General features: G+C 32.8%; 10 protein-coding genes and 1 pseudogene across 15 annotated transcripts; 6 read left to right on the top strand and 5 right to left on the bottom strand.

The window, feature by feature from the left end:
- Positions 1-6,121: 6,121 nt before the first annotated feature.
- On the bottom strand, positions 6,122-10,683 carry LOC129898817 (pentatricopeptide repeat-containing protein At4g01570). The gene is made up of 2 exons (XM_055973506.1): positions 8,116-10,683; positions 6,122-6,975 (listed from the first exon to the last, which is right to left on the bottom strand). Exon 1 carries the CDS (start codon positions 10,595-10,597, stop codon positions 8,150-8,152), a length of 2,448 nt encoding a protein of 815 aa, XP_055829481.1. The 5' UTR covers positions 10,598-10,683; the 3' UTR covers positions 6,122-6,975; positions 8,116-8,149.
- A 1,652-nt stretch (positions 10,684-12,335) lies between these two features.
- LOC129898807 (uncharacterized) lies at positions 12,336-29,253 on the bottom strand. Its single transcript, XM_055973497.1, has 15 exons — positions 29,051-29,253; positions 26,412-27,075; positions 26,016-26,328; positions 24,428-24,574; positions 24,170-24,258; positions 23,963-24,055; positions 22,544-22,670; positions 20,692-20,756; positions 20,438-20,612; positions 16,470-16,655; positions 16,343-16,390; positions 15,033-15,182; positions 14,812-14,894; positions 13,894-14,009; positions 12,336-12,813 (listed from the first exon to the last, which is right to left on the bottom strand). Exons 2-15 carry the CDS (start codon positions 27,002-27,004, stop codon positions 12,719-12,721), a joined length of 2,280 nt encoding a protein of 759 aa, XP_055829472.1. The 5' UTR covers positions 27,005-27,075; positions 29,051-29,253; the 3' UTR covers positions 12,336-12,718.
- An 11,530-nt stretch (positions 29,254-40,783) lies between these two features.
- Positions 40,784-50,050, top strand: LOC129898799 (acetolactate synthase small subunit 2, chloroplastic). Its single transcript, XM_055973487.1, has 12 exons — positions 40,784-41,116; positions 42,153-42,366; positions 43,091-43,174; positions 43,729-43,797; positions 44,076-44,159; positions 44,591-44,737; positions 45,858-45,944; positions 46,338-46,442; positions 46,537-46,659; positions 47,297-47,449; positions 48,108-48,173; positions 49,666-50,050. Exons 1-12 carry the CDS (start codon positions 40,857-40,859, stop codon positions 49,744-49,746), a joined length of 1,473 nt encoding a protein of 490 aa, XP_055829462.1. The 5' UTR covers positions 40,784-40,856; the 3' UTR covers positions 49,747-50,050.
- A 3,620-nt stretch (positions 50,051-53,670) lies between these two features.
- On the top strand, positions 53,671-59,846 carry LOC129898780 (protein ARV 2). 3 transcript variants are annotated; one of them, XM_055973476.1, is made up of 11 exons: positions 53,671-53,791; positions 53,974-54,088; positions 54,998-55,045; positions 55,156-55,245; positions 55,358-55,403; positions 56,194-56,276; positions 56,381-56,475; positions 57,087-57,153; positions 57,253-57,328; positions 59,165-59,368; positions 59,463-59,846. In XM_055973476.1, exons 2-10 carry the CDS (start codon positions 54,047-54,049, stop codon positions 59,275-59,277), a joined length of 660 nt encoding a protein of 219 aa, XP_055829451.1. In that variant the 5' UTR covers positions 53,671-53,791; positions 53,974-54,046; the 3' UTR covers positions 59,278-59,368; positions 59,463-59,846. The 3 variants fall into 3 exon arrangements, with proteins under 3 accessions (XP_055829451.1, XP_055829442.1, XP_055829435.1); XM_055973467.1 differs by having other exon boundaries at positions 53,974-54,122; positions 59,174-59,368; XM_055973460.1 differs by having other exon boundaries at positions 53,974-54,122.
- Positions 59,847-60,667: 821 nt separating this feature from the next.
- On the bottom strand, positions 60,668-71,740 carry LOC129898768 (type II inositol polyphosphate 5-phosphatase 15). Of its 2 annotated transcripts, XM_055973448.1 has the most exons (11): positions 70,788-71,740; positions 69,276-69,531; positions 66,223-67,024; positions 65,008-65,138; positions 64,357-64,441; positions 63,632-63,797; positions 63,489-63,529; positions 63,102-63,366; positions 62,810-62,933; positions 62,172-62,532; positions 60,668-61,474 (listed from the first exon to the last, which is right to left on the bottom strand). In XM_055973448.1, the coding sequence occupies exons 1-11, from the start codon at positions 71,665-71,667 to the stop codon at positions 61,118-61,120; spliced, it is 3,468 nt and encodes a 1,155-aa protein (XP_055829423.1). In that variant the 5' UTR covers positions 71,668-71,740; the 3' UTR covers positions 60,668-61,117. The 2 variants fall into 2 exon arrangements, with proteins under 2 accessions (XP_055829423.1, XP_055829415.1); XM_055973440.1 differs by having other exon boundaries at positions 63,489-63,797.
- An 8,707-nt stretch (positions 71,741-80,447) lies between these two features.
- On the top strand, positions 80,448-91,101 carry LOC129898761 (beta-hexosaminidase 3). Its single transcript, XM_055973428.1, has 15 exons — positions 80,448-80,669; positions 81,150-81,488; positions 82,888-82,962; positions 83,906-83,941; positions 84,042-84,153; positions 85,122-85,192; positions 85,762-85,892; positions 85,990-86,055; positions 86,237-86,337; positions 86,424-86,483; positions 87,899-87,932; positions 88,172-88,270; positions 88,342-88,401; positions 89,243-89,493; positions 90,707-91,101. The coding sequence occupies exons 2-15, from the start codon at positions 81,159-81,161 to the stop codon at positions 90,871-90,873; spliced, it is 1,593 nt and encodes a 530-aa protein (XP_055829403.1). The 5' UTR covers positions 80,448-80,669; positions 81,150-81,158; the 3' UTR covers positions 90,874-91,101.
- A 279-nt stretch (positions 91,102-91,380) lies between these two features.
- LOC129886203 (endoglucanase 12) lies at positions 91,381-105,532 on the bottom strand. 2 transcript variants are annotated; one of them, XM_055960786.1, is made up of 6 exons: positions 105,452-105,532; positions 100,718-101,138; positions 95,075-95,382; positions 93,226-93,823; positions 92,301-92,473; positions 91,381-91,918 (listed from the first exon to the last, which is right to left on the bottom strand). In XM_055960786.1, the coding sequence occupies exons 1-6, from the start codon at positions 105,521-105,523 to the stop codon at positions 91,517-91,519; spliced, it is 1,974 nt and encodes a 657-aa protein (XP_055816761.1). In that variant the 5' UTR covers positions 105,524-105,532; the 3' UTR covers positions 91,381-91,516. The 2 variants fall into 2 exon arrangements, with proteins under 2 accessions (XP_055816761.1, XP_055816769.1); XM_055960794.1 differs by lacking the exon at positions 105,452-105,532 and adding an exon at positions 101,229-101,323.
- A 7,585-nt stretch (positions 105,533-113,117) lies between these two features.
- On the top strand, positions 113,118-114,988 carry LOC129886188 (protein ASYMMETRIC LEAVES 2). 2 transcript variants are annotated; one of them, XM_055960769.1, is made up of 3 exons: positions 113,118-113,214; positions 113,690-114,057; positions 114,453-114,988. In XM_055960769.1, the coding sequence occupies exons 2-3, from the start codon at positions 113,700-113,702 to the stop codon at positions 114,773-114,775; spliced, it is 681 nt and encodes a 226-aa protein (XP_055816744.1). In that variant the 5' UTR covers positions 113,118-113,214; positions 113,690-113,699; the 3' UTR covers positions 114,776-114,988. The 2 variants fall into 2 exon arrangements, with proteins under 2 accessions (XP_055816744.1, XP_055816751.1); XM_055960776.1 differs by having other exon boundaries at positions 113,128-113,214; positions 113,687-114,057.
- A 9,359-nt stretch (positions 114,989-124,347) lies between these two features.
- LOC129885205 (uncharacterized) lies at positions 124,348-126,558 on the bottom strand. The gene is made up of 2 exons (XM_055959406.1): positions 125,896-126,558; positions 124,348-124,443 (listed from the first exon to the last, which is right to left on the bottom strand). Exons 1-2 carry the CDS (start codon positions 126,556-126,558, stop codon positions 124,348-124,350), a joined length of 759 nt encoding a protein of 252 aa, XP_055815381.1.
- Positions 126,559-128,678: 2,120 nt separating this feature from the next.
- On the top strand, positions 128,679-140,215 carry LOC129898754 (protease Do-like 10, mitochondrial). Its single transcript, XM_055973416.1, has 8 exons — positions 128,679-129,324; positions 130,332-130,577; positions 132,532-132,727; positions 136,092-136,351; positions 136,932-137,059; positions 138,740-138,943; positions 139,645-139,695; positions 139,810-140,215. Exons 1-8 carry the CDS (start codon positions 128,859-128,861, stop codon positions 140,050-140,052), a joined length of 1,794 nt encoding a protein of 597 aa, XP_055829391.1. The 5' UTR covers positions 128,679-128,858; the 3' UTR covers positions 140,053-140,215.
- Positions 140,216-140,837: 622 nt separating this feature from the next.
- On the top strand, positions 140,838-143,178 carry LOC129886179 (L-ascorbate oxidase homolog; annotated as a pseudogene).
- Positions 143,179-144,179: the final 1,001 nt, after the last annotated feature.

The following is a 144,179-nucleotide window of genomic DNA, read 5'->3' as shown; positions in this document are numbered from 1 at the left end:
AATTTCAGCAAAAACAAGAATTGGCAACGAATAAGAGTATAGAAGAGATAAAAAAAAACATGAAGCTAAAATTCAAAAGTTAAGTTGTAAAAATAATTAATTAATAATTGCACTGTATATTTTTGTAACAACAACATTAACATAGTCATTGTTATTTTGATGAAAAATTAAATTTTCACTTAAGATTTTTTCTTAGATAAAAATAAAAATCATATTTTCTTCTATTAAAAAAATATTGAAGACACGAAAAGAATTAAAAGAACTCATTTAGAGAGATTATCAAATATTCTTTAAATTATTGTGTTCTTATTTTTTAATTATTTTATACTTTCAAATTGTTTGTATCTAATTATGATATTTGGAGTATATCGAAAAGTTATTTGATGATTTTATTTATAAATAGATGTTGTTTTCTTCAATTATTATTAGGTATATTGTATTGCAAAATAAGATAATAATTAGGTATTTTTTTTTATTTAATATGATCTAACATGTTCAAAAAAATAAAATCATAATCATAAGTTTACAACATCCGCGCAACGCGCGGGCCGTACTATACTAGTATATAATTAAAAGGAAGAAAGTTTAGCCGGATTATGCCAAGTGGCAGTATATAATAAAGACATGTGACAGTTTTAGGAAAAATTAGTTAAATTATGTGATAATTAACTAACTTTTAAATTTTTACAATTTATTTTTAATTTTTAGTAAATTCAGATTTTAATCGTCGGACGACTTTTAAAATATTTTAATTTAACTTTTACTGATTTTTTATTTTTTTCTTACAATTCAAATTTGACAGTAACTTTAATGAGAGCTCATTTATTTGTGGAATGTGGGTTTACCAGGAATATATGGGAGCAAAATTTAACTATGGATAGCATATTTTATCAAAAAGCCAATTTAAAAAATGAAAGGACCAAAAACGATATTGATTAACATTATTTAGACGCATCAACTTTCAATTTAGCAATCCTAAAGAAGAATTCCAAAACAGAACATGTACAATTAAATTAAATGATGCCTATGATATATTTCTCTCCATTTCTAATAAGTACGACATTTATAATTAATACAAATTGTAGAATGAATTTAATAAATGTCTATTTGCTTACTAAACATGGATTGTTAATAAAAAAAAAGTAAGTAATTAATAAATTCATTATCTTCTATGTCTTCTAAAACTATTGTTCATATAATTAGCGTTTATATATATATATATATATATATATATATATATATATATATATATATATATATATATATATATATATATATATATATATATAAAGTATTCACCTAGATATTACGGTAAAATCACATGAATGATGTTGTGAAATACGTTTCGAGATTTGTACTTTGTGTAAATAATTTATTATTAAAGCTTATTTTAATTTACTTTTTTAGAAGTTCAATTTTTTTTATGAGGTAGTGATGAGTTAAACTACTCGTGTTGGCATGGAAGTCAACCCGGTAATCTGATTCGATTCTGCTATTAGGGTTCCAAACCTTCCTCTAAAGAATCGAATATTCATTAATCAAATCATTCACTCCGTGGTCTGATAGATCTTTTGAAGAACTGATTAATCAGACAAGAATAAATATAGAGTCCCGTTCTACATGTCAATACCGGCAACAATGAAATTTATAGTAAAAGAAAAATTCCTCATCCTTCACTTACTTTTCTGAGGCATCATTTGCTAGTACCAGAGTTGGATGCTGACTTCGCTTTCCTTCCTGACTTAAGAAGATTAATTAACGTGAATTAGAATCATTTTGCAAATTGGTGTACTTTTAATTTACTTTCTTACAAGATCATACAATTATTATGGTATGATATTGAACACATAAGAATATATATCTTCCTTTAGATAAATATTTTATCGTTGATATATTATATTTGAGTTGAGGATCTATAAAAAATAACGTCTCTATCTTCTCAAAATAGGGGTAAAACTGTGTACACATTATTATTTTCGGCCTTCACATATAAAATTGCACTAGATATGTTGTTATAGAGATATATTGTGTTGTAATTGAAAGAAATGAGTACTAAAATCTTTCAATTATGTTGTGTTTACTATGTTCAATGCTACATATTCTTCTATTCATAGAGCATTAGGCGGAGTATGAAAGAATTTTAAGTTTTTTAGGTTAACTATTTTGATTATAAAAATAGCTCATTGAATTTTGAATAAATTATTTATATGCATTTTAGTATATATATGATTTTTTACTTGGGGGTCTAATTTTTCTTTTATTGAATCAATCATGTGATTTTTTCTTTTTTATGATTATGAATATAATAGCAATGAAATTTTATTTCTGAACCTCTAATAACTCTAATATATAAAACTTATGACTATTTTCAACACTTCTAGATGTTAGAATTAAATTAACATCATATAACTATAATTTCCGTTATGGTCATTTTCTTCTAGTAATCCTATCTTAGTTTCTAATTTCCATCTTTCAAGGATCATGTGATGACGAAAGGTATTGGAAAAAAAAAGAAGAAAAGAAGATGTTTGGCTGCGGTGGTAAATCTACATATTTAATCACGGTTCGATAGAATTTGATAATTTTATTAAAATTTTATATTGTATTAACTAGGTGTTTGGTCATAGAGATCAAATATTTTTTTCATTTTATTTAATTTTTATTGAAGATTGAGTCGTATTTGATTATTATTTTTGCTAATAATATTTTAATTGTTTGAATGATACTGTACCTAAAAATGTTATAGTTTTATTTGCACTTAAAGTGGGAACCGTCGGTTACCTTTTGAATCAAAGTAGCGACAAGCCGAGTATTACGATTCACGCAGAGAGGGGAAAGGCAAAGCTAGTGTGCAATCCGACATGAAACTTCATCCTAATAGAAAATGACGACTCCTTCAGAAAAACAAACTTATTCAAGTTCTTTTTCCCAAAGAAGTCCCGCTCCGAAAGCTTTTGCTTCTTCCTTTCCTTCTGCGATTAACTTATGACTTATAAACCATAAATTAGAAATTCAAACTTATGAATTTTAGCTTATTTTTATTTAAAACACAAGTGACAAAAATAACCATAAATATGAATTTCTAACTTATTATATTACTTCTGACTTATAAATAATAAGTCAAAAGCCAATACAAACACGCTCTTATTATGTTACAATAATTTTTGCACTTAATTTGTGTTTGGAATCCAAAAAACATAGCTTACCAAGCTCTTTTGAATATATAATATAACTCTCATGTGCAGGGGACTTAATACATATTCAACTATTTAAATTAGTTAGAATATTTCATTTATATATTCGAATTAAGCCTTATTCTAATTGAACATCTCAATTCTTAATAAAATATTTTAATTAGACGCTTTCAATTCAATTTTTTTTTATATTACTATAATACATCTATTAGATAATTAATTTAAATTTATAAATTCAAAATTTTAAATCCACGTGATTTGATTGCATAACAATCATGTGAACTCCTTAATTTCTTTTCTTCTAGACTTGTGCTATTTCTTTCTATCTAGAAGCCGTTCCACCTAAGTTACATAGAAAATGGAGTGATATAAACATAAAATAAAAAATAAGAAAAATGAACAGACACCAATTTTCAAAATTGTATATATATTTTTGTATTATCATTCACTTCTCCAACCAGTCCACAGCATATTACTACTATTTTATTTTATTTTCAATTGAAATCTTAGGGAGAGAAAAAATATGAAGTTTTTCAAACACAAAAAGGAAACTCAAAAAGAAGAAGAAATAGAAAATTTTGAAACAATTTCTTTATCTGATCTTCAAATGAATTATGAGGGAAATGAAAGCCCCAAAGTTTCCTCTTCTTCACAAGAATTTTTCGAGTTTTTTAATGAATCTTCTGATTCAGAAAATTATACATTTTCAGATATTATTTTCTGCGGAAAAATAATCCGTCATGAAAATGATGTACTCGAACATCAAGAGCAGAATTTATCTTCTTTGTTTAGATCCAATTCGTTTCACCGGCCCGTTATAAGGCCGGTGAATCAAAATCGGGCCAATTCAGCCCGATTTTATGGTTCGCAAAATTTGGAGAGGGTGAATATTAGTGGACTTACGTCTATGTCAGCAAAGTCTCGGAGAAGAATGTTCATGTTCGGGCCTGTGAAATTCAATCCCGAAATGGAGCTAAGTGAAATCAAGCAAAGACAAGGGCGCCGGCGTACAGTAGTGATTCCGACGAGTGAAGGCGGCGGAGATACGGCGGCGTTGGTGAAGAGTAGGAAGAAGAAGAAGGAGGAGGGTGGGCCCACTGGGAAATTAATGGAGTTGACGAATAGGCCTCACTTTGTTAACGTGTTGGTCAAGTCATTGAGGTGTCTTTCCTTGGGAAAACATTGCATGGTGTTGCCATAGCACGAGGTCGTTTGATTCACGGACAAAATTATCTCGAAATTATAGTATAAAAATTATAATCTGGGATTAATATATCCCACTTCGAAGGTTGGAATAACCTTCTCTCAAACATAATATAATTTTAATGTCAAACTTAATTTTAAGATATTTCACCTTCTCTTGTCCAAAAGAACCTTTTAGATAATTATGACAACTTTGTACAGGAAGTAAAGTATGGAGTATTTTCCTTTGGACAATATTTTGTTGTAAATCATGAAAAAATGAGTATTGAAATCTTTAATTTCTTATTTTACCTATCTATAAAGTTAGAATTTTGAGTTTACGAGTTTTAAAATTTTAAAAAGACAAGTTATTAAATTTTGAATGAATTATTTATTACATATTATGTACATTTTTACTACTTATACATAGCTAGATCAAATTCTACTGTATAATAATTTGGAGAAATTTCGCAAATAACCATTATAATAAACTTAATTAGGCTCTTTAACTATAGTTTGCATATTTATGGAGTGTAGCTATAGTTTAAGTTGTCTCATTTGTATAATTCTTGGCTTTGTATAATTCGCAGGTTTATATAATTCGTGGATAATTAAGCTATTTTGTATAAAATACAAATATCTGAACTTTATACAGTTATACAAATTATATTATACAATTTTTGAATTATACAAACGTACGAATTGTACAAACTCGAACAGTAATTAACACTAAATATTAGTGACGAATTGTAAATTAGCTAAACTATAGTTATGTTAATTAATTAACTAGTATATGTTTATTTATTCACGTAATTTTCCCCACTAACTTTAGTAGATAAGAGATTTTGGAGCTGAGTCGGTTATCCAATTGCTTCGACTTGAATACACCGGAACAATTGGAACAAGTATTGTACACCTAAGGCCACATATAAGAAAACACCTAGTATTTTGTCATTGTTAGGATTTGAACACAAGAAATTATGGTGTTCAATCCATTTTATATTGATCACTGGACCACACTTTATAAATAATTTTATGAGGAGTTTGCTTCTTTTGTTAAGACTTTTTGATTCTATACTGTTTTTAGATTGAACAATCTCTATTAAGAGGCTAGCAAATTAGGACAAAAACTCAAGTTAAGCTCATCAAATCCCCTTCTAGAATCAGTGAAATTGACGTGGTGGTTTCATTAAAATCTCTAAGAAAGATGACAAATCCCAAATATCAGATAATTTCCTCGTGATTTTTTTTAAAATGACAAATTTGAGAATAACTTTGTTCCATATTTGGTTTCACCTATTAGCTAATCCCAAAGTTATTTTATTCCACCATTTATACTAAAATAGTAAAATTATTATCCCATATAAAAAGTGAGATAAATAATGACATGTGATATCCTTATTTATCTCATCTTACATACCAAACGATCCCTAGCATTTCTATCACAACTTTACCTCTCCAGCAAACAAGCAGAAGCAAATCCAGGATTTGAAACTTATGAGTTTTTATGAATATTCAAATTGATATAAATAATAATTGAGTTCACAATTAGCCACAATTAATTTTTTATAAATATTTAATGAGCTTTTATAATATATACGTGGATATGTGCAAAAGCTACTGAGTTCCCATGAACTAGTGGTAAACCGTGGGGGGGGGGGGAGGATTTAAGCTAAAAACGGTAAGGGAAATAGCATACTAATGGAAAAGAATCAACAACAACATACTCAGTGTAGTATAGAGTGTACACAAACCTTACCCCAACCTCAGAGGCAGGGCTTAATGGGAAAGAATGAATAAATACAATTCAAATCTCTGGAAAACTAGCAAGTATGGTAGAAACAGGAAGCAATACAAATACATATGTGTTCTATGGTACAACAAATTAAGATACTCAACCAAGTTCATAACAGCACTGTTCAATCAACTGATACATCCATAATTTAGTACATCACTTCCTCGCATTTTGATGAGCGTCTGCTTCACATTGCTTCAACCTTCAATTTCACGTCTTCATTGAACGCCTTATCTCTATGAGAAGAGCCATGCCTACTTCAGCAAAAGAGTAACAATGTTCTCCCCATAGCTCTGTTAACCAATGCTCAGAAAGATGGGAAGAAGTTACTTAACGTTTTTTGACAATGCTGAGAATTGAACCCTAGTCTCCTATGATTTTCATCTCACTTCATCGACAGCTAGGATGTGTTGACCTTCTTATTCTTTGGTGAAAATAATAAATGAGGTCTCAATCCACATGTATTTTCTGCCAACCGATGCATGCTCCTGTGACAAGTTCAATTCTAACTTTGTCGCTTTCTCTAACGTTCAAGTTTATTCTTCCCCACGACATCTCAAATTTAGCCATCAGCAGCTCATTGTCCAGGAGGACCAAACATACACTTAACATTTCAAGGCAACCCACTAAGATGAGAAACAGCCATTGTGAGAGCTCAGTTCTGTGTTATCATCACCTTTCTGTCAGGTGATGTCCTGCTTCTTTGTTTCTCCAATTTAATGGGTTTGACAACCTTTTGGACTAACTTTTGTTACGAACTCTGAACACTCCAAGTTCTATGAATTTAACTTCTTCATGAGCCTCCTAAAACATGAGAATTTGTTCAAATGTAAATATCAAGACATAGAGCTTGGGAAACGCAAGAGGTATAAATAGGAAACAGAATAAGGACAATTATCAGGCAGAGCTCGTCCCTCAGATAGCAGTGATATTTTCAGTTTCTTCATCAATCTATCTAACCAACCAAGAAAAACGAGAATACTATCTCTGGAGAACTCTAGCGATATGTTTGGCATCCCTTCAAGGTTAATAAAAAAGAACAATGGTAGACCGTAGAAGATAGCTTTTTTTTTTTGATTTCCCACCCGGTGTCCGGAGCCCTTGGAGACCCGACTAAATCCGCACCGCGCGCTGTAGGGCCCATTCGGGGGTGGTGCTCTTGCTCGTGGAGACTTCTATGAATCAATCAATAGAGGTTATCTGCAGGGAGACTGATTTTGCATTTTTATTTTCCAAATCTTTCAGTTATAGTTCATATAGGAGTATATTTGTATGCTCTAAGCTTCGAGTCTCCATAAACAAATCCTGAGTTGATCTAAACTCTGGGTGACAGGTAATATAGACTATGTGGACCAGGAAAAACCTTGAATCAAGATTTTGAGCTCTAACCAATCCCATTGCCTTCTCGATAAGAAAACATTGGTTATAAAGAATTGAGTTAACCAAATGAGCTTGAATATCTATCCATTAAGTAGAAATTAACTTCAGCTCTAGATAACTAAATTTGAACACCAAACATAATTTGAATTCAACTTAGAAGTATATACACTCTAGTTTAAGAAGGTCAGGATGTGCTACCAATGAGCATTCCATACTCAACTTCTTCAAAAGTGGTCGTGATGTATCAAAAACATGTTCGCTTTGGCAAAGCCATAGATAAAACATAAAATAACAAGATCATTGGCAAACAGTGATTCAAACTTCACATCTCCAGACTACATATCAAAAGGAAATCAACGATGATCCTGGTTTGTTGTTTGTTGAAAATCTATCAGCTTTTACATTCATGAAAAAAAAGAACTGTACTCAGAATACCAGCCATATGAATTGCCCACTACTTTTTCTTAAAAGATTGTCCACTTTAAACCAGAAGAAAAACTCTTTAAGCAATGTTGAATAATATGCAAATGCTGAATTGAACTATTTTATGTAAGAACATCATACCTGAACTTCCTCCCCTGAAGTGTAAAGTTGTTGCTCATAAAGGGTTATCTACATTTGGGCGTTTCATGGATGCCTTTTGGTATCTCAGATTTTCGATCTCCTTCTCCAGAAAGTCCAAAGTTGTATCGGTCACGTGGTTCGGAGCACACCCTGCTTCCAACATCATCCTTAAAAACTTATAAGATTGCTTAAGCTGACCTGCCTTGGCATGAACTTCAATTAGTGTATTGTAAGTGACAACATCTGGATTTATTCCACTATCTTTCATCTGCTGGAAAAGCTTATTTGCTTCCTCAATCCTGCCAGCCTTCCCGAGGGCATTAATCAAGGTGTTATACATTACAATGTCAAGGTAACCTCCCTGCTTCATCAGTTTGTCTAGTACGGCATCAGCAAGATCAGCCCTTCCCATCTTTCCCAAGCCTTGGATTATGACATTGTACGTTGCTACATCAGAAGGGCAAACCTTCTCTCCCATTTCCTGTAAAACGCCCCATGCCTCATTAAAATATCCCTTCTTGACAAATGAACTCATCATAGAATTGTAAGTATAAATAACAGGGTCAGCACCCATGTCGGTGAAAATTTCAAATAATTTACAAGCCATGCTCAATTTTCCTTTGGCCAAAAATATCGACAAGAAGGTATTCACCATGTCAATATTAAAAGAATCTGCACCTTTAGTGTCTACTCGTTTTCCTCCAGAAAGAGAGAACATTCTTGAAGAATTACTTTGGGAGCTAACTTTATTAGCCAGCATGTCCATATATGGCGATGATGACCACGGATCACTTTCCTGATAGTGTATCTCAGCATCCTCTGCCCCAAGGGCAGTATCAGTATCAGCGTCTGTTAAGTTTTCTTGGCCTAGAATATCACCAAAGTTTCTGTTGGACGGAAAAATGGGTGTAAAATCCTTTTCTCTGCTCTGTGGAGCTTTCATTGTAGCCTCCATACTGTCTTTCCACCTGATAATAATTGGAACTAAATTGCTATCTCTGATGTGCTTCATAAGCCTCTCTGTATAATCCCAATGTCCTTCCCTGTAGATTGCAATCAAAAGAGAAGTTATAGTAACCAAATCAACAGTAAACCCTCTAGCTTCCATCTCTTCCACCAACTTCAGTGCTTCGTCAAGACTATCTTCCCGACAAAGATGCAAAATGACAATGCTATAAGTAACCCCATCCACAAAATTATTACTTTTCTTCTTCAAATCACAAAATAGGGTATAAGCAGCCAAAGCCCTCCCATTCTTGAACAAACCATCAACAAGAATATTATAGGTCCAACAATTGGCTCGGACACCATCATCTTCAATCATTTTCTGGAATAAATTGCATGCATCTGTCAACTTTCTCGCCTTGAGTAATCCATCTAAGAGGGAGTTATAAACAATAGTATCTGGACGTATGCCATTGTACTGCATCTCACTGAAAACTTTTATCGCATCATTTATCAGGTAAGCCTTAGAGCAACCTTGTATAACAATTCGGTAAGTATAAGCATCAGGTTCCAACCCCGATGACCCCTTTAATTCCTCCCACACAACAAAAGCATCCTTAACCTTCCCCAGCAAGCAAAGCACATGAATCAAGCTATTATAAGTACACAAGTCGGGACTAAACCAACTTCCCCTTTCCTTCATTTCTTTAAAAAGACTCAAAGAACTAGACAAATCCCCCCAACACCCGAACGTATGAATGCATATATTATACCCCCATCTATCAAACGGAAACACATTCCCTCCCCTAAGCTTATCAAAAACTTGTTTAAACTCAGTTCTCATATTAGCCCTCTTAAGGCCAACAAGCAACTCATTACACGCAACGGCACTACTAATCCCAATGCTATTCCCATCATTAGTTTCCAACAATTTAAGAAAAATCGACAAAGCTAAATTAACTTGATTCTTTTGTACAAGAGCAATAAGAACAGAATTATACACATCAGGACTTAAACAACTAGAATTATCCAAATCTCCCTCCACAAATTCCAAAATCCCAAGAGCAGAATCGAAATTACCGGCTCGAGTAAACGAGTCTAGCAGCAACTTAAATGTGGCCGAATTAAGCAACACTTCATCATCCTTCATGGAGTTCAGCAACAAAAAAATATCTTCCCGGTGATTATGACTATAGCAAATGGATTTGAACATTTGAGAGTAAGTTTCGGAGGAGTGTTTGAAATTAGGTCTGAGAGCACACCATTTGAAGAAGTCTAGTTTCCTTTTAGCATCCAAATTGTTGCGGTGGAGAACTTGAAGGACTAGGCTTTCTGATAGGGGAACTGAATCGCCGTACTTTTCTAGGTTACGTGTTCCTCCTGGCTTTATCAAAGCTTTTGCAATTGAAGCTACGACGAGCAAGTTTCCGACCTTAGATGCCGCCGTCAAGCTCGTACCGCCGTCTGCAGCTCCGGCGACGGAGAATTGTCTTCTACCGTATAAAACTGAGAGATTTCTTTGTACATTTGTGGCCATGGCAATGGTAATTGAGCTGAAGGTTTTGGATTAAACTGCATTTTGCGGGAGAAAGGAGGAAATCAATGGTTGTAATTACATTTTAAACCCTTTTAATTATTTAATTTGTGACAATTGCGCACAATCAATTCAAACAACATATACAATATAATTCTACAAGTAAAATTTGAATAAAAATCATGCGAATCTTGCTAATATATATTTATGGGATAGAAAAGTTATTTTTGATATATCTCAACTTTTACAATTTTTTTTTTAGAAGTATATATGTACAAGGAGGGAAGGGTATGAGCCTAATTTGAATTGATTTTTGACTGATGAATTATAAGCCAAAACTCATAAGTTAAAAATTTTAATTTAGTCCTAAGTGATAGTTAGAACTTTTGACTTATTTTTATTATTTTCACTTAAAATCAAATACTTAAAACTATTTTATTTTATCGAAATATTATAAAGTACTTAAAAACATTTAAAATAAGTTGATCTAAACAAACTCTATGAGTTAGGTTGAAAAATAAGTGAACTTGTATTGGGTACATTAACAAAAAAATATTATCCTAAAAATAATTATGAGAGGTAAAGGTGGAAGAGGGTTAAAAGGGATATGTGGGAGGAGGGGGGCTTATTTCTTTAGAAAATCATTTCACTCATTTTTGAAAAACTTGTTTTCCTTAAAAATATTTTTCAAATAATTTTAACGAATCGAAGATGAAAAAATATTTTTCCTCATTACCGAACACACCCTCTTATTTTTCCTCCTTACCGAACAAATTAGATAATGATGCATGTCAATTGGGCACGCCTTTCAACTTTTTACAATATATCTTTTAGCTATTATCAATAGAGATATACTTAATTAATGATCTGATTTCTATTATTATCTACTACTTTCTATTCTTTAATTGCTCTATTTTATCTGAGTTGCTTTCGTTATTTGATTTGTTTTGTCATATCACTTTGAACTTTTTATCCTTATCTGACTTTTTTTTATGATTTTACTGAGCAAAGGTCTTTCGAAAACAACCGTCCTACCTTGATAGGAGTCAGATCTGCGTACACTTTACCTTCCCCAGACCCCACGTTATGAGATTTCACTGGATTGTTGTTGTTGTTGTTGTATATACTTAATTAATGGACATATATTGATAACCTACCTCTAATTGAAGGATCAAAGTGGAAACCCATACGATACGAACAGTTGGCGGAATTACTAAATACAGTTTGGAACATCAAACTTTCGTTTTCCAAAATTTAATATCTTGAGTTGTGAATTGTATGGAGATATCAAGGGAAGACTGGTAAATATAAGAAACGTTAAGAGGGTAAGGGGTAAACATGATAGTAGATTGATTCTACACAACTTGTGCTGAGTATATTTTTATTATTTGCATGCATATTATAATTCTCTCGAGATGAGGTGAATCCACTTAACTGTAGCAAAATCACTAAAAAATGAGAGAGAAGTGAGTATCGATCATTCAATTAATATGCTCAAAGAGTGGAGAAGGAGAGAATGCACTTAGAGCTTCCTCTCCACGTGCCATTTCTTTTAAAGAGAGTCTATATAACTTTAAAAAAAACGTTCTTTATGAATTCAAGACTAACTTGGGATAAACACGTAGCAGTTGCTGTAAAAACAGTCAAAAAGCTATTTTCCGATAACAAATCTTCCAACACACGAACACTTGCCCCAAAACTAAATCAAAACATACAGTTTTCCTTCTAAAAGATAAGGAAATCATAACCAAACACTTTTCAAATCTTACCATTGTCACCTTAAGAGTTAACCCGAACCGGGGTTTTTCAAATTACTCCGGTAATAAACCATACCGCTATGTTCTCCACCGTAGAGATACAATATAAAGCTAAGAGTGAGGCAGGGTAAAGACAGATATTCAAGTGTTGGCACAGCCATATACATGCACATTTTAGCTATTGTGAAATTTGAATCTGAATGCATTTTATCAATCGCATAAATATACGATTACAAGCACCCACATAAGGACCTAAGTTGATACCTGGCCGGATGAGATACCAAGCACATCGCGTTTAGTACAAAATGGAAGGTTGGAGACTAACATGGCTAGCAGTAAATGGATCAAAACTATCGCCGTATGGGTTTTATTTTTGAGCTTTTTCCTCTTCTGTAGTTTCCTCTTCAGAATCTTCTATTTCACTGGCTAACTTCACCAGATCTTGGACAAGGATTTTTCCTTCTGTTAAATATACCAATTAAAACACAAAAAAGATACTAGTAACGAACACATACACCAACTGCGGAAAGTTAATAAATAAATAAAATAAAGTCCTCTGTCCCAATTATGTGCAACATCTTCTACGTAGGGACACCTGACATTTCTAAAATGACAGCAATATTTTCACACATTTCACAGTAAGATTCAAACCAAGCTTCTTCGTCATGCTTTCCAGATCTAATCAACATTTGATTAATATCGACAATAATAGGCAAGTCAAATCGACTTTTTAATCTCCAGATATAGTTGGAGCTTCTCATGTAGAATTGGAACTCTCATAGAACACACAAAAACGTGCTACTCTGTTGAAGCCGAGAAATTAAACTTAAAGTCTGAAAATAACTAAAGCATATCCTTCAATTGAGCTGCTATTTAAAGTCTCGTCTACAATCGGTTTGTCAAGATGTGTTATATATTGGGTCAAAACCCAAGTCACACAAGATGACCCAACTTTACCTCCTGATTTCGTCATTTCATGTATGTATAGTTAATTAGTTGAGTGATATATTGCTCCAATCTATTCCCAACTGATGTGCAGATTCTCCTTTTGATCTGTATTACATTAATGTTATCTTGTAGAAAATAAAATTTTCAAATGTACATTATTCAGTTTTTTTAAACATATATTCCTTCTATGAGCAGTAGCTAAAGTATGATAGAAACATATATATACAACAAATCGAATCATAGAAAAAGAAATAAGACTACACATTACTACTACGTAACTGCGTTATATCAATCTTTTTATTATAAAAGTACTACTATAATTTGATCTTTCATAGTAAAAGATTCTACCATCAGACTCATTCCATTCCAAAACGTCTATGCATCGGACTAAGAGAAAAGCTAAATGATTGACTGTCTGGTGTTTACTGGGAAACTATGTGGAATTAAGCGGTACGTATTATTATTACTATTATTGCTTTGATAAGTGATATCTCTTATGCTTCATCAAGCAATCACCAACTTCAATGTCAAGTCGGAAAAACACCCGTTTTAACAGGAAAAAAAACAAGAATTATCAAACTATTCATGTCTAACCTCTGTCCTTGGAAAGGTTGGTTATGAGCTCCTGAATACCCTCCTTCGCCAATGTATCCTTGAGGTATGAAGCAGCAGATGCCACCTCCTCTGGAGTGACTTTTCCATCATAATCCCTGCCGCAAGAAGCAAAACGATTTACTTCATTCTCCAATATTACTTCCAGTGGAAACTAAAAAACAGCAGAAAGTAATATAGAAGAAACAATAAACAAGATTTCTCCAAAGCACGCAACCTGGCACGACACCATCGTTATAGAAAGATAGATGAGAAGAAACAAGATTTCTCCATGGAGGAAAGTTTTTCTTTTTTGTACGATTGATAGTTCAGTAAGATAAAACAAGTAATACCTTCATGAAATAATTAGATGTTAGTTGTTCCCAAATCCCCGAAAAACTAAGGATTTTAATATTTGCATTAACCAAAGATACAGGATGCACAGATGCATTGACATCCACCAGATTTACTCATCTGAGAGTTGCACCCCATTCCACGATTTTCTGAAACATAAGATACTCCATATACTACATCATCTACGAGAGAATAAACAGCAACAGGCTTGTGTCCCAGAACAGCCATCAGTGGTTAATGGCCAGAACTCCCCCAACCCCGAAATTTCCTCATGATTTAGAATATGTAGGTGAGAACAGTTATTAATTGATACAGGTGATAGTGCTGAAATTACTTCAAATGAACAAGCTGAGCAGAACGTGTATATATTGGGATATAAAACCTCAATGTTCACTTGCAAACTTGTTATTATCCCTTTTATGTTGAGCAGTGAGGCAGTAACAGTCATTAAACTCAGGTGAAACATAGAGATTGTGTTCAGATTGCTCAGAACTGCCTCTTTGTAGATTTTTGGATAGTACCTTGAGCGCAATTTGTAGTTCATATTACTAGTTTCTCTATACATACCTATCTAGTAACCGCCAACGATCACCAATCTTAGCATCCACATCATCAATTTCCTTTTCAAGCTTTTGGAGCATTGCATCAACCTGTTGAGTGGTAATGCCAGGAGGTAATATGAGTGTTCATGCATATAATCTTGCAACTATAATGCAAAAAAGAAATCAAGAATTGGTGTGAAATTTTAAAGCCCATAGCTAAAAATTCCTAGGGATAATCAGCTTTACCCTATTAATAAGTGCTGCAGAAACTTTATCATCCACAGTCCTTTCTTTAGTGTGGTCACTGTCCTCCTCCCTAGCTGCTTTATATGCCTTTCGGGCTTCTTCTTCACCTTCAGCCCCCCCTTTATCCACCATGCTATTGTACAACTCTATCTGCAATTATCGATACAAAAACAGTTTCAACATTGAATGTGTAGCATTTTCATTGTATTAGCATACGTACGCACTATGCTGTGTAAACTATTTCTAACCATAGTAGAAAACAACTATAAAAATGACTGCAAGAGGACGAGGTGACTGAAAGCAGTCAAGGGATAAATAAAGTGTAACATATGAAAGTTCAAAGTTTCACAACCATCCTCCATCCTCTTTATCGCGGTACCAAATCTATCTCTGAATAATATAAATTTGATCAAATACTGCATTAGACCTAAAAGAACAGCAAGCAAGCAGGTTGGATACCTGAACACACACCCAATTAGATTCCATTGTCCAAAACCTGTCTAATGCCTGCTGCTCTTTTAACTTTTATAACCTATGACCTGCCTCATTTAGAATCCTAGAATAGATAGCTCCCCATAAACAAGGTACATTGGGTAATTGAAAGAAGGAAAATCAATATAGACACATAATCACATGGCTAATGCTGAAATATCAAAATAACAAGAGGCAGTAAACTTAGATTGCACCATCGCCGATATTGCTACATAATAACCTCACAAGGTACTAATTAAACCTCCGTGCTGATGACTAACAGGTATTATTAAAAGAGCGCTTAACAAAATGCTCAATGTAATCGTAAAGATCAATAATGGCAAATATATCAAAACTACGAAATATTGAAACAAGCATAAGATTGGTATCAGATATCGGAGGGACAATTGAAATCCCATTGATGAACATTCTCAAAACTTCATCAGAATGACTAAGCTATTGGAAATCAGGAGAAATTCATACAATTCCCATCAGAACCACAGCTACCATAAGCTAATTGTGATTTAAGTTCTAAAAAGGAAATTGATCCAAAGTCCAAATGTGAACAATATTGAACTAGTAGACATTGCAAGAACCCATTCAAACCGGAAAGATAAGTAATGGAAAGATATTCACATTGTTTAAATAATAATAAACACAATAATCTGACTTTGAAAAGCAAGCTTTCCAATTAAGTTTCTTCAAGAAAGACAACAAACAGAAACTAAAGTAGCAGATTTAGCATGAAATCTAGGAAGGCAGTTCCCTTTTGCTTAAATTCCTTATCAGGCATGTTAAAATATTTCACAACGGTAATAGTTCAAGCAATGATATGTTACCTCTTTTTTGACAAGTCTCAAAAACTCCTGACGCTCCAGGCTTACAGACTGCAAGAATAAGCAACAAAGCAGGCCATGATCAGCAAAGATCCAATGTACAAAAGAAAAGTTCCAGCAAAGTACTTACAGAAGCCGATGATAAAACAGCAATTGCACGACTAAGCTCACAAAGCTGCTCTTGTTGATCCAAAGTTTTCGTTTTCTTTAGTTCTTCTGCTTCTTTAGCTGTTGCAAGAGTCATCTCTTCCAAAGCTACATCCTTCTGTTTATCTTTCATCTTAGCCTGCTCTTCTTCTTCTTCCTCTTCCTCCTCCTAAAAGCAACGACTTTAGAATTAGTAGTCCAAAAACACACTTTTTGATAGGGTAAATAAATTTTATTAATAATGGGAAAATCACACACATACAAGCAGTATACCAGATATAGAGAACTACAGCATAATATGATTTCTCTATGACACCCAATCTTCTATACATATTGTAACTTCATGGGTGCACCATAAAGAGACTAGGAATGAGAGGCTACTCCTCAAATGTACGTAGTTCTTTCCTTCCACAAAGATGCTTCTCCTACAAATGCTACGAAATCAGAGGTATAGTTTCAAAATGGACAACACATATCTTCAACCATTCTCACATAATTTATTTGAAACCTGACACTGTAATATCCACATTTACAGTGGAAAGAGATATGGAAAGTAAAACCTCCTTTCAAAGTGGTATGCTTTACTTGGCTAGTAATAAGGAAAGCTTGTCTCACCCAATGGGAATCTTTTCTTACACTGTACAATTACCAGACAACTATGGCAACTTTATGTAGCTGTAGCTCAAATTGTTTGGGTGATGCCCCGAGTACTTTTGACCTTATATGTAGTTGGAACGGCATCAAAGGATAAACTTATCACAAAGAGTGGTGAAAGATTGTTCCAGTTTGCATATGGTGGACAATTTGGAAAGAGAAGAATGCTAGATGTTTTGAAGGCAAGAGCAGTTCAATCCAGAAGATCAAGATACCTTGCATTTCTCTTTTTTATTTTTGGTGTAAGGATCAGCCAGTAGATGATGCAGAATCATTACTAGACTTTTTGGCCTCATTGTAAGTTTTTGTTAGGGGCTGTAACTGTAGATATGATATACCAGCCCTTTATTTGTGGCGCTGATGAATATAACACGTAACCATTTTTAAAATAAAATAAAATCCACATTTAAGATTTTGCACCCAAAAGGCAAAAAAGAAGTTGGAAAAAAAACCCGGACAGGAATTGGGTTAGGAGGATTAGCAACTGTATCAAGCACATGAAAAAGAGGATTTTTATATTATCCCTCCAGGGTTGCAAGTATATCTTAAGTTTTCAATAACAGGATGGTAAATAACAGTGATGTTAAAATTGAGCCAACTACTAAACTTCTCTCTTAACAAAATGGAGATGAAAGGGTTGTACTGAAAAAGTTCCATGTAACTTACTTCTAGTGTGTAGGCTGTAGCACTTTTTAGAACTTGCTTATAAGAAAAATCTATATTATCTCTCACTTAACCAAAGCCATTAAGTTTGGCATAACGTATTAAAAGCTGAAAGTATGATTCGTCTTTCAAGTATTGCTAACAAATTCTGGAAACAATATTCTAAATTTGAACAATATGAATTCTTCCCAATAGTTTAATTAGGTTTCATGACCCATAAATGTAACAACTCGGAAGACGGAAAGTTGACTTGGAAAGAAAAATGCAGAAAATATTTGGCGCACTGGTTTCACGAGCCCTTTTGTACAGACCATAGAAGGTTGTACAGGTCGTAGGAACCAGTCATGGGAAATAAGGTTTGAGACTTGAAAAATTTTTAGTCACTACTGCCTTAGACGAGACTACGGACCGTGTAAGGTCCTATGGTCTGTAGAAGGTCCTCGTAGAAGGGCAACTGAGAGTTGGAAAAAAATCAGAGTTTCAAGAGTTTTGTAAGAGCCTACCTCGGATTGTGTAAGGTCCTACAGTCTGTAGGAGTGCCTGTAGATGGAGATTTAGAGAGGTTGAATTTCATAGTTGTACAGGACGAGAGGGTATATGGTCCGTATGAAGTTCTACGGACCGTAGAAGTGGGTTGTAGAAGGAACCTCTGAAACTTGGGATTTGGCACTTGGGTCTACAGACCTTTTTGTACGGGTCGTGTAAAGTTCTACGGGCCATAGAAGGGTCCCTAGACCATGGATTCAGAAACTCAAGGTATTTTCTACAGACAGCAGAGGCACCCATAGTCCAGTCGTCAGTAAACTTTTCAGGTGTATTTTAGACATTTCCTATACTTTTAATACTTAAGTTATGTCGTTTTGGACTAATTCCCAAGACCTATAATTACCCAAACCCTTCAAATTTTCCCCATTCCCTCTCATTCACCTAAAAATCTCTAAGGCTCTCAAGGAATTCTCTCTCTAAGGTCATTTTCTCCAATCAAGCTAGGGTTTCAAGAACTCAAGTCTACTTTTCAATTTCATAGCTAAGGATCATCAAGGTATGTGGGAATTTCATCCATGGATCCTTTCCATCCATGGAATCCCAGAGTGTTTTCAATTCCTCTTTATGATTTCTTCCTGAACCCTAGGTTTTTGATGATCTTGCATTGGGTTTAATCAACTATGGTTTATTTTACTTATATTGATCTTATTATGCATGGTTCGATCTTAATTACATATTTTTGATGAATCCCTCATGAACCCATGCATTATGCCTATTTCATGATTATGAACTATGTTTGAAGATTATGCATGCATCATGATTTATGAGCTATGATTTTTAGGATGCTTTTAGATTAAGTGTCAATGATGTTTTTATGAAAACAAGGTTTTGCTTCAAAGGGGAAGTATAAAGTATTTCTATCATGAAGGATTTCCATGATTTTTCTATGAACAAGCTTATCATGATTTAGATGCTTAGATAAGTGTCTTTATGAATATGTTATGAAATCATAATTTGTTAAAGGAACTATTATTATGATTTTCAAGTATGTATGATGAATTTGGTATTATGAGATTTTTACCGTTTTCAAAGACTATGCTATGATTATGGCTATTCTTGTTGAGAATTTACCTAGCACCGAGGGGATATTGGGATGGAGGCTCTCCCGTTAGTAGAGGTTAGGTCCCTAGTAGCAATCCCCTTGTCCCATAACTACGTGCCCCCGTAAGACTTAATTGACTCTAGCTAGTGGATCCACGGTAGCTCATGTTTATGGTCTTTACCTTGGCAAGTAGGACAATCTTTTTTCAGTGTGGGAGGTACGACATCGGACTCCATGTTATAGCTCACATGGTTTATCTCGGTTAACGATATCTCTCATTATGCTATATTTTGATTATGATGTTCTTACGAATATCGCATTGATCAGGTTTTACGTTTCTAACGATGTTATGGAAGATTTTATCATGCTTTAGCTTGGTCATTGCATTACCCTGTTTTATGTCATGCATTGCACATTCTCCATACTCAGTACATTCCATAGTATTGATCGCATACTTTTTTTGCCTATATTGTTTTATAATATAGGTCACAACGCTCCACATCCGACTCGTGGTTAGTATTGGCTCTCATTTGCGTCGAACTGCTTTGGTGAGTTCTCATGCTTCGAGGGCACAACCACGTTATGAGTTCTTTTATGTCCTTCCTTTCAGACTTACTTCAGTTTCAGATTAATTTTGGTGAGTCAGGACTTGTCCTATGCCCCATCTATGTTAGTAGAGGCTACGTCAGACTTAGTATGTTTTCCGCATTATTAGACTTGAACTCATATTTTCTTTCTATATGTTGAGATTGTTATTAAGACTTATCTTCCGCATTTAAGTTTTTTTGATGTATCTTGTTATCTTAAGTCATGCTTATGCTAAGAGGCTAGTTTAGGCCCTCAGGATCCTATTCACGTGTCACGTCTAGGGTGTAGCTTGGGTCGTGACAATAAAATTCAAAAAGAAGAGTAAACGGACAGAGGACTAGAAGCAGTGTTTTGTTCACTACATCATTCACTTGCAAGAGCGTATTCCCATTAATTCGTCTTGCCACTTATTCATTTTTAGATTAACAGCCAGCACAATAGAAGAAACAAGATTTTACCTTGATGAGCTCTTCCTCCATTTCTAAGAACTCTAGCTTTCTCTTCTTTTCAGCAAGAGAATCTTCAGATGGCATAGAGGTAACTTGAACAGTGTCCACCACCTCATCTGGCAGTGATGAAAGTGTAGCTTGAACAGCTTCCTCCGGTTTTACTTTGCCTGACACTGTGAAGGCTCTGTGGATAATAAAACAGCAGTCACATGCTCAGTTGATAGTCTATATCACAAGATCCTGGAAACGTGGAATGGAATTACCTAGAAAGGATTAACAAAGAAGATGGCACTGAATGGTTGAGTGATAAGTCCAGCCAATCTCGCAACTGCAAATGCAAGAATCCAAGATAAGTCTTTTGCACTTCCATAATGAAGCCAACATATTTAAGTTCACAAGCAGGATTTGAATATGTTAGCAATGGAGAATGAGAAGGAAATGCAGTGTGTTGTGTGCTTCCAAACTGCTGTGAAATAAATATATTACAATATATACTAGTTTGTATTTGCCAAGGTCTTAACTATTTCGTGTCTATTTGCATGCTGATGATATTTAGACTGTTTCAAATATTCTTTCTAGAAAATAAAAAGAGTGAAACAGAAGCAACAGTGAATTTGCTGTCCACTTCTCTTTCTCAGATTAATTGTTCCGGCATATACTCCATTCAAAGGCAATTGATCCTTGCATAGAATATGAACACCATCAGGTGTCCCATATTTTGATGTACTTAAAGCACTATGTTACATTGTCCGATAGGTTCAAGCTATTCCTGAGATGGTTTTGAATACTTTGGGTGATCAGAGGCAATGCAAAAAAGGTAATGTTCAGCTGGAATTGTGACAGAAGAAAGAAAAGACCATAAGCCGTGGAATGTTGCTCCACTAGCACTTATGTAAGCCACTTGGAGAGAGAAATAAGAGAGCTTTTGACGATGTAGAGATGAATTTTGTACAATTGAGAAGTTTCTCTTATTCATTGTTTCGTTTGGTGCACCCATGAAGTTCCTTTATCATAGAAGATTGGGTATCGTTATTAAAAAAACATATCTTTTTGCAGGTTTTCTACTTTTTAAATATTTCTTGTATAGTGCTGATTTTTTCCCAAACATCAATAAACTTATTACTTTATCAAAAACAAAAACTGTAGCACAAATACAAGCCACGTTGCCATTTTCTGAAAAATCATAGATCCCATAAAAATTTACTTGAACCTGCTGATGCAAATCTAGTGGCTATTTCAGGCAGCAAGAAAGGAAAGAGTAAGCCAGCTGCAACACCAAGCCAGCAAAAGATTTAGGGGAATACTAGGCATTAAATATCCAGCGAGCAAACAACAGTAATTGACTAGACACGCATAGAGCAGGGAGAGGGGATCCTATAGGACAGAAACAAGAGGATTTGGAAGGGCTTAAAGAAGAAGTCATAAGAGAGAAGAAAGATTTGCCCCCACCAAACAATAAAGTCAAAAGCACCAAGAGATGTGTCCCTTGCTTTCAAGAGCATCGAATAACCTTTTCAAGAAGAATTTAAAGAGAAAGGACCACAAGATTGTTTGAGAGACTTAAAATACTTTTGCATAATTGGTGAAACTTTTTTGTTTTTCCATGAAGTTCTGGAGCAGGAGTGATATAGTCACTACTGATGACAAGAGGCTCTTTGTAGAGAATTAGGTTTTGACGTAGGTTTCTTTACTTTTGTATGCATCTATGAGGCTTTACTTTTCTAACATTCCAATAAAAGATTTACCTATATCAAAAAGAAAACTAGGGATAGAGTAGTATCAGACTCAGAATAACACACAATTCTCTGGATAAATACTTATCAATTTAAATTTTCCAAAGCCAAAGAGTACTTCGAAAGTAATAGAGAACACATCAAGTTTCCCATTCAGTTGTTTCAAATTACTACACTGACTAAAAAATCCAACTAATATGACCAAATTCAGTAGTTTCTGCATGATACACCAGAGTTGCAAAAATAAAGACACCAAAAGATGCAGAAATAAGGTACAAACCACTACGCACAAGGTAAGAATAAAGGCACCAAATTTAGAGATGGAAGTAGTTAATTTGCCCGAGTAAAAAGTTTAACAAGACTAACAAAGATCAAAGCATACCTGCTGTCGCATTTCTTCTACTGAGAGTAATCCAAGTAAGCCTCGTTCTCGACAGGCTTGACGGAGCTCATCCTCCGAAAGGGACTCTATACCCTCTGCTTGAATCATCTTGTCATCGTTCTTGATCCTATCAAAAGCAGCAAAGTTCTGTTAAATGAGAGGAAAGCACATTCATCACAAAATATTAACTCATCTCCAAAATGAAGACGTAACCACAAAAATCAAGTGGAAATCTAGCACAAAGAAAGCAACAAAAACTAAAGCTTTTATGGTGAGAGGATGCAAATTGCGTGCATATCACAGGTCTTGCATGCTCTCAATATATTGCTCGACTGTTCTGACTACAACTGTATTTTTTTGACTTCTGTCACTCCCTATGCCTTTTTTACTGATTTCCTGTTACCAACCAACTTCCCCGAGACAGAAGAACACCTGATCTCCTAATCTGGCACGGGATTGTTGTTGGCTGGAAATATAGGGACTCTATTCTCTTAACAGAACTTTGTAACACATGAAAGCTACCTTATATGAAAGGCATATTACATAAATGTTTCCTTTAACAGAAGAACACCTGATCTCCTAATCTGGCACGGGATTGTTCTTAGCTGGAAATATAGGGACTCTATTCTCTTAACAGAGCTTTGTAACGCATGAAAGCTACCTTATATGAAAGGTATATTACATAAATGTTTCCTTTAACTTGGTCTCAGTTGGAATCTATGCCCTTCAACTATGGGTGTGCAAAAGTAGGCATATAAATTTTAATAAAGTTGAACAAGTAGACACACACGTTCTACATGACATAATACAAATCAATTCGATCTCACGCAAATTGCCATGTAGGATGGGTCTGTCTAATTGTTCATATTTAAGTGCCTATTTGTGCACATCCAAAGTTGGAGGCATAGATGTCAGCTGAAGTCAAGTTAAAGGGTGTGTTTATATATTATGTCTATATGAAATGACCATAAGAATGAAAATCGGTTCTTAGACAAACTGACCATAATAGTGAAGGTCAGTTTATTTCCAAGATAAAAAGGCAGACTGAAAGAAAAAAAAGATAAATGAACAATTTAGGCTTGAGTTATTAAATTTAAAAGGAAAATAGAGATCAGCTGACTAAATATTTGTTGAAGAAGGGAAAAAAACATAATTTGGAGAGAAAGGCTGGACACAAGTTAACTCTAAATGAAAACCCATAATAGAGAAGACCAGTTTATACTAAAGAAACAAAAGGCACAACTGAAGGAAGAAAAGATAGATGAATTATTCAGGCTTGAGTTATTCAGAAGTAAAAAGGAAAATAGAGATCAGCTGGTAAAATATTTGCTGAAGAAGAAAGATAAAGAACATAATTTGGAGAGAAAAGAATATATAAAATATTACGCACAAGTTAAAATGAAAAATAATGAGACTTACTTTTGGAGCCTCTTTCGAAGCATGAACCGCAAGTATGCATCAGTTCCAAAGGGGTTAATACCCATATATTTGCACATATTCACCAACCTCGGTCTGCATTTAATGAGTACTTAGCAATGCACTACAATATTTTAACCACCAGCAATATATGCAAGAACATTACCATTTAGTAAGAACAAAACCAAGAAAGTGTAATTAGGCAGAAACCTGCTGATATTATCCAGAGTGAGCTCATCATTGAAAAGCTTGGCAAATCCTAAAATTTCCTCATTAGTTACACTAGCACCTCTTCTGACCTGGTCAATTTTCATATAAACATTTACATTTACATTAGTCAAATAGGAAAGGGAGGGGGAAGAGCAGAAAATAAGCTCTTTGGTTTAATAATTCAAGATTTGCAAATTGCAGAAAAATACAGATAAAAGAAAAACCCAAAAGAGAAGTGATGACAAATAAATACTGTACCTTATTCATGAATTCATCAAGATCCTCAGCTGTATTCTTAAGTTCTCCGCTTCGTGAGTTTTTAACTTCCTTTGCCATCTCTTTGACTGTTTCTTGTAGAAACTTCGCATATTCAATCCTAGCAGTCAGCTTCCTTTTCAGAGCTTCCTAAATTTTGAGCAATCGAAACACAATAAGGATATGCATACACTGAGTTTAATGGAAATAAAAAGCCTGTAAAATCACATCCAACTGACCAGAGGCACCCATTGTTAGTTGAAGACACTAAACAACTTCCAAACATTCTTTTTAAACTTCGGCATGGTACATTTTTTAACTTCAATATGGCACATTTTTTTAAACTTCAACCAAATATTGTCCAAACACCTATAATTGGATTCTCCCTGTTACACACTTTCACAAGCAGACATACGTATATACAAGCCAATCAAACAGACGCTAACTAAATAGAAGATGCAATCACAGATTCCTCATTTTTCAAGATAATGCTCATATCCTTCAACTTGCAAGGCGAATAATACAACAGGGCAACAACTACCAGTACCATACTAGGGGGATAAACTTTGGATATTTGCACCAGGTTATAAAATCTTGAACACAACTTAAGATTTTGAGGGGTGGGATGGGGCTGGGGATTGGATCATTAAACTCAACTTAAATGAATGGTGAAGTCAAGACAACATCTACCAAAGTCGAATCATAATGCCATAACTGAAACATAATTTAGCCTTTATGTTTCCCTTCTAAGCATTTACCAGAAGATAAAGAGATCGGCAATGCCCAACAATTATACCAAAGGAAATATACAATACTCTAAGGTATAATACAACCAGCAGCAGATTTGACTATACCAAGCACAGAAAGCTCTAGATTAAAATGATACAATAACCAAATGGAAAGCTTTGCCCCCTACACCAATCCACTGATATGTTAAAGAGCTAAAGAGGATATAATGTTTTTCCCTAACTTTACCACAAAGCCTTTTCTTCGACTTCTATATCCAAGGACTCATATATCTTGAGAACTGACTTATATCCAAGAGATTTGGATTATAAAAAGCCTATACCTCTTAGAATTTAATTTGTTAAGGATAGCAATCTTGACAAACTGCACATGCTAACTCAGGAAGTAAAGTATTACTTGTGTTTCAATCCTTAAGCTTCCACAGAGACAAAGAACTCACACATCATGTAATATCTACACTACATAAAAGGGAGAGGAAAGAGCAGCTGGGTAAAGGTTCTTTTCGAAACGTATCATTGCCTCACAGGTATCCTTCAAATTAAGCGACTAAAGGAGTTTAACATTAAAAGGAAACACTAATCATGTGCGCAGATGACTAGTCAAGGGAAAATTCAAGCCATTCTTTGAAGGAAATAGGAAAGAAAGTAAATCAATATGTTTCTTACTTCAAAGAAAAAATATTTCATAGTTTTACTATCTTAGTTGAAATTATTGTACTTATAATTTTGCACGCACATGGAATCTGTCACAAATTCTGGCGTCAGAGATAGAGAGAGGAATGAAGCATCAATCAAGTTATAGCACAAAAGAAAATAGCTGCTGGAATAATTGGCACAATCCTTGCCTCTTCTTTCATCTTGTCTTGGAAGGTTGACGGCAGCATGTTGGGAAACACTGCCAGGAATACCGGCAACAAGAACTCCATAAATGGAACTATAATAAACACTGCAACAGGAACCAGCCTAAAAATATCAGCTGTTGTCCGTGTTAGTTGTTGCCTTTCCCTCCTGGAAAGACTCTTCCCCTTAGCTGTTTTCAACAAGAGCCTGGAACATATCCTAACATCAGCCCAAAGCAGTTTGGTACCCAACCAATAGTGTTGCATTGTTGATTTAAATTCATCCTTCCAGTGCCGGATCTTCTTTGCCCAGTCTTCCCTGGAATAAGTGAAAAAGTGACTTAAGAAAAAGGTATAGAGCACTGCCTATCTGTTGTACAGGGAAAAAAGTATAATTTCAACCTGCTCATTGAAGCAACAGCTCTCAAAGCAGGACCAATCCCTAACAGCACTGCCCAAATTTTCGTTAGTACAGGTTTAATACTGATCTGTGAAACTTGCAGCTGTTTGGCTTTTGCTTTGGCTTTGGCCATGGTTAAATCTTCAACTGCTTCATCACATTCTTCAGGTGAAGCTTCTTTCTTCTGTTTAACCCCTGGCTCTGCATCCTTATCATTTCCTTTACCAAAATCAGGTTGACCTGCTGTAGCTGTCGAATATCGCTGTTGGTGTGTTATCCACCTGGCCCCCAAAGTAGAAAGAGACCCGCATCTTCCTACTCTCAGACCCAAGGCTGGAATTTCAGATGAGTTGAGTAGGACATGCTTTCCCCAAACTTTTAGTAACTCATCTTTGGTTGACGGATTTGAACTTCTTTCATTTCTGTTATCCGCATTCTGAGGTTGATGAGTTACCGTAGAGCACCAATCCCAAGAATTAGACGCCTTAGATGATCCCCAGTTCTCATAGCTCGAAAAACCTCGAATGAAGGTATGAGGTTTCGGAGTAGAATCAAAGAGGTTCCTCTTCCTTCTCAATATTGCTCTTGAAGCCATTAGCAAAAAATTCTTCTACTTTGCATACAGCTCATATAACATATCCCAGAAATTCTTTGCCTAATGCCAGCCTGACCAATAGAACGGAATATACCGAATAAAATATTATAATTCACTAAATACATGGAATCACATAAGCATTTCACTTAACAGAATTTATTTTGGATCAACTAATTAAACAGCGAATGAATCTATTTCAGTTTTATTTTCTTCTTTCCTCATTATAACCACCTCCTCGCAAGGCAAAAAAAGGACTCGTAGTTGATGGCATTGAGTCTGAATGAGGAGTGATTATCAGCCTATACCAATTTGCTCCACAATAGTTATTAGTAACTATCATGTATCCATGTTGCAAATAGTGCTGCTATTCAATTCACCCTTAACTTCAGTTCCCCTTTCCAATATTTCAACTTTCACTTGTGAAAATTTTAAATTACTAAATGCAAAACAATAAAACTAGACCAGCTGCAATGTGAATGCTCTAACTTCAGATGATAAACAATTATATTTTAAAAATGTTTTGTGTGGCTAAAAGACAATAATTACATTCTGTTAGAATAAACACTCTCCATTTCCCCCTTTGCCTCTCTCACAAAAGAAAAGTTAAAATCCATGTCGCAAACCAAAATGCCAAATCAGCTGTTCGCTCAATCACATATCCACACTATTCCTTCTTCCACAGCTACAGAAACCTTCACAATGTTATATCCCTAATCCGAATCTACCAAAATTACTACAAGCAAAACATTTCCATTATCATACTCCTTCCTCATTATCCCAAAAAATTCAGTTTCTACAACCAGCTCGTCACCCTAAACTTCACGTCCCCTTTCCAATATTTCAACTTTCACTTGTAAAAATTTTTAAATTAGTAAATGCGTAACAATAAAACTGGACCAGCTGCAGCGTAAATGCACTAACTTCAGATGATAAACAACAATTACATTAATTTTTTTCTGTGGCTAAAAGACAATAATTACAGTCTGTTAGAATAAACACTCTCCATTTCCCCTTTTGCCTCTCCCGCAAAAAGAAAAGTCAAATCCATGTTGCAAACCAAAATACCAAATCAGCTGTTCGTTGAATCACATATCCACACTATAAAAGACAATAATTACATTATGTTAGAATAAACACTCTCCGTTCCCCCTTTGCCTCTCCCGCAAAAGGAAAGCCAAAATCCATGTCTCAAACCAAAAAGCCAAATAATTTGTTCGTTGAATCACATATCCACACAATAAAAGACAATAATTACATTCTGTTGGAATAAACACTCTCCGTTCCCCCCTTTGTCTCTCCTGCAAAAGGAAAGCCAAAATCCATGTCTCAAACCAAAACGCCAAATAAGTTGTTCGTTGAATCACATATCCACACTATAAAAGACAATAATTACATTCTGTTGGAATAAACACTCCGTTCTCCCCTTTGCCTCTTGCAAAAGGAAAGTCAAAATCCACGTCTCAAACCAAAACGCCAAATAAGCTGTTCGTTGAATCACATATCCACACTATAAAAGACAATAATTACATTCTGTTGGAATAACACTCTCCGTTCCCCCCTTTGCCTCTCCCGCAAAAGGAAAGTCAAAATCCATGTCTCAAACCAAAATGCCAAATCCGCTGTTCGTTGAATCACATAGCCACACTATTCCTTCTTCCACAGCAACAGAAACCTATAGAAAGCCATAACACCATCCCAATCTACAAAAATTACTACAACCGAAACATTTCCTAATTCAATAACTTCTTCCTCATTATCCCAAAAAATCAGTTTCTACAACAACCTCTTCACACATAACATATCCATTTGCTTATCATCCATAAATATAAGTTCATACAAGCAAACAAAAACTTCATCCAAATATCCAAATCATTTCGCACTGGCTCAAGTTAAGCAAAATACAGTAAACATGCTCAATGTATCCATTTCAAATTAGAACAATCATTGAAAAACGAATGTAAGCTAAAATTACGATAAATACAACCACAAAAATAGTACTAATTCAACAGAAAACGGAAAAAGAAGCCACTGAATTAGCTCTCTGACCTGAGATGATGATCGACAAATTCGTGAAAAATGAATACAAATCCGCAGTGATGAAGAATTAATTTTTCACTTCATAATAATATTGTAAAAATCAAAATCGTTTATTCGTGTGTAGAAATTTACAGAGAATTTTGGGAGAAGAGTCTTCGCGGTAATCAATTTATAGTAACAGCGAACACTGGAGTAGGGAGCAAGAATATTTTCCCGAGAAATGAGTAGAAAGCTATTAAAAGAAACTGGACTGGGTCCGGTTTTTATATACATGGGCTCAATAAATTGGGCCGTTTTGTGTTTCTGGATTAATTTGAAATGGATTGGACTTTTGGCCCAAAAGTTTTGTGCTCGATAAAGACACGGTGATTTACAAGAATGACCTTGTAAATGGGTGATTTTGTCCGATGAGCAAAACTTCAAGTTTAGAAAGTTTTGCTTCATAGACAATGCTTTTGATTTTTGACATAAAGGCTTGCTCATAAGAAAAGCGGGGGGGGGGGGGGGGGGGGGCATCAATTTTCAAGGTCATTAGGTGTAATTTCTTGCTCAAATGGTCTGTTTTTTATCGGTCATGTGCATAAATGGTCCGAGCAAAACTTCAAATTTAGCAAGTTTTGCTTCATAGACAACGTTTTTGACTTTTGACATCGAAGGTTTGCCTTTAGGAAAAGTGGATGTCAAAATTTAGACCACTCATTTTTAAGGTTATTACACGAATGGCTGATTTTGTGACTCTATTTAAGGCATAGCCGAAATGTATAAATTTTTGTAAGTTTAATTATTTCATAATCAATTTAGAGCCAGTTTGAATAAGCTTATGGCTTGTGATTTATAAGTTAAAAGTCATAATTTAGAAATTTTTGTTTATGCTTTTGGTTATTTTTAAAATTTTGACTTAAAAATAAGTTTTTATTTTCTAATCTTACTCAAATACTATAAAAGTACTTAAAAGCTATTTAAACTTGGTAGATGTTTGGACATGTAATTTCATCTCGTGATTTGAAATCATGACATGAATCAACATTTGAGCATGTGATTCTATCTCATGATTTCAAAACATGAGATTAAATCTCAGATTCTCCAAAAAAAACTTGATTTTGAAATTTCATATCATGGTAACACATTTTTCAAGTACAAAAATTGACCCACGAATTTATATTTTGTATTAAAAAAAATATCATTTTATATCTACCAATCATTTATTTCATGTGTAAAATAAATTTATAGTTGATATTATTACTCTTATCAACTTTTAAACCATTTATATCAGATATAGTCATTATTGTCACCAGCCAAATTTATTACTATTATTATTTCAAATCAATGCTTATTTTATTTAGTATTACTAACAAAATTTATTTATGAACACGATGATATAGTTACTAGTAATATTGACCAACAAATGGCTCAAAGTAACAATGCTAGTTCTTCTTCTTGGTCATTTGATCAAGAAATGCATGCTTAAAGTAAGAAGATCGTTCGTACTTTGTGAGAGGATTATATAAAGAGTAGTGTACTACAACTTATGTTGAATTTTACTTTTTTATTGAACTAAAATTCGATCAATAAATGTTATAACTCTTTTTTTAAGAATACCTTTGTTATAGTGTATTATATTGTTGTCATGAAAAAGCTTATTCATTGAGATTGTATAAAGATTTGGGGCTATCTTGATAGTTTTCACAAGTTATGAATTTTTATATTTATGAGCAAAAAATACAACTTAAAAATTCAAATTGTATGTGCAAACAAAACTTCAACTTTATCTCGTATAATTTCATATCATAATTTCATCTCACAAGCCAAACGAACAATAAAATCACCTCAAAAAATTCAAACCAAACAGGTTATTGGATAGTAATATAGATTATTTTTTTGTGATTTGTCTCACTTGTTATAGTGTCTTTGGAACTCAAATATTTATTGATAAACCGGGTTGGTTTATAAGTTGGAAAATTGTATGTAGCAAAATTAATTTATTTTTCTGATGTTATTTTGTGGTATTAGAGTTTTCAAAATTTCAATTAATTATTATATTTATTTATTAGTATCATAATAAACCAAACTTTTATTTCACGTTGTTCTTAAATATTGAAATAATTCTTGCAAGAAAGAAAATATTTGACCAATGTTTTATTTTTGTTTTGAAAAAAAAGATGGTTAAATTAATGACTATAAATTAATCCTCTATTTGGGTTCGAAGAGTTTATCATAATGTGTATTTCATTAACTAAACAAGTTCCAGTAAAAGTAAGAAAAAGCAAAATTATTATTATTTCATAACATGCATCAGCAAAATTATTATTATTTCATAACATGCATCTTTAAAAGAATTTAAAAATAAGAATTTTATGTTTGTTAAACTTTATCAATATCGTCTATGCCGTCCAAAGAAAGTCTACAGACATTTTGGTACTAGAGTTTGTATTTTAAATTATCGTTTCTTATTTATCTTTAGTTTATAACTTTTATTTTTTCTTATTTTCATCTGATATTTGGTATTCAGTATTTGTATTGACGTCCGGCTAAATTTAGATTCCCGCACTGCATGACCCATTTCTAGGATTACATGCTCCTAACAAAAATAATTTCTACTTTAGGATCTTGAAAGGATTTTTTCTATTCCTAGGATTTCAAACCCGCATTGAGGTCCGACTAAATTCTGATTTCCGCATTGTATGACTCATCTCCAGGAGTGATGCTCTCAACGAGAATTTTTCAACTACCAAGATCTTGAAAGGATTTTTTCTATTCCTAAGATCTCGAACCCACATTGAAGCGCGATTAAATTCGGATTCTCGACTTGCATGACTCATTTGTAGGAGTGATGTTCCTAACAAGATTTTTTCTACTCCCAAGATCTTGAAAGGATTTTTTTCTATTTTTAAATCTCGAACCCGCATTAAAGCGCGACTAAATTTAGATTCTCGCATTGCATGATTCATTTCTAGCAATGATGCTCCCAACAAATTTTTTTCCATTCTTGGAATCTCAAACTCAAAACTTCTACTTAAAGTGGAGGCAAAGCTCGAATCCAAAACTTTTAATTAAGAGTGAAGATAAAGGCGAAGCCAAAATTTAACCAAAACTTCTAGTTAAAGAATCTGAATGACCAACCACCCCACCACAATTCATATTGAATTTTAGTTAACTTTGTTACTTACTATTTAATGCAACAAAAACTATATATACTAGTTCATAATGTTTTTGACATTTCTTGAATATCGAATTATTTAGGCAAAGAAATGTTTTATGCATGTTTTATTTTATTTTTTAAAAAAAGGTATGTAAATCATTAAGTAGTATGGTGTTACGATTCAAGACTACCCCCAAATCGTAATGTGATGTTTAAAGTCACAAGTGATCCTAAACTAAATCTTGATATTGGCATAGTCAAGAGCAACTAAATTTGAACGTGTAGAATAACTAAAATGACAGAGCGGAAGCATAACTATAAATTACTAGTTCAATATATTTCTGAACAAAATTTTATATACAACAACTGAAATCTGAAAAGGATAGACTGAATACAACAACTCTAACTGACTGTCTATGACACCTCTATCAATACTAATTATAGTTAGCCTAGACATGACCCCTGTTCCCCTTAATCAATACATGCAAGTAGAAATAACATACTAGAAATAAAAATTAATTTAAGTGCTCAAAAAATGAGAACTCATCACCTGCTGGTTGGAAGCTGCGATTCGACTGACTAGGATTTTGATAGTAAGAACTTGAATCTACATATGAAAAATGTAGGCAAAAGATGTATGCGATAAGTATTTTGAATGTACCGAGTATGTGACACATGCATGATAATCTGTAAAGCTGGACATGATAAATTCGAGATGTTAAACTGAATAGGAAATTGAAATACATAAACTGATGCAACGATCAAATAGTAAAACATGCAACTGATAGATACTAAAACAGAAATAACTGAATGCAAGATCAAAGAAATAATCTAAAAGACTGAACTGTGGGAGATACCACTAACCGACATAAACTATGTGAGCTATAACGTGAAGTCCAATGTCTTCCCAACACCGAAAAGAGGTTGCCCTACTTGCCAAGTAAGGACCATGTCATGAGCTATATGTGGATCCACTAGCTTAAGCTTTGATTTTCCAACTTAGGACATCATACACGGACACGTAGTTATGGGACTTAGGTGATTGCTCCTAGTCTGTTCGGTGCTAGGTAAACTCTCAACGAGAATATCATAAATAAACAAATCATAATCTTTGAGAAGAAATATAAGAATCTAGTAATGTCATGTTCTCAATAAAATACATAAAACCATAAGAATAGCTCCTTAAAACATAACATGAAGTTCAACCCAATCAATATCATAAGAGAAACTTAGTTAAAAACATCTTGATCATGATAAGCTTTTTATGGAAAATCACACTTAAATCAAAATGGCTAAATCATGAAAAACCTTCCTGGTGAGATTACTGCTAACCAAATTTCTAAGGAGGGGAAAATTAGAAAGAAGTTGTCAATTTATATTGAATTCATGTACAACATGAGCTATAAACCACTTGCCTACCAATAAAGCGTTGATGGAGTGATACATACTCATTTATTTTTAATCAAAAATTTAAATTCAAACCCTATTAAGTATGAAATTACTTTTATAAAAAAGCGTTTTATTTATATAAATTCAAATTTAATTAAATTTGCATTGAATATCAAATACCATGTGATTAATAAAAATTACTACCCTCGTAAAGAAAATCAAAACAAGATTCCCAAGATCACATTTAAATTACTTGACAAATACTTTGTATGAACTATTACACGCATGTGGCAAGAATAATTATGAAGAAGACCAATATAACAAGAGAATTCAAAATAACCACATGTTCCTTGTCCAATGCTTTAATAATTTAATTAAAGAAACGCTAGGGGAAAGGGATTTGACACCTTTATTTTTTAGAACAAAAAAATGATCAGTTCTGGGAATTAGGGTTATCACATGAAAGAAATGTCATATTTTCTTGCATTTGATGGAAAATTGAATCTTAATTAGTAATAAATTTATAAGATATGTTTTATATATTTGAATCTTGAAAAATGTGTGTGTTTCTGTAAGAAAATAATAATTTATTCAGTGTTTTATTTAGAATTTTTTTGATTGAAATATATGTCTCTTATAATTTGTGATGAAAGTCAAATAATTTAATTTTGATGGTGAATTCAAACATAAAATATTAAGTTTTTTGAAATAAAATTTACATAATTAAAAACTAAAAGTACTATAAGTCACAATAATTAATTTCAAGATATTTTTTAAAAAAATGAAAAAGTTACGATCAAAAAAATACTTATTTGATTCTCGAAATCCAAAAAATGTTATGTAAATTAAAACGGAGGAAGTATTTTTCTTCCAAAAAACTTTGCCAAACACCTTGCTTTAAAATATAAATACTTATGACCTTCAAAAAAATTTGATCAAAAAGCTAAATTTATCATATATTCAATTATTTAATTAATTAAATATACTGCCATTCAAATATCTAAATAAAATTTACTAACATATTAACGACATCGATGTATTCGAATATGGGTCGTTGCTTTGTCAATCCTCAAATATAATACACTTTTATCGTTTTTCAGAAAATTTAAGAACCACAACATGTGGTTCAAATGTTTAGCAAGAAAATAATGATTAAAAAGACCAATATATAGCAATAGAACACTCAAAATGACCATTATGATCATGTCAATCGCTTTTCACAGCTACATTCTTTTCTTTCTTTTTTCCGATCAGTTCAGTATCCGTATTGAAGTTTTATTAAATTTGAATTTGAGTCGGAAAGTCTCAAATTAGGGGTAAAGCGCTCTTTAACAAATGCGACTTCGTACCCAGAAGGATTCGAACTCAAAACCTCTAGTTAAGGAATGAAAGATTACTTACCACTCCACAGTAGGGCTACGTATCGATCAGTTCGGTTCGATTTTGAAGTTTATTGATTTGACTTATCAGTTATCGGTTTATAGATATGTCAAACCGTTATAGAACCATTAATATATTGGCTTATCGATTATTGATCAATATCGGTTCGATTATCAGTTTAACCGTTAAGATTTGATACAAAAAAAACTCATTGAAAATCACTTAGAGACAAGGTAGCAAACCAAATGAACCATGCACATTAGTTGATAAATTGTGTCTTGCTCAAAAGCAAATGTGAAACATTGTATAATAACCAAGAGTTTGACAAAACAAGAAATAAAAATATGAAAACTAAACCCTAAGTGAAGGATTTTAGATACCGAATGACAATAAATATAAATTATTAAGTTACTATCGGGTTATCGGTTAGCCCGTTAAGAAAAAATCTTAAACCGTTAAGAACCAATAACCCGAAAATAAAAAAAATTAAAATCATTATCGAAGTCGCTAAATCAATAGCCCATCTTCAATTCAATTTATCGATTTCGATTCGGTTTTGAACAACCGTACTCCATCGCAATCCTGTTGTTGTTTTACAGCTACATTCACCAGCATATAATGTCAACCATCACATTCAATCGTTGCTATTAATAGCCATCATTTACACGGATTATAGTTAACATTAATCACAATTGATAATCATCACATGGATCATTAATTACGTATATCACCAATTATTTTTATGTTTATTCAATATTTTAAAATAAAAAATTTAATATTTAAAAATTATATAAAAAGTACTATAAATTGAATTTTTTTATATTAATATAATAAAAAATACATCTTAAAATATTAGTCAAAATTCATATCGTTTAACTCTCAAAAAGAAAATAACGTTAAAAAAAAACTGAACTATCATTATCAACGACCATCGTTCATCACTAGCTACATTATAAACACCACTAGAAATTATTATAGTCAGTCATCATAACCATTAACTATTACAAATAATTTTAATTATTTAATATTCATATCTTTATACAAATATTACTTATATGAAAATTCAAAATATCTTAATCTTAATTCATCTCAGATGTTTATATATGGATTAAAAAAATGAACCTAAGTTTCCTTTATAAAAAAATATATAAACTTTTACATGTGCACTATGTTTTTATTACTGGTTTTGTTTGATTAATCTGTTTCTAAACGTAATCAATAAATTAGTGAAAGCATTTTTTAGCCTTTAAAATGTCCTTAAATTAAATCTATTTTCTTTTTCCAAGATTTTGTTTTTTGATTTCTCCCAGGATCTCAAGTATTAGTAATTGGTTCGCAAGCTAATTTGTTTTAAATATTCAAACTTTAAGAATTAAGACAAATACACATGTTTTTTTATAATTTATTCTTCAAATTTACCGTCAATGGCTCAATGTTAAATTTCATATACTCCCTCCGTTTCATATTACATGGACACTTTCTATTTTATTCGGTGATTAATAAATCATTAATATATTAATTAACTTTACTATTTTGCCCTTTACTCATAAGTATTAATTATCCTCTTGAAAAAAGAAATTTTTGAAATTTTAAAATTTGTTTGGACTACCAAAGCATATTAATTGTAAGGGTAAAATGAGAAAAAATTACTCCCTCTGTCCCATTTTAATTGTCATGATAAGATTTTGCACAACATTTAAGAAAACATTAATTAGGAGTGTTATTTGACTAATATACCCCTTATTAATTCTTTAACCTTTATCAATTTATGTGACTCTTAATTCTAGAATAATTAATGCTAAAGGTAAAATTAAAAAAATATAATTAATTCTCTCTTGTTTGTTTAAATTGACAACTATTTTGGAATAATAACTTTAAATATACATAACAACTAATATGGGATGGAGGGGGTAATTAATTCTATCCTGATTTAGCAAGTGATCAACTACTAATATGAGATAAATATTTTTAATAAAATGTCCATATAATATGAAACAGAGGGAATAACACTTATTTCGAGATTCAACCTTTTAAATTTTGCTAGTAAATTTTAAAAATAAAGAATTAATGTCACGACCCAACCCCGTAGGTCGTGACTAGTGTCCGAATTGGACACTCGTGTACACACCTGTTGTCTATAATCAATCCATAACTAAACATGACATGGAACTTATACGGACGGAACGTTGTCTCAAAACTGTCATATATATCGAAGCCATCTGTCTCCTGAGGAGTTACAACCATCAAAAGATAACACAGTACGTAAGCCGACAAGGCTGTCATAACGTGTGGGAACGTCCCAAAATTTAAGTCATATAGACACACCTGAACACATATGCACACAACCCACACATATGTCTACAGACCTCTAAGAGTATCAACAGTATCATATGGCGGGACAGAGCCCCGTCGTACCCCTGAATAAACATATATATACATCAAAAAAGATCTGTACCAAAAGTCTAGGCTCCGGGACAATGGAGCACTCCAAGACAGCCGAATAGAAGTCCTAAGTTGGGGATCACCAAAGCAAGTATTTGCACCTGTGGGCATGAAACGCAGCTCTCCAAAAAAAGAGGGGGGGTCAGTACGAGATATGTACTAAGTATATAAAAATGAAATACAATAAGAAAAATCATACCTGAAGTAGAGAGTCCAAGAGACAAGTATGATAATCAAGAACTCACTATACTTGTGCCTTACGAAACAAATCATGCATATCATTATCATATACCGTATCTGGCCCATTATGGGTCTCGGTGCCATAATCATATCATCATATTATCATATCATCATATACATATACCATATCCGCCCCTCTAGTAAGGGACTCGGTGAAAGATGTAATAACAGTATTCACGAGTAGAGTAGTGTGTAACCATATGCATTTAGATCATCATTTGATACTCAATAGATAAGTAGTTTAGTTAATACTTGAGTATCAGGGCGATAGTCATGTTCAGTACTCTTTGAATGTCATTATGAACTATGTTAAATAAAGCCTCAGGGATCATAGACACATATCAAGATAATGCGAGACAGTTTATGAAAGTTAAGGACATTAATCATTATAGGGTCTTTAAGAATAGGAACTTTCACGTACCAACTATTGCCCAACGTATAGAAGACTCAAGGGCAGTAGCTCAACTACTTTAAGAGTTTTAACATCAAGAAGAAAATAAGAATCATGAATCATACTCGGAACCTATGAATGGAATTACCCCAAAGCTCATATCATATATCTCTTATATCTAAGATATGCCAAAAGAAATAAGGGATAACTTTACATACCTTTGGCATTTATTCGCAACACAACACATATATGCTGCCCAAAGTCTCAACCTATATTAAGACGTCAAGAACTATGGTTAAGCTACGGGGAGATTCAAAACGTATTCCAATGTTAGCAACTCCTTTCTAGATAATTTAGACGACGTTTCCCTTATATTTAAACCAACTATATAACAACCAAGCCAACATCAATAACCACACATTCAAGTAGTAATCCGAGACTATTCAAGACAAGACTCGAGAACACTCTGAACAGCCCGCACAATATTCTAAACATCCCCACATCCACAACATTCGATAACAATCCACGTATGACTACCACATATTCAAATTATCCTTAATGACCCATAGTCTCAATGTTTTAATCGAAACGATCTTCTAACAGCCTGACTAATACAATAACATCATGTATAACTTTAGTCACACTTAATCTTTCAAGCCTAACAAGATCAACAATGACATATCAAAACAACCCCTAACTAACAACATAAAAGATGCTCGAAAATCTTGCGAATACCTATGAATACACCAAGTAAACCACATACGATTCTTACACATTATTTCATACGAATTTTTCATCTAATTTTAGTGAAACATAGCAGCAGCCACACGATAACTATATCACCTATTCATATGCAAGTAAACTACATTATTATCACTATAATCCTTACAACAGCCCACAAACAAATTTAACTTAAACTTCCATCATTAAATACCTTCATTCTCACCATAAAATTCATAACAACAACAATCAAAATACTAAATAAAATCAGTTCACCATTTGCATATAAAATAGCCCCCTACGGCTTGAACAACTTCCCAACACCAACATACATAATTTCATACATCCAATTCACATTTATACACTCACTACACGTCCAAACTCACCCTAAAACCTATAGAAAATGATCAACTCTTACCTTAATAAATTTAGCTCCTTAACTTGTTGAGATTGATGGCTTCAATTAATGGACACTTTTGCTGCCCTCAAGGACCAATTCACGTTACCATAGACTCTTCGAATAGTTGAACTACCTTGAAAAAATTAGTTTTGGATCACAACTAAGAGCTTCAAGTTCATCCAGCCATGGCCGAACTCCCTTTCTCTCTCTATGATTCAATTTTGTGAAGGAGAGCCTCTCTCTCTATCCTTCAGCTTTGTGCCTGAATTGTGAATACGAGTCATCCACTTAGTTTATATATGCTGCCTATTTGGCTGACATGTGTCCAACCCTTGACATGTGTCCCATTAATATTCCATGAGCCAATCAAATTCAGTCACATTTTGTGGGGCCCACTTAGTGGTCTAATTAAGCTAATTAATCATAATTAATCACTAATCCTTACTTAATAATCCAATCATGATAAATTAATCCCAAATCTCCATTAATATTTCCACTAACCGTTATTAATTAGCAAACCGTGCAATTATTAAAATCGGGATTAAAAGTCCTTGTCTCATATCCTAAAGTAATCTTGTCCTCGAACTTATGTCAATTAATTCACGAATAATCCATCGTATAAAAATACGGAATTTAACATATAACAATTAAATCTTTTTAAGTAAAACTTATATATCTATAGAAATTTAAATTATAATAATTAATAACTTCAAAATTTTAATATCTATATATAAATGAATTAAAAAAATTAATTTAACTTTTGAAAATTTAATCGTGCCAATTTTTTTTTTGTTTCAATTAGTTGTTGAAAATGCTGCCGTATAAGACAATCAAATTACCTTTATTTAAGAGAGGAATTAAAATATGTTTCATGCGGAAATAAAGAATTAAACTTTGGTCCTTATACTATCACGCACCCTACAATAAAGGGCTGTTTTTTTGAAAAAAAATTTAAAACATAGAAATTAATAATATGTAAATTATTATTCGTTGAATGATGGCGTTCGATTCTTCGTTCAACTTTTGATTCTTCATTGATGCATATCGAATTAAAATTAGTTTTATTTGATATGATTTTTTTTTTAAAATTAAATTGATTCGATTTAATTTCTTTCGTGTTCTTCAATATGGATCTAATATAATAAATTATTTCTTTTGGATTATAAAATAAATTACTTTTTAAAAAAATTATAATGAGCTGTTTTGTATTTCTTTACTTAAAAAAATGGGTCATGCTTAATAGCAATATCATATAATATTAGTATTTTATTCTAATATCAGCAAACGTGGTAGCCTCAATTTTCCAAACTTACTACTCCTTCTTTGGATGGTTGTTATCCGTCATTGTATTGAAATAATTATTACTAATTTATTGTATCATATCATTTAAGTTAATCATTAGTTTTATTTTGTATAACGAATAATTTAGTGTGATCATATTGTTATTTTAGTTTTATTTTTTTATTTAATATTTAATAATTATATATATATATATATATATTTTTTTATAATAACTCTATTTCGCACCTTATTTTTTTTTATAAATTTATCATTTAAATCGTTGAGGGTTGAAATTATATAACAGCAAAAATGATTTACCGTTTCATTTGGCATGTTGTATAAATTGACCCGGGAATTATTAAATCCAATCACTCATCCTTCTTTTCATTTCACTCCCAAAGTGTATCTGCAGCTATATTTAACCAAAACAACCATGGCGGCGACGGCTGCAGCGGTGTCGCAAATTCCAATTACAGAGCTGAGGAGGAAGAGTTTGTTACCGGCATTGGTTAAACCAGCTTCGCCGGGAAGAACAGGTAGCCGGAATATCAATTTCGGTCGTAAAAAGCTTTCGCCAGTTGTTTTTACGGTAAATGCTGCGGCGAGCAGTAGTGGAAGTGGTAATACTGATAATGGAACTGTTTCTGTTACACGTACAGCTCCAGTACCTCCTCCTTTGCCTTCTAGTTCTCGGTGAGTAACAATTAGGCATATTTTGTTCATTATTAGGTGCATTTGAAATTGTAGTTTTTTGAAATTGTTGAGTTGTTTGGAGATTCGTAAGAGGGAATGAAGGTATTTTGGGTTAAGGTACAATCAGAATAGAGAAACGTATAACACTATTTGCTTCAAAAAGTTGTTCCTTGATCTCTATTGAACCATTTTCCATTAGGAAATATAGTTCTATTTTAAATCCTTTTAAGTTTCCTTGGAGTAATTTGTGTTCTAGCTATTGATTAATGAAATTGGTTATTTTGGAATCATTAACGTGTTTTTTGATTGGTTTGTCAATTTGAAGTTTGTCTCCATGTATCTATTATATTTTAGAAGTTGTCCATAAGAACATTTGAATTAAACTATTTTATAATTGCTTTGATGGTGACACACATTTTGTGGAGTATTAAGCTTTTTCCATTTTGATTGGTAAAGTACACAAGATTCCAATTATTTTGGCTTTTCTATCTCTCTTTCTATTTGCACGAGTTCATTTGATTTTCCATGTTTGAAACGACTGGTTTTCTTGGTTAATTAAACTTTTTGACCCAGTCTCGTGATTCTAATGGAATATTAAGCCATGAACAGTAAAATTGTTATATTGCTGGAGTAACAGATTTTCTTTGTCAAAATACCAGCTTTTTAAACAACTGATATAATAAATGGATGAAACTTTCTCTGTTTCGAATATATAATGAGTTTTTGTACATCAATCTTCTATAACCCTTTATATCAGGTATTCCCTCCCCCCGTATTTGTTCTTTTTGAACTTAATTAAAAGTGGAGGAAGGCTGCCAAATGGATAGCATGGCAGGTCCAGGATCATTTGCATTCTAGTTGTACAATTGACCAGATTTGGTTATTTCGCAAAATTAGTCTTCTGTATTATTTTGATTTTGATAGACTTATCAAAGAAATAACCTTCTTTACTTTTTGATGGTAACCATGAGTTATATAGAGATTGTTTAATACCTTGGCCTCATGGAGTTGTAATTCAATGTTTATATATTACCAGGGTGAAAAGTCACACCATTTCAGTCTTTGTTGGGGATGAAAGTGGCATAATCAATAGAATTGCTGGAGTTTTTGCTCGAAGGGGTTACAATATTGAGTCACTTGCTGTTGGTTTGAACAAGGATAAAGCTCTTTTTACCATAGTTGTTCCTGGAACTGAGAAAGTCTTGCAACAAGTTGTAGAGCAGCTTAACAAGCTTGTGAATGTCTGGAAGGTTAGTTTTTTCTTCTGAAATAGCAGGCTATATTTCGTTGTTAACCTTCTTAAAATTTTCTATCTTGGTATTCGAGCTATCTTTGCAATGACTGTTCACAAATGTCAACGGATGCGTGTCAGATTCTCCAAAAATAGTGTATTTTTGGAGAATCTAACATGGATGCAGAATCGAAAGTGAATAGTCCGCGCAACTTAGTTTCTAAGGATGTCTTTCTTATGGGAAGGTACCAATTTGATAAATTCTACAGGCTCCACGGTCTGCAGTTGTGTGTTTGTGACTATGGCATCACTGTTCGCACACATATCAATTACCCATTTATACATTGCTGTCACTTGATCCCCTGTTCTTTTAAAAGCACCTGTGAGTGTTATACTTGTAGGCAATCATCATCTACAGAAGTTCTTTGAAACGTTTGGTAGAGGAAGCTGTGATTTGTTAGATACCAGTAGGCTTGCATACTTAATTTTCCTTTGCCTTGACATGCAAAATGTGAGAATGATTGGTAATTGTCATTGGTTTCTAATTCTTCAATGTCCTTTCTCATTGACTCGATGGATTAGTTAAAGTAGTACCTTAAATATCTTTGCACTTCAAAAGAAGAAGAAGAAGAGGTACATCCTTAAATAAATTCTTCTGCAGTGAGACAAAATTATGCCTACCTTGTATTCAGTTGTCATAAAACAGATCACACTTACCAAATTGTTTTGGTATGATGTTTCAGGTGGAGGATCTGTCAAGAGAACCACAAGTGGAACGAGAATTGATGCTCATAAAACTGAATGCAGACGCAACCACAAAAGCTGAAGTATACAAAACACCTCTTGCTTTTCGTGCTTAACTTTGCTCTATATCAGAAATATTTCTAAATCAATGAGCTGGGACAACCTCCGTATTGATTAATCTTTAGACACGAGTTGTCGGGGGTACCTTTATTTGAATTTAATCTCTGACATACTGCAGTTAGCATATTAATCCTCTATATGCATGAGACAGTCCCTCTAGGTCTGTTTACTTGCTTAGTAATGAAATTGATCAAATGGGAAAATAAAGAGCTGGAATTCTTTCCTATAATTTTTTTCTTTAAGAAGTGCTGGAATTCTATTAAGTAAAGAAGGATCTAATTCCATGAAGATCCATTGTAAACGAGAAAACGAGGTCCTTTCCTTTTAGGCAGTAATTTGAACGCACACAATATAAAATTGTTAAGGTTCCTTGGTCTTTAGCCTTCCGATCTTTCAGTTACAACGTATATAGACTGAACAGTGTATAAATTGTTTAAGTCATTAATTATGACGTGCCATTATTTTCTTCTCGTCTTAGTCTATGTACTATCTCATTATGTTTTACTTTGATATTCAGATCATGTGGTTGGTGGACATCTTCAGAGGAAAAATTGTGGATATATCAGAACACTTTCTGACTATCGAGGTGACTTCAATCTTCTTTCCCAGCTTTTTCATGTCATTTGAAGTGTTTAGACATATCTCTTGCCTTGGGTCTGATGCGTGACTAGTACTTGATCAGTGATTGTTTTAGCAACTTAATCAGACAACACTACTGAAGATCTTAGATTCATCTCCTACACAAAACTTTGCATATACTAATATGATGTGTGTACAATGTGCATATTTCATTTTTGTAGTGCCAATCAAGTTCTTGTACTTTTTTAAATAGCAAACAGATTTACTGTCTTGTGGTTGACTTAGGTAACTGGTGATCCAGGGAAGATGGCTGCCGTTCTGAGAAATTTAAGCAAGTTTGGGATTAGCGAACTAGCCCGAACTGGGAAGGTACATTTTCCATGTTTGATACGACTGATATATTCTAATTTTGGCATATATGCCTATATGGTTTTGATAATTTTGGTTACCATGTTCTCTGATTGCATAGTTCTACCTTATATTAAGCCAGTAACTTTTGCAGACCAGCTGTAGTGATCAAGGTTGTATGTGCTCTTAAAGGTTTGGTTCTGATAAATGGATAATAAATTGGATAGCTGACTAAAGTTTGAGGAGTCACAGATTTCTTAGTTTATTTGTTATTAATCAGAGATTATCTCAAATATCGAATATTAAGGGTTTTCTTACAATAATACCTCGACTCTAGTATACTGGCTGACCCACTTTATGCAATCAAGTAGTTATCTTTATTTTTAAAGATAAAAGGAAGAACGCACTAGGGATGACGTGGTGCTGTTGTGTATTGATCTTTGTCACCACAGATTGCTTTGAGACGAGAAAAGATGGGTGAGGATGCTCCTTTTTGGAGGTTTTCTGCGGCTTCTTATCCAGATCTTGAAGAAAAAATTCCCAGTATCCTGAACAAAAAAAGTCAACCAATTGACAATGGAGCCAGCAATGATCCAGGGGTATATTATGTTCTCAAACTCGCCGTGGTTTAATTCATTTTCATGCATATTTGGTATCTGATTGTATAATATACACTGAGTCTCTGTGGAGTTGGACATGTTTGAGAGTTACCCGAATTTCTTATGGAAACTGGTAGTATCTTGCTACATGTTATGAGTCTAGTTTCATTTAACTTGCTTATTAAGAATTTCTTTTCTAGTTTCTATTCCCGACTTCTCATTATTTTTCCCTTTGCATGTGATTTTCATGGACTACCTGTTGATCTTAAGTCATTACCTACACTAAGCTTCTTGAAATCTTTCCAAACATAGTATTTCCAGTTTGTAAAATAAAAATTTGTGATGTAAATTAAACAATATATACAGTGTGAATGCTGTAGTCTTCCTAATCCTTCAAAAAAGGAAAATATGAAAAAAGTTATGCTATCTATATGCATTTCCGTTTCACAAATTTGAACTTTGTGATATAGAGGAATCGATTTGCATAGAGAGAATGCTGTTTCCTTCCTAGGATATAAATAAAAGGAAAAAGAGAAAATGGTTATATCAGTATCTAATCTTTTACTTCAAAATCTCTAGAAATTCCTAGAGGCAAAAGTGTGGGTATGAACTGGTCTTCTTATTGTCATCTTCCTCCTTGGTGATAGCGGACCCTTGGATTCTTGGATCATAAGAGTTAACTTGCTGGTCGCTAATAAATGAAGCGCAATCTTGATTCTACATTTCTCTTTCATGTCAAAGGCATGATATCTTGTCAAAACAAATGTCAAACTTGTTTCAGTTTACTTGTTAGGTTTCATGAGGTCATCCATAATTTCTTATAAGATTAAGTTATCAAGACAAAGAATCAATGATTGTCCATAGCTGTATGAGCTGATGTAGTGAAATATTACGCTCACATTTCTTCTGGTCTATGGTTCTATTTATGATGGTTTAAGGTGTTGAATCTCAATACTGTGAATTTGCATTCAGTTTTAGCCAAAAAACTTTAGGATATATTTTTCGCTCCAATGTATGCTCCAATTTAAACCTGTGCAGGTGTAAGAATTTCTCTTTGATTTTCTTGCGGTGTTCAATTTAATTCAAAGTTGCAAATCTTCTTCTTTTGGTTTGAATATAGGGTGATGTTTATCCTGTGGAATCCAGTGATGAAATCTCAGTTAATCAAGTTCTCGATGCCCACTGGGGATATCTGTATGATGGAGATGTAAGGACCCAGTCTGCTTCTCAAGATCCATCTTTTCATTTCTATATCTTCTGTGGAAAAACCTATATTACTCCATATCTGCGTTAAACATTTAGTAGTCTGTGAACTACTGAGCCTTCTAATAGATGGAAAGCTTAAGTTTTCTTTCCAAAATTGAGAAAGATTGCCGGAAAAACTTTGTACATTCTTTTCCCAAATTCCACATTCTAAATTCACTTTCTCAAGGCAGACCTTTTTGTTAAACCAAGTATTAATTAATCAAAGTGCATTGTTAGATAAGATACAAACTATAGTCTTAATTAATAGAAGTACCTTATGGAGGCCATTCTGCCAATGTGGTTCTCTTTATTCCCTCTACATGCTGCAAATCTGATGATCATTTTGATACTGCAGTTGACTGGGATTCGATCACACACAATAAGCATGCTTGTCAACAATGCTCCCGGGGTCCTAAATTTGATAAGTGGTGTTATATCTCGACGAGGGTATAATGTTCAGGTTGCTTTTTCCACATGATTCTTGTTGCTTCCCCTATAATTTCTCTTCCTCTTGATTTTGTCGTCTGAGCTTCATTTCAATGATTATGTTGCAGAGTCTTGCTGTAGGCCCTGCAGAGTCAGAGGGGCTTTCACGTATTACAACAGTGGTCCCTGGAACTGATGAAACTATAGGGAAATTGGTCAAGCAATTTTACAAGTTGATAGATGTTCATGAGGTAAATTTACAAGTTGATAGATGTACATGAAGCTGATTTTTGAGATGATTAGGTGCTTGGGGATGAGTTTACCTACCATGGAAACTCAATATACTTTGTATAAAAAGGGTCCAAACTAGTTTTACTATTTGTTAGGATTTCTTTACTTTTCCAAGCCGAGGGTCTAGCGGAAACAACCTCTCAACCTCCCAAGGTATGGGTAAAGTCTGTGTACACACTAACCTCCTCAAACCCCACTTGTGGGATTAAACTGGGTATGTTGTTGTTGTTCCCTTAAGTTGACCAATGATCTGATAAGCGTGTGCCTTAGTTTTTTAAAGTTCCCACTATATTCCTTAAATTTGGCGTCTTTTGTGCTCAACCATCCCAGCAGTGCACTTAGCCTTGTTAATCGTTCAGACTCGTTGCACTTTGCCAACTCTATTGTAGGTTTTCTAAAACTTAAAAGATAGTGAGTACTGCACTTTCACCTTTCCCTTACCATTAAGGTCATAGTTATTAAAACCACCCATCTCAATGAGAAAATAAAGCTTGTAGATCGATACAAAATTTCCATCTTGAATGAGAATTTCACCCATTAAAAAGTTTCACTTTTCTCATATATGTAATAACATCTTGTTCATTGCTCGTTTTTTAGGTTCAAGATATAACTCATTTACCATTTGCTGAGCGGGAGCTAATGCTCATTAAAGTAGCCGCCAATGCAGCAGCAAGGAGGGATGTCCTTGATATTGCCAGTATTTTCCGTGCTAAACCTGTTGATGTGTCTGATCATACAGTAACATTGGAGGTGATGTTTTTTTTTTTGTCAAGTAAAATTGGAGGTGAAAATTAGGATAAACTCTTTTTTTTTGTGTTCAGCTCTTTTCATGTTGTTACTTGTTGTATACTAGTATGCTTGCTTATTGTAGAAGATTACTTTTTTATTTTTGATTGCGTTAGACCCTTTATTTACATGTTCGCTCTAGCGATTTGTTCCTTCAGTCAATCATTAATTCACAGATATTATCGCCATACTATTAACATACTTGGCCAGTGGGTCGGGGAATAAGCAGGATTTTGAGCAAGCAATGTCGGTTATTGTCACAATACCACTTTTAAATGGGTTTAAATCTGGGAGTTTAGTTTTAAGGCTTTACTTCTGGCCTATGATAGTTGTTTTTGTATTTTTCCAAATGGTGTTAGTTGATTGTGTGTATATATGTATATGTATATATTCATATTACTTTAGTAAAAGTTATTATTTTACACACATTGAAAAGAAAGTTCTTTGCGAAACGATGTTGGATTACACCCCTTACTAACCTCTGTACCTGACTGAATATATCTGAATTTTCCTTCTCACGGAAAACCTTATCATAAATGAAAAGGACTGCTCATGTATACTTGTGCCATGTCTTCCCCAGATCCCCCATTGACTTCTCGTTGATTGCATGCACATTTTGTAGTTGACTGGAGACTTCAACAAGCTGTTGGCATTGCAAAGATTGCTGGAGCCTTATGGCATTTGTGAGGTTTGTTTCCCCAAACTGAATTTAATTTGACTTGTCAACACGTATAGGCTGTCATCTTGAAAGTGTTATATCCTGCATTTTTGGCCGTTCCTTCTTCCCAGTCTTCACCTTCTTGAAGAAGTACAGAGCAATTCAAAGTTTAGTGCATGAATATAGAACGGTTTTCTTGAAACCAGAAGAGGTGAACCAAACATTGACTTGCACAGTACTTGGCTAGCTTGACAAAGATACTAGTTTTTTCACTATAATGTTTTTTTTTGTGTGTTCCCAAAAGTTGACTCTATTAAAATCAAATTTCAAGTACAGTTTTAAGTGATATGGTGAAGTGTGTGCATTTAAAAGCTCCAATGATATTAGTTGTGCTTCTCTTATTTTAGTGACGTGTGATTCTATAATTGTACTAGATAACATCTATCTTTATTGCTTAACATGAACTAGATAGAGACTAGGAGTATCAATATCAAGTGCTAATCTGTGTTGTTTAATCTTCCACCTGTGAGATGAATAATGGTTTTAGCATGTTTAGCTTGTAAGTTGTAACTGAGCAGATGAAAAGAACAACTTTAGCAGACCTCTGGTAAGCAGGTATGCTTATTAAAAATGGTTTGAAGGTGCTTATGGGTAGCGCACTGCTTTGGCAGGTTTTCTTTACCCAAATGATAATGACCTATTGTCTAGACTAAGAGGAAACTGACACTTAATTCATCCAACAACATAAAAAAGGTGAAGTGGGAGATCTTAAAGCTAGCACAAGTCATTAAGCCAACATAAATTGACAGTAGCATAAGCAAGCTTCGAAATTCCACTGTTACCCTTGAGTCAGTATATACCTTTTGATGCTGAGAGTTCCGGCTCTTTGAGCAGCACTTCTCCTTATGTATCTTTGCCGTGTGATGTGATAGATTTATGATTCTTGCATATGAATCTAAAGATATTAATAAGGTATGTTAAGAACATGAAAATTTTCAATAAGATACCACTAATCTACAGTTGTCTGATCTGGAAACCGATCCCTGTAAAATAATTGACAAGTAGCATAATCATACATTATGTGTTGTGATGCCCCTATAGTAATGTACAATGATGATCTTGAATCATCTGCAGTATACAATGAAGACTTGCAGTCGTGAAATGCAAATAATTCTTAACACGAGTATGAAGAGTGAATGCATACTTTGGAAAATGCCTCAACTTTACTAGATGTTCTGGAATCATTAGATTTTTGGTTTCCACACCCATACAGTTGATCATACTTGCACTCTTTGAGTCTTGAGCCTTAGGTTATAAGGAGTCCACCAGCCACTTGTAGTTGTGTTCTGCTGCGCTGGGGGGAATTTGCAAATGCGGTTTGTAAGATCTTAATTCATGGGTAAGAAGTAAATAAGGGAGAGGATTTAATTCTGAATCTTGTAAAACAACAAACAAGAGTCTGTCTTCAAAACCTGCTTTTGAGTAGTGCTACCCCCTTATTCACATTGTTTCTTTTTTGTAGGTGGCTCGTACAGGGCGGGTAGCTTTGGTACGAGAATCTGGTGTGGACTCGACATACCTCCGGGGTTATGCTCTTCCTTAGTAGGGTTGGTGCATTTTAATACATCGGAAACAACCTCTCTACTTTCACAAGTAGGGGTAAGGCTGCGCACACACCATCCTCCCCAAACCCCACTTGTGGAATTACACTGCGTATGTTGTTGTCAAGTTTCTTTCTTGCTGACCTTTTCTGGTCTGAGAATTGGACTTGTACTATTTAGGCATTCATAGGATTTTAACTGAAAGAACTCCAAACTGTGGAGTAGAGCCAATGAAGTTGAGTAATGTTGTAAACTAATTATGTGGAGTGTATTAGCTTGAGGTTATTAATACATAAGTTTAAGTCACATGCATTGACAATGTATCTTCATTTTACTTTATCCAGTTAAGTTGTTTTTACCACAACAAGTAACGCCTTTTTTATCTTCATACGTCTTTTTCCCAAGTGAATGAATACAAGTGATACAAAAGCAAGAGAAGTGGAAATACAAAATACACCCATTTCTTGTGTCGCAGACTCTGCAAAGTAGCGTGCGTAAAGCGTGGTTCCTCGAGAAAACTCAATTAATTGACATATTGTCTAAACTTACATGCAACATAACATGCAACAAAGGATGTGGACTTCCTACTGCTCCCATTGTTTGTTATAGTTTAACTTGATACAAACGTTTTGTTATAACTACATGAAAGTTCTAAAGTTTTTGATCTTAAATATGTCTTGGCTACAAAAGTTTTGGCGTGTAATTTTTTTTTGGAGCGATAAATAAATAACTAGTGTCAAACAAAATGAAACGAAGGAAGGATGTATATTTTGCTTACAAAATTTAAAACTAACCAATAATACACCAAGAAGTTGGATACGAAGCAATAATAAGTAACAAGAGAGTGCCTTTTTTAACTCAAAACAACATCAACTTATCATAATAAGAGGTCGTTACATGATCGTCGAAATAAAATAAAAGAGTGTCTTTTCTCAATCATACATGAGCAAATATTAAATAAGTGATTTCGGAGAGATCAAACTCTCTGTATAAACCGTTCCTTGCCTAAGTGTACGACATTTAAGCACGTCGTTAAATGCATTTCTGGATGTCCAAATTACAGAAACATTACCATGATACTTAGTGAAGTGTAGCAGTACTTCACCATCCGCATACATATATATAGGCATGACTGTTTGATAATAGAAAGGACCAGCTACTACTGAAAGCAATATCGTCCAAGATTCTTTGACACCATAGTCTTTCATTACCCACAACTTGAATGTGCCCTTCACGAAAACAGTATATGAATGATAAAAGCAAAGCATTCCCTCCAATACTGTAACACATGGCTATCCATCTTTAAATTTGGTGTATTCCACATCTGCTCTAGCAACAGTATCTCTCCAAATGCCAAATTTGAAATGCTAAGTGAAACGACAATACAACAGTGTGACAAACCAACCCAATGATATGATCCATGTACAAATGCCAAAAAATCCACACAACAACCAAGAAGTTTAAACATAGTACGAATGCCAGCGGGATATTTCATAAGATATCTCCATGAACCACTTTTTAGCTTGAGAGTTTTAACGTTATATGCAAGCCTCGCCCTCAGGCTAAGATCATAGTAGTCAACTAAAGCCAAGTTAATGATCTACTAGATTTTGATTTCATCTAATGAAGTTTAAAATACATTTTGCACTGCATTATAAAACTTAAAGGAGTATAGTTGTTTAATGAGAATCCCTTTTATTTAGCTTCCTTTTCAATGTTCTTTTAGGAAATTTACATTTTAGCTTGATTGTGTCTGATTACAACATCAATCACTACCAATAAATTTGTAATTTCATTTTTGTCCATTCGAGATCAATAAATTCATAAATCCCTTACATGCATTTTTGTAATTTTGATCCGAACATGTAAAAAGTATTCCAAATAATATGTTGGGCTCGTGCAGAGCACGGACATTAGACATATAGTTTTGAAAATAAAAATACTAAGGTAAGAAAAATAGCAAAATTTGAAACAAAAATCTTTGAATCCACTATAGACCAAGAAAATCATTTTGTAGGATGGTTTAATGGGTTCAAGATTTTGTGCTTGAAGGTCAGGAGTTTGAATCTTATCCCTCCCGGATCAGAACTTCTTATTTCCGAGGGCGAATCTATCAAATTTGAAACTAGCTGCAACAAATGAGAATATTGGTTTTTTCACTTGGTTCTTTTTCCTTAGTTAATTCTTTCTTCTTCTTTTTGTTTAAGATAATCATCTACTTTATTTTTATTTTATTTTATTTTATATTTGATTTCTTTACTCAAATTTCACAGAATAATTTTACTATTCACTTCAAAATATCAAAAGTTTCTACAAAGAGAAATTATATATTATTTTTTAATCTTAAATATGCAAGTACAATCATTGAAAACCTCTATTTAATTTGCTAGTTCATTTTAAATTAATTTATGCTAAATTGTTTATTGAAATTGTTAGTTTATTCTATAAGCTAATTTCTCTTATAACTTATAATTATACTCCGTATTAATTCAGGTTAAATTATATCTCCTTATTTTTGTTCTTTTGTTTGTAATAAATACCTTATTCTTTTTCAATAAGAAAAATATATTTTAGATTTTGTCAAATTTCTTGGAGTTTGATAAATTTTTAATTTGATAAAAAAAAATTGGTTAAAAGTTTAACAAATTGTAAAATTTGTTGAAATATTGTTGCTAAATTACATGATTTCTTAATATTTAGTTAACGTAAGAGGTCTTTGTTATATTTTATTTTTTTCCCAAATTTTTTGAGGAAAAGAAAAAAAAGAAATGTATAATTTTGTTTATAATCCTCTCCCCTGACAAATAAAAAAAGTGTCTTGGACAAATTTCACTTGTTCGTACCATCTTTATTATCGATTAAAGTCATTTTTATTGAACCACTAACGTAAAATTTTAGATCCGTCACTAAATATATATTTTAATATTAGATACATATATTTTTTTATTAAATACATTAATTTTTATTCTCTCGCCCCTTCGCTATCTTTATGCACAGATACACTAATGAATATATTCATACATTTGTTTTATTAATAAATATGTGTATATGTTATTTTATCAGATACATACGGAGCAAATTACTAAATCGCCAAATATATGTATTTAGCAAAGAAAAAGTGATACATAAGGTAATTTTCAAAACTAATTACGATCTAAATTTAGGGATGTCAATGAGACGGTTTGGTTGGTTATTTTTAAAAAATTATACCGTTTTATTTTTTCGGGTATTTTATAATGTATAATTAAAATTAATTTTTTTAAAATTATTCCAATTATATAGGTTTCTATTTGGTATCGGTACAGTTCAATTAATTTTTATTTTTTTCTACTTTTAAAGTATCACCTCAAAATATACTATTATTAAAAATTTCTTTCACAAGTATATTAGAAGAATCTTTTGACCAAAAAAAGTATATTCGAAGCACTTCAATTCCTCACCAAGAAGTCAAGAATGTAAAACCTTATTGCCGTATTGTTTGATCTTAAATATTTAATTGGAGTGCTTGCACATATTTTGCTATATTGTTTAATGGGGTATCTATTATAGTATCTTTTAATTTTAATTCTAATAAATTTAAGAGTAAAGAATAAATTTAAGATTATTCGATTTGATTCAAAAAATTTCGATTTATTTTATAAATTAAAAAGACCATTCTAATTATTCGGAATGATTATAAACTTATATAATTAAATCCACAATTTTATTAAAAAAATGATATAAATCAGTTAGATATAGTTAGTTCAATCGATTCGATCGATTTTTCATATTCTATTAACATTCTTATCTAAATTAATGAAATTTGTCTTCTTCCTCTTATAATTAACGCAATCCATTTTGACTTTTCCTTTCCTTTTACAAATGAGAAACAAACGACGACGTTCTGACTCCTTTTTTTTTCTTTTTAAAAAAAAGTATTGAAATTATTAAAGAAAAATCCTGAAAGATTAAAAAAAAAGGGAAAAGGAAAATTCTGGGTCACTAGATCCCCACTGCCCCTCTTCGGTCGCCGTTGCCGGCCGTCGGAGCTAATCACGGCAGAAAAATGTAAATTCCGTTCTTCTCTCGATGTATTATTCTCTCTTTTTCTAGAGAGATAAACATCAGACATGCAAATTTGGAAAAAAAATCATCAGAAGTTTAGCTGTTAAAATCACCTATTCAAATGCTTTTGTGATTGAATTTCAATTTTTTTTGATTCTCTGTTATATATTCGTATTTTCTTACAGTGTTGAGCTGCTAAGATTTTGTGCAAATGGAGTTGAAATGTGGTGCTGAAAGTGAAAAGGAGATCAGCTTTAGATGTGTTCAGTGTGGATTCTCAGTCACAACTCTATACATACAGTACTCTCCTGGAAATATTCGTCTCATGAAATGTGTATATTTTCTTTCTTTACCTTTGAATTTCATGAACAACATATAATTCTTACTCGTTCTGTTTACAATTTGTTTGTCTGGTTTTGACTTGATATATGGAGTTTTAAGAAAGTTAAAGAATGATTTTGAATCATGTAGGGTGTTTGGGCATGAAAATTGTGAGTATTCGAAAAAAAGTAGTTTTTATTTTTAAAGTGAAAAATGATGTTTGAAAATTGGACCAAGTTGTGTTTGTCCATGAATACAAATCGGATTTTTTAAAAAATTTTGTGAGTAATTTTGAGTGAAAACAACTTTTTGGTGTTTTTCAAATTTCTGAAAATTTCGTAACCAAGTTGAATTCCAGAATTTTATGGCCAAATGTGTTTTCTGGAGTTCAACTCTGAATAAAAGTAAAAAAAATTATGGCTAAACGCTAAACTAAAGATACATAGAATGCACCAAAATGTCCATTAATCTTGTGTAAACATATCACGTGAAAAGTTAGAATTAAAGAGTTGTCATAAAAAGAAAGAGTTATTCTTTTTGAAACAGACTAAAAAGAAAAGTAAGACAAACAAATTGAAATGGATGGAGTATTATTTTTTCTGGGATCGAGCTGTTGGCAAAGGCAGAGTTGGATCTAGGATTGGGAATTTATGGGTTCTTACAATGATTTCCAAGTTAATATATGATAATAATGGTTCATAGTCAAAATATTTATAGATATTCAGTGTGAATATTTCAAGATATAGAGTTTGAGCAAACGCTAATGGGTTTGTGAACCCGCATGAACCATGCTGGATCTACCCCTGGCTGTTGGAGTGTATATCCAATATACAAGCCAATATACTAGTGCCATTTGTAACATTGATTTGGATGCTCAACTTTGTGCAGGGAAATTGCAAAGCAGTTGCTGATGAGTACATTGAATGTGAACTTATGGTAATTGATACAACAAATTAATTTAAAAAGAAAAAGAGAGAGATAGAACACGAGTTCTATGTGTATACTTCATTCTTGGTTTAGTTTCTAATTGTTTGTTTGGAATGCAGATATTGGTCATTGACTTGATTTTGCATAAAATTAAAGCCTACAGACACTTGTTCTACAATAGGTTCTCTCGAGAGACTTTGCATAATGAGGTACCTGATTGTGTATTTCAAGTTCATTATTTGCTTGTACATGTAGACATGGCATTACAAACCCATCGTGTTCTCTTTTTCTCGTTTGATTGTTTTTTGTTCCTTTATGCAGGTCTTGTTGTGGAAATTATCTTTGGGTTTCCTGATTTTAGATGCTTGTATCCTTCTAATCTCTAGCTATCAAGTGTTTATCTATGTTTTGCGTATTTCGACATTTTAACAAATTATTATAGATACTTTTTTCTTTTGAAAAGGCTAAGTATTATTGATATAGCACAAAGATAGTGTCCGAGTACACCAAAAGTTCAAAAAACAAGAAAAAACGGAATCCCTTTATTGCAAGCTATCTACGCACTGTAATAAGGTTTCCACATCATTTACAAAATCCATCCTGATCCAACTAGATAACAAAGATATAAACGGACAGATTTGATCTTCAGAGTATTGTTAGCTTGACCTTCTAAATCTCTTCTATTCCTTTCCTTTCATATATAGAAAGTTACTCTTTCTTCGTGGACTAGATATTGCAATATGAAATCCTTTAGTATTGCATTGAAAGCATACTTATTGATGGTTTAGTTTACACCTCTTGTTAGGTTGTGACCATATGATAATTTGAAGAATTAGCTATTTCTTGCAAGTTTCTCTAACCAACAATTTGCAATTACAAATCAGATGTAAATTTTAATTCTAAAGTCTTTCTCCTTGACATGGCATTTTTTTATTTTCAATTATAAGCATGCTTATCTTTTCTCTTCTTTATATAAAACAAATATTTTCTCTTGTGAGTGTGTGATTTTAATCTCTGGACAATGTATTAAACTACTGAGCTTTATGAACTAAGAATCAGAATTCTAGTTCAGTGGAATAGAATTCTATGATAGCCTTCTTTTCCTAAAGAGGGAAGCCTTTAAGGCATGCATTGTTTTATGGCCTTAACTAGTAAAGACCAAATGCTGGCGGTATGCACAACTCAAGATGAGAGGAGTTTGCCTGCAAGCTTTGCCTCATTTCTGGGGCTTTGTGGAAAGGTGCATACCTTGAAATCTGTATTATTTCTATTTCAGTGCTTATCTGCTCCCCTTGTCGATCTAGATCTTTGCTTTAATCATAATGTGATGGTTGCTGTTGTTAGGTGCTCATGGGAGTCTTCTTTGGTAATCTCATGTTCCTTGGCATAATTCTATTTGGTACCAGGAGGTTTCTGAATGCAAAAATAGGAGATTCAAGGTAAAGCTTTCCTTCATCTTGTAGTTAAGTACTTTATATTTGTTATGATGTTTAATACTCTTTTCGTGCAAAATAAATGTTCCTTTTTCTCCTCTTTGGACATTCAAAAATGTTTGACAACATTTCACTTGCATATTATTCTACATGATGTTTTTGACAGAACTTCCTGTTGGGTATGATTTAACCCCTTTATCAGCACCATGTTCAGACTCTATATATTTTACAATCTATAAAAGTACATGTGAGTTACTGATTAAAAGCCATTTCAAGTATAAAAATTTTGTTAGCTCTGCAGACAAGGATTGCCTAAGTTTACGGAGCTTTAGAGTTTCTAGTGTCGCTTGAGTTTTTCTAAACCTATCTAAGACCGGAATTCACTAATTCTTGCTGAGTAGAGAATTGATAATCATAGCTTTCTTTTATTTTGGGTTGGCTCACACAGGTGGAGTCACTAAGGATTAATGTTTACCTCTAATAATTTAATTGGAAAAAAACATTTCATGTGAGAAGTGGTTTTAGTCTAAATGATTTCCTCAGACGTCAAGTTAGCATAGTCATCTTTGGGGATGAAGTTGATTATGATTATTGTTTACTTGGATTTAAATCAACAGATGTAAGCATATATTGCTTTTGATCCTCATTTCGAGTTACTTCAAGATTTTTGTTATTGCCATGATGGTATGTTCCTTGCTGTCGTTTGGCCATATTGTATCTATTACTTAGAAACTTTCTTGTTTCACAGTAATACTTTTCTACTGATGTTTAATTTATTTACAGGTGTGGGAATTCCCCTCTTCCGTTGTTTTCATCATTAAAATGTTTGTATTGTCATCTAATGCACTGGCATTAATGGGTGAGAAGTTCTTTTGAAAATTAACTTGAAATTTGAAGTATGTGCACTAGACTATTTGTCAGTTTATGAATTTTGCCTGACTCTGGATTTAACCTAGTCCATGAGAGCTTTCTGTTTCAATTCCAATGTGGAAAATTAGGTCATTCAAGTTTAATCCATATTAAAAATGGTTGTGCTACTCATCCTCTACACTCTCTTGGTGCTATTCTTTAATATAATTTTCATTACTTCAAAAAGAAAAAAAATATTATGCTCCAATTGAATTATGAATCAGGATTGCGGATTAGTGAGTGAGCTTAGGCATTAACTTCTCGAGGCTAGAGCTAATTTGTCCACATTTTGATAGTTCATGTGCTAGGTCTGCCCGCTAGTTTAGACATTCAGTTGCCTGCTGGTGTAACTTCTAGTAACTTTTCTTTAATCTAGTTAAATGTCATTGGTTGTGTCCCTTTGGAAGGCTTAAAGATGAAAATACATATTTTGTGACTTTGGACGTGAAGGTATTGGTTGGTACTTGGTAGGATTCATCAGAGCCTACAGGTGTTGATGTTTTATCCTTCCTCTCAGGAGTTGATGCTTGGTGTTCTTCTTAACTTATCAGTTGGATTAATATAATAACTAACATTGGCATCTTAGAGAAAGAATTCAGTATTTTTCTAAGAATTTAGAGGTTTTGATCAGTAAAAGATTAGCAGAGTGAGTTACAGTGGGACCTGACAGGACATAACGTACAACCAGATTTATGTCAGTATTTTTCTATGAATTTAGAGGTTTTGATCAGTAAAAGATTAGCAGAGTGAGTTACAGTGGGACCTGACAGGACATAACGTACAACCATGCACATGGATACAGTACGGTGTGGATTGTTGAAGATGAAGGGGCAAAAAATAAGGAACCAGAATGTGGTGAATACGGGTTTGAATATTGACGAGGAGTTAAATTTCTGTCTCAGTGCCAAACATGTGGTCATCAAAAGATAATACTGTTAGCACTGCCTTAACTGTTGAGTTAGGTTGAAAGCTCAGATTAGGCATCATATTAGAATTATATTAATAGAGTTGTTCTGTAGGTTGATCCCAAGATATCACTAATATTCCTATAGTATTTAATGGGTCCTCATGGATCATTTCTTGGTTTTAATAGTTGCTTCTTGGTGTTTTCAACCTTATTTTTCCTGCCTTTGAACCCTCCTCATGTCCCAAAAGAGCCAATTGTTGTCACCCCCAAAAAAGAAAATATACTGCCCCCATAGCAGCTTTATATATACATCCTATGGTGGAAATTTTTTAAACTTCCAATTGGGGTTTCAAGGGCTTGAGAAAAGACTTTCTTCTGCAGAGGAACTCTCTTTTTGTACAAGTTTGATATTTGTTTTGATGTTCTGATTGGTATAGTTTTTCAGCTGTTGGGCCGGCAAGTAGAGAGAAAATCTAGTGCATCAAGCTTTCCATGGTAATGGAAGAATAGAATCAGATCAAATACTTGACATGCAAACAAGCAAAAACATGCTATCAGACTTCTCTATGCATCTCTGTCAAAAAAAGACTCCTCTATGCATCTAATAAATATCAACTAATTTGTTCTGGACTCTTATCAGAAGATTTTTTATCTTGTTCGATGACATATGTTACCATACTGCCTGATCCTTTTTTGCTTTATTTGCTATTTTGTTGTCATTATTTTTTTTCTTTCAATCCTGCTTTGAATAAACTTCTTTTGAGCTGAGGGTCTACTGGAAACCACCTCTATCTACCTTACCCTCCCCAGAACCCACTTGTGGGATTACACCGGGTATGTTGTTTTGTTGTTGACATACTTAACCCTATTGTGAACCAGTGATCACAGATGCCGTCATGATTAGATGCATATGGATCTGCTTTGCTGCACATGCCATGAAATTCCTTGTTACTCAAGGTCTAGGCACATATCAAAAACTAGTTCTTTGGTAGTCATTCGGCAGAGTTCATAAACCCATACTCTTTTAATGGTTGCATCTTGGCGTTGGCTTGAAAGTTAACTTCAAACCTCCAAACGGTTCAGGTAATGCAACAGATTTTTACTTAAATCACGTCCTTTACTTTGATCTTCAACAGCTTTTGAATCTAATATATCGTGATTGATATGTCGATTTTAGGCTGAAGATCCCATCCTGCGTGCTTCTGAATCGTCTGATTAGAATTGGGTACCCTGAAAGCTCCTCATTTCTTTTGTCTCTGACATTTCCTACCCGTCCCTTGTCCAACGTACTAGAATAAACAAGGTGGTGTGTTCTCAGATAGGAAAATTTAACTCTGGTGATCGCGGAAATGCCTACATCAAACATGGAGAGGGGCATTGGTACTCTTATTATTATGATAACACTAGCTGTTCTATTTTTTCATGTTCAATAGGGATATATTTATGTTCTCTGGATAACAGTCACATTTTATAATGTAGGTTTGATATTAAGTCAGGAGAACATCTATTAGCACTATTATTTTGTCATTACCACAATTTATGATCTTTTAGGATGTTTCAATGAACTGAAAAAATGAATCTTAATTCATGCAATATGTGCGGGAACAATTATTTTGTTCAATTAACCAAATATCTAGGAAGAAAAGTATATTCACAAAATAGTTTCATTGTTATTTAATCTTTGATATAATAAATTTATAATCCCAACATTATAGTTCAGGGATTATGACCCCTAAGGGGTCGTTTAGGTTAAAGAAAAGTTATGATGGAATTAATTGTGTTGTAATTATTTTTTAGTGAATGTTTGGTTTGTTGTATTAAAAATAATATGCATTGCATAGTTTCTAAAAATAAGTTATTTGTTTATAAAAAATACCCTCTATGAGTGTAAAGATGTAAAAAATAATGTATAAAAAAGGTTTGAGGGGATATTTTTATCATTTTAACTATTTTAATCCGAGAAAAGTTATCGTAGAATTGTTATTCTACTCCGAGGCAGGAATAACTTATCTCACTATTAACTATTAATCACAAATAAGCTATCCCAAACTTTATAACCAAACAAGGAATTAAAGGGTACTAAAAATTTATCTCAGGATTATCTCTCTTTATCCATCACACCAAACAAGCCCTAAGCGCAATAATTCACTTATACCAAGAAGAGCAATCCCCTCAAACCCTTCATCCTTAAACCCTTCATCCTTAACCAGAGAGCGCTTTACCCTCCAATGTGGGACTTTCCGACACGAATTCAGATTTAGTCAGACTCCAATGTGGATATCAGACACCAGATGGAAACCAAAAAAAAAAAAAGGTAATCCCCAATTTCTTTTTCATTTAGAACCGCACCCTAGTAATTGGAATACATGCATTGCTTTAAAATGCTAAAGGGAAAACATTAGACATATCACAGGTCTCCTTTTCCGGTTAAAAGTTTTTTAACATTACACATTTCTCCTCCCAAAACAGAAAAATGTAGAAACAAGGAGTGTATCAAAAAAGAGGTCAAACCCACTCCAAAACTTGTAGATAGGTTCAACTCAATACACCACTCACTCAAATACCTTACATAGTATACACAACTAGCTCTATGTTATTGCATATGTGCAGTTTTATACTATACACTTAATCAAAGTGACTGCCTGAATAATTTGAAAAGTGGCCAACTCAAAAGAATTTGACATATTCAACGAAAATTTCCTATCGAGAAGTTGCACAATAGTCCCTTCGGTGACTATTTAAAGAAGCTTTGGCTGTTTGTTGTATTGATACACGCAAATTGCGTGTCGGTGTGGTTCAACCTGGAGATATGCTTGCTTGTTTGGTTGCTCGTCAAGGACTGTTTAGATTTATTAAATCGTCAACAACATCAGGAGAAAAGCCACTGGGTTGAAAATCAGACCGGCGAAGGACATTTGGCTGGGGATGGTCAGAGCTGTTTGATCTGACCTTTGTTGGCAAAGGCTTGCCTGAAAAGCAGTGACGTACACGGACACGGTGACATTTTCTTTCCGTTGAGAAGCAACCGCGGACTTTGATTGCCAACATGACTTCCTTATCCTTGGCATCTTCACACCAAGAGGTTTGGGGAACTCCATCAACAAACTCCTCAAGTGTCTGGTGGTCTTCATGGTGAACTGAAATCTCAACAATTTGGTCGGGTGCAATGACGCCAACTGCAGGATTGACCTGTTGAAGTTCAACCCAAATGCATAAGATTCTTAAAAGCCAATATTTGTAGTGAGAAATTTAGCTTAAGAGAAGCTGTAAATAGGCTCTTCATTCAAGGACAACATGCTAGAATAACAGATTTTAAAGCTACACTGGGACCGTAACCCTTACTCAAATGGAACGTCATATTGGTCTAACCATATCCAAACCAGTACACCAGAGTTCTTAATAAGCCATTTCACTCATTTACTACCAATTTCATCTTCTTCTCATTTAGTTAAAAAAAGATGTTCCATTGCAAAAGTTTCTTCATTTCCATACTTCCCTCTCTTCTGCAACAACAACAAAAAATAAAAGGCTATGCATGCATCCTAAGTTCTTTGTGGTCTAGTTAGATATAAGGGCAAAAGCCAGTACTCATAACCAAATAAGTTGCTAAGGGGGCGTAGAACTTCTGATGTTCAGATTTCTGAAATAGGCGAGTGTGAATACTAAAATCATGGTTCATGAGAATGTTCAGAATTGAACTGGTTGTGACTTCCAATCTTCCAGCGCTTGGGGGAAAAAAATTAGAAAAAGGAAAATTAAAAAAAAGGGGGAGAGAGGAATCACATCGGGAAGTCTCACAAGAACATAGAACCCACGCCGCCATCAAGCCCCAGGCACTACAATGACAGAAAAGATCCAATATTTTTATTTAAGAAGGGGAAGTTACCTCAAGCCAACGAGGGAAACCAAACGAACCTCTTGGATGATAATCAAACACTTGCCCATCATCTTTAACAGTGGACTCGCCTTCACAAATTATTTCAAAAATAGCTTTGTTTTTCCCGCTCTTATTTGTAATGCGCAAGATGGATGCATCCGAGTTCTGGAGGATTATGTTATTAGTGCTGACTATTACTTCTGGAATTCTATTAAGTTCCCGAAGCATAAGCACAACTTTCTCATTTGATCTAATGATTTCTCCATATTCTTGCCTTCTCACTGATTCATCCACTCGAGCAATCTCCACATTGAATATGCACCTTACAGGCTTATGGTCACTATCTGTCACATCCATGCAAGCTTCATACCTGCCAAGGAGAGGCTTTTAGAAGAGTAGGAACAGAGGAAACAGAAATATATATATGAAAAAACAAACAACAAAGATGGAAAAAGAAGAAAAGGTGGGCAATAATTGATACACATAAATATGACAAAAGCAGAAGTGGGGGTCGACAATTATTGAAAAGAGAATGGAGAAATGAAGGATGAAACACCAAATCTTGGACTTACTCTTGTATAAAGAAAAACAAAATGAACTGGAAGAAGAAAAATAAAAGCCACAGAAACATTATATGGAAAACTTACTGCAGAACTGATGAGACGACAGGACAATCTAAGCTGCATGTGGAAGCGGAAGTGGAACGGCTATCACGATACAAAATTCTGTCACACCAGGCAGGAATCCGCTTCTTTTCACCAGAGTCATACCCTTAAAATGAGAAATTATAACTACATCAGACATTCAGAAGAGAGAAACACAAAGGGAGAGAAAGAGAGAGAAATTAGGCGAGAGAGGGAGAGCATTTCCATTCTGTCTAAAAAATATGAAAGTAGAGAGTATTACAACAGCAACTGCAGAACTGATAGCTACAGGTACCTGCTAAGCCATTTTGATGCCTCTCAAATTTGTATGTTGGAGGAAATCTGATGACTGCTTCACGCATTCCTTGGAAGACATTCCCAACTTCCATCTCTGTATGCAACTGGTCCCTCTCTCTAAGCCAATCAAAGCTCCTTTGGGAAATAAAATCTCTTGCTTCATCATAAGATATGCCATCAAGCCGATAGTTCAAGTCACCAAGAAACACAACCATATCTGCCTCAGATAGCTCAGGAGTTGCTTCTGCAGAGTTAAACGCACCCTGACAAGCATAATTCAATGTTTTTTTTATTCTGTACCAATTGAAATATACTGCTCCGAAGAAGGAAGCAAATATTTTAAGAAGACTATTATAGACTAGACTATTACAATTTAAGTACATACATTTGCACTGCGAAGCATTTGAATCGCAGATGAGATACCAGCTGCAACAGAAAGGACCAATGGCAACCGAGAACCATAAGCAACCCAGATTAAAAACATAGAGCAGGCAAGCAAGCAAGCTGAGAATAGGTATGACACCATACCAGCTGCAGCATTGAGAAAGTTTGATGGCCGACTAAAGATCATACTTCGATAAACATGGTCAAAATCAGCATTCCGGCGACCGACAGCTTCTAAATGTGCAGCAAAGTGACAGTTCACAAAGCACACAGTACGATCATACACTCTCATCCTCAATCCTACTGCTCCCTGTTTCGAGGACCTCAACCAAAATTAATATCTCAAATAAGAGAATGGTATCTACTTGTGAAAAACACCAAAAGCATTAATGAATGGTGATCAGTAAATCCCACATTTGCATAATAAGGGTCACGATATACATTTCCTTCAAGTATATCCAACCAAATTGTTTCAATGGAAGCTCAAGATTATGGTAGTATTACTAGTGTTCATATGAAGAAACTTGCAGTTGGGATAATTGTATTCTGATAGAATTGTACTTTTGGTGGATTTTCTTTTTTGGCACAAGCATGACTTAGGTCTGACTCCCTATGTTGCCCATTTTTCAACAAGATATTCCGAAAAACCCAGGAAGAAATCATGCTTAAACCTATTCTATGACAAAAGCCTAGACATTGTTGTAGGGTGATTCCAAGTAAGAGAGAAGTTCTAAATTATAACTTACCTAATTCTGTTCTTATGTTTCTAAATACAACTAGTCACTACCAAACAATTAATTTGTTTTCAACTTTCAGCATAATATAGTAAGATCCATCAAGAAACAACAAAAAGGAGAACACAACCATACCTTATTCCCAATTGCACGCCCGAAACCACAAGGTACTGCTGCAACATCAACATCACCAACATAACGACTAATATTACTTCTGACCCTGAACAATATTTTTGATTTACAGATATCAGACATGTGAACAAATAGAGGCCCTAGTTCTTTTTTCTTTCTTTTTTCTGATGAACTTAGAGGGCCCGGCTCACTAAATCTAGCTCATTAGATCGTTTATTCATCAAAAGGAAATTGTTTAGATAGAGTGATAGACCTCAAATTGAATGCGCAAACCCTAGTTTACATACAAAATAATCAGGAAAGGTGACTTCACTCATCTAAGTACAAATTGTGTTCCGCAATTGGAGGAAAGGATGAGTTAGGGTTAAATGGTCTGTCTTTTTCCATATGCAAAAAGCTGGAACTCGTGACTTTCGTCGAAAGAGAAGATCCAAAGAAAAGTTATCTAGTACACACATATTGTATCTTGAGGTGGGTGTTGACAAACAAAATTCTTGATGTGGGTATCTGGAGATTGTAAACTTCAAGAATTCCCAGCCATATATTGAACAAAAAGAAACCAATAGTATAAGCTGACAACGTCATCTTAAATGCTAAATACCAAAGTTACCCAAGCCTTGTGCACAGGAATCAGGATCCATAACCAATACCTACCAGACAGAAATAACCAGGCCCGCCAACTGCCTGAAGCCAACACGGATGAAAGTCGATCTCTCATCCAAGGTTTTTCCAATCATTTCCAACCACCATTGACCGGCAGAACTTCCTTCAAGACCTACCTGCATCTAAAATGTGTTCTAAAATGTCACAAATTTTTATCTCTTTTATTAGTATGTCTAAAGGGTGATAGTACAACAAAGAATGTAACAGCCATAGGAACAGAAACCATGATGGATAGAAAAACGCAATCCACAGCTAAATAGGAAGCTGCAAGTCTAGATCACATTATCTTTATCGTGAAAAGGCCCGTTGAGTAGTTGAGTTAAACTGGAGCCTTAATGAAAGATAACATGTAATTTGCAATATTAAAAAGACACTTTGATAATATAAAGTAGTTACGTCTTGTCTTTATTAATCAGGACAGGGTGATCTATTTCCTGTATTTGCGCCTTTTCTTTCCAGATAAGTACAAGCCCCAGCTTTTCTATTTATGACATTTCTGTAGTTGGTATATTGAGAATAATCTTCCCGGACTAAAGTGACTGAACGAAAGAACAACAGTATGCTCAAGTAGATCTTGAAGCCATTTATTGATAAGTTTCTCTCAAGATAATATTTTGACCATTCTTAGGGTCAATCAGATTTTAGGAAAGAAAATTAATGTAACATTTTTTTCTATAAATTGAAAATGAACGTAACCTAGAGAGAAGAAAAGCATGAATTAGCATCCTTTAGACCCTGGCATCTGTAGAAGGTTCTCATTTTCTACATTGAATAAACACACACAAATATAAAAGCAGATTAGCTAATAAGATATGAACTTTTGGTCTTGTTTTTATCCTGTCTAGCTACCAATCAAAATAACCAGTAATTTGCCCGTGGCTTCATTCAGCATACAAATTTAGCTCCAGCAAGTGAGGTTTGGTGATCCTTAGAAGATGAGCAACTATATGGTGCAATAGTAAAAACAAATGTTATTGAGCATTAGAAGCACTTTCAAGTGTGACTAAATCTTTTGAGGACTCTTCTCCTCCACATAGTCACTGGCCAGTTAAAAACTTCTTCCTCTCATTTACAGGGGTCTTACCACTTTATAGCTTAGTCGAACAAATCTCTAGACATTTCCGAGAGAAGAAAGGAACCCCAGTCTAGAGACAAAAGAGAGAACAGCTGGGGTGGGGAAAAAAGAGGGAAAGAGACAAATCTTACTGATTCTTTAGCAGCAGACATTGCAAGAAAACCAGCACCCATGTCCACCTCCTGCAAGCCAACAACAACAATGCCAACATCTGCTGCTGCAGAACCTAACCATGATATAAGTGAATCAGGAGAAGCTCTTCCTTGTCCAACATTCCATGTGCCAGCCAATATTTTAAAATTCTCTAGCCTAGTATACAAAAATTCTTTGCTAGCTAACTCCGTACGCAGAATACCATCCACTGGTGCAGGAGATATCACACTCCAACCCCGTATACCACCATGATTGGCCAAAGAGAAAACGTAACCTCCACCCACAGAAAAATCTATTACAGGGCTATTATGAGCTATCCATCCTCCAAGTAGATTACCACTAAGATCCAATACCTGAATATAACCACTAGCATAACCTACCCAAATCCGTGACCCATATGTGCATAAGCATTGAACAGAGAATGTGTGATACTGGAAATCTTGCAAGCGATTGCCATTTCTATCCCATTGGACAAGTAATCCATTTGCACATCCACTCCATATCATTCCATCAACGGTAATGATCAATGCTTCAGTTCTCCGGTTATCTTCTCCAAATCCACCTTTTACTGCAACCCTACGGACAGCATCAGCTGCTCCTAAGATAGCATTGCGTGACCGCTGGAAGAAGCCGATAGAACTTTGAGACTTGTCCTTTTTTGAATTGGACACAGTTTTCATTCTCATTTCATCTTCAATTACAGGATCTAATGCTGCTAATATATTTTCAACCTGACCATCAGTGTTGAAGATTTTCAGTAACTCTCTCGTCCGTGCATCCCTGCAAGGCAAAAGCAATTGACAAGAAACAATCAACATATCAGAACCAGATAACCTGAATAATTAGATTTCATTTCGGAACACCCACATAATCTAACAGTGCAAAACCTTAGACATGCAAATATAATCTTTCAGATGCACTACAGATTTACAACAACATATCCAGTGTAGTGTAGTGTAGTCCCACAAGTGGGGTCACGGGAGGTAAGACGTACGCAGACCTTACCCCTACCTTTGCGGGGTAGAGAGGTAATTTCCGATAGACCCTCGGCTCAAAAGAAAAGATATTAGAAAATATGACATCAAAATATGAAGATACAAAGCAAATAAAGAACCATAGCATAAAACATCTTAAACAATAAAAAACTACGTGATTACTAAATACTACTCCCTCCGTCCACTTTTACTTGTCCAATGTACTAAAAATAGATATCCACTTTACTTGTCTAGTTTAGAAAATCAAGAGATAATTTATCACTTAGTTCCTAATTTATCCTTATTATAAAATAGTCATTTCCCAAAGCATTGAATTTATTATATTCAAAAAATGATATAGTAAATTGCCATTTTATTTATTGCTCCTTAAGGAGTGTGCCAAGTCAATACTAGACTAGTAAAAATGGACGGAGGGAGTATTACTAATAAGGCTGTGAGGAGATGCGTTAGCCCTTATTTCTACCATCTAAAAGGCGACAACACTCGGATATCTACTAACCTTCTACTCTTATCCTCGACTACCACACCTTCCTATTAAGGATCGTGTCCTTAGTAATCTAAAATTGTGTCATATCCTATCTAATCACCTCCCCCAATTCTTCTTCGGCCTACCTCTACCTCTCTTAACTCTTGCTACAGCCAACCTCTCACACCTCCTTACCGGTGTATCCGCATACCTCCTCTTCACATGCTCGGGACAATATGACAAAAATTCAAGACTAGCACATCCATCTTCAACAGTTCAACTAATGACATGCCTTTGTGAGTGTATTGAAGGTGGTAAGCATAACATTATTACGTTTGTTCATTGTAACATTAAGTGATTCAAAAGTAAATGGTGTTAACAATGCAAAAACTACCAAAACAACATAAATGGAGAATTTAGGGGTCGTTTGATTTGGATACAAGTTATGATGGGATGAGTTATGTTGGGATAAATTATGCTGAAATTAGTTATGCTGAGAATAGTTTTTGTTACTTGTTTGGTTTGTCATTTTCAAAATTATATTCATTGCATAATTTCTAAGAATAAGTTGATTGTTTACAAAAATACCCTCCACCTTATTTTTTTTATTTTTTTTGCATTTTCTTTGCAAACTTTAATTATTCATTCTTAAAAATAAATTTTTCATCTTATTTAACTTAAATATTTTTGTGTATGTATTTTCATGATTGTACGGTGTGTTTTTAAAATTAAAATTTCATGTTATTTAACTTAAATATTTTTGTGTATGTATTTTCATGATTGTACGGTGTGTTTTTAAAATTAAAATTTCATGTTATATAACTTAAAAATAAAACTTTCATCTTATTTAGCTTTAAATAAAATTTCCATCTAATTTAGCTTAAAAATAAAACTTTCATCTAATTTAGCTTAAAAATAAAACTTCCATCTTATTTAGCTTAAAAATAAAACTTCCATTTTAAGTTTATTAAAGTAAATAAATTTTATTATTAAAATTATCTACATTTTAAAGTTAACTACATTTTAATTGATATATAAAATATAATTTTTAAGTGAGTAATAAGCTATTTAATTAAAAATATGCAATTTAGTAGTGAAGTGAACATTTTAAGAGAAATCAAAATATAAATAAACATAAGAATTAGACAAATAAATTCAAGTTATAATATATTAATAAATAAAAATTGTATTTATAAAATGTAATTTTTTAATAAAAAAATATATTATCATAAAAATAACGATTTAAGGTTGTGAATGTTATTATAAATGTTGTTAAAAATTATGTTAATATGCATGAATATAAAAAGTGGTGTATAAAAAAGAGTTTAAGAGAGTATTTTTGTTATTTTACATACCTTATCCCAGGATAAGTTATCCTGGGATTACTAATCCACCCTCAGGGAGGGATAACTTATCCCAGGACTAACAATTAGTACTGGGATAAGTTATCCCATCCTTTGCAACCAAACAAGAGATTTAAGGGCACTTAAAAGCTGTCTTGGGATTAAACCCTCTTATCCATCACACCAAACGACCCCTTAGTCTCTAAAATGATTCAGAAGGTACTCACCAAAGTGCAAATGACACATAACCAGCCGTCCAAACTTTTGCTCCAGAGCGATCAGACAGCATATATTTGACATCAACAGAAAATATGCTATTGCCTGTTCCATTCTGCATGACTTGGCTCCTTAGATCCACGAATGACCTCTCTATCGACAAAGCAGCCATGTGCCTTTCCTCATTTATCAGAGAAATCGATTTCTCAATTCCTTCCCAAGGCCAGATCTTGATGGAACCGCCCTCAGATCCAGCCCACAGATGACCTAAATAAAATTGCTCATCAGAACAGAATTAAGCACATCATTTTTTTATTTAATAAAGATAAGTAAAAGTAAGCACACCCTCTTGAGTTACTCCCACTAACATTTGCTTTTCGTTGATCGTAAAACCGGCATTCTGTCAGTCCCGTTTTCAATGGAACTATTTTACTCATCAATAAGAAAAAATAGACCAACAAGTACCTCACACTGCAAGTCAAGAGTGAAAAAGAGATCCATCTAAATGTTATTTCTGGTAGCAGAAGAAAGGCTGCAAGATCAGAAGTTTTTTTTTTTTCTAGTAGCATTTTCTGAGTTACTTGTGAGAAACTTTCAACAAATAAACAGCCATCATGCTAACAAGTTGTTTACTTGGCTATATTGAACTGCTTTGAGGGAAAGGATCACTGCCATTGAACTGGCTAATACAGAGTATAGCTAAAGTTTCTCTCTCTCTCTCTCTATCTCTCTCTCTCTTTGATGAAGTAAGTAGATTCACTTAAAGGCATCAAGATGACGCAAGCCTTACAAGGATAGATCAGTTCAGCTGACAAAAATAAGCTAAAGTTTCTCTCTCTCTAGCACGAGATATAAACTCTCCAACACCATTGCACTACAACGTGGCTAACAACCCTCCTAATCCTATCTCATCATAAATACAATAGCATCTTAACACCTACACTAATCGAGCTTATCTTCTTCTTCTTCTTTTTTGATAAGTAAAAAGTGTTTTAGGAAAATCAACCTTATCTTATAATCCCCTAATCCTCCCTGCAAACCACATGAAATGCCCCTAAAGCTTATCAAAAAGATGAAAATTCTAAAATTCGAGTTAGTCATTGAATTGCTAAAACGATTTGGCAATTTATTCAGATAGATAGGTAGGTGCCCTTTACAATTTTAATATTTACAGCTAACTGATATGTAAACTCACTTTGACCTCCAAAAATGCTACAATTACATTTGTGTTCCTTTTGCACCAAGGTAAAAGAATATGAGTGCTAGGCTTATATATGTGTGATTTTTAAAGCTAGCGTTGCCTAACCAACTGCCTATTTACTACTGTAATCGCAGAATAATAAGAGCACAAACTTTTTTAACAGCTGATAAATGATGTTCAAGCAATTCAAAGGCTTACATTACTAAATTTAGTATTCAAAGTGCCAAAAATGCAATATAGAAAGTAAACTAAAAAAAAACTACTTGCATTTACACAACACAAACATTGCACAGACAGGTATGAGTAAAAACTCAAACTTTACCACAGGAAGTCATGATCATCGAAAGAACTGGACCGTGATGGGCCTGCCACGATAACACTTCTTTCAAAGCAGCTTTTCCACAAGCACCTTTCTCTCTGCTGCTAGTTTCACTGTCCATCTTCCAACACGTGATTCTACCGTCTTTGTGTCCACTCCATAACAACCTATTCCCAGCATCTTCAACAAGGCACAATGTTGGTGAAGTCTTCACAGACTCCAGAAAAGGTGCAGCATCCTCAAAGTCCTCATGCTCTTCTTCTTCTTGAGCAGCCTCATACATATCCGACAAATTCCACGACCGAACTCCACGCTCCGACCCAGCCCATAGCTGAGATCCATCGTCCGTACACAATAGAGTCCTCAAAAATCTCCCAATCTGCCTTTCTCTCAACGGATGTGGCCGTAATTCCAACGACGGCGGACGATCAGGATGCACCGCGGCACGTACCGGCAACTTGAAAATGCCGGCACCACCACCTTTACCTGAAAACTCAGGAAGACCTTGAGACTGGCTCTTAACATTACTATTACTATTAGAAGCAGCTGTTTCCGAAGTAATCTTACGGTCAAGGAATTGAATCATATTATCAAGCCGTTTCCGAACAGCGCCCTTGTGACCTGAACCGGAACTGAACTCCTCATCATCAGAAGACGAAGAGCCGTAGAACCGGTCAAACAATTTCGGAGTTCGCTCCGTTTCGTCAAAGCTAAATTTCCTGCCGGAACTGCCAGCTCTATTGACATCTCCGTCGCCGGCGTCGGAATCGGAGTCAGAGTTGAAAACGAATTTTTCACTGTAACAGTGGAAATTCCGGCGACCGGAGGCATTTGAACTAGAAGCTAGAAGATCGCCGTCGTCGTCGTCGATTCGAGAATCCATTTCGTGGGAAGATAATCGCGAAAATCTAGAGAATTATTTTGGGGGATTTGGGACATAACAGCGAAGATAAAGGGGTTTATTAGAAAGTTAAAACGTTGAATTTCTGTAATTATTCTTTTTATTTTTTTATTTTCATTATTATTCTCTCTATTTATTCTTTTTATTTTTTTTTGTTTTTGTGTTAATAATTGTTTATTTTAGGGAAAATTATTGTTATACCCAAAAAAAAAAAAAATACTATTGGATACCCCATTACTTTTATACCCTTTATTTTTAACTATTTCGTGCATTTGATATCATGAGAGTATATAATATACTCTAATAATATTAAACGATTTTGCTGAAACACTGTCTGTTTCTTCTTGATACCATCAGATATCAAAGAGGAACAAGGGAACGGGCACCAGCGTAAATACACGTTTGATACCATGAGAGCATGTCAGCATGATGTCATGCACAAAATTAAAAAGGAAGAAAATGGGTAAAAGAATAAATAATTTGAATTAGATTCAATTTGAATAAATAATTTCACAATTAATCTATTTTTTATAATTTTTCCTTTATATTACACTATAAAAAAAAACCACTACTTAAAGTCGATTATTTTTCTTTTTTACTAATAAATGTAGAAAAAATTAAGTTGAACAATTTGTTAGAATGAGACAAATTACACTTAACATGTGATAAGTGGAAAATAAAGTGAATAATTTGTGAGAATCAATCAATTACATTTATTTGAGTAAAAACAAAAATGTTAGAGTTTCTATTATTAGTGGATACGTTATTTGATTTTTGTTATATATTTTGAATAATATTTATTTTTTAGGAAATTATCTATTTAATCAATTCAATTAACGAATTTGATTAAACCCTACAAAAAAAAACACAATGGGTATGATTATGCGATAAGCTCGATTGAGAAAATACTTATGAAGAATTTTCGAAGCAGAGACTTTTTTCGTTCCCCCCTTCATTTGAGACATCTGTCAGCTAATAATTGAGAAACAAGAAGTCATTATGATTATTATAGTAGGACACATGTCTTCTAAATGAAAACTAAAATGAATTATTAAGAAATGGTCATTTTCCATGTAATTCTTCTGGACAAACACTATCTTATCTTTTCTTTTTATGAAAACAAAATCTAATTTTACTTATGTTTATTTGAAATATAAGAATATCATTGAAAATATTTTTTGACTCGAATCTTTTTATTTTTCGAATATAAATAATATATAAAAAGGAGATGATTCTCCTTAAAAAAAATCTTTCTTCACCTATAAATAATAAAATATCAATTATCGAAATTACTCAACAATATGAAATGTTTGTTATATTCAAAAGACATGTGGGTTGGAGTATATCCTAAGTACGGTGTTTTTACATTTAAATATGAAATTTTTCGGTATAAATTTAGATTTAGTCGACGCCGATCAGAAAATTAAAAAAAAAATCTGGAGGATATTAAAATTTATCCTTTTTCTGCCTAAGTTTACTCGTTCATATAGATTTGACATATTCCTTAAGAAATACTAAATAAAATGGTGATTTTATAATGTCATGTCTAATTATTATAAGTTATAAAAGTATTGAAAATTTATAGTACTAGATAACAAGGATAAAATGTATATAAAATGATTAATTATCTCTTTATTTTTCAAATCGAACAAATCGAAATTGACATTTATTGTACATATAGTGGACAAATAAATTAAAAGTAAACGAAGAGAGTAATACATCATGAATTATATAAAATAAAATTTTCCAAGCCAAACTTCATCCATTCGTTAGGAAATTTTTGTACTGTAATTAATTGACTATCTGAATTTTCATCTTATTATAATTAAATCCCGCACCTTGTGATTTTCTTATCCCAGATATTTTTTAAAAAAAAAGTATAAGTACTACACTTAACTTTTCAAATATAGGTGAGAGGTCGGCAATAAAGTAATAAAAATAAAAAAATAATATCATATGAAGAAGAAATTGCCTAATTAAATGGCTACATGGAACATGCATATTCAGATTCTTTATGTTCCAACAGGATTTATATTTTAGAGAGATAAATTAATTAATACAATTATTGTGATGACGTTATATATACATTTCAATAAAATTTTAATTCATCCCTCCTTGCACATTTAAGTCTTCATCAATCATCACACAAAGAAAAATGTGCTATTGGATATGTGACATATTTTATCATCTTAATTACCTCTAAATAAAGTAGAGATTTTCAATGGTGTTAACATATTATCCACACTACTTTTTACAAAAATATATTGAGTGTTAACATAGTAATTTCTCAATGTAGAAATATTTGTACAAAAAATAATAATTACAATATCTTAGTTCCCAATAAAGAATCGATACATGTGTGTCACCAGTATCATCATAATTTTTCTACATAAATTTAATTAGAGAAGATACGAGAATAAACTATTAACCAATAAAGTGTGGTGAGGTGTAAGTATCTTATCATTTTTAACGAGATATCTCATATTCGAGTGAGAATGAAATTATTTTTGGTACGGTGTGTTTTATCTCAGAGTGAAATATTCAAAACCGCTACAGTAGTTTACTTTATGAATTAATGGAATAAAATCTCCAAGTATGTAGCTTTTGCAGTGTTTTCTGTTTAGTTGCTCTTCCTGTTTCAATTTAATTGTCTAATTTTGATTTGACATTGATTTTATTTGTAAGAAAGTAAATTAGACTTTTGAATCTTGAAGTTTTAAACTAAATATATATATATATATATATATATATATATATATATATAAAATGCACCAACATGTCTTTTAATCTTGTAGACTTAAACATATCACGTGAAAAGTTAGAAGTAATGAATTGCCCAAAAATAAAAAGATATATTCTTTTTTAAATATGCTAAAAGGCAAAGTAATACCAAAAAATTGAAACGGGAGATAAAAAAGGGGAAACTTTCAAGATCAACAAAAGTTAAGCCTTAAATAAGACTCTTTAGCTACGTTTTACTAATTCCAATTCGCAACTACATTTTGGTTTGTTACGCATTTATATTTTTTGTGTTTTTTCACAGATTTCAGAGAAAAAAATTATAAAAAACTGATTTCTGTCAAAATGAATACATATTAAGAGGAGAGAGATGAGCAATATTGAGAGAAGGAGGAGAGAGGTGAGCGAAATCGAGAGAGGGGGGAGAGAGGATGAATACATGTTGTATTCATTGTATCACGAATACAAAAATATAGAATATAAATTTAGTTTTTCGAATACAACTAATATAAAATATAAATCTCTCATATATATTTGATTTGATATAATTGATATATAATACATTTGACAGAGAGTATGAATACTTATTGTATTCGTATGAATACAAACATGGTTTATACAAAATACAAATATAGTTTTTCGAATACAACTCATACAAAATACAAATATCTCACCTATATTTGCTGAATACAATTGATACATAATATATTTGAATGTATTTTCTTTTAATTGGCAGGGGTGAGAGAGAGAGAGGCAGTGGGAGGAGAAACAAGGGAGAGAGAAATTGGGTATAAAAATAACATATAGTTGTTTATTATAACTTTTTTAAACTATAGTTGTGTTCCATGAAATATATTGACTTTTTTGCTTTGTTCCATAATTTTTCCTAAAAAAATGAAAAAATTACATAAATACACAACTTATTTTACCATATTCTCTAAAATTCCCTACCATTTGAAAAAAATACAAAAATTTCTACTCTCTCCTATTTTCTGATACATAGCTGTACGCGATGTATCGGATGAATACATCACTTTACGTAATATACCAGGACGTCGGATATATCACTTTACATGATGTATCGGTCGGATACATCAACATCGGATAAATCATTTTATGCAATATATTAGTCGGATACATCACTTTACGTGATGTATCAGGACGTATGTGATATATCCAGATTTTACCAATTTAAGGAATTTTTGTAATTTGGAAAATAGTAAGGATAAAATATAATTAACTCTTAACAGTATGGAATTTGTCCTTACAAAATAAATTGGTTACATTATCAATCAGACTTTTGCTAGAGTGGGCCTAAATTTGATCATGATCATTATAGTTTTGGGCTTTAAAGTATTCAATGTTGGCCCATCTAAAAAGTAGAGGAACTTTACTTGTATTTCACTTTATATATATCCTCATGCAACTTTAGGAAAACAAACTGCATAAATAATTATGTCAAAATTTATTTGGGGAAAAGGATCTACACAAATGCAGATGATTTCAACGGTTTCCGATGATCGATGCCTGTATTTGGATTTGACTAAATTCAAATTAGGATCGAGGAGTTTTATACATTATACATTGAGTTCGAAATAAGTTTGGATTCACACTGATAAATCCTATATTAGGAGCAAAAATCCTTTCTATTAAATGCAACTGCATACTTAGGCTCAAATCCGAATTCTCTTCTTTTGGATGAATGGTTATGCTTATCACTCTACCGTAATATTTGTTGATTAATTCATTCTGTGATATTATGTATGTATATTTATACAACAACAATAACAACCCAGTATAATCCCACAACGTGGGGTTACACTGGGTTGTTGTTGTTGTATAAATATACATATATGATATCACAGAATGAATTAGGACGACTGTTTCCAGGAGACCCTCGGCTCAATAAAGCATAAAAAACGTTAGATAAGGCTAAAAAGTGAAGAGGTCAATAAGTTCAAAGCTATATGATAAGGCACATAATGGGGACGCTTCAAATAAAATAGAGTAATTAAAATACGAAAAGTATGAAAAGTAATAGATAATAACAGACATCAGAGAACAAGAAATTATACTGTGCTAAAGCGTCTACTAATACGATAGACTACCGTGACTATGTACTAGCCTTCTACCCTAATGTGGGTCCTCCACATCCTCCTATCTAAGGTCATGTCCTCGGTCAGCTGCAGCTGCACCATGTCTTGTCTAATCACCTCTCCCCAATATTTCTTCGGCTTACCCCTACCTATTTTGAAACCATCCACGACCTACCTCTCACACCTCCGCACTGAGGCATCTGAGTCTCTCCTCTTCACATGCCCAAACCATCTCAGTCGCATTTTCCGCATCTTGTCTTCCACCGAGGCCACTCCTACTTTGTCCCAAATAGCCTCGTTCCTAATTCTGTCGCTCCTAGTATGTCCACACATCCATCTCAACATTCTCATCTCGGCAACTTTCATCTTTTGAACGTGGAAGACCTTAACTGGCCAACACTCCGCCCCATATAACATAGCCGGTCTAACCACCACTTTGTAGAACTTGCCCTTAAGTTGAGGTGGCACCCTCTTGTCATATAGCACACCGAAAACGAGCCTCTATTTCATCCACCCTGCCCCAATACGGTGTGTGATATCCTCGTCAATCTCCCTGCTTCCTTGCACGATAGACCCAAGGTACTTGAAGCTACTTTTCTTTTGAATGGCCTGGTCTCCAAGCCTAACTTTCGCGCCAGCCTCTTGAGGTGTCTCACTAAACTTGCACTCTAAGTACTCTGTCTTGGTCCTACTCAGCTTAAACCCTTTAGACTCCAGGGTATGTCTCCAATCCTCCAGTTTAGTGTTAACCCTACTACGAGTCTCATCGATCAGGACTATGTCGTCCGCGAAAAGCATACACCATGGCACCTCACCTTGAATTTGTCGTGTTAATCCATCCATTACCAAGACAAATAAAAACGGACTGAGAGCTGATCCTTGATGCAACTCCATCACAACTGGAAAGTGCTTTGAGTACCCTCCTACTGTCCTTACCCTGATTTTGGCACCCTCATACATGTCCTTGATCACCCTAATGTACGCTATCGGTACATCTTTAGCCTCCAGACATCTCCGCAGTATCTCTCGTGGAACTTTATCGTAAGCCTTTTCTAGGTCAATAAATACCATATGTAAGTCCCTCTTCCTCTCCCTATACTGCTCCACCAGTCTCCTCATAAGATGGATGACTTCTGTAGTTGAGCGTCCCGGCATAAATCCGAACTGATTCTCTGAAATAGACACTCCTCTCCTCACCCTCATCTCCACTACTCTTTCCCACACTTTCATGTATGTATATTTATAATAATGTGAAAACACTTATAAAGCAAACTTTGGTGCCTTGATTGCTTATAGAGTAGGATATAATCGGATTGAATTTTTTTTTTTAGATATTGTCGCATAACTCTTGTTGTTATAGGCACATAATGAATATATGCTTGACCAATTCCTCTCATCTCCATTCTCGGAGTCTAAGCTTCTCATTTCTATTCTTATCTCTATCCTTAATTACTTATTATTCAATTATTTTTCATTATAATTTAGTAATCCGAGTGTTATAGTAGAAAAAACTAATCAAACAATGAATCTTAAAAGAAAAAAAATTGAATTTTGAAGCACGACACCTCAAGATTTCTTAATATATTTTACAAGGAAATAAACCAATAAACAATTTTAAGAAAAACTTATTTACATTTGATATTTAACTAATATTATAATTGACTGTATTTCACGATAAATCCTCAAAATATCTCCTTAATTTTAAATTGTCCAGAGAATAGTATAAATTGAAACGTCAACTTTATTTCTTTCCTATTTTCTCTTTCTAGACAACATACCTCATCCATTTTAAATGGAGTGATACTATTTTTGATCTCTCAATTATTAAAAAATTCAAATAGCAGTATTCTTAATATTTGATTAAGCATATATGGTGTTAATTAATTGAAACATACACTTTTGATTTCTACACATATGAATGTTCACAAATTTATCATGGTTATCAATTTGTTCAACATCTATCATAAATATTTTTTCTAGCCTACAAAGTTCAAACACCTTACTGTACTTATGAAATCATATTGAGTATGTTGTTATTATTGTTATTAATTTGTTCAAATCATGTTAAATTATAGTGTTACTCTGTATTTAGTAGTAATATATCATCATATATAATATATAATAATAATAATTCAATATTAAAAATGGAAAGCTTCCAAGTGCAAAATTAGATTACCATTTTACCCCTAGTCTAAATTAAAATGTTATAAAACATTTAATTAGTTAAATATTAAATAATAATTATATCATATTATACCAATACTAGAAAACACAAAAGTTATAGTAAATACTACTCATACAATTAATGAACCAGAAAAATAGTAAGAGACTGTATACATTACCACCATATGTCATTAGTATATGAATATAATTTATGAAACGTATATTTTGAGTTCTCATGGACTTACTAACGTATATTTACTATTTTTGCTTCTTTATTAATTATGTTTATTTATTGTCAATCTTGAATGTTTCGTCTTCCAACATTTATTGCAATATTAACTTTTGAAATGTCTACGTACATGTAATCAATCAAGGATACTTTTCCTAATAAATACTAGCATTACCCAATCTTTTCATCCATTTTCTCAAATAGAGGGAAAGTTTAGGAGTTATAATCATGGTTTAGCAGTATTGAGCATTGTTGCTTCTTGAAAAGGTGATCTGGTGTGTGAATTTTATTTTTTTTGTTATTTTCTTGTTGTATCGAGGGTCTTTTGAAAACAGCCGTTCTACCTTGATAGGAGTAAGGTCTGCGTACATTTTACCCACTTAGATTCCAACGTTGTGAAATTTCACTGAGTTGTTGTTGTTGTTGTTTTCTTGTTGCATCTTTTAACAAAATTAATTTATTTTTTTTAAAAAAACTGAAGATATATATATTATGTGTCACATTCTAAAAGATAAGGGAGTTTCTAGACTTGTATACATTGGAATAACATGGTTGCCTCAAATGTGGTAGATCAATATTTGTATAGTTATGCCTTTTTTTTGTTGGTTAAAAACAAGCTGGTCCTATTTAGTTATTATAATCATTTTATTTTTTATATTTTAAGTATCGACGCTAATATAATATCAGCAACTCCAATAATATATTTCCATAATGTTATTAATTCTTTTTTTTTTCTCTATTAACTTTAGAGCAGAAATTCAGTATATATCACATCATATACCATTAGATATTATATTACCTTAATTAGTCTTACATATTTCAGCATTTTCTATTTTGCAAACCAATAACTAAAAATTAAATTTAAAAATTAGATGATATTGTTGTGTCTGCATAGAGAAAACATATACTTAATAGAATATATAAAAATAGGCATATACAAATTTTATAAAATAGTAGAGGATAAATGTGTGTATACATAGTAGAATATATAAAAATAGGCATATACAAATATATAAAATAGTAGGGGATTTCTCAAAGACTAGTTTCTAAAAATATTTGAAATATAATATTTTTCTTAAGTAATGGATTCAAACACACATATTTTAATAAATTAAATGTTAAATATGCTTTATTGAATATTATAATAATTAAGATATGCCAATAATTGAGGAACTAAAAATGTAGTTATTTCCTAATTTAAAATATTAAGTCCTATTAAAAAAATTTAGAATAAGACTACAATACACTAAAGCTTATAGTTTGATCCTTTCGACCTCACACATAACGAAAATTTTACTACACCATCCTTTATCTAAGAAAAGAACTAACATAAGTTGTGATACAGTGGTGTAACGTTCTATCCGAATGGACCCTGTTTGGAAACCAAAAAACAAACAAACAAAAAGACAGAAGAAAGGGCTTGTGCAGAACAGAGAATAACAAGTAACCAATGTCTTTTTCTTACAAGACAAATAGACAATGGTTACAATTTCATGTTTAATACTAATACTATTAATAATAATGCTAATACTTTTGAAATCTATTCAATATTACCCCATGAATGTGAATATGACTCATAATTGCCTTCTCTACCTGTTTCCCACTTGCTCTCTTGAGTTGGTCAGCTAATAAATGCCTATTGTTTTCCTGATCCCCTTTTGATTCTTTAATAATTTCAGACTTGAGGTTTCAAGATTTTTGATTTTGAAGCTCTCTGAAGAACCACATTTCATCTATACACTCTGGTTTTAGTATCTGTAAGTATGTTAGATAAGTATACGGATTCATTTTTTTTGGGGTAAAAAGTATAAAAAATGTTCTTTTCTTTGCTTTGAAAGAATGGCACTTTGATTTTTACTTGTATGTGTGAAGAAAGTGTAAAGATTGTTCTTTTCTTTGATTTGAAAGAATGGGGTTCTTCTTTTTGCTTCAATTAGTAATAAATGCTGCTTTTTTATTTTTATTTTTGATTTTGTTTATCAAGATTGGTACTTTTTGCTTATTTGGGGTGTTACAGAAGCTGATAATTGCATTTCCCTGATAGATATTTATTTCTTTTTTCATGTATATGTGGTGAGAATGGTGTTTGGGGTGTGTTAGTTCATTGATGTAATTATTTTTTTATTTTTCAAGTTTCAAATAGCTTCCCTTTTATTTATAGCTAATGTCATAGTTTTCTTATGTTTGTTGTATAATTGAATTTCTGATTTTGTTCATTCGACTTGCATTGATGCTAGAATCTAGTGATGGGGAAGTTAGGATTGCAAAGCGTATTATTTGCTGTTGTGGTTCACATTCTAGTAATGTCAGCTGCTGCTGACATTAAGAATTTGAAGATATGGCCAATGCCATTATCAGTTAGCTATGGACATAAGATTCTTCAACTTAGTAATGAGTTTGTGCTCAAGAGTGAAGGCAGCAAGTACCCGGATGCCTCTGGAATTCTCAAGGAAGGTTTTTCAAGGTTACTTGATGTCATTAAGGTAGCTCATGTCGTTGACGCCAACTTCTCATATGATGACCCCTCTCCTGTACTAAAGGGAATTCAAGTAGTCGTTCTTTCCCCAAGCGATGAGGTAATGATCTCGTAGTGATTTGTTTTTTGCTTTTGGCTTGGTCATTTAGTTTGCCATTATTCGGTTGTTTAACTGGTAAATGGTTCTGCGTCTCAATGAACTATAGATTTCTCAAAGGAAAAAAAGTAGTATTTGGAAGAGCTTTGTCACTCTGTCCATGATAGACAAGCTTCTAATCATGTTTTGTTCATTTCATTAGAGATCCTCCGTACAAGATACTCCCTTTGTCCCAATTTATGTGACATACTTTACTTTTACTTTCAGTCCGTCTCAAAAAGAATGTCACATGTCTATAATTAGAAACAATCTAACTTTAAAATTCCTCTTTTACCCTTAATGAAATGATTTATAGTCACACAATTGGCTAAGGTTTGTTTTGGACCACAAATTTCAAAAGTCTTCATTTCTTTCTTATGCTTTGTGCTATGTCTAACAGTGCCACATAAATTGGAACGGAGGGAGTAATTGTTTCTTTAATATTGTTACTGACTTACTTCATGATAAAAATTCTTCTTTGATACATAGCTTTTAGTTTTTGCCTTCTAAGAGCTATGGGAACATAATTTCGTGCATAAATTGAATCAGTTTCACGAGAAGGCATTTCCGAACAGAACAGGAGTTATACTGATCAATTTCTTGGCTTTTGCTATATCAACGGAAACTTATGCTTTCTGATTAAAAGAGAATTTCTGAAAAAGAAATGATTGTATAATTATGCACATAGCTCCTGAAGAAGGAACAGTCTATTTCTTAAAAATATCTTATGAGCTCCTATTTTCCATTAAAATAACCCCCACCAAGTCAGATGTCTTAATTAATAATGAACTTCCATTCAGTTTGTTGCTCATTAAGAGTTCTAGAAGATGGAACTATAGTGTAGCAACCAAGGGTGTAGCCTAGTGGTCTATGAAGCGGGTTGAAAACTGTTAGGTCTCAGGTTCAAATCCCAATGAAGACAAAGACACTAGGTGATTTGTTCCTATATGTTCTAGCTTGACGGATAGAGTTACTTGGTACTGGTGGAATTAGTCGAGGTATGCGCAAGTGGGCCTGGATACCATGGTTTACCAAAAAATAAAATCTGTAGCGCCATTGAATCAATTTTACAAAGAAACACTGCAGAATGTTTTGCATTTGAATGGTTTTAACTTTTAATTGAACCCGAACTCTTGAAAGTTGCGAGCCACATGTATCCCCTTCATTCAGTGGAGTGGAACACTGAAGTGTTTGGGAGATTATGCGTTAGGACTTTGAATTAAAACTAATTATCTCTGTCAAATGAAGTTATTCCACGCTTCAAATATTCAGGTGTTTTTATTCTGTTCAATTCTATCGTTTATAGATTTTTTCCTTGAATTGCATTTTCTAAACCAACTGAAATGAAACATTGTAAATGCAGCTTCAGTACGGTGTTGATGAGTCCTACAACTTAACCATACCAGCAAAAGGAAACCCAGCCTATGCATATTTGATGGTAGGTGTTATCACTTTTTATGCTTTCATAATACGATGCATCTCTTTAAGAGGTCGTTTGGAAGGATGTATTAGAAAATCCGATACATGTATTACTCATGTTATTATTTATTCCTTTGTTTGGAAAGATTTTTAGTGTATGTATTAGTAATACAAGGGCTATTAATACATGGATAAACATGGTTAAAGATAGAACTACCCTCAATACACCAAACCAAACAGTGGATAAGAAATAATTCCAACATAACTAATCCCAATGTAACTAGTTCCAACATCACTAATTCCAGTATTACTAATACATCCTATTCAATACTATTTTTATATACTCTACCAAATGACCCCTAAAAGTCATATTTGTCCAATCAAGTGCATTTCCTTGTAGCTATACTGCAGTATCATTTGCTATACTCTACGATACATATTAAAGTGATTTTTGCCAAAATCAATAGGCAACAGTTAATAATTCTTCTTTCATAGCTGAAATTTTTTTAAGGTAGACTTTGTTAGCTTAGTTATCTAGTACTACAGTGAATGATAATGTCACGCAACCCGTTCCTCTACACTTTTTGTGGTTACTCATTGAATTAGAAACTCACTAACCAAACAAATTTTGGTTGGTATTTGGGGAATAATACTCCCTCCGTTTCAATTCGTTTATCTGGTTTTGACTTGATACGGAGTTTAAGTAAAGAAATTTTTGAATCTTGTGATCTTAAACTGAAGATATGTAGAATGTACCTAAATACCCTTTAAATTTGTGCTCTTAAACATGCCATGTGGTAAGATTGAATTAAAGAGCTGCCAAAAAAGGAAAGAGATATTCTTTTTTTTAAAGCAGCTGCACATGCTATCTGTCTGTTTGCTTCTATATGGTTGGATAGTGAGAGATTGTTTTACGCTTTTTCTCACCAAGGATCTTATCTGATACTCACGATTTGATGCAGGCAAAAACAATCTATGGGGCTTTGCATGGTTTTCAGGTTTGATGCTTCCGCTCGAGCTAAATAGCTGTTAGTACTTAGCCAAGTATATACTTGCTTTAGTTAGTTGCTTTAATGTTTGTTTTTGGCATCAAGACAGACATTTAGTCAAGCATGCCATTTTAACCTTACAACCAGAGCAATTGAAGTTCATCAAGTTCCATGGACCATTGTTGATCAGCCAAGGTTTTCTTATCGAGGGCTTTTAATTGGTGAGTGACTTTTCTAATAATTATAGGAGGGGTGAATTTTACTTATTTAATCTTGCTTTTCTAGTTTAACACAACGAATACTATCCAAGCAAGGAATTTAATGAAATAAGAAACCATGCCAGCAAGGTGTGTTTGTTGTCACTTCGAAACTCTCCTACATCTAAAAAATTCTCATTTAAAGTCAGTGCGCAACTGCAATTTAGGGGTAAGGTCCGCGTACACTCTACCCTCCCCAGAACCCACTTTGAGCGATTACACTGGGTATATTGTTGTTGTTTGCGCAGCTGCAGTGTAAAGCATGCTATTGCTGCAGTGTTGGCAAAGGTGCGCTTAAGCCTTGAAGCGAGGCTCAAAACGCATTGAGTTCTTTGCCTGGCTTAATATGCACTTCAATGTTGTCATCAAGGTTCTAAGGCATATTTTTCTATGCCAATGAGTCTCAACTTTATCGTAATTTTTTTTTTTTCAATTTCTTTATTCATATATTTGTCATTCATGCTTATAATAATTAGTCTAGACTAAACATATATATTTGTGTTTTTTTTCCCTTTGCACCTTTTTTCATTAAAACTCACGCTTTATTTGTGCTTTGCGCTTAAAGCTCCAACTGACCTTACAGCTTTTTTACGCTTTTTGCTTTTGGTAGCACTGGATATTGGTAATGCTTGTTTATTGATATCTGACTTGGTATGTTGGCATTTAAGTATTCAAGAAAGTGAAGCATTATATGACTAGCCAACAAGTTGGAAACCAAAATAGTTCCTTTAAATGAGCTTTTGAACAATTTATTTTTAAACCTTTAGCTTGTAGCATTATCATTTACGTTACTCCTGCCTCGGTATTAGTTCTAGATTTAGCTCTATTAACAGAGTGCAGTGTGAATGACCTTATCTCGTGTGTTTAGCATGTCATATTCTGTCAAGATCTCTTGGTTACTTAAAATGCTGATATACTTAATTGTCTTACAGACACTTCCCGTCACTATCTGCCGTTGCCTGTGATATTGAAGGTCATTGATTCTATGGCTTATGCAAAACTGGTATAGTAACTCTCCGGCTACTACTTTTCTAGAACTCTTAATAATCTTTTACTTCATGTCTACCTAAATCTTCCTGTACAAAACATCTATGTTTTGATGCGGAGTTCTTTGCATGCTCGCCTTGGAAACTTGAAAGTGCTGTGCAATATTGATAGAGCTCATGTGTTGGTGACTTTTGGGGTGGGTAGGACATACGCAGACCTTACCCCTACCTTTGTTAGGTAGAGATGTTGTTACCGAGAGACCCTCGACTCAAAAGACATGTTTCCGAAGCAGAATTGCAAGAATAATATGACAACAAAATAGAAAGATTCAAAGCAAATGAGACAATAAGTAGTAATACACACTGAAGATTAAGAGACTACACACCTACTAAATATCACCCTACCTCTCGCACATGAAGTACGACGACACTCAACTACTTATTCAAGTTCTTACTGAATTAGTAAATTGATGATGTCACTAGAAACTCTCGGATGCCTGTTGACAGAACTTTGTGGAATGAAATGCATACATCTTACTTCTTGTTGATTATCAAGACTCTGATCCTCACCATTTTCTCTATTCAGAATGTGCTTCACTGGCACATTGTAGATACACAATCATTCCCACTTGAGATACCTTCATTTCCGAAACTGTGGAATGGTGCTTACTCAAGTTCAGAGAGGTATACTATAGCTGATGCTTCTGAGATCGTGAGGCAAGTTATTTCTTTCATGCTTGTTCATTCTTCTTTCCTTGGCTTTTGATGTGCAAATGACGTTTTTCTGATCCATGTAAACATTTAAGAGTTGCAGATATGCAGGAAGGCGTGGAATCAATGTATTAGCTGAATTAGATGTTCCAGGACATGCTCAATCTTGGTATGGGATGACAGTCTATTTGGATATTAGTTGTTGAATGAATGTGAACAAGAATTATTTGTCATTGCTATTTAACCAATAGACCCTTGTGGTCCGTCCCTTCCCCGGACCTCCGCGCATAGCGGGAGCTTAGTGCACCGGGCTTTCCCATTTAACCAGTCCAACAATTGTTCAATTTCAGGGGTATTGGTTATCCTTCTTTATGGCCGTCAAAAAACTGTCAAGAACCACTTGATGTGAGCAGTGATTTCACTTTTAAAGTAATAGATGGGATTCTCTCAGGTAATGCTCAGTTGCATATCACTTCACGACCCTCGTGAATCAAAATAATAATCCATTCATGGTTTGGAGACTTTCCCGTGTTTCAGATTTTAGCAAGATATTTAAGTACAGATTTGTTCATCTGGGAGGTGATGAAGTGGATACAAGTAAGTTTCCATGTTCAGACAACTGTATTGGCTATCATTTTTGTTTGGAGAAATGTTATCCTCTGATGTTTGATTTCATCTAGTGTGAACATAAAAGCATGCTGTTGCATTTGATAGTGAGTGTGAAACTGATTAGTTTTTGTGTCTACTTATGTCGTGAGTCCTTGATTTGAGTCATGCTTCTAGTTGGTAGCATGTAGATTTTAACTTCTAATAGAGTCGGTAGAAAGGAAAAAGTGTAGAAGCTCATATTAGATTCTGAAAGCATAGGTGTTTAGTTTATATTTTGTTATTCCCTGTCAATTTTAGGTAAGCAATTGATTCTGTTATAGAGTTTGAAGAAGAGAGTAGAAAAGGATGAGAGACTAGGGGTGTGCCGTTATGATATTAGTGACATATATGGTATCCTTTTTGTTTTTGGTTTGTTGTGGATGTATCCGGGGGGCAATGTATCAATTTATGGAGGTGTATTTTCCTTATGCGGAACAGTTCTAAGGGAGTTACACAATCAAACATCTGAACTTTGTTAATGCTTATCCTCAAAGACACGTTATTTAGGCATAATCCGTTAAGAGAATTCCTCTATATGGTTATGTGTAATTGCAGATGAGAGTAGCTGAGAACGGAATCATTCTCTTAGCCAGACCTAGCACAAGTTAATATTTGACACAATGAAAGTTTCTTTCGTCATTGCATAATAAATGCATGCTTTCACCCTTCTCTTATAGGGGTGATCATATCGTATCGTGAAGGATGTTGATCTATTTTAGAGCTCAATTGATTCCGTTAGAACACAAATTATCTTTGTTTGTGGACTTTCAAAAACGTGGAGCGTAGGAAATTTTTTTATGCAGGGCCATGCAAGATGCAAAAAGCAACTGATGTTATGATATACCCTCCCAAGTATTTTCTTGACTAATATACTGAGCCAGGCTCCACAGCATTTCTCTGCACAGCACTCAGAATTCAGCTTCTTTATTTATAGGCATTGCTTATGTGCAAGTAAATTGAAGGTGGTCTTCTAAAATGTAGATTGTTAACGTGACAGATAATGAAGCAGTGTTCGACCAACGGCCACAGAACTTTAAATCCTTTAGTGCAAAAATATTTACTACGTCATTGAGCATTTAATTCTTATAGGATATTAGTGAGGAAATGGAATCTTAATAGTCCAAATTCGGTGTAAACTGCATAAGAAATTATTACAAAAGGTACCTATCTACTAAAGTAATAATACATCTTCATGTGCCTTTGTCAATATTATGTAGACACATATATTTGTATCAGGCATTGACTTTAGTTTCAATCTATCTTACTTGGGTACTGATATTTTCTGCTTGTACTGTTTCTGACTTTAATTTTCAGCAACTTGAAGGTAATGTTTACTGAAGCGTGCAATTGGATGTTTCCTGCAGGTTGCTGGACGTTAACTCCTCGTATAAGCAAGTGGTAAAATTTTTACACTTCGAAGCTTAGATTTTAGTTTACTTTCCTTTTGCGCTTCGCCCATCTCTTAAGCATATATTTTTTTTTCTAATCATTTTTCATCACTTCTATGATTGAAATTTCTTCAATGCTTTTGCCATATGAACTTTGGTTCCACTCGGATAATGAAGAAATCTCTCCTCTCAATATCCCTTTGACAAGTTTGTCTGACCATTAAAATAATAGATGTTTCTATTTGACAGGTTGAAGCAACACCGGTTGAATGGAACCACTGCTTATCAGTACTTTGTCTTGCGAGCACAAAAGATAGCTTTATCCCACGGATACGAAATTATCAACTGGTAGGAAGGACTTCCATTATGAGATTTTCTAACAGTAACTGGTTTTTAACTTTTCATATTCAAATTTGCAGGGAAGAGACGTTCAATAATTTTGGAAATAAGTTGAGCCCAAAAACTATAGTACACAACTGGTACGTCCTCTTGTCGCGTGGTATAAGCTGGAAGCTCCATATTAGTTCATATATTTGTTGTCTTATTTCATTTCCTTTCTTCTTATCCATGATGAGTATGAAGATTAACCCAAAATTAGAGTAGAAGGTTAGTAGGTAATAGTGTGTTGTCTTGTTATCCGTCTATACTTGTAGTTGTTGTATTGCTCTTGTAGTTTCTTGTCCTTTGTTTTCTGTTACTGTTTGTTATTTCTTGTACTTCGATTATCGTATTATTTTTGTTGTAGTTACTGTTCTGTTACGATCTGCTATTTCTTTTACTTCTGTTGCTTTTTTCTTTTGACTGCTTTGGACTATTTGTCCTTAAACTGAGGGTCTATCGGAAACAACCTCTCTGCCTCTGAGGTAGGGGTAAGGTCTGCATACCCCTACCCTCTCCGTACCCCACTTTGTGAGGCTACACTGGTATGTTGTTGTTGTAGTTTTGTGAAATTCATGATGTCTTGTAAACTATTGATAAAGGCCCTCCACCTCCAATCATAATGCTGGGATTCGAGTCACCTAGGAAGCAAAGTGGGAAAATGCGGGGCTCTTGGTTGGGGTTTTTTGAGAGGACAGTTTATCGTATAAAAAATAAAATATCATGATGCCTTATAATCAGCCGAAGGCGAGAAATTTCGGTGGTAACAAGATCTCCTCGTTAACTGCCTTGGATGTAGGATATTGTTGTATCTCGGGCATTTAAAAGACATTCACATTAAGGTGATACACATTGAGAAAGTAGGCATTACCAAGTCAATTGGAAAACGTTTCCTAAAATCATTTGATAGACTAACCTTGTGCTTTGTATTATATCTGGCAGGCTCGGCGGCGGTGTTGCTCAGCAAGTAACTGCAGCTGGATTGCGGTGTATTGTTAGCAACCAGGACAAGTGGTATTTGGACCATATAGATACCACATGGCAGGATTTCTATTCAAATGAGCCACTAACTAATATTACAAATCCCGAACAACAACGGCTGGTTATCGGGGGTGAAGTATGTATGTGGGGTGAGCATATTGATGGATCAAACATTGAAACAACCATATGGCCTCGTGCAGCAGCAGCTGCAGGTAGTCTCTCTTATTGAATCTGTCTTCCTGAAATCTAGCTCCCATTTGGCCACATATTTTGAAGTTGAAGCTTGAAACGTGAAAAATTGATTTCTTGAAGTTGTGATTTTTGAAACTTGAAGTTGTGTACTTGTGTTTGGACATGCATTTTACTTGTTTTTTTTTTTAAAGTTTTGTGAGTGGCCAAATGCTAGCCTAGATTCTGCGTTTTAATTTTTGTATCTTTTATTTGTTTCACAAAGTATTTGTCTTTGATATGAAAAGGTCCCGCATACAAGGTGTATATCAAAAGGTAGAGGATGTGATCATCTATATACTTATTTGAATCTCATTGGTGCTCCAAAATATTTGCAAAAACATTAAAAGTTCCTTTGTTCTGACCAGAGGCATTTTTCATCTTTTGACCGCCCTTGGATTTCCTTCTTTTTATATGGTCCACCTAATTGTCGGAGGAGTCACTTATGTGTATTCGGTCCTTTATTCCTAATGTGATACATCATTCATCACCACATATGAAACAATGGCTAGCGAAGCTAGATTTGTTGGAAGTCAAATTTTTCTAGCATGTTGAGTGAAGGATTCAGAACTTGTCAAATATTTGGTGGAAAAGATTATGGGAAATGCATGTTGAGTGAAGGATTCAGAACTTGTCAAATATTTGGTGGAAAAGATTATGGGAAATGGTGAAGACATCATAGTCATGTGTAAACTATCTCATCTTTGCCCATTACTGACTTTAGACATTCGTAGAAGGCACATGGTGTCCTAACTTACTGGCGGATGCAAACATACTAGGTGATTTCTTTTCATTTGTCTTAGGTGGACAGAATTATCCCGTACTTGTGCTGGTGGGAGGTAGTAAGGTGCCTTGTAGAATTAGTCTAGGTCTGGGAAAGCTTGGTCTAGACATCATGGTAGTTAAAAAAGAAATATCCCGACTTATTGGCTTTAATATAATATAGTTCAAATGTCAAACGTTGTTAAGTAGCACATACGCCAGGTTATCGGATGAACTAAAGATTTTTTCCCTATCCGTTCTTGTTTCTATGGAGACTCTTGCCATTGTTTCTTTCATGTGTACTAGGAGTTATGACATGTCGCCATATATGATTCCAGAGGAGGATATATAGCCTCCGAACATCATGTTAAATGCAATCAACTTTCTCGTTGTAACATTTCTTCTTTGTTATTTATTGCTTGTTATTTCACAAAGAGAGGCTATGGACCGCTTATGACAACATTGCCAAGAATCCAAGTCAAGCTGCTCGTAGGTTGGCGTATTTCAGATGCCTATTGAATCAAAGAGGAGTGGCTTCTGGTCCATTAACCGGAGGGGGGCGAGCTGCCCCAGAAGAACCAGGTTCTTGCTATGAGCAATAGTTACCTCAAGCGTTCTTTCTCCTCTCATTCTTTCATTAATCCCTTTAGAATAAATTAAAATCATATATATGCAGTAGAAGTTGTCAATATCCATTGTAACGCAATGCTCTCTGTTGTAATTCTTTCGAAGGAATATGGAAGTTATATCAGCCTTATTTTATAAGTTTACTGGCTGTCAGTTGTCAATCAAATTTCAAATTTATGGTTATGAAAGCGTTTGATTGAAAATATAGTCTCAAATCATCCTATTTCATCAGTTTTGGGATGTGATATCCTTCCGAAGGATAAATCAGATATGGACAGGGGAGGATACATGTTACACTATGATTTTGAGTCACAAGAGAGGTTTCGAGAAATGACAGATTTATAATCTTTCAATTGATAATTGATCCAAATCTAGTGTATCATAAGGGATTTGCCTTTACATTAATTCTTGCGGATTAGATAAAAAACAATTCTTGAATGAGGCCAAGGATGAATCGAAAAACAACTTGATAATAATGCCATGCATACTCTATACACAATGAAAGGAAATAAATTAATACAAGAATTTTATTATGCCTATATGTCACAAGATATAAATAGAGTTAAAACAATTCTGTAATCTCAAATTTAAGCTGAAATTTTCAAGAATTTCTGCACATTATGGTTTCCATGGTGGAGGAGGGGGTGGACTCATTGGATATAAAGGTGGTACAGCTGAGAAAATTGCATTTTTGTCAATACCATAGCCACCACCACTAGTTAAAGAAACCAGTGCAGCAACAAGTCCTGCATTTCCTGCAAGTGTTGGCTCTGTATAGCTGATATTCGAGCGTAAATCTTTGAACTTGTCAAATTTATCAGGTCCTCCTACCATGGCTCCTGTTATGTTATGAATATTGGGATTTTTGGTGTCTCTCCATCTCCATCCTCCAGTGCATGAGTACTTTGTTTTACCAGTAGGTATTGATGCACCTCTATGATGAACATGCCTTGGGAATTTGTCTCCATACCCCACTATGTAGCTCATCTTCAAGGGATTTTCACCTAAAATATAATTCATCTGTTATTCAAATGAAAAAAATGTTAGAACATGTTGGGAATTCTTAATGGAAAAGTTAAAACATTACTCCCTCTGTTTTAATTTGTTTAACTGGTTTTGACCTGATATAGAGTTTAAGAAAGTAAAAAACGACTTTTAAATCTTGTTGTCTTAAATAAAAGATACATAAAATGTGTCAAAATGTTATTTAATCTTGTGATCTTACAACATAGAAAACGTTTCTTTTTCTTCTGGAAAATGATTTCCGTCGTATCAACCACAGCTTTCTAACAGTTTGCTGTATTGTGAAGCTGATAAGATTAATGAAAGGGAGCCACAGCTTTCTAACAGTTTGCTGTATTGTGAAGCTGATAAGATTAATGAAAGGGAGTGATGTGCAGACCTGGAAAGTGGCAAAACTGCGAAGATCTTCCAAGGAGATAAAGAAAGGGCCACAGTTCCATCCAGGAACACCAGTGGCATTCAAGTAATCAACAAATAGTGATGCTAAAAAGGCTGCATTTGCCACATACTGCAACGGCTGACCACGCCCATGATTCAATTGGATCAGTCCACCTAAATATGTGAAATCAGAGGCGAATTCAAGATTTGAAATTTATGAATTCCGAAATGATAACCACTTTTGTTATTGGATTCAAAGTTAAATAGTTGTATATATTTGATGGATTCTACCACTGGTAAGAAAGTGGCTTTGATAGGTGTTACAGTCAGTGACGGAAATCAGAATTTTTATTAAAGAGATTCAAAATATAAAGAAGTAAACATACGTAGAAGCCCTGGGGTTAAACATCTACTAGATATACATTAAAAATAATTTTGACCATCTATATATAATGTAATTTTTGACAAAGGAGGTTCCAATGAACCCCCTTCCAATACCCTATCTCCCGCCTGGTTAAGATCCAACCTATCCAAGCCAATTACATCTCAACACTTGAGACTCCCTAACCTTTTCGATGTATCTTTAAAAGTCTTTTTCTATGAAGGTTTTGGGATATATAAGATTCCACCAGATCTTACGTCTCTATCAACTAATTTCTCTTTGTTGATGCACTAGAGCTATCTTTCCAACCGGTGAACGAAATAAGAAGCCCTTGAAAAGCAAAGCTAGATAGAACCCATAAAAATGTTTAATCCAATTATTCCACCAGATCTAATGTCTCTATCAACTAATTTCTCTTTGTTGATGCACTAGAGCTATCTTTCCAACCGGTGAACGAAATAAGAAGCCCTTGAAAAGCAAAGCTAGATAGAACCCATAAAAATGTTTAATCCAATGCAAGTTCTTGCAAGAGGACATGACATACCTTTGGTGAAGTTGAAGACCTCGAACCTCTGTAGGTAGGAACACATGGTAAGGCCAGTTATATTGTGATAGCTACTCAACATTTCCTCATACGGGTAACCTGGATTCAAGAATATCCTCATCCTAGTTAACAGCAGCATAGCTGCAGGGAGCTTGTTATCCCAACTCAACACGCTCAAATCCGGGGTCATGAACCGGGCCTTGGTATTCTTAAACAATTCAGGATTAGTAGCCAACGATATATAAGTTTTATTACCAGTAGCATAATATAGCCAAGCTGATCCCCACATGTACTCGTCGAAGTAGTTTGTGGAGTTATAGAAAGGTTCAATGTATGGATTTCCACGGCAATATGAAGTCCGTTTGCCACGGTCCCTGGCAAAGTCAAATACGGTCTCTGCTCCTTTAACGAGCTTTCTTGAATATCGTGCATTATCCCGGAATACTATGGAAGCAGCAGCCAATGCTGCTGCCATTTCAGCAGCGAGATCAGGCCCTGAAGTAGCTGTTTGAACAGGGCGTTCATAGTTCATGTCTTCTGGCCTTTGCCAACAGTAGTGATCATCTGGTTTTCTTGAATTATTTAAAGCACCACCAACCTGAGGATTAATGAAAATTGGAACCATTTATAATTTAGTATGAACTTAATTCAAAGAGTGATACACAGTCTAACATTAGGCTTAAGCTTCTCTTCAGTTGAGTTGAAAGGCGGATTTTAGGATTTGAACTATATTTTATTGGTTCTTAGCGTCCAACTTATTGTATTTTTAAAGGTTCAAACTTACTATGTGTAGCAATTTTAGTGGATATTTATTATTCACGTCAAAAATATTGAGTTCAGATAAGCCAAATGGCATAATGTTGCATCCGTCTACGCATTTGAGAATCCAACCTGTTAATCTATTGTATATAACAGGATCTTTTTTACTTTATGAATACATCTGCAATTAGCTGTATTGAATCTAGCTGAATATTAAAATTAAGACACCATTTTTTGGTATCTGTTAACACGAACATACTTCCCCCCACTTATTATCAATCTTTAATAAATAAAAAAAAACAAGAAAATATTTTTCAATTCTTCAACCAAACATTAGATAACAGCTTTTGGAAATGACTTTCGTATCAAAACAGGGCAGATGTAGAGTTTACGGCACAAATTCATGAAAAACCTAGTAACTATGGTCCAAACACTATTTGTTTTAAATTTCTTTTAATATGATACATTATAAATTTAGAACCTACTAACTCAAAGGGTTATATAGTACTACAACAACAACAACACATCAGTGTTGTTCCACAGGTGGGGTCTACAAAGGATAAAATGTACGACCTTACCGCTACCTATCTTTGTGAAGTAGAGTAGGTCGTTTCCAATAGACCATGATCAGCTTAAACGAAAACTATCCGACCCGTCTGACTAAACATATCAAGAACCACCAGATTCATATGAGCTACTGAGGAGTAGGCAACGATCTTCTTAAGATCAATCTGTCTTAAAGTGGTCAAGGAAATATATTTATAGCGATCGCGCTTAAAATATAAATGAAAAGAGTGGAACAAAGTGTCCCTTCAGGAACATAGGTATTGAAAATCTTAGAAATCCATAAGGTTCTCAATTTTAAAGCAATTCCTGCCAAGGTGATGGATCGTGCCTTAGGTGCTTCTACATGAGCTTCAAGTAACAAAATATGAACCGGTAAGCAATTCATGCGCGGAATTATAAGAAAAATGGGACTACAAAATATAAAACAAATACAACAACAGATAATACATACTAATACATATTGAAGAATAACAAACTACGGAATAATTGTGTTTTTTAACTTGGTGTTAAAAGACAATATTACCTGGGAGTAAATTTTGTCAATTTTAGTTGCAGAGGAGTTGAAAGTACGAAGCAGGTAATCTGTGCCCCATTTGATGAGGTCTGTGATGTGCTCATATTCACCAAGGGCTCTGTACTTGTGTTCATATTCAATCACACTCCAACTCAACATAGTCATTGCAAATGACATTGGATAGTGGAATTTTATGTTGTCTCCAGCATCATAGTATCCTCCAACCAATCCCCCTTTAACATCTGTAAGTTTTGATCCATCTTGTAAACCTGAGTCTCCTCTCCATGGGATCCCATTGCTCTTTGGCAGTTTCCCAGCTGCATATATGCAAAGAAAAAAACAAACTCATCATACTAATTCAAATTGATGAAGTAGTGTGTATATATATATACATGCATAGAATTTAAATTCACTGTGCATTGAGATGATGTGAAAGTCTAGTTACATCTACATGTGAAAACATGCATTACAAGAACAACACGCTCAGTTTAATCCCACAGACCTTACCATACCTCAAAGAGGTAGAGAAGTTGTTTCCGATAGACTCTCGACTATATGACAAAATGCATTAATGGTCTAATATACAAAGGATAGATTCAGGATTTTAAGTTTTAACAAAGATCTCAAGTTAATACAATAACAAAAGTTATTGGGTAAGGGGCGGAGACACCTTATGGTCAGAGGTTCATCCGAATCTCCCGGAAAATTATATTATTTATGCATAATTAAAATAAGTTTATATATATATAGGAAAATGGAATCATCTCCAATCAACATTATTGCAAAATATTGAGATGTTGTGAATGCCCTAAGAAGGAAATTAGTATTAAATCCTAGCACCTTGATAACGAAATATTCCTATACATATTGACACTTGGATTTGACCAGTCTATTTAATTAAGAAATAAAAAAGGCATATTTACTTAAATAATATAGTATATGATATTAATTATGAATTTTAGTACATATTTTAACTTTATCAAAAATAACAATATTTTTTACCCGGACTAGTAAAAAAAACTAAAAATAATTTTTCTCTTTCTTCCCCCTCTCTCTCCTTTTTTTTTCTCTCTCTTCCTCTTTCATCCTCCCCGCCCCCCTCTCTCTCCTTCCTTCTTCTCATTTTTTCCCTTTTCTCTCTCTTTCTCTTTCTCTTTCTCTTTCTTCCTTTTTTTTAAAAAAAATAATTAATTATCCTAATTTAAACTTAATTTTGGATTGAATATCATGAAAATAATGATTTTACTATTTTTTAAATTAGACAACTTTTTTAAATACATATATAATGCATTTCTAACATAATAAAGAAAATAAATATAAACAATAATTGTAATATATTTTGAATTTAATATATTATACATATTATAGGCATGTTTCATGCACGTGATGAATATATAACTAAAATATTTTTAATACAATAATATTTCCGTTAATAAGAGAAAAAATAAAAATAATTATAATAGATTTTGAATTCAATATATTATATTATAGGCATGTTTCAATGCATGTGGTGAATATATAACTAAAATATTTTAATACAATAATATATTTTAGCTCCATTAATAAGAGAAAAAAATTAAAAATAATTATAATATTTTTTTAATTCAATATATTATGCATATTATAGGCATATTTCAATGCACGTGGTGAATATATAACTAAAATATTTTTAATACAAATGTATTATAAGTATTATGTGTGAATTTCAAACATTCCAATACTATTCAAATTAATTTATGTTGTTAGAAATGTATTATATTTGTTGAAATAACAACAATAGAATTCATAACAATGTATAATATTGAATTCAAATTGTAATACATTTTGAATTCAATGTATTGTACATATTATGAACGTGGTTCAATGCACATGGTGAATATATAACTAAAATATTTTTAATACAATAATATATTCCGTTAATAAGAGGAAAAAAATAATTATAATAGATTTTGAATTCAATATATTATAGGCACATTTCAATGCACCTGATTAATATATAACTAAAATATTTTTAATACAATAATATATTAGTTAATAAGAGAAAACATAAAAAATAATTATAATAGATTTTGAATTCAATATATTATAGGCATGTTTCAATGCACGTGGTGAATTTATAACTAAAATATTTATAATACAATAATATATTTTAGCACCATTAATAAGAAGAAAAATAAACAATGATTATAATACATTTTGAAATCAATTTATGATACATATTATATGTGTCTTTCAATAAATATGGTGAATATATAATTAAAATATTTTTACTACAAATATATTATAAGTATTATATGTGAATTTCAAACATTTTAGTACTATTTAAAATTAATTTTAAATTAGGATAATTAATTATTATTTTTTTTAAAAGGGAGAAAGATAAAGAGAAAAAAATAGCTAGAAAAAAAAGAAGAAGCACACAGAAAAAGGGTATAAAGGGGGAAAGGGGGAATGGGGGGTGGGAGAGAGGGGGAGGTAATGTGGTAATTTTAGTTATTAATTAAGATAAATATGCTATAGGCCGTAATAAAAAAATTTCTAAAAAAGGGTAATTATCAATCTAAATGAGTTCATTTATGTAAAAAATTCAATAAAAAACACTACTCGTCATCATGAGCTGAGCTAGGGGTGCAAGGAGTTTATTAGAATCTCTTAATCGGAAAATTACAATGTACAATAGAGGAAATATTATTTTTTATACATATTTAATAAATATTAAATTTTCTTGGCTATTTCGTAGATGTCTTCTTTATATTTTGATTCGAAAATAATTACTCAACTATTTGTAGTAGTTAATACTATGAGCATTAAGATTATAATTTTAATCGTTTCAACACTTCTATTCAAACACGTACTATTCATTTATAAAATTAGTTTTAGCACTTAAAAATACTTTTCAACACTTAAAACTTAAATCTAAAAAGTCAAAAACATACATATTCTAGATTTAACCTATGCAAAATAAACTATCATTGACGAAATCAAAGAATCAAAGTGATGGCTCCCCACTAACTCATAATTTAAATAATGTTCCCTAAATCAGTTGAATAATTCATTAGATAAACTGATCCTCAGATGGATCTTTTTTCTTTTTCTTTTCATTCTTTAAAATTAGGGGTAGGGGAATGAGATATGAGAAAGGAATTATAAGGGGTGAATGAAATTCTCGTCAACAAGGTGAGAGTTCGGATAGCCAACCAATTGAACTACTAAAACTCTCCTTGAATGAAGAATCAAAATGTTACTATATTATTCGATAGAATTGATATAATTTATCTTAAAATTATTAATTACATTCTTCTTTTTAAAGGAAAAAAGTGACATTTATAATTGGACTTTGAGGAACATCAGTGACGATATATTAATAAGGCCAAGTCATACAAGAGAAAGAAGACTTTGGTTTATTAGTTAATTAAAATTAAAATTAATTAATAATAATTTATTTATTTATTTGGCTAGACAAGGAATAAAAATGTCCCTACCAAACTAGGAGTAGGATTTTTCTGGACCCATTTTATTAGTTTGTTGGTCAAGTACTAAGGATGTTTCAACAACCAATTCAGTGTCTACTTTCTTCTGTTCCTATGTTCTAAATTCCTTCTTAGAAAGTTCTATACATTGGAAGGAGGACTATTGACCAAAGGCACAATGAATACAATTGGACCCAATATATACATATATTTTCCAGTTAGGACAAAATTACAGTACATAAAACTTTTAAAATTTTGAACATATAATTTCAAAATTATGATGAGATCAATACTAATAACTTTAAAACGTTAAATATATGAGTATTTATTTGAATCATAAATTTGCCTTCTTGAGTTCACAATTTTGTTAGGACTTCAACCAAAAGTCAGTCAATTTTGCCTCACTTTAGCTATTTTTACTTAAACTTCATTCATATATATGAGTTTATGACTAACGTTAGCCTTTTCGCTTGAAGTTTAGTTAATTTTTGCGGTATTGTATAAATAATTTAAGTCCAATTATTTTGTCTAAATTTCAAGTAAAAATGACTAAACTGCAAATATTAATTTTTTCAAATCTAACTTCAAAATGACATATTTTAAGTGTTATATATGGAAAAAAAAATAACAAGTACAAATTAAATGTCGTGTCAAAACGGACTACTTCATGAATTTGTTACTACTTCTGTTGTAACACTGGCAATTCCATCTTGTTATTTTTACTACTTTATAGTTCCTCATTATTGATGCCTTGTTAACAATTTTAGATAAACCACAGGGATATGGTGCCAGTAGATGCGGTTATTTTTTCTACAGTCTTTCAAGTTCGAACTTTGAATATAAATCAAACGCTTTCTTTCGAATGAAACTTTGTATGATAGGAATTCAAATTAATCGAATTTCAATACGAATATCGAAAGAAGAGAAACAATTTTGGACCAATACTACTTCATTAAACATAATGCTTTGATACCTCTCAATAAGAACATGTCACAAAAAAACAAAAAATAATAATAATAAGATTGGCACACAGTACAATTAGAAAACTTGTAATGTGTCTTTTTTCACCAATGACTAAACACGTTGACAAGCATCATAAAGTAATTTATGACTATGTGAAAATAGAATAATATTTATTTAATTCTAGTATGTTTTACCAAGTCCATCTCCATACGTGTACCAAAAGTCATGAATTTTACTATAATTCTGTGGAATTTCAATAACAAACACAATTTTTGTAAGGAGCAATTCTAGCCTATTATAATTATTATTTCCCCCTTTTTAGCTACTCTTTTACCTATCTACAACAACAACAACCCAGTAAAATCTCACATCGTGGGGTCTGGGGAGGGTAGAGTGTACGCAGACCTGACTCCTACTCTTTTACCTATCTATCCTTTTCAAACATCACCAAAGGAAAATGACAGAGTAGAATATTAAAAGTCAGTTCGTTTCACCTTTTTTTATTATCCTATTTTTATAAATTATTTTGTGTATCTCGATTAATTTCATGAGATACATATTATTATTTTCTATTAATATAAATATATTAGGTAACTTTATCCGCCAAAAATTGTACGGATAAAATTTTGTTAACCTACTTCATTGTTCACTTTGATTTTCTCGTCTTCTCAAACTATAGGTTTTCCCTTCTTTTTTTTATCACTATCTGGTAATTTAACACTTGAATATGGTATTAGACTCCACAGAGTCAGAATTTGAAATTTTAATTCTTTTAAGTTACTGGGTTTTAGATATCTAATTAAAACATATTTAATAAATTTCTTATTACAAATTCAAAATTTGAACCAAAAATACTGAATTCGGTCAAACCTATAACAAACACACTAGCTCCACCCCTAAGAGTCAGACTCATCTCAATTTATTATATTTTACGTTAGGCTACTATTCAACTTATATTGTCCACGCACCAAGTATCCAATTCGGGACGTGCAAGGGGTGTTGAGTCTCGCATCATTCATCTATGAATTTGAGCAAATCTCTCCCTTCGTGAGCTAACTTTTGAAGTTAAGGTAGAATTAAACTCCGTTCTCTTTTTTCAATTTTTGATAATTTTTTTCAATAAAAACAAAATTCAGTGATTTTTTTTTTCTCATTTGGCCAAAAAAGCTAAAAATGGATGACTGAAGACTGAAGACTCAAGAGAGGGAGAAAAACGTACATTTCTGGGCGTTGAAGAACATGAGAGCCTTATGAAGGGCAAAAGTGTAATCATCAGGCGGAGAAGGTTGAGATTTATGCTTCGGCCAAACTTTCGCGACGATCGTCGGAAGTGCGATCACGAGAAATGCGACAATAATTCCGATAAATGTGTACTTCAATGCTTTTCTGCTACAAACAATACATCCTAAATCGACGTATTTCTTCTTCTTCTTCTCCGGCGGACCTAACAACCAACTCTGCTGCGTTTCATCCAAAATCCGACTACTCCGATCGTAGTTGTCGTAAATTTGTAATTGATTAACCGATGCTCTATCCAAATCGAAATTCCGGCTCCGATTATCATCCTCCGTCGTCGAATCGCCGCCGGTTGTCGTCGCGATTTGTAACGAACCTCCCCAGTGATTCGAGTGCATTGTTTCCTGAACGGAGATTAATGGAAAATCGAGATTTAATTTGAGATTTAATTGAGTATAAATGGAAAAAAATGACAGCTAAAGTGAAGATTGTACCTGTGCTTAATTTGTGGTTAATGACAAAATGGATAAAAGAGAGATTATGAATAATCACATTTTAATTTTTCGGACTCAATGAAATCGACGAAACAGTTCTTTCTTACTATAAAAGTTTGAATATATATAAAGCTTGTTCAAATATATATAGAGAGAGGAACAAAAAGAATCAAGGAATTAAAAATATTTTTTTTTAGAAAGAAAAGAAAGTTGACTAATAAATTAAAAATAAAGTGGAAAGAGTCATATGAGGAAATGTCCTAACGGAATCACAGTAGCTCAGTTGATTGGTTAAATGAATTTTTCGTGAGTGTTCGATTATTTATCTTGTAGTTTCTTACTCCTAATTTTTGGAAGGAAAAAATGTTCAAATTTACGTGTAATACCATAAGTAAGGTGATAAGAGGATAAAATAAATGTATAGATCTTACCCGTATTTTGTGAAGATACATCGTACAAAATGTTTGAATTACTCCCTTTGTTTGATTTTGATTACTTGACACTCCTCTTACGAATGTATTATTATGGGTTTGTTTTACTAAATAAATCTTATATTTTGAGATTGTTTATATCCTTCTTTTTAATAAATTATTTCGTATTATTAGCTCATGCCTTTAGGAGAGCGTCAACATGGACGATGAAATAGATTTTACGTGTCAAAAGACTTAAGAAAGGTTCAAATATACTTCCTACATTTTAATTATGGTTTAAAATCACTACTTTAAGTTGGAGCTTCGTTAAAATCATAAAAATAAAATGATTTCATTAAAACAATGCTACAAATGATCTCAAAGTATAACATAAGATAAAATTAAGATATTTCATACAGTAAAAGAATACTCTTAAACCAATGTGAACAAATCTTGAAAAATTGGAGTGTTATTTATACTTCTAGGATATAAATACACAACTATTTTAGAAGGCAAAAAAAGGACTTCTTATAGAATTTGATTAAGAAATGTATGATGTTGACTTTGTTGTATATCATAGAGAAAAATATATAGTTGTGATGGTTTTAAGAAAGGGAGTTTGAAAGCTGGAAATGATAGTGAAACCAAGTAAATCCAGCTGCTACCATCTAATTTTGATCATTGTATTTATATATAGTAAAATATTACTTAATAATGCTCAACTTTTAAGGGATATTTATTAAATGAAAATAACTTAATAAATTGCATATTATATTCATTATTAGTCTCTCCATTCCATATTAAGTGAATTTTTGAGAGATTTTTCATTGTTCAAAATAATTAATTTGTTCAAAGTTCAAGATAGATGTTTGGAATTTTTTTCATATTTGCTCTTTCATTGATTGAAGTTTTATATTTTTTAGAAGATAAATCACACTACTTGCAAAGTTATATTTATGATTTTACAAAGGGCAATAATGGTAAGTATGATTCAAATTATGTCCTTGAATATTTTTCTTAATATATAAGCATTTTCTCACAAATTCACTTAATATGAAATGGAGGAAGTAATTTTTTAATAAACGTAATTTTTGCTTATTTTGAAAGAGAATAGCTTACACTAAATATAAGGCTATTAATTACTAAGGAAGTTTGAATTTTTCTTGGAAAGTTGAAAAATCAAAACTGATTCCAATAACCATTAAATAAGAGAGGATTTGCAAACCAATTGGATTCATTTGCATTAATAAAATTCCCATCGTTTTGTGCAGCATACTAATGTACTAATTAACATTTGTTTGGTTTCATAACCATACTATTTACTAATTAGTCTTTGTTAAAAGTAAATTCTAAAATAATTATAATTATAAAAAAATCAAAATCAAAATAATTAGCTACTCCTTTCATTTCAAAATAGTTGTCGTTACATTTTGTTTGGATGGTTGTTACTCGTTGTATTGTATTGTTAGTTTAAATACAATTATTGTTAATTAAATTTATTGTACCATATTATTTAAATCCATCGTTAGGTAACGACGAAAAGTCACATTTTGTGTAATGACTGATTTGATCTCATCGTTACGTTAATATTTTCTTCTCATTTTATCTTTATTTATTGTTTAATAATTTTATTTTAGACTTTATCATCCATTTCTATAGCAGATCTATCATATACCCTACTTTTCTCGTAGATTTATTATTCAAATTATTGGTGTGTGATATTAGGCAATGACACAGAACGATATAATCTATCCAAATATTGTATTTATTAAAACATTATAGTACGATATAATACAACAAAATACAATACCATACGACACATTATGAAACTATTCTTAACAACCATCCATACAAACTGTTAGAAATTGAACACAATAATTAGTAATTATTTTCCACTATATCTTTATATTAAAAAAGTATTACTCCCTGTAGTATATATTAAGTGAATTATTGAGACTTTTCTCACAATTCAAAATAAGTGAAATGTTAAAAGTTTAAGAAAATTGTTGAGACTTTTTTTCTATATTTAACCTTCAATTTATTAAGGTTTCTTAACTATTATACATCTTCTAGAAGAACAATTTGGGAATGATCAAAAGGGTAATAGTGAAAACTAACCTTCAATTTATGTCAGTAATTTTTTTCTTCTTAAGGAGTGTTATACTCCAACAATTCACTTAATATAGATTAGAGTGAGTACTTCTTAATAGTGCTCAATACTTAAAAAAAGATAAGACTCTAATAAATATAGGCAACTTAGTCGTAAATAATACATTGTAATCATTATTTTTTTAATGAGCGTGACACTCATTTTGTGTCACGCCCCGAGAGGGTACCCTAGGTGTGGCCAGCATTCAGAGACCATTGCCAGCCCCAAGCGAATCACTTGGTCTGATCACTCATCAATCACTCAGCGGAAGACTTAGATATACAAAATAAGATACTCAAGTGGGCTAACTACTCAATAAAGGAATAATTTTTAAGTAAACAATTTTAAAAGTCAACTCAATCTCATAAATAATAGTATTTGCAAAAACAACTCAAAAGGTACATCAACTCCAATATACTAAGTTTATGTCTATGAAGTCTTTATAAACTATCAAGAAGGTGTCAACACAAGTCCATGACTAACTCAAAAGAAATAACTCATGAGCAATGAATAAAATAATTATGATTCCTCCGAAAGCAAGAAGATCTCACCACTATCAGAAAAGAAATAGATCTTCAACGATACTTCTGTCGAAGATCTCTAATACTTATGTCTGCATCATAAAACAATGCAGGTCAAATGATGTCTGTACATGGAATGTACGAGTATATAAAATGGCAAAAGGAAACTTACTCAGAATAATCAACTATGGAAATAACTCAACTCAAATAATAATGAAATATAATAAGAAACAATTCTTTAAAGGATATCAATACAACTCAGTGTACAAAATATAATAATTTACTTCTTGAGAGTTTCTTTAACCGACAACCACCACTTATGAGCTAGTGATGATACAATGAACTGTTGTCATTGCCACAACCGCCCATTACTTTGTCAGGGTAAGGGGCGCAAACTCAATTGATCCAAAATTTCTCAAAATCCATCGTTTTGGAACTTAGAAAGGCATAGCCTTTATCCAACACTGGCAACGTAGTCTATGGGCTCACCCCATATCGGTGCTCAATACTACTTCCAAAATATTATATTATGCTCATATGCGTCAACTGAGAAAATACTCAAAATACATCATTTAGTCTCTTTTGGACTTAGCTCAAAACTCAACTTAAAGAATGCATTTAAAATAAAAATATAATGTAACTTCTTAACTCAATCTTACAATAAATGTTTTAATGCAATAATATTCAATTAACTCATTTATACTCATACTCAAAATAATAATTAAGGAATTTCTCAAACTCATGCTCAAAATAATAATTAAGAGACTTCTCAAACTCAACTCATGCTCAAACTCTTTCTGAATCAAATATGAAAATTGCCATTATTTAAACTCAAAATAGTGCATAAATTAATTAATGCAAAAACGTTCACAAATCATTCTTTAAAAACTCCATCAATGCATAACATAAAATGACATCTCAATTAGGATTCATGTGAATGCAAACATGAATTCATACTCTCAACAAGACTCAATTCAAGAAACTCGTCAAGGAATATATTGTAATATATACAAGAATATAATAGGAAATAAAAATAACTCAAGAACTCAATTCATTGAACCTCGAAACTCAACTCAACTCGAATCAATGAAGATGTAGGGCATGTGGACGAACTCAATCCAAATTATGGTTAGCCTTACATACCTGAAAATCGAAGAACAATTGAACTCGAAGAATAATAATCAAGAGACCCTTTCTTGAAATTCTTGGATTCATTTTCTTGAAAACCCTATGGTAAAGATTTAAAATTTCTCTTAGCGATTCATGAATAGATGAAGAAATTAGGGTTGGAAAAATTGAAATCTATGAAAAAGAACTTACCTTGTTGAAGAATCTTGAAAGAGAATCTTATCTCTTTCTCCTTTTCTTAGACCTAGTTTCTTTTGCTTAAATGCGTAAAAAGTCTAAGGAATGAGTTTAGAAACCCTTATAAGGTCGAAAACGGCCTATATCAGTCATGGGTTAAGTATAGGAGGGTAGAAAAAAGACCGAAATATCCCTAAAAAATTGAAAAATGTTTGAAAAAAATGCACATAAATCGCATTCCACGAATGCATTTTATGAAGAAAAGGGTAAATCATATTCGTGAAGTGCGGTTTATGGACAATTTAGTTTTTTGTCAGATTTCGAGAAAAATTGCGTGCATTCTTTTGCTTAAATGCGTAAAAAGTCTAAGGAATGGGTTTAGAAACCCTTATAAGGTCGAAAACGGCCTATATCAGTCATGGGTTAAGTATAGGAGGGTAGAAAAAAGACCGAAATATCCCTAAAAAATTGAAAAATGTTTGGAAAAAATGCACATAAATCGCATTCCACGAATTGGCCAAAAAATTGATATTCCGGCCTCGAATTGGCCAAAAAATTAAGGATGATACTTTATGCGAGCGCACTATCCTCTAGGGTTATTTTGGTAATTTCTGGGGGTATAACATTTTGAAATGTAGGAAATATTAGTTTTCACCTTTACACTTTGTTTGGATGGTTGTTACGTATTATTTCATAATGTATCATATTGTATTGTATTGTGTTGTATTGTATCGTACTGTATTACTTTAATGAATACAGTGTTTGGATAGATTGTATCGTTTTCTGTCGTCACATAATGTTTCACATCCATGATTCGAATGATAAAACTTATAAGAAAAGTAGGATATGGGGTAGAGTTACTATGAAAGGTAGGTTAAAAGATGAAATATAATTGTTAAATAATAAATAAAGACAAAATGAGAAGAAAATATTAAGGTAATGGCGCAAACACACCAAATCAGTCGTTACATAAAATGGATTTTTTTGTCATTACCTAACTATGAATTTAAACGATACGATACAATAAAATTTAAGTAACAATCAAAACAAACATTATATTTAAACTAACAATACAATACAATACAATGGATAACAACCATCCTAACAAGGTGTTACTCTTATTTAATAGATACGGAGATATTTTAATATAGTGAAAAGAAACTAATATTAAATTAAATTAAAAAATAAAAATCAAATTACCTTTCTAGTTAATATTTTTTAGAATTTTTTTTTTAAAAAAAGAGTTGACAAATAAAAATAGATGAGAATCTTGGACAATCCTTAGAAGACTATTTGAGTTTGAAATAGTCGAGAAATGCTGTTTGTTATGTGATGGACATCATATAACTAACTATTTTTTTTCCCACCCACCAGATAACTAACTACATGTGTGTAATATCTAGGCAGGCCCTTATTAAGGAGAGTTCCAATTGGGTTAGAATTATGCACATCAAAGACACCCTTAGTCTCATTTTATATGAACATGTTATTGTTTAGAAAATTAAATATTTTTTCTTTTATTATAATATTCTTAATTTTTTTAAGAAAAAGATATTATGATTTTTTAGCTATGGTAACTTATAGCACTTTATATTCGATTTTTAAATTTTTAAATTTTATTTTAAATTTATAGCTAAATTAAGAGTGAAAAGTTAAATATTTTGAACCTCATGTTTTGGACTACTTCATATAAATAAGAAATTTTTTGAATCTTTGCACAAATAGTCAAATATATTTACTCTTTATTTTTTTTAGTCGATATATATAGATTATATATTCATTATACACGATCATAAACATAGAATACATATATTATAAATTCGCTGATTAGTTTAGTTTAATCACTTGGGTTGACAGTTATTTAGGTTTAACTCTTTTATAATTAAGGCTTTAACTCACGTGGAACTAATAAATAATTAAGGCATTAATTTTTGAAGTCTAGCTTACATATTGCGATAAAAAAATTTAATAAGAGACCTCAAGTATATACATAATTCAACAATAATAATATATCTAGGTGTAATCTCAAAAGCAGATTTGATCATACAAGCGAGTTTGAGAATTAAAAAAATAAAAGAGTCTCAACAAAAATTAGTGGCCTAAAACAAAATTTTAATATAATACCACAAGTATGTACGTAGTTCAACAACGATAATATATCTATTGTAATTTCACAAGTGGATTTGATGATCAAAGAGCGCCAATAAAATTAATGGTCTAAGACTAAATTCTAATAAGAAACTTCATATATGGATACATAGTTGTTGTTTTTAATCATAATTATAGTATTTTTTCGCTCATAAACTTTAATAAACATCAATACACCAAAAATATTATTGCAACAAGAGTTCTTGACAAATATCAATAAATCCATAGAAATTGTTAATATTAAAAAAATACTCGTAAAGTTTATGAAAACTTACCAGTTCAAGAGGAAAAAATTGATGTTTGATTAAGAAAAGAAAGAAAGAAAGTTCATAGTAGTGAGAACAAAGTTGTGCAAAGAGCGAGAGAAGCGATCCATAATTATTTTGTAGTATATTTAATAAGTCTAAATATTGTTAAGACTCTAAAAAAAAAAAACAAATGGACCTAATGGGCTGAATATGAATGGTTCAAATTCAAACCTGAAATCAAACACACTTAATTGACTGAATCTGAATGATTAAGATTCAGACCTCCATTAAATGCAAACAAATGAGGCCTTAGTATCTCCTTCATAGAGAACACAAAATTGATACTAACGCTTTATCATAAGAATTTTACATCGTATGACCACACTTTTAACTATCATAGTGTAACGTCCTATCAAAAATATGTTTAATCCTCTCTTTCAAATAAGTAATTCGAACTAGACAACAAAACGAAAGTTTCACATTTTAATGGAGATAATAATACTAATGAAGTTTATAGGCTAAATGATTTTTTCAACCTAATACTACAACAACAACAAAATTCATTGTAATCCCACAAGTTAGATCTCAGGAGGATAATGTGTTCACAGACCATATCCCCTATAAAGTGGAAGAATTATTTCCGATAGACCCTCAGCTTATTACTAGAGGTTAGAATCAAAAGTTAGTATAGTAATTTCACTTTACAATATTACAGTTTAGGATTGAAAGATTGAAATTGGACCGAACCTTTTATCATTGACCAATTGTTTCTACAGTCCAATTTAAATTGGGCTTTAGCAGCCCATCCGAATATTTTCCTAAATGGTAAAAAATGAAAAGAAAAAAAAGAAGTCTAACCATCAATTCAAATAAAAAAGTAAGAGGAAATTTCACAAATAGTTGCTATAAGTAACTTTATGCTCCTTAGCTATCGTTTGCATATTTATGAACTGTAGCTATAGTTTAAGTTGTCTTGTTTGTATAATTCGCAGGTTTGTATAAGCGAGTTTGTGTAATTGAGCTATTTTTGTATAAATTTGAGATAAAGAATTTATACAAACGCAAACATTTAAATTTTAAATAGTTATACAAATTTTATTATACAAAATTATATTATATAGATTTTGAAGGGGAGCCTTGGAGTAACTGGTAAAGTTGCTGTCATGTGACCAGGAGGTCACGGGTTCAAGCCTTGGAAACAGCCTCTGGCAAAAATGCAAGGTAAGGCTGCGTACAATAGACCCTTGTGGTCGGGCCCTTCCCCGGACCCTGCGCATAGCGGGAGCTTAAGTGCACCGGGCTGCCCCTTTTTATATTATATAGATTTTGAACTATACAAATGTGCGAATTATACAAACTCGAACCGTAATTAATGCTAAATGTTAGTGGCGAATTGTAAATTAGCTAAACTATAGTTATGTTAACTAATTAACTAGTATATGTTTGCTTATTTGAGTAATATTTCCAAAAATCAATGACTTTTAAACGGATTAAAAAGGAAAGTAAGACAAACAAATTGAAAATAAATATTTTTCACTAATTTACCCTTAAGTCTTTTCAATGTAATCAATATTTAATTATTTACTCTTAAAAATAATTAATTTTAAGGGCAATATAAAAAGAAATTAATTAATTCTGATTTTATAATTTGAAAAATATTTTGGCACAAACATTCTTTGTAATGTTGACGATTAATATAGTACTGAGCAGGGGCGGACCCACGTGCAAGTGAGGGAGTTCAACCCTCTTTGTTAAAAAATTACACTGTATATATAAGATAAATTTTTTAAATTATGTGTATATATTTAATATTGAACCCCTTAAGCATAAGCCAAAAGGACTAGCTCAGTGGCAAATGAGGTTCAATATTTCGCCTTAGTTTGTCTCAGCTCGCGGGTTCGAATCCTAATAAGCACATTTTTTTTTTCTGATTAGCGTGTTTAATTTTTTTTGAACCCCCTTCATAAAATTTCTGGTTCCGCCACTGGTACTGAGTATTATTTTTCTTATTGACTTATTCCTTGCTATTTTGCAAGCAAGGAGGTAGGTACGTGTCATGTATTCAAACTTCGAGGTATTAAAGTGAGAATAATTCTTTTTGTCGACTGCAAAAGTCAAAAGTTTTTATCAAAAACTGTATTATAAAATTTAAGGCATTTTACAACGATCAATTTTAAAAAAATTAAGAGGTCTAGTTACATTGATTCTGACTCAAATAATCTAAAATAATTGATTAGTGTGACTCCTTGCACGTATTCATAAAAGTTCAAATGTTAGTTTCTACGTCAAGAGAAAAAATTATTGGATTTAATTAATTTTTTTCAAAATAATTTAAATTATATTAAATTTTAGACATATTAATTTAAGTAAATATAAGTTATGCTTAGGTGAATATATGGAATTAGAAAATAATTTATTCACCATCGTCGATAATAGTTCATATATGGAGAAACGACTTGAAAGCTTGACAAAAGAAATTGAAGGTTTGACTAAGTATGTGCAAGATCAAGACATTCGAATCGAGAAATTGACAAATAAGATGGAAGGCATATATAATAGACGAATAAGGTTTGATAAGTATGTGGAAGGCATATATAATAGGAGCAACTAGAACACGAGTTCCTCAATCCTTTTTATTTTATAACATAAATGCACACTATGAGTATGGTGCAACTTTCAAATACTCTTCAAAGGAATTAAGGACAAATTGATAATGAATTATAAAACTTTTGGCATAGAGATGTGCATCCAAATAATGCATTAGGACTTCATTATATTTTACAAGAAATTAAACTTAGGTCATTTGAAGTTTGAAGAACTTGTTACTCGTGCTCATGATATAGAATTGAGCTTGCCCTCCTCTAGAAAAGAAGTGCCACTTATTTACCATATCTCAAAGGTGGCAAATTTGTGTCCAAAATTGAAAAAGAATAGTTCTAATTGTGACAAAAATATATAATTTCTATAATGGTCAAATTATAGTCTTTTATTTATACCATCAAGAATTGTGATGAAACGATAAAGATGATTTCTTCATTTGGGATCCCAAAATGGATATCAAATATCATTTTAAGAAAAAATCTTTCTTTTGCTAAAACCAAACAAACTTTGGATTGTACTCATACCATCAACAATTTAAACAAAGTTCCAAATTATAAAAGAATAAAATAAAAATAGAGAGTGAGAGAGAGGGAGTGTGTAGAGGGGACTTAAATGTGTGTAAGGGTGCAACAAATGGAATACAAGGACAATGAAAAGGATAAGTCACATCAATGACACAAGACAAGTCTAGAAAATACCCTCTGCTCTTCATACTTATAATATCCCTTCCTCTTTCTTCTTTCCACTCCCACCCCACCCACCCTACTCACTAAAACCCTAAATACCCTCTTCTCTTCATAATAATATCCCTTCCTCTTTCTTCTCCCCCTCACCCCACCTCCACCTACTCCATACTCACTAAAACCCTAAAACCCCATAATTAATCATACATCAATGACACAAGACAAGCTAGTAAATACCCTCTTCTCTTCATAATAATATCCCTTCCTCTTTCTTCTCCCCCCTCCCCCCACGCCCATACTCACTAAAACCCTAAAAAACCTATAATTCACACATCAAAACTCCTATATACAAGAAGAATAAATAAGATCCCTCCAAAAACCAAAACCAAAACCAAACACACCTTCTCTCTTCTATAATAATCACAACAAGAAGTCATCATAAAACCCAAAAAAAATCATTTTGCTTTCTCTCCGTTTCCTTAGCCTCTTCTCTTGGGCGACTTCCCTATTTTTTCTCACTTTTGCTAACCAAAAAAGGCAAAAAAAAAATCAAGAAAATTTTTCTACTTTTCTTCTTTATTATTGTCACCTTCTTTATATGTTTTTTGTCACCTATTATATTTGTCTTAAAGTTAAAGATTGCCTTTAAAATAATTTCATTTCAAGAAAACCCTTAATAAGATATGTCATTTTTCAACTTGAACATCTAGTTTCTTCTTAGTTATTTTCTGTCACTTTCTTCATATATAGTAGAAGATTTTCTTGAAGATCATCATCAGTCAGAAAAAAGAGCAAAAGGAAAAAAAGGGTAATCATTTCATTATATAGTTATAGCCTTTTTATTTATTTTTTTAGGTGTAGTTTTCTAGATGAAAAAGAAAACTATTTGCTACACATGATCCAAGCTTGACTTTTAGTGCTGAAAAATAGTAAGCAAAAAAAAAATGGTTTGACCATAGAGTTCTAGGTGACTATATTGGCACGCAAACTTTCAACAAAATATATTATTTTCCTAGTTTCAATTTACGTGAGATAGTTTAACTTAATACAAAAAATTATGATTTATAATATATTATAATTATTTTTGTGAATATAAAATAAGCATTTTAGATTTAAATTATTATTACTAGTATAGACTTATGCTATTTTTATTTTTCCTTTAATTTCTTTTTTAGTTTGTTCTTTGTTTATTTATTTACTTATTATCTCAAGAATATGAACTTCAAAGTCTTAAATTTTTCTCTAATCTAAGAGTTTTAAGTTATACACGTGTTCTTGGTAAGAAATTCTTACACTCTCATATTTTTTTTCTTATTTTTTCAAGATTATAGATCTCAATTATAAATATTCATTGAATGATCTAATAAAATGAGAAAAAATTATTAGTTATAATACTTGACATTTTAAACTTAACACTTTTTAAAAAAAAATTCATTTATAGTTAACATGTTATTGTCTTAAAGAAAAAATTATTTGTCGGTATCTTTTTTAAGTAACTAAAATATATTTTTCTATTCTATAATATACAAGAGGAGGTTCATGAATTATATGTAACATCGTTAAGAGAGATAATTATACTTTTAATTAAACAAATACATAAGCTCTTACTTTCATACTTAATTTTCACGGGATCCAATCCCAAAAAATATAAACTTCCCCAAGAAAATCTTTCTTATATATAATTATTTCTTTCCATTAATCTTAAGTTTTTCATATTACACTACACGTACACAATTTTATTATATTTCATTTTTCTGGCTTTTACTATTACTTCTTGGTACAAAATATGTACTAAAGATTGTTATACCATTCTTCTTCATAAACTTTCATATTTTTTTTCAGGAGTGTAATAGTATTATTATTAGTACCAAGATTTTTATTGGTCTTCAATTTGCAGCAAATATTCAAAAGTTAAAAACAGGTATGTAGTACTTATATTACTGTTTTTTTTGTACTTTCTACATTTCCTTTTTATATTCTTTTTGGTCAAAGAATATACAAAAATTAAAAGATTTTGATATGATTTCATGAAGTTGTATTATAATGATATTGTAAAGATTTCTTTATATTATTAGTGAATTTTTTACTACTAGATGGAGTATCAATTAAGACTTATCAAGAGATTTACCTTTAATTACCTAAATGATCTGATCGTATAATTTTAAACATATATATATATATAAGTTATTTTGATTATTTTCAAGATTACAATTTTTTACATGTTTAAGAGGTTATAAATTATAGGTAACCTGATAATAAATATTATAAGAAAAATTATACTATATAACTTTATTAACTCATTGTTTGAGAAGTAATGTAAAAATTTGTAATCTTGAAAATAACTTATATAACTTAAACTTCATTTATTTTACTCATTACCCTTTGTTTTTTAGCAGGTTGTTGTCAATGTCATCTTCATCATCATTATCGTCGAATTCACCATGTGCAGCTTGCAAATTCCTTCGTAGGAAATGCCAGCCAGAGTGTGTTTTTGCTCCTTATTTCCCTCCTGACCAACCACAAAAATTTGCGAATGTTCATAAGGTGTTTGGGGCTAGTAACGTGACCAAATTGCTTAACGAATTACAGCCTCATCAACGCGAAGACGCTGTAAATTCGTTAGCATATGAAGCTGATATGCGTCTTCGTGACCCTGTCTATGGTTGTGTTGGTGTTATTTCACTTCTTCAACATCAACTTAGGCAACTACAAATGGACCTTAGTTGTGCTAAATCTGAACTTTCTAAGTACCAAAACCTAGGAGGTATGTCAAATTTATCTTTTCTTCTTTCAATTTATGTAAGTGTTAAACGAGTTTGAATTCAAAATCAAAATTAAGAAGTTTGAATCTCGAAATCTGAATGATACGTACATAAATTGAAGTAGTACTAACTATATATTATGTGTCTACATTCTACACCTCATGTTTCATTAGTAGTGAGATTTGAACTTAGGACCTTTGATTAATATATGATCATTCCTTGGATAAATAGAATAGAAATAGTTTTTAACACCATATATGATAAATGTAATTGTTTATTTCCTTGAGATAATATTCTATTGTAGTGAAAAAAAATAATAATCCAATATGTAATATTTTAGTTAGTTTTTTTTTTTGGAAATTCTAATATAAATTCCTAATTTTGTCACTGTTGACAGGTATTGCTAGTACTACAACTCATGGACTCTTAGCAGCTGCAGCGGCTGCAGCTGCAACCACAGCTCACCACCATCATCACCAGCAGTTCAACTTCATGTCTGGAGGTGGTGGTGGTGGAGGTGGCGGGAGGGATCATTCCCATCACTTGTACCACCATCATCAGTTTTTTCCAAGAGATCAACAACAACACCAACAACACCAACACATGATTCGAGCATTCGAAGGTCATGGAAGCAACAACTTCGATGCAAGTAGCCTTATTATAGGCCAGCTTAGGGCTGCTGGAGCTGATGGACACCGAACACCGGTGGATCCATCTTAGTTACTTTAGGTTATATATGACTTATTTAAGTTCATGAGCTGCAAAAAACATTACTACAACATTAAGCATGATGATTATGATGGCTAATACTTGTTAATTAGCCCATGCATTAGAGTTAATTTTCTATTATAACTATTTTTGAGAGACCAAATTTATGTTCTATTATAATGTTAATGATTTTGTGAGTGTTATTGATCTAATATTTTATCACTATATATACCTTTTGACCATGCTTTAATATTTTTTTCCCCCCAAAAAAGTTGATATCTACTTTTAGTATGAAAATTTATTTTTATATTAAAATCTTTTGAGATCAACTACTTTTAGTATGATATTTCTCTATACTTAGTTATTATGTATATATAATATTTAAATATCTAAAAATTACTCTCAACCAAATGAGACATCCCAAATTCAAATAGATTGTAGTTGTATTTTATATAAGTATAATATTTCAGCATTTCAAAAGGAAAAAAATTAAATACTTTTGTTATAATTCGAAAATGTCCAAAACGTTTTTCCATAGTTGATTAGTACCAATTTTTCATATTATGTTACTCCCTTTGTTTTAAAATATTTATTGTGTTTCACTTTTTAGAAGTTAATTTAACTAATTTTTGAAGTTAAATTTAATTAGATTAATTTAATATTTTAAAAATAAAACTTAAATGTTCGATATTACATGAAAAGCACCCTAAGTTGTAATTATTTAATATAATGAAACAATTATATCTTGAAATATTACTCAAAATTTATATAGTTTAACTCTGATCCCAAAGAAAAAAATGTAACGAGTAATTAGGACGAAAAGAATATATATATTATATGTTTTCAACAATATATATTCTTCTATAACAATCAAAACGTATCTAGATAAACAACGCCGTGGCATTTTTTTTATTATTATATATAAATATATGTATATATATCTATACCAAATCAGAAGTAATCCTATATAGGACAGCCTTCAAGTCAAAAGGTAGGATACGTAGTATATTATTAGGCCAAATAAAAAATAATTGCTACTAGTATAAAGCAAATAGTTGAACTATATTATAGCTGCATTTCCTAATATAGTTGGTTTAGTCACACGTGAGATTCATGTATTTAACAGCGACACTTCGAAAATTAAAGAAAAAGATGGCAATGAGATTAGAGAATTCGAGTCTTCCAAACATTAGGAAATCAAGAAAAATACACCAACCAAATGTTAATTAAAAAAATATATATTTCTACTTTTATATCTGATCACCTGCTCTCTCCATTTAATATTTGTCTAGATCGATATCAAAATTAGATCAATTATCCAAAATTAAATAAAGAGATAAAAATAATTTTCTTTATGAAGGTTCAATTAGAAATTCATCAGAATTTGACTTGTTAAAAATATCTTTGATGAATATTTGAACAGATTTTCTATCGATTTTATTCAAAATTCGTCTAAAATCTCCATTCTGTTAGCAATATTTTTGGGTTGAACATCTGATATGCGGATGACGTGAGACACAATATCAAGTAAACTAAAAATCGAGATGAATTTGATTCTAAAACCAAGTGAAAATTGTGAGATCGTAATCACATCTAAAAGTTTAATTCTTTTATTACACAAATTCTTATTTTGTTTATTTAATTAAATAAAAAAATATTTTTATTTTATTTTTTACTTCAAATTGCTCATAAAAAGTCAATATTTTCTCGATTTATATTTATATTGTCAAACACAACTTTTTGTTTCAAATTTCACAATTCAACCACCTATTATTTCATCTTTTTTAATACTTCTATAAGGAGCATGCAAAAATATATTTATTTTTTAAAAAACAGAGATTTTAGATCTAAATAATAAATAGAGTAATAAAAGAGGAATAGGTAGGGACAATGATGATATGCTAGTAGTTGTAAAGTAATGATGAATTTTTGTCCTTTTTGTAGTATTAATGCATGCAGTAGTAGGGACACTTTATACAGCTGCATGCCTTTTGTCCTCTTTCCCATGTTTCCTACCCTTCACCCATTACTCTCATTCATGTCTCGTACTCGATTTGGCGTTCGACTAATTAAAATTTCGATCGAAAAGTTATAATTTAATGTTAATTAGGTGTTATTTATTTTTAAAAAAATTGATTATATGATCAGTGTTTTAAAAAATATTTTTGAGGTGAGTTTTGGGGTGAGCTTCGAAGTTGGGCATATAGAAAATGCTTCGGAGTGTAAATTAAAGACGTAAGTCCTAGAATTTGGGGCGTAAGTCTCAGGCATAAAAAATGTACGCTCTGAACGTTAATTTTTTTAATTTATTTTTGCTTTAAATCATATTTTTTTATTATTGCTGTAATGATATTTATATTTTATGTTATCAATCTTTTTTAGGTTGTAGTGATTTATTTTAAAATATATAAATAATCTCGTAAAGAAAAAGACATTGCTATAAATAATTTTCTTGATAATCGTGTCTAAAATTGATAAAATAGATCTTTCATAGCATTATGTTCGTGAAACAAATTTATTCATTTTTTGTCATTACTCTTACATTTTTTATCTTTCTTCTTTAAAATATATAAACAATAATCAATGCAAATATTAATTGAGGGTGAGAAAAACTAATAAATGTGAAGATGAATGATAATTTTATCTTAAAGATTATTTTGGCTATTATCATTTTTTTGTGTTGTTAGTTGTTACCTTTCTCAAATAATAACTATAATACTTTTTTTCTATATTATTAATTATGAATACCTTTCTCAAATTATAACTATGGTGTTTTTTTTCTCTAAATTATTGGTTATTTATTAAAATTTGTTTGTAAAATCATTGAAAATTTTACTTTTGCCTATTTTCTAAGCAATAAAATTATAAAATTGAAGATACATGAGACTTACATTTCGTGTCTCGGGGCTTACGCCTTGCCCCGTACTACATAAAACGTCTAACCTTACGCCCCCGCCTTTTAAAACATTGTACATGATACAAATCTTGTGGCGTATTTATGTATATTGATCTAATGGTGATTATTTGAATATATTTAATTAAAAATTTATACTATATATATAAAAAATAATACTGTATATATAGATTAAAATAACTCATTAAAAATATATATTAAAATTTTAAACCTCTTTAATAAAATTTCCAATTTCATCACTATTCAGATCCCATCCATTTTAATTTGCATTTTACTCCTTTTTAGTATTTGATATGTTTTTAATTGCAATACTCTCATTTTACTTTAATAAGTTTCTCTCATAAAAATGACGTGATATTTTTAAAATCACAAGCTTTATACCTTTTGTGTAAAATACAATTCTGATAAAAACAAATGTATTCTCCTTCAATAAGCCTTATATAATTCTGAGTTAGACTTATTCAAAACTTGAAAATGATTATCGAACGCCAAATAGAAAAAAACATTGGCAATACCCATTGGCTTATTGAGTTGATAAGGTTTTTGTAGGGAGGGTGCAAGGTTGGGTTGGGGTAGTAGTGAAGTCATAATTTTGATTAAGAAGATTCAAAATTTAAAGAAGTAGATATATAAACTAATCGAAGAGGATTCAATATCTAATATATATATATATAAATTATTTTAATCACATATTATTATTATTATTATTATTTTATTTTTTTATTTTTTTTTTTGGGGGGGGGGGGGGGGGGAGGGGAGTCATCATGCACTTTCTTAGGCGTAAATATTGTGGCCTAAATAGCAGTATAATAAGTGTCATGCATGCATGTTCTACGGGAGGAAAAAAAAAAGAGAATGCCTTTTAATTAATAAACCTTTTGAATTTTAATTTACTAACACTGTCTTTTGGTTTTTAAGTGCTTTTAATTAATGAAGTTTAAGTTTGGTATATAGGGTGACGACTGATAATCTGTTATAAATTCTAATTTATAATTTTTAGTTTATTTTTATATTTTGGCTTAAAAATAAATACGTAAAAATATTTATTTATTTTACTCAAACACTATAAAAATGCTTAAAAATTCTTAAATTAAGTCAATCCAAATAGGCTCTGAATCTTGAAAATCAAAAAAGTTGACTGTCTCATTAATACCAAATAAGTATGATATTATTTTGTTTTTCTTATTTTGGTATCTGTTTATATATAATTGTTTAGTCCCTTCTTGATCGAACTTTTTAAAAAAATTGTCACAATTATGTTGAATTCTTTAAAAGTATATTATTTTTGAAGGATTTAACAGACACTCATTTTAATTTTTAAAGTGTCCGAATAACGTAAGTTGAGTTAAAGTATTTTTCAAATATATAAAAAGGATATTATTGATAAAAGATGGTGGTCAAAGAAAAAAATCCAAGTAAATAGTAACTAGTAAGTACTGATTTCCATGTTATTTCTAACTTTTCATACCTATTTGATTGAACTTTGTATCAATAGTTGTTCTCCTCTGAGCCTGTATATAAATTAAATGCTATGATAATAAATCCATAATAAAATAGTCATACAAAGGACATATGTACATATATATATATATATATATATATATATATATATATATATATATATATATATATATATATATATATATATATATATATATATATATATATATATATATTTGTATTTTGTGCATACAAACATAGACATAAAACAAAAGTTAGAAAATGCGTAGAAACAAGGTTTGTGGTAGGGTTGATAAGGTCGAATTTGAATTTTGAAAATAATAAAAATTTTATTAGAAAATATTTATTTCTTAAATGAATCTTACGTGATACAAATTTGAATTGTAATATACAAATCAAACATGAAATAAAATATTCAAATTCAATAGAAAAATAATATTAATCGAGGCTCGATACAAATATCGAATGAAGTCGAAAAGGTGGAAGTGATATCCCGAGAGAAGCGCAGCTTACGAAGCATAAATGGAGGGATTGGTAAGTGCATTTATTTCGGGTTGTCCCTCTGACTCTGATACTGCTGCCCCCCCCCCCCCCACGCCCCAAGGCCCCCACCCCCAATAAATATTTATTTGTATTTAATATTTATATCAAATTAAAAATCTTAGTGATTATAATTTCAAATGAAAAATATATGATCATTTAATTATAATTAAAAAATATAAACACTTATCTAGCTAATAGTATGATACTAAAAAATTTGGAATAAAATTTTAGGCAAAGGAAAAATCAGAATTTAATTTTAATTTTAAGGATTTTGAATTTTATAACAATGATTTCAAGAGTTGATAACTGAGTTTTAAACTTAATATTTATACATATTTAATAAATTATTTAATATAAATATATTATTTAAGCAAAAGTTACTGAGTCCGATCAAATTTGTATCCGAACTTTTGACTCCGCCCCTTATCTTAAGTACAATTAAGCTTTCTACTTTTTAATTAGCCTTAATAATGTGTCAAACAACTTATCAATCTTCATTGGCCATATCATTCAATATAATTTACACAAGTGCGAATTCATTATAACTTAATTAATTTTACGTTGGTTGTTAGTTTACTTTAATCGTTCTGCTTTATATCGAACTTGATATTAATAATATGAGCAAGCTCGCATGAGCACACTTGGCTCATTCTCTTTTATATCGGATTTACCGTTAGTTGAAGTCAATAACTTTAATTTAAACATTGTATTTATACTAAAATCTTATTTAATTTGAACAAGTATTTTATATATTAATTAATATAACAACATATTCATTGTAACTCCACAAAATTAAATTTTAAAAAAGTACAAAAATATACGCAGATCTTGTATCTCTACCTTAAAAATAAAATAATTATTTTTAATAGACTCGACTCATTTTTTATATCAATATCTCATGTAAATCACTACATATGCCCTATGTATTATTTTTCAGCAATTAATTACTCATTTTTCCTATCCCCCCCCCCCCCAGCCGCCTTCCCTACTACTTCTGCAATTGCATTAATTGGACAATGCCAACACAAACAAGTGATCTTCTCAATTGTTATAGTCAGAATTGACTAATCCTATTTGCTGTATTTTCTGCAGAAACAAACAATGAATAATTCTTTCAGAGAAGAAGTCTATATATATGCTTCTCTTTACATTGACTATTCCATTCCTCCCCCTCATAGCTTTAATTATTCCCCTTCTATTTTTCCTTCTTGGAGTTTGGGACATATATGAGTTCAAATTATAATATGTAATTACTTTCTATTTATGTGATATAATTTAAATTTTAAGAGCCAAATAATTTAAATTTGATTGTGAATTTAGGTAGGGAAAATTTAAGTTTTTCGAAATAAAATTTATATATGTGAAAACTATGGAAAAAGTATTATAAGTCGAAGAAATTGACAATGCAAAATTAGATTTATCTTGACATGCAAAAAATGTCACATAAATTGGAACAAAGAGAATATTATTATCAAATCATTTTTATCTGTTATAATATATATTTGAATCATTTACGCTTGCACCTAAATATGCGATATAAAATCATAATTTCAAATTAATATATTTGAATATGCGATTTGAGATTATGATTTTAAAATTTAATATCTGCACAGTTTCCTAAATATATGTGGAGAAAAAATAAGTCTCCCAAAAGGTGCTTTTAATTTGTTTCCCTGTTTTTGTGTGTGTGTGAGAAAACAATGTATCAATCAATATTTTCAGAAGAAACATCTCTTACACATTAGTATTTACTTCTCTTATTTCTATCTCTCTCTCATCCTTAAATTATCACTTTACTCTACATGCCTTTTGCCCCTCCTTTTTATTTGTCCTCTCTTTATTGATTTTTTTTCGATTTGATATTCGATATTTATATTAAAATTTAATTTAATTTAAAAATCTTAAATTAAAAAGTCTTAAATTAAAAAGTAAAATACTTTCTAATAAAAACGACTCAATATTCAAAGAGACTCGAATTCTACTTATTGGTTCTCTTTCTTGATTTCATTTTCTCTTTGGAAGATATTATGCACCGAGCACATGCATGTGTATGTACACTAAATTCAAAGTTACCTCCCCTTTTAACAAGGTTTATAGTGTATATTAGATATGGGAGCTCGTGTCAGGACGAATTCAATATATGTTATTTTTTTAATTTTAATTTATGTGATACAGATAAATTTTAGAGAGTCAATTAAATTTTTACTTTTTTTTTAGAAAATATTTTAAATTATTAATTTATTGTCATATATAGGTATTTCATTTTCAAACAATATACATTACTTCCTATGTTTCAATCTATGTGGCACAAATGAAATTAGGAGAGTCAACCAAATTTATTACATGATTTTTGAATATTTTCAGTTGCTAATTATTATGATTTATAGTAATCTTTATGTAATTTTCAAATAATATATTTCATGTGTCCAAATTTATGTAGTGCCGATAGAATTTCGAGAGTCAATTATACTTTTTATATGATCTTTAAAAATTAATTTAAATGTAATATGTAATTATATAACGACTTAAAAAGACAAATAAATTAAAACGAAAAAATACTAAATAGTGGGCTAGTTGGTTCAAACACACAACTCAAGCAGACATGTCGTCCATGCGCTATGTGTTACATGCCTCTTATATAGTAGAATATTGTTATTCTCCCATCCATTTTTATTTATTCAGTATTGACTTAACATATTTTTTATGAAGCAATAATTAGAATGACTATTTGACTATCTCATATTTTGAATACAATAAATTCAATGTCTTAAAAATGCATTGAAAAAATAACTATAGTTAATAATAAGAATAAATCAAAAATTAAGTTATAAATTATGTCTTTATTTTTTAAATATCATTTATATTGTACATGCATTGATGTTATACATTGACATGGTAAATAATTTTTAGATAATTAGTTCTACTAATTAAAAAGGGTAGCATGATATATAAAACATTTTTTCATTCATGGAGAAGAATCGTATCTTAAAAGATGTGATATAAAATTTTTATCTAAATATAAATATTACTAATTACTTTTACAATTTAAACTTGTAATCTATAAATCACACGAAGATAACCATTGCTCCTCCCTTGTAGTGTTTAATTAATTATTTATAGTTTCACAACATGGTCTTGCTGACTATAATACTACACACTTTACCTGGTTTATTTGGGACTTTTTGCTTTGATTTTCTCACTTTTTGGTCAACACTATTAACCCCTTTAACTGTTTGACATTTCTATTCTTCTACTTCTATTCCTTTTTATTACTTAATTCCTTTCTCAGCAACATTTTTTTTCCTCCAACTTTTTCAGGAACTACTTTAGTTGAAACTCTACAGTATATGTATATATATATTGGGCGTTCGACCATATTTTATTGTGAAATTTGTAAAAAAAAAATTGTCTTCAAAGTAAGAAATGATATATGAAAATTGAATATTGTCCCAAGGTTATTTACATGTGTTGTTGTGAACCAACAAAAATTCATTGGTAATTCTATTTAACTCATTGGATTAATAATGAATTATCAAAATATTATGTTAGCTACGGATTATTTAACGATATATTAGCGATGTTTCAGCATTAATTCATGATTTTTTGTTGGTAATTAATATAGCAATTTATGTGTCATTTTCCTTTTATTTTGGTACACCAAGTTAAATTACACTAGGAGTATGTTTGACATTGTTGAGAGGCCAAAAATATTTACTTTGAGAAAAAAATATTTTTTAAAAAATTAAGGTTTTTGATCAATCAATAAAACTGCTTCTAAATGGAAGCATAATCATTTTTTCTGTTGTTGGGAAAAATTAAAATTTCTGCTTCTTAAAAAAGCAGAAGAAGAAATAGAAAATTATTTTTTAAGATCAAAATATCCCTGTCATATATACATATTTATCAATATATCTTTTATATTTATTTATTTTGTGGTGAATTTTTCATATGTAGTGATTTAATTTGTGGAATGGTTTTTTAATTTAATTTGCTTGATAATTTTAATTGTATTTAAATTATCATATTAATATTACATTAACATTTTTTTTATCTATGTATAATATTGATTGAAAGAATATGTACATTTTAATTTAATATAAATAAAAAATTAATTAAAATTTTATAATAGATGTTTTAAATAACCTTAACATTAAAAATACATTGATATTTGTCCTTTTTCACAATTTAACCCTTAAAAGCATTTTTTTTAAAAAAATTAGGCAAACACAATCTACTTATCAAAAGCACTTTTCAAATGAATTAGTCAAACATAAATTATTTTATTTCAAAAGCGCTTTTCTGAAAAGCTATTTTTAAAAAAAGTGTTTTTAAAAATAAGCAATTTTTAACAAAAATGCCAAACAGACTCTTAATATAATTTTTAAAAAATATATTATCAATGTACATAACTTGTATATATTATGAAATATCATCCGGATGTAGTTTGTTACTAGTTATTTCACTTTTGCCAAAAGATCAGTTTAAGTAGATGACTCATCGGACAGTTGGAGAAATCTTGAAAAAAATAATAGGAAAATGGAGATTGAAGAGAAGCCCAAAATCAAAGGAGAAAAAGCATTGATAATCACCATTAAATGATACAAAAGGCAAAAAAAAAAGAAGTGGTTTTTGATTAAACTCATACAAAAATTTTATATGAGTTGTTTTATGCACTATGAATTCTGCTGCTTCTAATATTTGAAGATTTTCTCCCAGTACTTGTGCCATTTTTGCCATAATTACCAAAGTCTTGATGGATTTCCTGTCATTTAATTTGAACAATCAAAATTAATAAGAAAATTCTTTTACCTATGAACAATCAGTTTAACTAGCTGAAAGCATCACTAGTTTAAACTCTGATATAAGTGCAATGTAACACATGAATCGAGTATAAGAAATTTTTTGGTTAATTATGATTAAGTAATATATATTCTCATTTTGATTATTTGTAACTCTCTATAGAGTCATTGGTCAAACTAAACTAACACAAATACAAATGGACTAAATAGGCTCATGAATTACAATCTATAAAGTTAATTAAAGGTACCTTTTCATATATATATATATATATATATATATATATATATATAAACATTTTTGTGACTTATGAAGATAATAAATTACTACAATCAATTAAATATAAATTTCACAAATAGCTAGTATAAGTATCTTAATTATGTTTCTTAACTACAATTTGCATATTTACTGGCCGTAGCTATAGTTTAAGTTGCCTCATTTGTATAATTCGTGTGTTTGTGTAATTAGCAGGTGAGTTTGTATAATTGAGTTGTTTTTGTATAAACTCGAAATAAAAAATTTATACAAACACAAACATCTGAACTTTAAACAGGTATACAAATTATATTATACAAAATTACATTATACAAAAGTTATATAAATTATATTATATAAATTTCGAATTATACAAATGTGTGAATTATACAAACTCGAATCGTAATTAATGCTAAATGTTAGTAGCGAATTGTAAATTAACTAAACTATAGTTATGTTAACTAATTAACTAGTATATATTTATTTATTTAATTTTCCCTAATTTAAACCATTCTACATTTTGTTAAAGACCAATAACCAGCGCAGTCAATTTGGGTGAACTAATATGGGCCATGGAGTAGGATATGGACATTAGTTGCACCTGAGTTCAACACCATAGGCCCAGCCCAATTTAGTTCCACATTGAAGTTATCATTGTCTTTTTTGGTCATTATATCTCGCTATATAATCATGGCGGAGTTACAGTTCTATTTACAGATTCGGTATAACCAAATAGCCTTGACCCATACCATGTTCTAAATCTTAAAAATCTAAATTTATTCAGAATTCATAAACTTGAAATCTTAGCTCAACGTCGATATGTATATAGTTTGATTAATTTATACCATAATGTAACAAGTAAATTAATTTATGTGCAACATTAGATACAACATGGAATGAGTAAAATTAGATATACCCACCAATATGTTCTTGAGAGTCATATTTGTTGAAGTTCTTGAATGTGATTTCGCCTATACTATATTTTTATGTTTAAAAATCCACTTAATATGTATAAATAACTTATTTAAAACCCATAAACTCTTTAAGATTTGTATCGATATGTAATATAGTTTGATTAATTTATACTATAATGTAATAAGCAAATTAATTTATGTGCAACATTAAATATCCCATGAGATGAGTAAAAATTAGATACACTTACCATATGCTTGTGAGCCACATTTGCTGAAATTCTTGAAATGTGCCTTCCAAAACCAGAGCTCTCATTCATTGAACCATTCAATTTTGCCTTGTTAATTTCCTTCTCTTCATGAATTGACTTCCTAGCATTCATGAACTTGTCAACCATTTTGCTACCAAGAACTTGTGTTGTGGCACTCCCTTGTTGAAATTTTGTACTACTTGTACTAATCTCCTGTTTTCGTCCACGCGTTACACTAGGGGAACAAGATTGTCGTCTTATTGGTTTTTTAGAAGGTAATGGCGTTGAAGAAGAAGAAGAAGACGATGATGATGATCCTGGCCTTTGATTAGTTGATTGGTTTGGCCGGCCCCTGTTTGCTGACAAGGACCGGTCTGTCTTAAGATTAGGTGGAGTTTCATCAGAAAATCCTAGGAATTGAGCTCCCGGGATTTTCAGCCTCCCAGCAGGGGACTCTCCCCTGCTTTTAGGCCTAACAACAGGGGACATTCCCCTGCTTTTAGGTCTGGTGGTACTCAAAGACGACTCCATTCCCATTGTTTTTGATAAATTGGAAGCTAGGAAATTAAGACCTGTATCTTTTTGCTTGGTTGTTCTTGTTGCAATTGATGACAGTGTGTTTGATCTTTCTTTATGATCATTGCTAGTGTTGGATTTGATCATTGTTGTTGCTGTTGCAAATCTTGTGTTCTTCTTCTCTATTGATGAAGCATTTTGTTTTCCAATTTGTGTTGAGTTTTTTGTGTCTATTTTTGGTTTTTGATTAGGTAATGAAGATCTTATAAGTGTATTTGTTTTAGCTGCTCCTGCAAACTGTTGTGACAAATGTAAGTACAATCTGACGTCTCTATATCAATCTTCCTCTATAAAAATATTTCTCTATAGCGGCCAAGTTTTCTTTAAAATTAATTTTTCATGTTACGTTATATTCATAAAATATTCAGATAAACGCTTTGTTATAGAGAGGTTTGACAATATATAAAATTTGATCGTAGAGAAAGCTAATTTCATGCATAGTGAATTTTGAAATTTTAAAAACATGTTAGCAGCACACACCCTTGATAGAGTAATAACTGGTTGAATAATTGGGATCTCCTTCTGAATGACTAGTTCTGGAGCATTGGCTTCCATGTCAAGAGATGGAAATAAAGGCGTAGCCGGAGGGGTTTTCAACCTTCAATTAAAATTTCAAGAATGAGTACGAAAGAAAAATACTTCATCCGATCCATATTATTTGTCTTTTAAGATTTTCTCACGATTTGGTAGTCTTTTCAAAAGAAAGAACCGACCACATCGAAAATTTACGTTGATAGCCTCAACACACACTAATTAGAACTTAGTGCAACAAAATATGTTCAAAGCAAATTAAATTTATTTACCAGTCATAGTCATTCTTTCCAATTTCAGTATTCATCAAGTAATCCAATCCCACTTGACCTTTCTTGCTAGAAGCCATTCTATATAGTGCATAATTCCCTGCAAGAAGACAACAACAACAATAGCTTCATCTCAATCCCGATCAAGTTGGGATCGACTAAATGAATTCTTATTTCTCCATAAAGACCTAAAATTGCAAAACAAAAAGTAAAGTCATACTACCATTTGCCTCAAATTCATCAGAGACAGGGAGAAGAAGGCTAGCTAGATCATTCTTTTCACGCTTATACATATTCGTAAACAAAAGAAGATCTTCATCTTTATTCATGTTTCGTAATTCTCACTACCAAAAATTTCAACGATCGAACTACCAAAAGAAAATACAATGGACTAGAAATCGAAGCTCGAAATGATTCATTTTTGGACTCAAAAGCAAGTCTTTTCTAACAAGTATATATTTTTATTTCTTGTTATTTTCTTATGGCAATCTTTAAAGACAATTCCAAAATTAAAATAGTACTTATTATAATTATTAAATGGTGAATGTTGCTATTTGGCCGGCTGATAAAAAGGAAATGTTCCAAACAGAAAATAATAAGAAGAGGAAATTAACACTTGTTAAGAATTCTTTTGTACATTTGGCATCAGTTTGTTTGTTGCAGGCCCTGTTGAGTTCACTACTTGGACAATTCTTGTTTGGCAATATCCAATATTTCATTATTTTCAAATATTAAAGTTTGCTAGGAGGAAAATGAGTCGAGAATTTATCGGAAATAGTTTTTTTATTTCATAAAAGTAGAAATAAAGCATGCATATATCCTATCATCTTCACATGACTCCACATGTGAAGTTACACGGGGTATAGCATCGTCGATGTTGTTGGTAGGAGGACAACAATTATACTCAGTTCAAAACAAGTTACATGAGGTGGTATAAATTTTAACCGATCATGTTACTATTTTATTTACATTGACATTATATTATCAGTCCCAAGTCCGGATAAAAGACAAGGACCAAAGTAGTTTGTCAATCAACTTAAAACTAACCAATTTCATAATTCTCACACATGAACAATTCATAGAGTAAAACTCCAGAAAAGATATTCCAGTCTGTCAAGTTATTTCTTATCTACTCATGAATTCAATATTCGAAAAATTGCCTCATTTAAAATTTCTCTAAATCTATACTTACTTTTAACTTCATGAAGTATTTTGGTCGTTTGTAGGACAACCCTGCCTTCTCTGATGCATTCTAACACGTGCAATTTCTTTTCCGTCAGTCGATTACTAGGTTCTTTCTCATCTCTGAGTGCCTAAAAAATCCACTGTAAGCCTTTCCTTGTAATCTCGCCCTTCACATTTAAGGGGAAGTTCAAATTCATAAATATTAGTACAAATATTTTAGTTAGGAGTATTTTAATTTTCCTTTTTTTATTTCTTTTAAGTCCTCTTATTTCATGAAGGGTTTTAGAATCTCTAAACCCTTTCCCCCTTTGCGCGCGCTCTCTAACGACACCGGCGTAATAGGCCGTTAAAAGGCTAATTTGAGCTCCGGTAAACGTTACCGGAAATACGCCGGTTACGACGATGTTACGAATAGGTTCAAATCTCCGAGCAGCGCGAAGGCTCTTAAACAGACAGCTCCACTTTCAATGCCCTATCGTTGCCAGAGATTCTGCAATCGCCGGTATAGAGACCGTACATCACCGGAGATTCATACCGTTCAATTATAGTAGCAGTTTTGGGAATACATCTGCTTCGGCCTCATTTTTTTCCACTTTGAGTTCAAATAGTTCGATTTATAGTGCACCTAATACTGAGAGAGCTGAGGAAAATGATGGTGTTGGATCCATTGTATCAGTCACTGGAAGTGCTGGAGTTGCTCTATCGGAGGTAGAACGGGCGGCGCCACGCTTATCTGATGGAATGATGGATGCTTATTTAGCAATTGAGCTAGCATTGGATTCTGTAGTTAAGATATTCACTGTTTCCAGCAGTCCTAATTACTTCCTTCCATGGCAGAACAAGTCTCAGCGCGAAACGACGGGCTCTGGTAATCTTTCTCTTACATTTCTTTTCCAGAAAGTCATTCTCTATATGCTTCTATTTTTCAACTTGGCATTGTATATTGTGAGATTTCTATAGACTACTGAAAGTAAAGTTCACTTCTTGGTGACAATATTGACACTTTATTTACTATTTTTTTAAAATTGGGGTAGGGGAAGGGGAAACGGGAAACTGGGGCAGGTGATTACAAGGTAGGGAATCAAACTCCTCACCAACAAGGTGAAAGTTTAGATAGCCAATCAACTGAGCTACTCAGATTCCCTGCTCTTCATTAACTTAAGGAAGCCTTGTAAAAAGACTCTTTTATGAAGTTCTTAGTCATATACATAAATAGTTTGCCATTAACCCAATGGTTGCAAGAAATTAGAGATTATCCCAAGGGTTGCAAGAATTGAGATTCGTTTGCGACGAAGAGGCATTAGTCTAGTGAGATATATGAGACATGTTCATGAGAGTCTGATTAGTGTTTTGCGAAAGGATGGAACGATTCTCCAGATTCATTGGGTTCATGATTGGGAATGGAAAACAATTTGTTTCTTATTGGCATGATATTTGTCATGGAGGACTCTTAACTAGTTTAGGATTGAAGCATGAGCAGTGGCAGATTCAGAATGTAACCAACAGGTTCACAAGTACCCAATAACTTTTGGCCAAACTCTGTATTTGTATTTTAAATCCACTAATATTTGATTGTAAACCTAGTTATTATTGTATATTAACTCGAGATGCTGCAAGAACCCATAAAATTCAAATCCTGGATAAGCCTCGGAGCATGACATATTTGATATTGTAGCTCCAAGGTTTCTAGTTGGTTGGATACCTGAACTTCCACCTTGTTATTGGCGGTTCAATTCCCCTCCCTTCCCTCTGTGTATGATAACTCTTTTTTGAAAAAGAAAGAGAATGCAACGGTCACAGCAAGTGTACTGGCCTACTAAAATTTTTAAGAGAAGACAAAGCTTCTTTTTGAATTTTGCATTCTTAATATTATAGGTTTTGTTATTCCGGGAAAGAGAATCCTGACAAATGCTCATGTTGTGGCTGATCATACATTTGTACTTGTAAGAAAGCATGGTTCTCCATCCAAGTATAGAGCAACAGTTCAGGCCGTTGGTCATGAATGCGACTTGGCTATTCTGGTGGTAGAAAGTGAAGAATTCTGGGAGGGCATGAACTCTTTGGAGCTGGGTGATGTTCCATTTCTCCAAGAAGCTGTGTCTGTTGTTGGTTATCCTCAAGGTAATTATTTTTCTTCTAATTGATTCAACATGAAATGTAAACCTCACACTTGATTCGAACTCTGAGGCCTTCTTTTGTTTTCCTATTGTTTGTGTGATATATAGTGTTCATGTTTAGCAATGTGATGTTATACCTCTTAAAAAAACTGACTATTGAATATCACAACTCACAAACAGGCTCTTTCCGTTCATGTTTTCTCACAAAATGAACTGCACCTCAATCCAAATTAATTGGGGTCAGCATTAGGAATCAACAAAAAAACCACCACCAACAACATACCCGGTGTAATCCCACAAGTGGGGTCAGCAATAGGAATCCAAAGTTTAAATAAATGCATGTTGCTTCTCTTTCTACTGAGGAAATTGGGCTCCCTTCAGCTTAGTTTTTTCCACATCATTAACAATTTCCTTCCATTTATCGAATCCTATAAAAAATAGGAGCCTCTTTTCTGGTGGAGAAAAAACAATCTTACTACTTAAGAGATGCTTAATATACTCGAGAAATGACTTTACATCCCAAAGGTTGCATCCATGGCTATGATAAGCATTAAATTATAATATTTGTTGTGTTCTGTCTGATATAACATGCAATGTAGTAAAACTTGATTGCTCCCCTTGATCTCGTATTGTCAAAGGAGGAAATGAGGAAAGGTAATGCTTCGGGAGGAAGTGGCTAGGGATAAATATGTAAACTACTTATATGCTATGTTGCTCGGACCCAGCACTTTTGCCGCCGTACCCGTGTCGACACGACACCGACACGGTTTTGGGTACGGAATTCGTGTCAGATCCGGTCAATAGATATCGGACACTTTGACCGAAATTCATAACCACATTAAAGAAAAATTTTGAGATTATGATTTCTCAAGATAACAAAAAGTAGAGATTTGAAGACATGGGATGGCATACCTTCAATATTATGTAGAAAATTTAACTAGTTTCTCTATCTCTGTTTCAGATGTCTTCAACATTGTTTGCTTAGTAGAGTGGTCGACTTGCCTTGCGTGTATGCAGCAGGTGGGAAGGGCTCGAATAAGTCCATAATTTTTCCTATTTCGATTTTCATGGTTGCTGGGAAGAAGAGAGTTTAAAGAAATTGGGGAAGATGACTGGGTCAACCAGCTAGGGAAGATGACTCAGTTTCTTTTTATTCTTTCGAGAGTTTGTTGTTTTTGGCTTTTGGGTGTGCATTTTGAAACACTGGTATAATGAAGAGGTGGATAGTCACGCGCACATTATTTACAATATTATGTCATCTAAATTTTGTCTCTTATTTAAAAAAAAAACCACTAATGACCTGCATATACCCAATTGAACTTTTAAATTGAATCACATGTTTGGTACAAACTACATGTAAGTGCTTCCGCAAAAAGCTCTCATAATCTAGGCATATTCTTGTAGCTATATTATTAGAATTTTGAATTATTTGCCGAATCCCCGCACCCGTATCCGTACCCAGATCCGTACCGACGAATCTTAAAATCATGCCGAGTCCGACCTCTAGATCCATACCCGTGTCCGACACCCGCACCCGAGTCCGAGCAACATAGCTTATATGGAGTGCTGAGTAACAATCTGAAAAGACATTTTCTTTTCAAATAAGTTCTCATTTTTAAAGAGTGCACCATTTTCCCGGATTCTATATCCTTTTAGAGAGCTCATACGACCAGTGAACAAAATAGGTCCAGAAGATTGAAGAGAGAGGGAACTTCTACGATGTATTTTTGTTCTCTCTGGTGTCAACTGGGTGGAATGCTGGTTATTTGTCGCTTGCATATACTAGATTTTCATCTTCAATAGTACAACTCCTTCTGAATCTTAGTTGATGGCTAGTTATATTTTTGATTCCTTCACAGTACTATGTTTTTTCTTTCTTTACTTAATTGGATGCCCTAAATACCTGCATCTGATGAGTTCTCTACTAAATATCATTCTGATAATTCACTTTTTTGTAGGGGGAGACAATATATCTGTCACAAAAGGTGTCGTCTCAAGGGTTGAACCTACGCAATATGTACATGGGGCTAGTCAACTATTGGCAATACAAATTGATGCGGCTATAAATCCAGGGAATAGTGGAGGACCAGCAATCATGGGTGACAAAGTTGCTGGAGTTGCTTTCCAAAACCTTTCGGGTGCAGAGAATATTGGGTAAATTAGAAATTTTTGGTCACTTTGTTTCTCCATAACTACTGTGAAGACCTAGTTCCACTGCTTCATTTATTGCTTGCTCTACTATATATTATTTAGTGAAATATTGATGGGGAATATATAATATCCACTCGAATTGTCACATATCAAAGTAACTCTTTTTTTGGTTAAAATAACACTCAGCTCCTATTTGCAATCATGCTTTAACCTTTCCTTTGTAATTGTAACTTTTTATGATTCAGTCACAAATTTTCATATCAGCTGGCTTGTTATACATAAAATGAAAAAAAAAAGAAGAGGGAACAACCTTTGGCTCCTGCCCTCCCTGCTGCCCTCCTATGGGGAAAAAAAGGAAACTGGAAGTAAATTAACTGGGTTCTGACTTTTATTTCCTTGACCTGAACCTGAGTGCATGTTATTCTTCTTTAACATGTATTCTCCTGCAACCCTTATCTCCCTGTTTTTCATTTTTCTCATCCACTTGTCCTAGTTTCTCTCTCATTTTATTCTTCATCTTTTGATTCACTTTTTTAATTGGTAAATAAACTGGTCTTTAATTTTCTGAAATATGCAGTCCTTGTTCCTGCCGTTACAAATATGAAGCTTGACTTGTAGCCCTTTGTCTCTAGTATCAAGATATTATTCTCTTAGTTGTGACATACAGTTGATAATGAGATTTGCTTGATGACATTTGATAATTTTAGCAACATTTGTTTAGCATATGGGAACACTTAGTAGCTCTCATGCTGCAACCAATCAAATCTGAACTGATCCGTCTTGATTAAACAATCTACTTTGGAGAAAGAACTTTTGTAATTAGAAAAAAAAATTTACAGTCTTCTAGGTTGAGTTGGTGGTTGCAACTCGTGCTTTCCAAAAAGGGAAAACCACTTGATTACCTTTTGTAGCATGGTAGCCAAGACGCAATTAGATTACTTACTCCTCAGGAAGGGTGACAGAGGCCTTTGCAAGGATTGCAAGGTCATTCTGAGTGAGAATCTTACTACCCAACACAAGCTTTTGGTTATGGACTTGGAGATTAAGAGGGATAGGCGGAAGAAGACCTTATATGACCGACCGAGGATTAGGTAGGGTGGTTTGACCCCTGTCCTTGCTCGCGAGATGGGGGAAAAGTTGATTGGTATGGGGGCCTAGACTAATAGCGGGGATGTGAGCAACATGTGGGATATGACAGCTAAGTGCATTAGGGAAGCAGCTACAGTGCGCAGACGAGGAAGAGAAGCGGACGCTTAAGGAGGTATATAAGACGACGAAGACAGAAGCTAAGGTAGTGGTCACGAATGCTAAGACGACAACGTTTGAACGCTTATATGTCGAGTTGGGGGACAAAGGTGGGGATAAGAAATTTTATAGGCTTGCAAAAGCGAGAGAGAGAAAGGCTCATGATTTGGATCAAGTGAAGTGCATCAAGGATGAGGACGGCAAGGTGTTGGTGACGGAGACCTCCATTAAGCAAAGATGGTAAACTTATTTCCACAAACTTTTAAACGAAGATGGGGACAGAGACATTGTGCTGGGTGATTTGGCGCAGCCTGATAGACTACGGGACTTTGGGTACTGTAGATGTATTAGGATTGAGGAGGTTAGACGCGCTATTAGCAGGATGAGAAGGGGAAGAACGACTGGTCCCGATGAGATCTCAGTGGATTTTTGGAAGAGCACAGACAAGGAAGGTGCAGAGTGTTTGACTAGGTTGTTCAATGCTTAAGACGGCAAAAATGCCCGACGAATGAAGGTGGAGTACAATGGTTCCTTTGTACAAGAACAAGGGCGATATTCAAAACTGTAATAAATACAGGAGTATCAAATTGCTAAGACACACTATGAAGGTCTGGAAAAGAGTGGTGGAGGTGAGGGTGAGGAAGTGGGTGTCTATTTTTGAGAATCAATTTGGATTCATACTAGGACGTTCGACTACTGAAGCCATCTACCTTATGCGGAGATTGATGGAGAAGTATAGGGAAAGAAAGAGGGATCTTCATATGGTGTTCGTTGATCTTGAAAAAGCGTATTTCAAAGTCCCGAGGAACGTTCTCCGGAGGTGTTTGGAGGCTAAGGGTGTCCCGATGGTGTATATTAGGGCGATAAAGGACATGTATGATGGAGCTAAGACTCTGGTATGAACGGTGTGAGGAGACTCGGAGCACTTTTCAGTGGAGATGGGGATACACTAGGGATCAGTCTTTAGTCTTTTCCTATTTGCCTTGGTGATGGATGAGTTGACGCAATCTATTCAGGAGGAGGTTTCTTGGTGTATATTATTTGCAGACGACATAGTATTAGTTGATGAGACGCGGGACAAAGTTAATGCTAGGTTGGAGGTTTGGAGACAGACTCTGGATCCAAAGGATTCAGGTTGAGCAAGACCAAAACAGAGTATTTGGAGTGCAAATTCGGTGGTGTGGTAAATGAAGCAGACGAAGAAGTGAGGCTTGCCACACAACCTATTCCCAAGAGAGAAAACTTTAAGTATCTTGGGTCCGTAATCCAGGGTAGTGGGGACATTGACAGTGATGTCACACACCGCATTAGGGTAGCATGGATGAAATGGAGGCTTGCATCTGGAGTCTTGTGCGATAAGAAGGTACCGCCCAAACTTAAAGGGAAGTTTTACAGAGTGATGGTGAGACCGTCCCTATTGTATGGGGTGGAATGCTGTCCAGTCAAGAACTCTCATGTTCAAAAGATGAATGTTACGGCGATGAGGATGTTGAGATGGATGTGTGTTCATACTAGGAGCGACAGGATTAGAATGAGATTATTCGAGAAAAGGTAGGAGTGGCCCCTGTGGCGGACAAGATGAAGGAAGCGAGGCTGAGATGGTTTGGACATGTGTGAAGGAGGTGCGTTGACGCCCCAGTGAGGAGGTGCGAGAGGATTGATGTAAGGGGGAATCGGAGGGTAGAGGTAGGCTGAAGAAGTATTGGGGAGAAGTGATTAGACAAGATTTGGCACAACTCCATATTACCGAGGACTTGACCCTAGATAAGGAGTGGAGGACACGTATTAGGGTAGAAGATTGGTAGGGGGAGGGAATTAGTGGAGGATCTGCGTTTTGTGTGTGTAGTGTGTCTTATTATCACTTTTTTTGCTGTGAGTTGTTTCTTCATTATAGACTTTCCTATTAATTGCTATGTTGTAGTTATTGTTTATTATATTGTTACTTGGGTTTGAGGCACTTGAGCCGAGGGTCTTTTGGAAACAACCTCTCTACCTCCTCAAGGCAGTGGTAAGGTCTGCGTACACTCTATCCTCCCCAGACCCTACTTAGTGGGATTCCACTGGGTTGTTGTTGTTGTTGTAGGTTGACCTTACAAGTTCCATATCTGGTTGGATTTTGCAGCTACATTATTCCTGTTCCTGTGATAAAACATTTTATAGCTGGCGTAGAAGAACGTGGTGAATACGTTGGGTTTTGCTCACTGGGCTTGTCATGCCAACCTACTGAAAATGCACAAATTCGAGAATACTTCCAAATGCAGTCCAAAATGACAGGTGTACTTGTTAGCCGAATCAACCCACTTTCTGATGCCTTTAGAGTATTAAAGAAAGATGATATAATCCTCTCATTTGATGGTATCCCCATAGCAAGTGATGGAACAGGTAGAATTCTTTGACTGCTCTTGCTCCTCTCTTTGTTGTGATTCTTATATGCAATAGTAAATTTGTATAATTCTTCTCCACACTGGAGAGCTCCCGTCTTCATCACAGTTACTGTAAGTTACCAGACTGGAGAGTTCTTTCTTTTTTTCACATTTTATAGCACATGCTTCTCTTCTTGGTTTAAATGTTTTTTGAGGTAAAATGATGGGTTTGGATGAAACGTGGATGTGATTCTCACCATTGGCTCTTTTAAGCAGGGTAGCATCAACCTAAAAGCATTCATCTTTTGTTAGCTTGCAACTGAGAGTAACTTTAGTGACCTCCCTTTGGAAGATGGAAATCCTAGAGTCTAGGGTCTTTTCATGTTGAGTTTTCTCTTGTATGAGGGTAGTCGTAATTATACCAGAATCACATAAGTGGCGTGCAGGATATAAGAATTATTAAGCTTCATCTAAAAAAAAGGATATAAGAATTGTTTAAGGCTGGGATAACTTATTTTGTTCTAGAAAAGTTTACCCTTCTGCATCCTTACTTTCTATCAGCTGAAGTTCCGACTTCTGAGATTGCTTATGATTTGCAGTTCCTTTCCGAAACAGAGAGAGAATCACATTTGACCATCTTGTATCTATGAAGAAACCAAATGAAACTGCTGAACTTAAAGTCTTGAGGAATGGTGAAGTGCATGACTTCAAGATCACACTTCATCCTGTAAGTCATTTGTATTGAACCTTCAATTTTAATTGTTGTTTCAAATGTGGATATCTCGCAGTGGTTTTTCAGACTTCTGCTCATATCCTCGGTGCATTTTGGCCAAACAAATAGTTTTCAATTACTGCACCTACAATTAAGAGAACGGTGGTTAATGACTTATTACTATGATGCTCTAGTAGAAGGAAATTCTTCATTTTCACAAGTTATAATGTGTAAGTTCAACAATTCAACCATTCTTACTTAGGTATCTAGAATTTCTCATCCAGTATCCTTTTGTCAGCTGGAAAACTTTCAATCTGATCTGACAAATAGAAAAAACAGAAAAGGTGAAAGGGGCCTTGATCAGATTTGTTTGTCTTTTATTGTTTTGTGCATCTTCCATATGTATTTAGGGTGTGAAACTATGGTTGAACTTCGAGGCCTCTTTCACCTTTTTTCTTTTTCTACTTTCATCAGAGATCAGCTTATTCTGCTACTTTGATTTGCTTTTTCCTTCTCTATCTTCTTCACAATGTATCTTTCATCTTCGTAGAGTGTGAGCCCTTCCTTTTGCTATTTCTATTTCTGTGATTCTCTTTTACTTTCACTTGTTATCAACATTTCATTTCTCATATTCATGTCTATTGTATATGTCGTCTTCTATTCCCTAATTCTTGATTTTGAAGGTAATCATTTGAACAGTTACTAAAGCAACTAAACATGAAATTAAATAGTGCAAGTGAATTCCTTTTTGGTATTGATTAAGTGAGAAGTGAACTAATTTTGCAATTGATGATTTGCTCTGTGTTTAATTAAGTTAGGATGAATATTCTTGTTATGTTTATTGTATGTTGAAATTAGTGATGTTAACTGCAATTTCAATGGTACAAGTACTAAATTCTATAATTAATATTGGTACTTTTTTTAAAGAAAGGTAACAACTTGTATATATATCAAAAGGCGGCATTTGGGTAGTGCTTTAACGGTTAATTACAAAATCATATAAGAGCCTAAAGGAGACTATCCAGAGCTACCTAACTGTGTCATTACAATTTGCCTATTAAATCTATCAAATCCCCCATGTTCCCCCAAAGATTATGTTTACACCAAAAGTAGAAAAGACTAATACACTTCATCCCAAGTTTGTGGATGGAGATACTTGTGTATTCAAAAGTCCTTGTGTTTCTCTCTGTCCAAACTGTCCACCATATGCAGGCTGGTCTCAATTGCCACCAATTTTCTCGTCCCTTTCTTTTGCCCGTCTCCCTCTAGTTGCTGACATTGTGCTACATTTTGAAGTAGTGTGTGCTTCCTTCTAGTTTCTCACTTATATTTTTTCTTGTTCCCATTTTTGTTTCTAAAACACCAAGAGGTTATTTTGTTTGCCGCAGGCTCTGCATAACTAATATAGTTAATGGTTAAAAACCCACCTAAACTGTCACTTTTTCGCGAGTCTCATAGAGTTGATGTTCCCTTCGTTTTGGTAGAAGTATTTTGGTATGCGATTGGACCGATGTTAATTTTTGCTTTGTCACTCTTGGAAATCTGGTGCGTAGAAGTAGGGTGTTGAGAAGACGACTGTACCTTTTGCTAAGCATTAAAGTGAACATTTTTAAATTTGTATGATTGTAAATCCAAAGGTTTCTTTGGTGTTAAATGATTCTCTACTGTATCTAACTACTACTAAATATTATGCAGTTGCAGCCACTTGTTCCAGTTCATCAATTTGACAAGCTTCCGAGTTATTTCATTTTTGCTGGTCTCGTCTTTATTCCATTGACTCAACCATTCCTTCACGAGTATGGAGAAGAATGGTATAATACCTCACCCCGTCGGTTGTGTGAACGAGCACTTCGGGAACTACCTAAGAAACCTGGCGAACAATTCATCATCCTTTCACAGGTATCTGAGTTTCTTAGCCTTCTGTCAAGTGGAAAACTAGAATAATATATCTCTTATAAAATAGAAAAACAGGAGAGAAAAAAGAGGCCATGAAACTCCATTATAATTTTACATACTAAATACATGCTGAGGACACGCAAAACCGGTGTATCCAAATGGGTAGACTTGTGAATGTGATTAGGATATTTGCTGCTTGATGACCTTTTGTGAGTCTCTGCACTTTTAATGTTGGATTGTTAAATCCGCACCTGCCTGACATAACCTTATTTCTGGCACGATAAAGTCCCTTAAACTATCATATGGAACAATTCATCCACTCACTTCCCAACTCTCTACCTGATCATTTCTGGTATAAGTCATTCAACCTCTCTCCCTGTATAGATAATGTCAAGCAATCTCATATGCTCAGAAATATTTCACATGCACCGAGCCCACAGTCCTTTCGACCTGATGCATGTTCAAACCCATAAATATTTTAAGGCATGTCTTACCTTGGCCAATCTATTTCATTTGGCTACCTTCATATATAGCAAACTATATTTGCATTTGTTTTTTTCAGTTGGTGGTGCTTTCTTTAACGTTTGCTTTTCAACCTAATAATCTAATCTTTTACATAGAGACGAAGCTCTGATTTTCCTCAAGATTGTAATCATACATCAATGCAATATATGCTACTAACATGACCTTTCGTAATTAATTAGGTGTTGATGGATGATATTAATGCTGGTTATGAGCGCCTTGCTGAGTTACAGGTAAAACACTCGTTGCTTCTGTTGCTTCATTCTCTTCTTAAGAAAGACAGCATAATGGCTCCTTTTAATCTTCCTCCTCTTTGTTTCTGGGGAAATATTGGACCATTTGTACAGGTGAAGAAGGTTAATGGCGTAGAAGTTCTGAATCTGAAACATTTACGTCAACTTGTGGAAGATGGTAACCAAAAGAATGTGAGATTTGATTTGGATGATGAGAGGGTGATTGTTTTGAACTATGAATCGGCAAGAATAGCCACATCGCGTATATTGAAACGCCATAGGATACCTCACGCCATGTCTATCGACCTTACTGATGATCAAAATGCAGCTGAACTTCAGTCGGCTTGCTCAATCTAATTTTGTATTACCTTTCTATAATGGTGTCGTTTAGTGTTATAGAGGACGATTGTTATGGAGAGGTCGGATTGTATTCCTCCTCACAATTCTTTCCAAAATTTTATTATTTGTATACCTTTGTGCTTTATTTGAAATAATGTATTCTTATTTTATGTAGTCATTACTTGTATAGTTGTATTGAAGAGAACAAAAATAAGTTAACCATTTTACTTAATTGATTTGGAGAAAAGGAAAAGGAATGGAAATTATAAAATTCAACTTGCATTACTCTTCTATTATGGGAGTTCATATTTTGGTTGAGTCGTTTTTTCCTAAAAATAAATTAAATCAATTAAGTCGATTTTTAAAATATTGAAATCAAATAGTATCACTAAGTAGTTTTTTTAATCTTTTTTTTTTAAACAAGTCGATTTTTATTAGTTTGATTGATTTAACGATTTTTCTTTAATACGTGACATATACTATCAGAGATATATTCCATCGATTATGTTCTAGCATAACACTACCAACTAATTACTCTTTAATAAAACAAAGTATTTTATTATTATTATCTTTGTTGGTTATAACAGGAATCTTTTTTTGTTTTTGAATCATACAGAGATTAAAGGAGGACAAAACAACAAGAGAAAATAAAGACCAAAAGAAAAACGTTATTTGCGGGCAACACTAAGAAAATTTGAATGGCTATTACCTTTGGAACTTACAATATAAATAGATCAAATTCACTATCAAAACATCAATATCCATTCTATATGTTCTAATAATTGTTTCATTTTTTTCTCTCAGTTCTCTTTTTGTTTTTTTCGATTCGATCAAAACAAAGTTTTAAAGAATTGAAAAACCATAAGAAACAAGATAGAAAAAAGTAAAATAAAATAAAATGAATATTAGGCTGGGGTGTGTGCTAGCAATTGTGCTAGCAATAACCTGCACCATCTCGGTGAATGGAGAGGATCCTTATCTGTTCCACGAATGAAAAGTTACTTACGGTACCCTTTCTCCTCTCGACATGCCCCAAAAAGTCATTTTAATCAATGGTCAATTCCCCGGACCTAGAATTAATAGAACATCCAACAACAACATTATTGTCAACGTGTTTAACCAATTGGACGAACCACTCCTTTTTACATGGAGTGGAATCCAACAAAGGAAAAACTCATGGCAAGAAGGAACCCTTGGCAACAATTGTCCAATCCCCCCGGAACTAATTTCACCTATCGTTTCCAGGTCAAGGATCAAATCGGTAGCTACTACTACTACCCTACTACTAGCTTGCACCTAGCTGCTGGTGGTTTTGGTGGTATTAGTGTCTTGAGTCGCGCGTTGATCCCTGTCCCATTTGAGACCCTGAGGCTGATCACATGGTCCTTGTAGGCGATTGGTATACCAAGAGCCACACCGAATTGAAGAGCTTGTTGGATAGTGGACGCGCTCTTGGAAGGCCATAAGGCGTGGTTATCAATGGTAAGAGCGGAAAAGGTGATGGTAAGGATGAGCCAATGTTCACTGTGACCCCCGGAAAGACGTACAGGTTTAGGATTTGTAATGTTGGGTTGAAGGATTCTATCAATGTTAGGATGCAAGGCCACACCTTGAAACTCATTGAGATCGAAGGTTCACATACCGTACAAAACGCGTATGAATCCCTAGACATCCACTTGGGACAATGCTTCTCCGTTTTGGTAACTACTAATCAGGAACCTAAGGACTATTTTCTCGTGGCATCCACGAGGTTCACTAAGGAGCCACACGTGGCCACTGCCACTATCCATTATGCCAATGGTAAGGGCCCCGCCTCACCCCAGTTGCCTAAGGCACCCGAAGGGTGGGCATGGTCCCTCAACCAGGTCCATTCGTTCCGTTGGAATTTGACAGCTAGTGCAACTAGACCTAACCCTCAGGGATCTTACCACTACGGACAAATCAACATCACCCGAACCATCAAGCTAGTAACATCAGCCGGCAAAGTTGACGGTAAGCTCCGTTACGCCTTGAACGGTGTGTCCCACGTGGACCCCACTACACCAATTAAGTTGGCGGAGTATTATGGGACAAGGTGTTCAAGTATGACTTGATCAAGGATGAATATGAACCAAGTACAGGAAAAGATGGACAAGACAAAATCACACTTGCACCTAATGTGGTCAATGCCACTTACCGCAACTTTGTTGAGATCATTATTGAGAACCATGGCAAAAGTGTTCAATCTTGGCATTTGTCAGGATACTCATTCTTTGCTGTCGGGTAAGTATCTATTTATTTTTCATCAAATTCATAATTATATGATCTAACTTTTTATTCTCAACGGCAGAATCAGGAATTTGCAATAAGGGGATTGAAAATCACTAGAATATCACATTGGGATTTGAACCTATGATCTAAAATGATTTCTGCACCCTCATTTTGCCACACTATGACCTAAAACTATTTCTGAACCCTTTTTGCCACACTATACTTAAAAAAATTTGTTCAATTAAGAGAATTCAATAACTTATATATAATCACAAAAATTCCTTTTTTCCCCTCTATTTCACATAGTAAATAGATCCAGGATTTGAATATTATAGGTTCTAAAGTTTATAATATGTACCACATACTTAGGAGATTTCTCAACAAATATCTAGGGTTTTGAATCAAAATTACTGAATTCTGATGAATTTGTACTTTCCATGCTAGCTCCCCCTAGAAGTAGTATATGATTTTTTAACGAATGAAATTCAATTGAACCCCTTTCCCTTCAACCTATATAAGTTTATTACCATGTTTATTCGCGACATACCATAATAGCAAGTCGATCTATATTTTTTACACCGTCAATACAGAATTGAACCAGGGAGGTGGACCTCAGAGAAGAGAAAGAACTACAACTTGCTTGATGCTGTTAGTAGGAACACAATCCAAGTTTACCCAAAATCTTTTGCAGCCATAATGACTACACTTGACAATGCTGGATTATGGAATTTAAGATCTAATTCATTGGAGAGAAATTATTTGGGACATCAATTATATTTTAGTGTCCTTTCTCCAAATAAATCAATTAAAGATGAGTACAACATGCCTGATAATGATCTATTGTGTGGTATAGTTAAGGATATGCCTAAACCTACTCCTTACAAAGCTAATTAAATTTTTTTAAAAAAATATTATTTGGAAAAAAAATATTATTTTGTGAATTTTATACATTTTTGAGCAAAGAAAAAAAGCAAGGAGGAAATCAAGTCTTGGGAAAAATTCTCCACAGGCAAAAAGGGGGCCAAACTTTTTCACCAAGTGGAACAGATTATTTTTTTTGTGTGTGTGTGTGTTTGTAATTATTTTTTTTTTTGAAAATATAAAAGTAATTAGTCTTGATCAATGAATGTATTAATTGTTTTCTTAATGCGTTCGTGTATAAATAAAGAATTTTGTCTTAATATTTTTTGGGTGCATTTTCACTTTCTCTTCTTTGTTTTCTTTTAGAAAAAAATAAACATTGAATTCGGCCGGCTATTTAGTAAAAAAACTCTCTTTATCTTCTTCTTGTTCTAATTGCTAAGATATTCAGAAGTGAATTCAACTGGCTATTTAGATATTTTTTTTAAAAAAAAATCATTTATTTCAACACGTATAGCTCTTATTTTCCTTGACATTTTATACTTCCAATTTTTTATAACATTTTATTAATATTGATTTTCACCTTTTTTATTTAACAAATTAAACTTATAGAAAGAAAGTTTTATCTTTTTATTGTGTGAAAACAATACTTATATTATATATATTATAACAGTAGTAGTGTTACGAGTGATCCATAGGTTCCAAAGGCAGAAAGGGATGATCACTAGCGATGGTAGTTGTGAGTGTTGATTGGGGGCCGTGGTTGATGATGATAGTGATTGTGAATAGTATCTGATAATAGTGGTTGATGGTGATAGCTTAGCTAATAGTGTACGTGGTGATCAATAGTAGTGATTGATGATATATAATGTTGGTAGATGACGATGACGGTTGATAATGATGATTGTAATGGTGGTGAGAATCTATGATGATAGCGGTGGTGTTGGTATGATTGATCAAGAAGATGGTGGTCGTGAAGGGTAGTAGTTGATAATAATGGGCGATAATGATAATTTTAATAATGGAGCAACAAC

This window comes from Solanum dulcamara, chromosome 1 (assembly GCF_947179165.1).
Source record: "Solanum dulcamara chromosome 1, daSolDulc1.2, whole genome shotgun sequence".
NCBI lineage: Eukaryota > Viridiplantae > Streptophyta > Magnoliopsida > Solanales > Solanaceae > Solanum > Solanum dulcamara.
This window is presented reverse-complemented; position numbering and strand designations above follow the sequence as displayed.

Bases quoted from the DNA above. Each gene is read 5' to 3' on its own strand.
- LOC129898817 (XM_055973506.1), bottom strand. From the start codon at position 10,597: ATGGCCACAAATGTACAAAGAAATCTCTCAGTTTTATACGGTAGAAGA.
- LOC129898807 (XM_055973497.1), bottom strand. From the start codon at position 27,004: ATGGCTTCAAGAGCAATATTGAGAAGGAAGAGGAACCTCTTTGATTCT. The intron at 14,010-14,811 runs GTATGTATAGAG...TTCTTGCGGCAG, and splicing joins CGTTGGCGGTTACTAGATAG to GGATTATGATGGAAAAGTCA. The intron at 12,814-13,893 runs GTTAGACATGAA...TATATTTAACAG, and splicing joins CAACCTTTCCAAGGACAGAG to AAGGAAAAATCCTTGTCCAA.
- LOC129898799 (XM_055973487.1), top strand. From the start codon at position 40,857: ATGGCGGCGACGGCTGCAGCGGTGTCGCAAATTCCAATTACAGAGCTG. The intron at 46,443-46,536 runs GTTGCTTTTTCC...ATTATGTTGCAG, and splicing joins GACGAGGGTATAATGTTCAG to AGTCTTGCTGTAGGCCCTGC. The intron at 48,174-49,665 runs GTTTGTTTCCCC...TCTTTTTTGTAG, and splicing joins AGCCTTATGGCATTTGTGAG to GTGGCTCGTACAGGGCGGGT.
- LOC129898780 (XM_055973460.1), top strand. From the start codon at position 54,000: ATGGAGTTGAAATGTGGTGCTGAAAGTGAAAAGGAGATCAGCTTTAGA. The intron at 55,046-55,155 runs GTAATTGATACA...TTTGGAATGCAG, and splicing joins ACATTGAATGTGAACTTATG to ATATTGGTCATTGACTTGAT. The intron at 56,476-57,086 runs GTAAAGCTTTCC...TTAAATCAACAG, and splicing joins GCAAAAATAGGAGATTCAAG to ATGTAAGCATATATTGCTTT.
- LOC129898768 (XM_055973440.1), bottom strand. From the start codon at position 71,667: ATGGATTCTCGAATCGACGACGACGACGGCGATCTTCTAGCTTCTAGT. The intron at 63,367-63,488 runs GTATGTACTTAA...TATGCTTGTCAG, and splicing joins AAATGCTTCGCAGTGCAAAT to GGTGCGTTTAACTCTGCAGA. The intron at 61,475-62,171 runs GTAACTTCCCCT...GAACTTCAACAG, and splicing joins GTTTCCCTCGTTGGCTTGAG to GTCAATCCTGCAGTTGGCGT.
- LOC129898761 (XM_055973428.1), top strand. From the start codon at position 81,159: ATGGGGAAGTTAGGATTGCAAAGCGTATTATTTGCTGTTGTGGTTCAC. The intron at 88,271-88,341 runs GTAGGAAGGACT...TCAAATTTGCAG, and splicing joins GGATACGAAATTATCAACTG to GGAAGAGACGTTCAATAATT. The intron at 89,494-90,706 runs GTAGTCTCTCTT...TATTTCACAAAG, and splicing joins TCGTGCAGCAGCAGCTGCAG to AGAGGCTATGGACCGCTTAT.
- LOC129886203 (XM_055960786.1), bottom strand. From the start codon at position 105,523: ATGAATCCAAGAATTTCAAGAAAGGGTCTCTTGATTATTATTCTTCGA. The intron at 95,383-100,717 runs GTACGTTTTTCT...GCATATATGCAG, and splicing joins GTTCTTCAACGCCCAGAAAT to CTGGGAAACTGCCAAAGAGC. The intron at 91,919-92,300 runs GTCTGCACATCA...TTTGAATAACAG, and splicing joins GCAGTTTTGCCACTTTCCAG to ATGAATTATATTTTAGGTGA.
- LOC129886188 (XM_055960769.1), top strand. From the start codon at position 113,700: ATGTCATCTTCATCATCATTATCGTCGAATTCACCATGTGCAGCTTGC. The intron at 114,058-114,452 runs GTATGTCAAATT...CACTGTTGACAG, and splicing joins TAAGTACCAAAACCTAGGAG to GTATTGCTAGTACTACAACT.
- LOC129885205 (XM_055959406.1), bottom strand. From the start codon at position 126,558: ATGATCAAATCCAACACTAGCAATGATCATAAAGAAAGATCAAACACA. The intron at 124,444-125,895 runs GTAAGTGTATCT...ATTAAATGACAG, and splicing joins ATGTGGCTCACAAGCATATG to GAAATCCATCAAGACTTTGG.
- LOC129898754 (XM_055973416.1), top strand. From the start codon at position 128,859: ATGTTACGAATAGGTTCAAATCTCCGAGCAGCGCGAAGGCTCTTAAAC. The intron at 130,578-132,531 runs GTAATTATTTTT...ACTTTTTTGTAG, and splicing joins TGTTGTTGGTTATCCTCAAG to GGGGAGACAATATATCTGTC. The intron at 139,696-139,809 runs GTAAAACACTCG...CCATTTGTACAG, and splicing joins AGCGCCTTGCTGAGTTACAG to GTGAAGAAGGTTAATGGCGT.